We start from the raw sequence: 101,432 nt of genomic DNA on the forward strand, positions 1-101,432 counted from the left end.
CTTTCTGTCCTGGTCTGCTACATGTGAGGCTGCTGCTTTCCTATGTTACCAGGTTCAGCAAGTGGCAAGGCTGAGTGTAAACTCCAGAAACTCCCTCAGACGCACACGCACACACTATAGATGCAACCAGACGCAGACCGATTAGCAGAAACTGAAGAAAAGTGCTGTGGCAGGTACCCAGGAAAACACGAACAGCACTTGCAAAACATGAATGGCAAACTGGCCTGATCCTTTTCTTACTCCCTGGCCCATCAAACTTAGAGCGTGCTAGTGGATCGTGCGCATGTATTTTCATGGATCGCTGGTAGCTGGTCCTCAGGCTTGTCGACTGTCTGGTATCTGGCTCTCAGACCTACTTAGGGGCTAGTCCAGCTTGCAGTTTGCTAGCAGATCGCAAGTGCGCATGCACGCAGAGGAAACAGCCAGGATTAGTTTAATACGAGGCCAGGACAGACGGTGGTCATCTGGTGCAGGGCTCAGCCAGCCAGGCGTGCTGACCAGCAGCCAGTCTCTGTGTGACTGGGCCCTTGTATTTATTCCTCCTCTCCATTTCCCATACTCGCTTCTCCCTGATCTAGCTTGATGCCTCCCTTTCCGCTCCTTCAATCCTTCCCCTAAGCATCCCATAGTAAGTTTTGCTCCTATAATCTCCCTTAAAACATAGCACAATAAACTTTACGCAGTCCCACAATTCCCCTCAAACATCCCATAATAAATTTGCTCTTTCCCATGAAGCCCACGATAATTTTGCTTTCTTATCAGTTGTGAAGTTTCTGGCTCAAGCTCTTCAAGGTTGCACTTGAGTGGTTCCTGTAATGGTTCAATCCGTCAGTGTCTCGGGAGTCCTGGTCTTTGTTAGAGCCCGTGTTGTCTTCTGCTTTTTAGGGCTTATATATCTGTGTGCTTAACTTATAACTCTGTTTGGGGGGGGGGGGGGGTTGATGTTGTCTTTTTGTGCTGAATAGCCATTAACCAAATATCCTTATAGCTGAAAATTACTTTTTCCCCATGCTTCCCAGTGAATTAGGGCAGGGAGGAGCCTCTGAATGCAATCATCTCACTCCAGGCTTGTGTGGTGAGGTCTCTGGATTGCCTGACGTACAGGACCCAAAGGAATTTTTCCAGGGTCTTTCAGAAAAATTAAATAAATGCTAGGTGCTATTAGGAAAGGAATTATTAGATAACAAAATGGAGAAAATTATTGCCTCCCTGGAGAAAATTACCTCCCTGTATACCTGCACTTCAATACTGCGTTTCTAGTGCCCTCCATCTGAATAAGGATTGTAAAACTGGGAAATGTTTGGGGAGAACAAATACATCCTAAGTTACAGAATGGTTTCTGTGAGAGGAACAGCTAGAGTCTAGGCTTTTTTAAGCTTGGAAAAGAGACCATTGGGAAAGAAGTGATATAACGGTGTGTAAAATTGTTAGTAGTATGGAGAAGATGAACAGGGAACAACTGCTTGCTCTTTTCCAATAAACAAGAAAACCCCTCGGACCCATCAAACGCACCAAAGGTGTAGGTAGCTGTGAAACTCCTTTCTGCAGGGTATGGTGGATGCTAGAAGCTTACGCAGGTTGAAAACCCAGCTGTATGCACAAGGGAAAAATGTTTTTTGTAAGGGCTGGTAAACACAGCTGGCTCAAGAAGGTCCACGAGCCGTGAACTGCTAGAGGCTGGGCAGGCGTTGTGAGGAGGGATCGCTGCTCGCTCGCCCTGGTCACAAACCCCTCTGTCCTCATTCTGTGCTGGAAACTGATTCCTGGGCTTAGATGGACCATTGGTCTGGCCCAGCTTAGCAGCTCTTGCGTCCCTGGGAGGTGGTCCCACTGCTGTGCCTGCCTCTTAGTGCTCCCAAGGTGAGTCCTAAGCTCTGCCTAGCGCCTCATTTCCCTCAGCTGGGTCCTCACCGCACAAGGCTTGCGTTGCTTGTGGCAACAGCAGCTTCCAGGTAGGCTGAGCCCTGCCTCTGCTCCTCTGGCCTTATTTCTTTTCCAGTTCTAGCAGATTTCCCCAAGAGTGATGAAATACAGGTTTTTAGCATACAGCTCAAAACTGGAGCCATGTGGCAATCTTCCAGCCATAGGGTGACTTGGACCTAGAAGGGCTTTTACCTCTGGCAAGCCGTGAGCCTGTTCTTTGGGGAGTGATGCTAACCTGTCCCGCTTTGCTGCTGCCGCCTATTGAGGTTCCTATGCTAGCGTTTAGTCTCAGTTTGATAACCACTTTATCTTGATAACCCCAGCGGCAAGGATAGAAAGTTCTTGGTTGGGATCCCAATGTAACCGTCTGGTCTCCAAATTATGTCAGTCCCCTCTGAAAGGTGGGAATAGATGCTGCTTTAACCATGTAAATAAAACCTACCTCTCTCACTGAGCAGCGTTCCTCTCGCTTTGCTTGCCTGCAAACCTTTCATTATAGCTAGGGAGAGACAGAAGAAACTTTGAGCTCTCTTTGGTGGTTCACTCCCCTTCTGCTCTTCATTTTCAGCCATTGCAGTTATCACTGCTCAGAGAGATAATGTTGAGCGTGACATTGAAATGCTGCCATCGAGCTTCAGAGGCAGTGCTGGGGATGCAGCAGCTGGGGACGAAGGTTGGTGGCTTCCCTCTGCATTCTGGTACGAGGCAGCTGGTCACGCTAGACTTGTGTTTGCAGCTGCCACCTTACTCTGGGAATCTTTTGTTACCTGAAAGCAGAGATTCTGGGAAAATGTGACTACTGGATCATCTTTCAGTACCTTACTTATAATGTATTTGAATATCTGAAAGCTGCTGATAACGTGGCTTATGAGAGCTGAGCAGAGCAAAGCAAAGGTTGAAAGCAGATCTGAAGAGTAAAAATGCTGTCATAAATTCAAAGCTGGCTGAGAGAAGTCAGTGCAATATGTCGTGATATTTGTTCCACTGTGCTGTGCACAAATGTTACTGGCATGGCATTTAACGACTTGGAGGAAAAAAAAATGGGTAAGCAGTTCTGTAATAGAGTTGCCACATGCTGTAAAGTTATTTAGGCTAAACAAGGCCTGCAGCATGCAAAACAAACCTGGTGCATGGAAGAGGTGAGGTTCTGTGTTAGTGACTGCCAGCATGGTGGGAGAATCATAGAATCATAGAATGCTTTGGGTTGGAAGGGACCTTGAGAGATCATCAAGCCCAACCCCCCTGCAGTATCATGCACATTGTAAGATCTCAAATTTGGTGGGGATTCTTCAAACCCCTCTCCCCCAGTGAGGGAGGAGGAAATGAGGAATGAGTTTATTGGAGAAGCCTTATAAGGGTACAGTTAAGACAGCCAGCTGGCAGCCCCTGGAGTGCTGCCAGCTCACCTCTGCAAACCAGGAGGGAGAGGTAGGGCGCTGCGCTGCTGCACCCTTGGCACGGCGGAGGAAGGAAACTGAAGACTTCTGGGGACAATAGAGCATAACAGAAAGAGAAGAGCCTCCAGTGGCAATGCAGGTTGGTCACTAATTCCAGTGATGTCATACAGTGTAATGTCTGTTCCATGCCGGGTAGGCAGCATGTGGTTGCTTTGTCTCGTGTCAGGCTGTATCTAGAGGAAGGGACTGAAATCCTGCACTGCACGTTTCAGGGACTTGGGTATAAAATTTAGATCCTTGAGCATGCACTCTGTTGCACGTAACCCCATAGATATGTACACTTTTGTAAGGGCTGAATCCACAAATGACCAAGCTCGTGTCGGTAGGTTTTGTTCCCCCAGCCTGTCCATCACTGCTAGGGAGGATGTGGACAGCCCCCGCAGAGGATGTCTGCAAGTCCTACCTGCCTGAGGTAGTCAACGGGGAATTGCTGAGAAGAGTAAGGTCAGTTAGGTCCCTGGCTCTTGGCTGTAGTACCTAGAACTGTCTTCACATCCAAGACCTCAAGCTGCGCCAGGGGAGGTTTAGGTTGGAAATTAGGAAAAATTTCTTTACAGAAAGGGTGGTCAAGGATTGGAACAGGCTGCCCAGAGAGGTGGTGGAGTCACCATCCCTGGAGGTGTTCAAAAAACTGGTAGATGTGGCACTTTGGGACATGGTTTAGTCTAGTCTACCCTTGATTGGTTTAGTGTGGACTTGGTAGTGTAGGTTAATGGTTGGACTGGATGATCTTAAAGGTCTTTTCCACCCTAAACGATTCTATGATTCTATGACCTGGCTACAAAACTCCCTCCTGGGCTGGTGTTTGGGGTTTTTTAAAGGAAAATCCATTTCCTCCTTTGCTGGGACATTTCTGTGTGTTGGTTAGCGTGGTGATCGCCCAGCTTCTGTTGGCAGCTGCTCCTCTGTGCCAATTTCTCCCCATTTGCACCCAAATCTAGGCAACTAACTGGGGTGCCAGCTTTGCTAGGCAGCAAGGTGCCCAAAAGCTGTGTGTTCATTGCGGCACCTGCCTCTGGTTGTGGATAGAAGCAATTTTAGGGGTCAGTTTTAGTGAAGCATCCTGGAAGTTGGAAGACTTGGAGAGTTTACACTGAAGTGTTCCAGCAGTGCGGTGCAAGGGAGAAGGTACCGCTGGGGTACTCAGAGGGAAGGAGAGCAGGGAGGTAGGGTATACACACACTAATGTGACCTATGCCTTAAAAAAAGAGCCTTGAGGAAAGCTGTGGAGCTAATTTGAACAGGTTCCGCCTATGAAGCACCTTTGCAAGGAGGATGCATTAACTAGTAAGAGGTTCTGTGATCTCGAACTGGCAATGGATGTTAAAGCTAGGCAAATTCAAATGAGAGGCAAGGCGTGTGATCTTAGTAGGTGGTTAGCCACCAGGGAATCTATCTTGATTTGCCTATGAAGGGTAATGGTAGAGGCTCAATCTCTTTTTGCCATGCTGTCAGCAACTAGAGACACAGTCCCACATGAGTACCTGACTTGAGCTACAGAAATTTGCACCGTGTGTTTTGCACAGGGTCAGAAAATGCAATGCTTCCTTCTCGGCCTTAAAATCTGTGGAAGATAAATATCAGCATGTTTATGAATGTCTATTTTTACGTTGGCTACAGGTACAATTTTAAGAGCTGCAGTGAGGCATAGTGAGCAGCTCTGCATGTCAGCAGGTGGGGTCCAGCAGTGCCACTGCCAACCCTGAGCTGATAAATTCGGGGTAGGAGCTGTTGGAGGGTCTGGAGAAGTGCCAAGGGTTTGCAGACTTGCAGAACCAAGAAGGGAAGATGAGGAGGAGGAGGAGCTGTTGTGCTGGGGCAAGGTTGAGGCCCAGGGAGGAGCGTAGTGGTCCCCTGGGTAGCAGGATTGTCTCCAGGCTGTGGGCTTCCTCAGGAGTAACTAGAAGAGGTTGGCCCTTTGTCCCAGCTATCTTCTGTGTCAGGAGGTATCCTTTATCTCAGCAAGTATCCCAAGCAAGGGAAGCTAGGAAAAAAAGGAGGCTCCACACTGCCCTGTCCTCTCCAGGAGACAGCAGGGGCGTTGGTGGGAAGAGACGCTGGAGGTCTGTAGCCCAGCCCCCTGATGTAAGCAGGACTGTCCTGGCACTAGGTCACATCGCTGTGGCTTTGTGTAGCTGAGCCCTGAGAACCACCAAGGATGGAGATCCCACCACCTGCTCCAGTACTGCGTTGGCCTCCTGGTGAAAAAGCTTTTCCTGATGGATGGCGATGCCTTCCTCCACTGGCATTTCATTAATCAGCTCCGCTTGCCAGGTTTCCCCAGCAGGACAGAGGCACGCCAAGCAGAACTTAGGAAAGCGCTTGCTCCACATCTTGTGGTGTTGCTCTTGCCTGCGTTCCCCGTTGGCTGCGTGCAGCAGCGGATCACCCTCCTGCCTGACCCTGCTCGCCTGGGTGCGACAGGAGAGGGTTGCAAACAGGCTGGCGGGTACAGGGGGTAAAATCAGGGGTGTGCGAGGGGGGAGGATGCTGGCAGAAAACAGGGGTTGCCGTGCGCACAGGCAGGCTGCGGCAGCTTGGGAGCTGGTGAAGGGACGTGGCAGCAGGCTCAGCTGAGATCTCAGAGTCAGCGATGGTTTCCAGGGCACGTGCTGGGAGGTCTCCAAGCAGGAACTGCAGCCGCTGCTTCAAAACAATCTTCTTGACTGGGATCCCTTTTGTCCGTCTGTCCTTCCCTTTTCCCTGGCTGTTTATTTGGTAGTACTGCTGCTGGGCGTGTGGCCACCTACCAGCTGCTCCTGCTGTTGCAGCGAGGGTTTTTGGAAGACAGGGATCTCCTGCACGTCTGAGGAAAGCCTTCCTCTCCCTTGACGAAAGCACTGCTTGCCATGGCTCAGCCTCTCTGGTCAGAGGCAGAGCAAGGGAACAGCTGCTTAGGGAGAGGGAAAATATTTAAAAGGAGGTGACAGAAGGAGAAGGAGAGCTCACTTCTTTTCCCACCCTAAGTCCACATGGGAGGGACTGAAATACAGTTATGACTTCTAGCAGTCATGGGTGTGCCAGGGAGGATGCAGCCAGGCTGCTGATGGGAGAGGAAGTGTTATAAATGTAAATAGGGGCTGCTGTGGGGAGCCCAGAGTCATGGGCAGGACAGGGGAAACAGGCAGGTCACGGGACAAAACTGATGCTGGACACAGCAAGGCAGCAGAGGGGAACAAATTTGATTCTGTCTGCTCCCAGACAAGAAAGGCAGAAGAGTAACAGAGGGATGGAGGAGCCCTGGAGGTCTGGAGGAGAAGCAGCAGGGAAAATGCAATAGGCAGACTCCCAGTCAAGACTAGCAAAGCTGGCCACCCTCAGCAGGTCCGGGAAGTTTCTGGAAGGGTGGACTGAGCCATACCCCAGATCGCAAGGGCAGTGCTGCAGCACATCACCCAACGGACCCCCCCTACCTTCTGCCACAGAGTTCGATGTAGTGCAGGGCCGGGCATCTAAAGGAGATTCGACCCCGTTGCACGCTCATCCCTTGCTGCCGGCTCAGCTGAGACCTCGGAGGCCGGTTTGCACAAGTGCACGCAGACAGCAGGGTAACACAGGTTGTCCACATCCATAAATGTTTCTGTATTGACCGATTTGTGCGCAGTCTCCTCCCACCGGGTAAGGGGGAAGAAGAGACCACGCCAGTGCTTTTGGCAGTATTGCCCTGGGGTTGGGGAGACTGTAGGAAAAGACCTAAATAAGGCTAAAATAGGGGATAGGAAGCAAGACCCGAGGCCGCTTTGTGGACGATGGAGGAGAAAGCCAGCCGCAAGCAGAGCACGATATTTGAGAGGCTGGCTGCCTCCGCACAACCTCCTCTGCCCTCTGGCTCGCCATTGTCTGGTGGCAGCTCCCCGTAGGCGGGCTGCTGATGGAGCAGGGGCAGGGCTGCCTTTGGAGGGGGCCTCAAGTGAGGGTAACGGGGGGGGGCTTTGGGGGTGCAGAGGCGAAGTTACGCTGTTTGTAAGGGGGGTAGCACTGGGGAAAGCACTAAAGGCTATGCAAAAAGTAATAGTAATTGGGGGGGGGGGGGGGGGGAAGAAGAAGAAAGCGCAGGCACGCTGGGTTGGTGACGGGAATTGGGTGCCCGGCGGGACCTCAGCTTGCGGTGCCGGAGCGGGGCCCCTCCCCGCTGCTGCCGGGGCTGCCAGCGCGGAGGCCGGGCCGCGCCCGCCGGGGGCTGCAGCGGGGCTCCCGCCGGCCCGGGCCGCGCTGCCCGCCCCTGCCCCGCCCCTCCGCCCTGGGGAGCCCCGAAAGCCGCCGGAGCCGAGCCGCCCCCCGCGCCGGGGCGGGGAGAGGGAGGGCCCCGCCGCGTCCCCTCCTCCGCTCGCTCCGCCCGGGGCCGGGCGGGGGAGCGGGAGCGGGAGCGGGAGCGGGACCGGGACCGGGACCGGGACCGGGCGGGGGGGAGCGGCTCTCCGGCCCCGCCGCCGCATCCCCGCCGCAGCGGAAGCCGCACCCCCGCCGCCGGGGCCGGGCAGGCGCAGCCCCCCGGCGCATCCCGCCCCCGCCGGGCCCCTGATTGGCGCCGGCGGCCTCGGCTCCCCCCCGCGCCCCGCTCCCCGTCCCGCCGCCGCCATGAACCCGCTCTTCGGCCCCAACCTCTTCCTCCTGCCGCAGGAGCAGCAGGGGCTGCCGGGCCCCGAGCTGCCGCCGCCGCCCGCCCCGCGGCCCGCCGAGCCCCTGGGGGGGGAGCTGGCCGCCCCGCCGCCCGCCGGCCCCTTCCCCGCGCCGCCCGCCGCCATGGCCCTCCGCAACGACCTGGGCTCCAACATCAGCGTCCTGAAGACGCTCAACCTGCGGTTCCGCTGCTTCCTGGCCAAGGTCCATGAGCTGGAGCGGCGCAACCGGCAGCTGGAGAAGCAGCTGCAGCAGGCGCTGGAGGAGAGGGCGGGGGGCGGCGGGGCGGGCCGGGGCCGCGGACCCCCGCGCCGCGACCAGGCGGTGCAGACCGGCTTCGTCGGCCCCATCCGCACCCTGGGGCTGGGGCTGGGGCTGGGGCTGGCGCCGGCCCGGGCGCTGGGTTCCCCCGGCTGCCGCCCCGGCGCCCCCGCCCAGCCGCTTCCTCCCTTCCCGGCCGCCTCCCGCTTCGTGCCCGGCACCATCTGGTCCTTCTCGCAAGCCCGGCGGCTGGGCCCGGGGCCGGAGACCACCCTGGTGCAGGGACCGGGGGTCTCCTGGGTCCACCCGGACGGGGTGGGCGTGCAGATCGACACCATCACCCCGGAGATCCGGGCCCTCTACAACGTGCTGGCCAAGGTGAAGAGGGAGCGCGACGAGTACAAGCGCAGGTGAGGAGGGGCGGCGGGGGCGAGGGGCCCGACCCGCAGCCCCCGGGGGACCGAAACCATCGCCGGGGGGGCTGCAGGGCTCTAGCCGGTGGGCGCCGGTGCGGGAGAAGCAGGTGGCGGGGGGAGAGGCAGCCCTGGCCTGACTTCCCGGGAGCGTGGGCTCCAGGCTGCGTGAAGTGGGTTGTAAGGCGAAAACACGGACCCCTGAAGGCATTCGTGGCTCCTCGCTTGCCTCCTGGTGTTTGAATTCTCTCGGGATGCTCGCTGAGCCTTTTTCCGTCTTGCCAACCCGGCATGAGGAACTAAAAGTGCCTTTCCAAGCGGGGAAGAAATAACGTGACTCCAGGAGCTGGCGATTTAAAGGGGAGGGGATCTGGAAACACTCGGGAAAGGAGGAGCAGCCGGAAAGTAGGTGAGGAAGGTGAACGTGCAACAGTGAGCAGGTTTGGATTGGAAAATGCCTCTGGGAGGAGGAAGGGCTCTCTGGATACGTAGGACGGTGCCGAGAATTCCCTCGGCAGGGCGGCTGGATCCCTCAGGCCCTTTCCCTCCCCAGCGCTCTCCCGGCCGGCGCCTCAGCAGCCGTGCAGGAGCACCCCACTCCTCCGGGGGCTTTCCTCCTGACCCAAAATAGCTGCAGCTTGGCACGTGCCTCAGAGAAGGGTGAAGCAGAATGCAGAGCTAATCTCTTGGCCGGTTCTTCTTTCCCGTGCGGGGCGGCCGCCGCTCTCGCATCGCACCAGCGGCGCTTTTGTTTCAAGCCAGTTTCTGAGGCTGCTCCCAGATCCGCACGTAGGATGAGATCAGGCAGCGGGCTGGCGTCGCTGGGTCAGGGCACGGGGCAGAGCGAGACCATTGCTGGTGACCGACACCACCAGAGCAGCTGATTTTTTTTCAGAAGAAAAGTCACTTTATGATGCTTTAGAAGCAATTAGAAAGTAACTGATTACGTACCCAAAGGAACGAAACAGTGTGCTCTACCCACGGGAGCCGTGCTACTGACCTGTGCTTCACAGCAATGGGCTCTGGTGCCCAGATCAAGGCTGGGGATCCAAGATGACACCTTATGTTTTTGGCTTTATAAGGCTTTGGCTGAGCAGACTTGCCTGTCAGATGCTCCGAAGGCATCGAGCAAGGCACATGGAAAGGAAGAGTTGGCATCTCTTCTTTCCCACCAATTGCTGTGCGTACCTGCGGCCTTTTATTATTAAGCCAGGGGTTGGGGTCCTTCTCCAGGGGCAGGCAGCTCTCCTTGCCTTGCGTTTTCAGATCAGATAGCGGGGAGCTGGAGCTACCTTTTTTGGCCTGGAGCACTCGAGCCTCACCTGCTCGAAGCGGTTCAGCTGGAGGGGACTGAATTGAGTTTGTTGGTGCTGCTGAAACTTTGGGAGAGAGGAGAGCTTTTTGGGGTTGTCCTGCTCTGGCAGGCGGGCTTTGGGGAAGGCTGCGGGGGAGTGACGGAGGGAGCGGGAACACTGGGGGCACCACGAGCTGCCGCGGGCCAATGTTGTTGGCGGGATCTATTTTTGGACTGTGTTACCAGGGGCTGGGGGAAAGCAGACCCCACCCCCAGACCCTTTCCAGCACTGGGAACTTTCTGATGGGTGCAGCCAGGTCCCGAACAAGGGAATGGGACAGGAGGATCCCATTTCCACACCCTTTCCCATGTGGAGGGCTGACGCCGACATCCTGCGGGAGCAGAGACCTCCCTGCCACGGCGGGCTCTGATCTGTCGTGGGGACAGCGCGGGCTGGTGTCATCCCTTTGCCACCTGCCTGGGGGCAGAGGGAAGAGACCTTGTTATCACAGGACTTCCTGGTTCTCTGCCCCACGTCTCAGGTGCTTGAGCTTGTGCTTTCTTCAAGGCAGCGTTGCCACCGTGCACCCCGCGGCACTCAGAGCGGTGCAGCAGGGGGAACTTCTCTCTGGATATGCAGGGCCTGAAATTCAAGTCTGGGGTCTAGGGGGATGCAGGGGCAATAGGGAGGGATGAGGAGAGATGCGGTAGCAGCAGGAGAGAGGCTTGCAGGAGGCACACTTGGGAAGGGCAGACTGAGGCTAGGTGGTCTGGAGAGGGGCAAAGGGTGCCTGTGAGTATCATACAGAGCCACCAAGCCCTGGGGATCTGAGCGTCTCATCAGGTTTGTGCTGTCCACTGCATCTGTATTTCCAAGTAGTTTTCATCTTGGATGCTGCAAGCACATGCTGGAGATACAGGGTGAATAGTGCTACAGCACAGCGTGTTAGGATGGCAGAATGGTTTGGGCTAGAAGGGACCTTTAAAGACCAGCCCCCCTGCCATGGGACATTTTTCAATAGATCGGGTTGCTCAGAGCCCCGTGCAACCTGGCCTTGAACACTTCCAGGGATGGGGCATCCACAATTTCTCTGGGCAACCTGTTCCACTGTCTCACCACCCTCATCGTGAAAAATGTCTTCCTTATGTCCAATATAAATCTACGCTCTTTCAGTTTGAAACCGTTGCCCCTTGTCCTGTCACTACAGGCCCTGGTAAAAAGTCTCTCTCCATCTTTCTTATAAGCCCCCTTTATCTATTGAAGGGCCACAAGAAGGTCTTTTGTGGTCATGATTGCTCTCCAAGGAGGTACGCCAGGTTGCGGGGCATCTTTAAGTTGAAGCTCAAACGTGGCAAGAGAGCGAAATGTGCAGCTTCAAGCCCCGAGCAGCCCGAAGGGTGCCCCGCAGCACCGGCGTGCACTAACCGTGCAACACAGGGTAAGGCACCCCCGGTGCCTTTTGCAGCGAACAGTATTTTTAAAGACGTGCAGGATCGTTTATTTTGCTAAGCGAACTTCTTGAGGGGACGCACCTGGCGTCAGGGGGGCTGTAGGGACAGCACTGCATCTTGTCACGCCTCCAGCTTTGGGAGGGCTGGCCTGTAGCCAGCAAGGGGATGGCCGGGACTGTCTGCTGCTGGGACCCTCCTGCCCTCGCTCTCTGCCTTCTCCCCTGTATTTCAGCCTTTGGGCAGGTTGCCGCCTTGCGGTGGTGCAGGAAGGACGCACGTCTCCCCTTAGCGTGCGCCGGTGGCCGTGGGGTTGTGTGGGGCCGCCTTGCATCCAGCTGGCAGCGACCTGGCAGCGGCCGCCGGCCACGCTGGGCTGCGGGTGCAGTGCTGCAGGCTGGTTATTATTAGGAGTGGTGCATTGCAGGAGGGAGCAGGGAAGAAGGAGCCAGGCAGGAGGCGAGCGGGAGAGAGGTTTGTAACGGATGGGCCTGCAGATTCGTTGCTTGCAGGGCGAATCGCTGTTGCCTCCTGCCTTTAAATCGGTGTTTATCTGATCTGCACTCATCTTCCGTAGCATTGGTGTGAAATGGATTTTTCCAAGGATTGGCAGCTATGCTTTACTTCCCTGGGCTATATAGAGACCCGGAGGGAGGCGGAGACTGAAAAAGAGAGGAAGCGCCACGCTGAGAAAGATGCTGAAAATTTTTTCTTATGGTGGAAAGCGGTTTTCTCCCCAGGGAGGGAGGCCTTGTTTGAACAGTTCCCATATAAGGGCAATTCTACCTTTTAACTTTTTCATTCCCTCTCTCTTCGTCTCCCTCTTCCCCCAAAGGGATGGGAACCCCCTTTGACTCTCCTTCTGTAGCTGCAGTATGGAGACAACACCAGCACGAGGACTGCACACTTTGTCCTTGTTTGAGTAAGGAGCAGCGTTGCCAGCCTTAAGAGCTTAGAAATTCATAAGCCAGGACTCTCCCACGTCATCAGATTGTCCTGATACCTCGAGTTAACAAGTGTGAGGGCTTTTAATGTGCTTTCTGGTCTCCTAGGCCTTAGGATTTATTTTTCAAACTTGGCGTGAGTACACGAGAAGAGAGATTTTTCATGTCCTCTCGCAGGTTCGCAGTGTCGGTGCTTGCAAGCATTAAATAGAAGCTGGAGATCACAGCACCAGGCAGGGCCCAGCTCTGGTTGCTTTCCCAGAGAAATTCCGCTTTCTCAGAGAAATCTGGCTCTCCCAGAAGAGCCAGGAGCTGGGTAAGAATGCAGCAGCCCTGCCCCGTGCCGCATCGCAGCGCGTGCCAACCTGTCTGCTCTATGGGATAGTCATTTAGCAAAGAGCAGTACGGCCTGGTGGCCTCCCAACAGACTGTGGCCTGGGCCAACACCGCAGCGTGGCCCAAGATGATGATCTCATGCAGCGAAATACAATATAATAATTGCCAGGCGATGTGTCTTTGTATAGCAAGGCCAGGCACCTTGCAGTTCAGCCTTTTGCAAAGCTGCAGAGCCTGATACAGTACCCACCAGCCAACCTGGCATAAACTGGGACAATCCATCCTGCTTCCTTGTGGGAGGAAACAATGTTCTTTAATCCAATCTGTTATGCGGCCCTACAGCCAAGGAGAGTTGTGCCCCTGCCTGGGTAGCGTGGCCTGCCGCAGGGCAGCCCTCTGCTTTGGCACAGGCAGAAGAGCAGCCCTTCATGATGGTGCACATCATGACCACTTACGCTGTAACGTGGTTTGGTATTAGGTTGGGCTTTGTGCTTCTGGACAGTCTGAACTGCAGCACTGCAGACACGCAAACGCGGTCACAAGTATGATGCAGAGGGGGGCAACTCTGCAATATCTGCAAGCCTGTTATTGAGCGTTGGAGCTGAACCTAATGTGACCCAAGGCCAAGGGGCTCGGGGGCGGGTGGAGAGGCCGGCGGGCTCTGTCAGGCCGTGGGCCGGCCCCAGCGTGGCAGGGCGTGCAGCGCAGCTGCTGCGCGGAGCCTGCGGTTGGTGTCCCCAGCTCCCCCCGTCGCGGGGCAGGGCAGCCTTTGGCCAGCCCACGGCAGGGACAACAGAGTGCGTGGTGGGGCAGGCTTCGTGGCCGGGGGGGTGCTGACAGGCGTTTGGCAGCTGTCGTCGTCTGGAAACAAGCGGCAATGCATTCCTGGGCACGTTCTCCTTCCCGCCCTGGTGCCGTCATCACCCCCTCTTGGATAGCTTTGGGGTGAGCAGCTGCTGCTCCCTCCTCTCCGGCAGCTGGCGAGGCAAGGCCGGTGGGATCTGACCAGCGCGTTTGTCTCCCTAGATGGGAAGAGGAGTACACGGTGCGTGTCCAGCTTCAGGACCGAGTGACTGAGCTGCAGGAGGTGAGCATCGCTGTCCCCCACTTCCCCTGCACCCCAGCTGATGCTGATTTGCACATCTCCCTCTGTCTGGGGCAGGAAGCCCAGGAGGCTGAAGCCTGCCAGGAGGAGTTGGCCATGAAGGTGGAGCAGCTCAAGGCAGAGCTTGTTGTCTTCAAGGGACTGATGAGTAATGTGAGTCCCTAACCCCTCTCCAACCCGGCAGCAGTGTCCTACCCGAGCGGTGGGGCTGCATAGAAAAGCAGTTCCTTGGCGGGGCACGTCCAGCACAGCGGTGGTCTGGCAGGGTCGGTCCAGGCTGCAGTGAGCAAACTGGGGATGCGGATGCAGTCCTGCAGCACAGGGGTGGGGAATGTGGGGGCTCCGATTGCCATTTGCCTTGCCTGATCTTCCTCCTTTTTTCCCCCTCCTGCGGCACTGTGGGTTCAGAACATCACGGAGCTGGACACCAAGATTCAAGAGAAGGCCATGAAGGTGGACATGGACATCTGCCGGCGCATCGACATCACTGCCAAGCTGTGCGATGTGGCGCAGCAGCGGAACTGCGAGGACATGATCAAGATGTTTCAGGTGAGAAGTGCCTGCTGCTGCTCCAGGCTCGGCCGCCGGCTCTGGGGAAGAGAGTTCCTGAAGGAGGTAGAAGAGACAACACCAGCCCTCTGCTAGGGGAGACACTTGGTCACCCTCACCCTCGCTCCTTGCAGTCCCTTGCTCTCTGTCCCTCTCGGGAGGACCAGACAAAAGGGCACAGAGAGGAGGTGGAAAGCTCCAGATGTTGCTTTGGGCATTGAGAGTCCCCTCAACCTCTCACTGATCTGTTGTCTTGGGCCCGGGGACCCCACAGTGGTAGGGGAGCAGCTGCAGGAGGGAGACGAGTTGCTTGAGTGTCTGTCTCTAACTCCATCTCTCTCCTTCCCCTTCCCCTCTCCGTCATCTTCTCTCTGTCTCTCTTCTCTGTCTCTGTCTCTTTTCTCTTTCTGGATGTCGCTGCCTTTCTGTCTCGCTTTCTTTGTCCCTACAGAAACAACTGGTTAGTTCCATTCAGTTGGGAAAGTGTACAAATTTTAAACTTTCTATAAGTAAGGTCGGACTGTAAATATTGACATATTTCACCTTTTTCAGACTGTCTCTTTTTTCCTGTTTCTGTCGCTGTGTTTCCCTGGACTGGGGTGGTGTCACCCTCTGGACTGGGGTGGTGGGCAATTTGAGTTTTTCTGCAGTAAAACCACATTGTTTTTTCTCATCAGATTCATAGATTCCATCTTTAGTTGCTTAGTTTTAATTTCATAAAATGCTAAAACCATGTTTTATCCATTGCACCATCTTAAACCTGATCATAATGAGCCCGTCTCTCTCTTTCTTTCTTGCTGTTCTTCCTTCCTTCCTTCCTTTCTTTCTTTCTTTCTTTCTCTCTTTCCCTGCCTTTCTGTCCCTCCACCATTCCTTTCCCCTCCATCTTCTCCCAACTATCTGCTCCCGACCTTGGACCCGGCCTCGTTTCTGTAGTCTCTGCACTTGTCTCCCGTTAAGGTCCCAGCCTCGGTGGGGCGGAAGCGGGAGCGCAAGCAGGTCAGCGACGAAGACACCTCGCTGTCAGAGAGCGACGCCTCCCGAAAACCTGAAGAGGAAGAGGAGGATGAGACCACAGCCATGAGTATCAATGAGGAAATGCAGAGGATGCTGAACCAGCTGTGAGTGCGGTTGCTCCGCACCTCTGCTGCCGGTGTTGAGCGAAGCTCCAGCACCAGGCTCCCCGCTGGTGCCTGGGATGGGGAGGGCAGGGGTGGGCTGTGGATCCTCTTCCAGGGGGAGGGTGAGATGGGAGGTGCTGCTGTGGGGTACATACATCCTGTGCTCTGCGGCATGGTGGGACTGACTCCCCTGGGAGACCTGAGCCCACCTGTGCTGTGGGTGGGAGCTGGTCCAGCTCCCCTCCTCTTGACCCCTTTCTGCCTTTTGGGAGTGCCTGCCTGAATTTGCCAGGACTCCTGACCATAAAGCCAGTCCCTTCCCCATCAACTGTTGGGTTTGGGCACGCTTGAGCTCACCCTGGCCAGACCTCCAAGAGCTGCAGCCCTGCCTGTGAACGGGGACAAGGCTTTCGGCACTGACGCGGCCCCCTGCCTGCTGGGGTTTTCCTGCTGGGTGCTGACGTGCTGTTCCCTTGCTCCCAGGAGGGAATATGACTTTGAGGATGACTGTGACAGCCTCACGTGGGAGGAGACAGAAGAAACGCTGCTCCTCTGGGAGGACTTCTCCGGATATGCCATTGCAGCTGCAGAGGTGCAGGGGGAGGTAACGGTGGTGTCAGGTCCCCTCAGGGGTCCAGCTCTGGGTTGGGACACTCGGTCCTGCCTGAGGCTGGCAAGATGCTCCCTCAAAGACCAGACTTCAGCCCCTCCATCCCTTGCAGGCCTGTACAGATGCTTCCCCACTACACTACGACTTCTCTATGTGAATACGTTACCGCATCCTTGTGAAGGTCTCCTTGTTAGACAGACCGGGGACCTGTAGCCTGAAAGATGTGCTGAGGGCATGGTCCACACATGTGGGGAGAGCCACAGACCTCCCAGGAGGGACCTCCTCTGCCTGGGCTGGTCTCTGGTGGTCCCTTGCTTGGGCTTTTCAGCCCACCTGCCCGCTGTGCAGCAACACTGCCCAAACAGAGGCGTCGATGTCTGGCCCAAAGCCCTCGCCATCCTGCATCTTTGGGTCCTCAGCAGTGCCCTGGGGATGTGTCACGCTTGGGGACGGTCTGTGCTCTCCAAAGCTTCTGTGCGTTGCTAGGCTTGTTCTGGGCTGACGTGCTCACTGCCCGGTGTGGCGAGTCCTGGGTCTCTCTACCCTGTGTTGGCAGGACTGACTCGTGCCTTATTTATACTACACTGCTTATGTTTCTTCCTCTTTTTTCCAGTGCTGCCAGTTCTTTCTCTGATTTCTCTCTCTCTTGCCTTTTGGTTCCTTACGTTGGACACCTCCCTGCCTCTAAACATGTCGTCCACTCTCCCCACCAGCAGGACGACAGCCTGGAGAAAGTGATCAAGGACACAGAGTCGCTGTTCAAGAGCCGTGAGAAGGAGTACCAGGAAACCATCGACCAAATAGAGGTGGGAGGAGGAGGAAGTGGGGAGGGCATGGCACAGAAGGGGGTGAAATGGGGGAGTGGGTCCCTGGGAGAGGGAGGCACCATGCTGGAGCAGGTAGCTGGTAATGGCGGGTGGCAGCCTCAGGACTGGCCGTGCCCCCTGCCCTGCACCGCACCGTGCCCCGGGCTCATCTCTGCACCATCTCCTTTGTGCAGCTGGAGCTGGCCACAGCCAAGAACGACATGAACCGGCACCTGCACGAGTACATGGAAATGTGCAGCATGAAGCGAGGCTTGGACGTGCAGATGGAGACTTGCCGGCGGCTCATCACCCAGTCTGGGGACAGGTGAGCTTCAGCGGGAAGGCCGGGATACCCATGTTCTGGGCAAGGACTGGAGCCAGGGTGGTGGTGAGTGGGAGCTGAAGCACGGGGTGGTACTCCTGCCCGGCCCTGGTGTGGCATGGAGAGAGGGCAGTTCCCAGAGGCTATTGGGCTCCTGGTGACCAGCCTCCACACAGGTCGTGGTACCACCTCTGCAGAAGGTGGGCTGCGCACAGGAGTCAGTTTTGACAGGTGAAGCCGGACACCCCCGATGGAGAGAGGAGCTGCTGTTGTGCAGGGACACTGTACAGGTCCCCACAGGCGTGTGGAGCCAGGGTGGCTCCAGGCTGGGGACCTCTGGGGGGGGCTTTCACTGACCCCGAGCCTCACATGCCTTGGCAGGGTCCTGCTCTGGGCAGGCTCCTCCGGCATAGACAGCCCTGCTTCATGCTCTGGACCTCTAAGCTGGTGTCCTCTGGGACACGCTACTCAGCACCCAAGGATTGCCGTGGACGCACGCGTGTCCCAGGGGAGCGAGAGGGGCACTTCAGCTTCTCTCCTCCTTGCTCTGGTGCCCCCTGCCCACACCAAACTGGGTCCTTTCCCTCCCCCTGGGCAGTGCTGTGACCGCTGCCCTTTACTCTTCTCTGCAGAAAGTCTCCTGCCTTCACCCCGGCCTCCAACAGCGAGTCGGCCCCGAACGAGGAGAGCGAGGAGTCCGACCGCGACCTCCTCAGCGACGCTTCCATCAGATAATGAGGGGAGGCCCCCGCTCCCTTGGACCCCCTTCCTGGCACGGGGGTGCCTGAGCCGCGCCTGGGAGAGACTGTCAGAGACGTGGAGCTGCTGGTAAACGTCTGTCGCCCAGGCTCACTCCCGTTTTGGGGTGCTTGGCAGATCCCACACCCCCCCACCACTGGATATCTTGCAAATGGGAATAGCTAGATAGACCTGAGGGTCCTCACCTGGCCGCTCAGCCTCCAGCCCCTTCTCTATTCCCTTCCCCTGCTTTAAACTGTGGTTCGGGCAGGGAGGCTCCAAACCTGCCATGGCGGCGTTCTCCAGGACCTGTCCCCCAGACCCACCTTCTCTGGCCTCCGTCCTGGTACACTTGACCTTGCCCCCTGCCTTCCCTGCGCCACACGGAGCCGAACGAGAGCCGTACCTCCCTGCAAACTGGACCTGACACTGGTGCCAACTGGACCGAGCCCGGGGCTCTCTCTGTCCTTGCTGCTGACCAGGTGCCTGGCTGGTCCCTGTGCTGCGCCAGGCACCCCAAGCCCCCCCGCCACCTCTGGGGTGGGGGCTGAGTCCCGCTCACTGTGCACTTTGCTTTGCCGCATGTCGGCGGTGCGCTCGCGTCTGTGTTATGGGGGCGAGGGGTCATTAAATGGGACAGTTTCCTTTTCTACAGCTTTGCTGGGTGTGGGCTCTCCCTGTGCTGCCGCGGGCACCGTGAGGCGGAGGGTGTCCTCCACCGGACCCCCAAACCCACATCAATAGGGGTCTCCCATGGGACACTCCCATCCCTTGGGCGTACCAGATGGGACTGACAGATGGGACAGTGGTGAGATCCGTATTCAGTGAGCCACTGGCCCTCGACGGGCTGTGTGTAGCACTGGTACTGCCTGGGCTGCCTTGTTCTTAACCTGGAGCATCATTGATGCTGAGGCTGAGGGATTGGAAACGAAGCCGAATGTGGCTCGTGACTTGTGGACCTTCCTTCCCCAGCGCCTGGTCTCTGCCACACCAGGACATCCCAGAGCATCTTCTTGCCTGCCCTCAGTCCCACGTCCAACCTCGGTGTAACCACAGTGGGGGTTCCCCTGTCCCACCATCCCTTGTAGCATTTGCCTGGCTGGCCATTGCGCGTGCTCCTGCGGTGACGGGAGGCTGGGGCCCGGCAGGGTGGCAGGAGGGGGCGAGCAGCCTGCTGAGAGGCAGCGTTTCGCAGGGCCGTCCGCTGAGCAGGGTGCCCAGGCTGCACAGCCAAGCCAGGTGAAGCTGCAGAGAAAAACGCTTCTCGCAAAAAGTCCTGAAGGGAAGAGAAAGGTAGATGGCAGTAGAGGTTTTGGATCATGTCTAAGATTAGGTAAGGTAGATAAAATGGGGGCTGAGGGATGCAACAGTTTATCTCTGTAGGTTTGGCTTGGGTAGCAAACGCTGCTGTGCACTTGAGCTGCGAGCACCGGCGCATCCACGCACCGCAGTGCAGAGGGTTGGCGTTTGGGCAGGGTGAGGTCCTGTGCCTGCAAGACGTGTTAAGGCATGTGTTGGCGTTTCAGCGTGGGCTAAGCTGGCTGGTTAGAGCCGGCGGGGAGGCGAGGCCCTGCAAATGGCAGGAGAAGTTAGCAGCCGAGGAAACTGCTGCTGGGACACTGCTGCTGGCGCCGGGAAATGGCTGTTCCTCAGCCGATGGTCTGCCGTGGCTGGGCTCCAACTCGCGAGTGCCACCTTCGCCTCTCACGGGGGAAGCCGGGGGAGCGTTTCACGGGAGCAGCAGGGTGCTGGATAGCAGCAGAGGTGTGCTCCCCTGGCCCTGGCTGCGAGTGGCTGTGCGGGCGGATGGGAGTTGTGTGCCTCAGCACCTGCCCCAAGACACGGCCCTCACCATGGGACTTGCCTCCACGCTGCCTTGCCCGGCTATTTCCATTTTTTTCCCTCTTGCCTTTTTATTTTTCTTCCTAAAAGACCTAAGCCAGAGGAAATACTTTAATCTGGGCTTTCTCTTTCGAGTGATGATGCCTCACATGCAGTAAATCAGGGATCACTTTCTATCCTGCCTGGAGGCTTTTCTGGTTCATGCAAATCCCCTTTCCCGTAGGTGTCTTTGCAGCCATTTCTGCTCTTTCTCTGTTGCGAAGATCTCTGTGAGTGGCTGGCTAAGTCTGGCTTCCCCCGTGTGCAATCGATGTCATATGTACCTTGGCCTCTCGGTACTGCTTAAGAAACCCACAGGACCGTAGAGCATGTACCCTGAGGGATTGCAAGCATGAAGCACAGACGGACTGACATCTCTGCCTCAAGTAGTCATTGCCCAGAGGAGCAGCTGGTGCTGCCAGATGCCCAGCCGCCGGGACTCATGGGGACCCCAGTCCCACACTGCTTCTCATAACTTCATTTGCAGTGAAACTGAGATCTCTTCCACCCACGTCTGCGAGACGCTGCTGGTGATAGAATTCACCAGAGAGCAATAAGCTCTGTTCCCCCACCAGTGTGACAGCCCCTGACATCTCACTGGCAGGACACGCAACACTGATGCTTTGCCTCAGCAGTTCCTCAGCATGGGGAGCACAGCCCAAGACCTCCAGTGTTAGCCGGACCATCTCCCCTGCATCTACCTGTCCATCAGTGGTGACCCCACATTTTGATGCTGGATATGAGGAGATGTGGACCTTCCATCTATTAACTCTTCTCTGTGGGCTCCTCTCCATTCCTTGGGGAGTATCTAGCCTGCTTCTCTCCACCATGAGCCCTGCTGGGAACTGTGGCATCTAGGAACTGCTCAGCGCTGTGTTGCTTCTCACATCCCTAACCTCGTCCCTTTTCCAGGACACTTCTTGGCAGCACCTGCTCAGGGAGCAGCAACAGAAAAAATTGTCTAGCAAAGACCCAGGTCGTGGCTACTTGTTCTTTCTGAACAAGTGCTGGTCTGTATTCATCTCACAGGGAATAATAGTATCTTATTTACCCTTAAACCCCCGCCCATTCAAAAATCTTTGTTTGGCCTAAACTTTCTGAAAGACTTGGTTGCAGGGGCAGCTTGGCCATGGATGGCGTGGGCCTTTTCCTATTCTTTGGGTCAGTTACCCTTTCCAGCTGACCCTGCTCACCCATGAGCATCTTGCAGCTGAGTTAGGATGGTCCTTAGTGTACCAGAGCAGACCTTGGCATGCAGGGGACAAAGTCTTGTCTCACTTGGTGTCCGTGCATTAATGTGAATGTTTATTGCCCAAGTACAGTCCAAGCACAGATGTATCTCACTGAATGGGGTTCCATGTCAAGACGCATCCAGGCTGTATTTTCCACCCAGCACCCTTCTGCTGAAGGCCCTTTGTCACTTGTTCCACACAATTTGGCTTTGTGTGAGTTAACTTTACCCTGTTTCAGGATTCCTTAGGTGGACCTAAATGTGATGCTGACAGCCTTTGCTGGAGCAACTTTTGATTCCCTGGTAACCTGTTTATTTTGCTTCTTAGCCAAGAGGTAAGACAGACCAAAGCTGCATAGAAGATTATTCTTGTTTCTAGATTTAAGCTGGGAGATTGGCTTTCCTAAGCTTCATACCTCTGCTGCAAAAGCTTTGTTTGTTCTCAAGAAGACCATACTCTATATGTTTATAGTTGTTGCTCTCTCAGGTACCTGTGGCACAGAGTGTCCCAGAACTTGCACATGATGATCAAGTATGTCAAATACTCTGGTTATGGGTAAGAACCCTCCTTTCGAGAGGAGAGGTCAGAATTAATGCAGAACACAGTGAAGCGCTGTCTCCTTGGAGACACACCTAGATGATGCATGGACAGGCTCCTGAAAACATCTGGCAAGCCGCTACGCATGGTAATTAATGCCGGGAGCAATAGTAAGATTGCATGGAGAACTGGATGGGCTACAGACAGCTTTAGGGAAGCCCAGTCACCATTGAAAATCTTCCATTGGATGTATGAGACTGTGAGAGGTGTTTTAGATGTGAATTATCTAAATGCTTGGGCCGCTTTCTCTTGGGATGGGAACAAGGAGAGGATGCTGTAGGTCTTCTGGCAGAGGAGGGTATAGATTTCATAGCTTGGAGAGCAGCTGAAAGAGCTGGGAAGGTACTAAGGTAACACTATGGAAAAGGAGCTCAAGCAGCCACCAAAAGGCATCATGATCAAGCTGAACCAATATCACAACAGATGGGAAGAGGCAGCATTTTCAGCTTCAACAGCAGACTGCATCCGGGCAAGGTGCAAGAGGAAACAGGAATTCTCAGAGTAGGAAGAAATGTGGTTAATTGCTGTTTTTAATGTTCATGGCCACATCGTAGAACTGCTAGCTCACCAGCCTAACCCATTGGATAAAGGTGGAATAGGCAAGAGCAATTGTGAATTGGGGTTGCAAGCTAAAAAACACACTCTAGAGCTAGCAGCCAAATAACATGCTCTGACACACAATTTCGTCAAGGTATTGAAGGGTCTCTCATATACTCTTGGGTCCCCAAACAAAACATGGTAATTTATTTCACAAGTACCTCTCTGCTTTGTGTGAAAAGGAAAATTATGTTGTCATGGGAGACTTTGGCTGGGGCTACCAAAGAATATGCTGTGCTGGGGAGAGTTTCTCATCAACTTACAAATAATGGCATGCCCAAGTAAGGCAATGATTTTTAGCTGTCCCTATGACAGATGAAGACTGGGTTAGGACTGATGGTTGCCTAAAGACTAGGGATCAACTGAGCAACAAATAAGCATCACCCAGGACAAAAATGCTGTAACAGAGAACTGCATGGTGTTCTGTAGCCTTTTCGTACAGTGAAATTGTTTAGGGGAAGTATTAAAAAAGTATGATTAAGTGGGAGATCTGTAGAAGGAAGAGAGTTTTGCCAGTTTTCAAAAAAACTCTGATTTAGTATGCATGAGACAATAGCTTTCAGTAAACTACTTCCTTGAATAAGTGGCCATGTGACAATAGTACTTAGAAATAAGAATAACTAATGAAAATAATAATAAAGCCTGACCTTAATTAATAAAAATAAACCTTGTAACAACTACAGCAACTGTGGGTGGGGGAAAAGGAATAGAGGGACAACAAAATAATTTAGCTGTATAAAAAAGGTCTTTGGCTACTCCTATCACCTCAAGAAAAAGATAACAATAGCTGGATGTCTAAGGACACTAACAAGTTGTTCTTGTTATATTTAAAGAAAAAATCAATCCTAGCAGTGATATAAACCTTTTTTGTGGCTGAAATTGGGGAAAAAAAAAAAAAAAAAGAGGCAGAAAAAAAGAGAAGTACTCACCAGATAGGTCTGTTCTGTATTTGGAAAGAGTAGAATGTGGTCAGAGGGAAATGATGAAGCACTTTCCAGGCCATTAGCAATTAAGGAGGATCCTTGACAGGATCTTCTCAGAATAAACACTTCTACATTTCCAGGCACAGATGACCTAGAGCACGCTAATGTGGAGAGGTGCAGGGGGTGCTGTAGTGGTGACCAACCCACCGCACAACGCCTGAGGCTGCTTGGGGAGATGGCGTAAGTGACGCTGGGAAAAAAACACAGTGCTGTTGCTGCGTGTTTTGCAAAGCACTCTAACCTCAGTGGTGATAAAAAAGCGTTGGCTGCTCAAATCCATGGTTTGCTGATGTCAATTTTTTAATGCATTGGGGAAGACATTTTAAAAAAGCCTGGGTGGATGGGTGAACAAATGACGTCAGTGATTAGTCTGACAGGCCACGTATGAAAACCAATGAGAAACCAGCGGAGAGGGGAGGAGGGGAGACATCACGAAGGAATGGAAAAAATCTGCACAGGTTTATGAAGGGACAAGGAATTGACAGACAAAACTGATACCATTTTTGATATGTAGAAATTATAAGATTCTCAAAAGGAGTAAATATCTCAGTCAAAAATGCCAGGAGGCATAAAAAATACATTTTTAAACAGAGTTAAAACATAGGTTCTGTTGCCATACATATATAGCCAGTATTGAAGCTATGCATCTAAGAGCATGACATACTAGTGACTAACCATCCCTGGGACAACAGGAGGGCTGGAAAGACTTAGGGAGCAGGGCTCCCAAGCAACCTCGTGTGAGGTCTCAGCCAGACGCTGAAGCTGATCGTATCTTTAAACAGCTTTTATCCCTATGATTCCAGGCTGGAGAAAAATGGTTTGAGAGTGAAAAGTTTAGTTATTTTGTGCCTTAAAATAAAATTAAAAAAAAAAAAAAAAAAAAAAGGTATGTGAGCATTTTTGCCCAATGCCTAAAGTCACTTCACGATGATGGTCAGGCTGAGAAAGGCATACTAGGAGTCTGAGGAGATGGGGAAGCTGGAGGCCATGTGCATTCAGTGAGATTTCAGTGTCTGCTTGGGGTCTAGTACCTAAACTAAAAGGTTGGAGATTACAGCCATTACAAACCACCTTTTTTTTTTTTTTTTCCTTCCCCCCCCCCCCCCCCCCCTTCTTCTTCTTCTCAGGACTGAGAGCAAGACCAACAAAGGTTGCTCACTTGTTTGGTGGAGCATTGGGTACAGGAGGGCTCTGAGACCTGCAATGTCAGAGCTGTTCCCCCCACCACCACTACATGTATTACTTCTCATTTAGCAACCTTGAATTTCACCCACTATTTTAATAACCCAGTCACTGGGTCACAAGATCCTTCTGCACCTTTCCACAGGCTGATTCAGTGTTGAGTGTTGTGCATCATTTTGCATAATCAACAAACTTTGGCACCCCATGCTCCAAATTGTTCTGAAGGTGTTGAATGGAAACAACCCTGGGACAGATGTCCTCAGACACTGGCCACTCGCACCCGCTCTCTTCAGTCACCACCAGTCTTGCCACTAGTTTTTGGCCTGGAGAGGGTGGTCTTCCCTGTCCTGGGACAGTTCAGGTTCTTTGAAAGGTTTTGCAAGTCTGGTTTGTGGGGTTTCTTTGTTGTTGGTTTGTTTGGTTTTTTTTTTTTTTTTTTCCCTCTTAAATCCAGTTGCTTTTCATCACCTGGGGGGGGACTGGTGTGAGTGGTGAATTACTTACAACATGGTTGCCTGTTCTTCTGTTTCATGCTGGAGACCATCTGGGTCTGGCACCTGGTGCTGAGGGTTTGCTGCCGTTCATGTCCCAGACATGTTCTCAAGTCCTGACACTTTGGTTTGCAATGGTGGCTTTGCCTTATCGCTGCTGAGGAAAATCTCTTGTCTGGGAATACCCCAAAGCTCTTCTGATGTCAAAACATCAGTTTTACTTTTCTGCCATGGCCTTGGCTTCCCTAATCACTCCCACGCCATCTTACGGCTTTTTTGGCAGCTTTCTTGTCTCCAAGATGCATTTGGAAAAGGTTTTCATACTACCTTTTCTATTTGTCACATAGCTTCCTAAAAATCTGCTTTTTTTAGGTGTTTAATTTGCTAGTATTTATGAGTTTTTCTTCTATTTTCATTTGACTACAGCTTCAGCTTTTTGACAGCTACCTTTTCAAATCTTATGCAGTAAGTATAACTCAGTACTACTGTTCCTTCTAGGAACATTTAATTGAGAATAACTCCCTCAAGATGATGACACTTCTATAGTAAAAATAATACATGAAGGTAAGTTAGCTGTCCTGTAGTAAGAAATTACATTCAGTTCAGAAGATTAAGTAACAAATTGTTTGTTTTTGCAGTGTGTATACAGTACGATTGCCCAAAAGTAGGCAGCTTGTTTTTGATGAAATGCCCGCTTTCTGTGAGTACTGCTGGTGCCCACAGGGGTATTTGCATACCCTGAGTTTAAGTCATGAACCTGCTTTTTGTGAATGGCATCTGTTACAAAGGAGTTTGGAACATTATCATTTGTTTGTCTTATATGACTGTCCAATATATGCCTTGCATCATAGTCTTTCCTATTAGAGACCTGTATCTCCTCTTCCTTGCACAGATCTTGTCAATTGCTTTGCTCAAAGACTCATTTACTTCAGAAGTGGACAGAGTATATTTTAAATGCCCAAGGCTTTTTTTACTGTGCTTATGCAGTCACCATTTTGTTACATCTTGGTGTGATTTTTTTCAAGCAAGCTTAATTGATTTCCATATCTGCTCAAGATGTTTTTCACTACATGGCATCTTCCTTAATGCTGAAGTTTCATGCTGACATCTTGAGAAGGAGGTGGTCTGAGAACAGCTAGCCATTTCTTGGGGTAGTAACGCATGCGTGGTACTGTGTGCAAATGCCAATGAAGTATAAAATAATTTCTCTAAACATTCAAAGTTGCCATAAAAGGGAATTTTCCTGTAACACCACTGCTAATTACCGTACTGCAGCATCACTTGAATTCCTCTGTCTTAAAAAAAGAAAACAAAAGGTGCAGCTTACCACCCCCAGAAATGGTTGGCTGCATACCAGAGAAGTTACCCCTTGGGTCAGCCGGAGAGCTTTGTGTCAGCACAGCCCTGCAAAAGAGTGAACCTATATTTTAGGGGCATCCCTCTCCCATGATGGCCCAAGCACAGCAAGCCCTGGTGCCTGGCCAGTCCAGGAAGGCAGAGTCAAGCCTTTGGCCAGGATCTGGGTCTTTCTATACCTTCACCTTGTAAGGTGTTCATAAACCAGGAGGGATTCTGGCTTATCACAGCTGCTCTTAGAGCCAGTTTGTCCCAGCAGAGCAGCATGATTGCTTTTAGCTCCTTTGCTGAACAAGAGCCTCTTTATGTCTGAGTGCCTGCCTTCCCTGACCAAGCATTTCTGTCAGTTTTCCCTAGAAATGCTTTAAAAGTAAACCTAGAGTTCCCCTACTTAGGGGAAAACTCTTCTCTAGAGAGAGAAGCAGCTGTCACAGCAAATCTCCCATCTTTATCCCAATGCCATCCACAGTCATATATGTCAATTTTTCAAATTAATGAAAAAAAAAAATTGGGACAGGGTTGCAGCTCTTGGACAGGCTGCCACTGGGCTGGCTTTTCCATCTGTCTGGAGGGGCCTTGCTGTGGTGCCATCTGCAGGCACAGTGTCTGGATGCAAAATGAAGATTTAGAAGAGCTGTGCTTTTTCAGGAGCTTATGAGAGAGAGGAAACCAAGCCCTCCAGGCAGTCCAAAGGCTGCACGACTTGTTTGCCACACTTGCTCTCCCTGTTTCCATACAGGAGCAACTGTGGTTTAAATTCTGCGATTCCTGGCTTGCCTCACCTAGGTACAGTATCGTTTTTCCAAGAATTTCAAGCAAGAATTTCAAGTAAACCAGTTGAAACAGTATTTTAAAACACAGTGAAACTTTATCTCAGACATTCCCAGCAATTGTGGTCAGAGCACATACCCTTCCTCCACCCCACCCCCCAGGTTATATGAATTTGCTCATTCCCACAGCAATTTGATCTCAGGTTGGATAGGGCTCTTTCTTCTTAAATAACAGGAGTTCTTTGCTCTAGGTGAATTTTCAGGCAGCCTTATCTAGCTCAGGAAACATAAGGCTTTTTAGAGGAAAAAGGTGACTCCTTGAAATGTTCCTACACTAAACCCAGTTCAAAATATCTGTGTTTTACATGGGAAAGCACACATCCCCCCCAACAAGGTGTTTCAGGAGCCCCTCCTCACTTCAGATGATCAAGCAAGGCGCTCACTGGCACACACAGAAATAAGCAGGCAGCAGCACACAGGACGGGCATTCAAAGCACCCAAGTGCAGCAACCAAGGACAGGATGGGACCGACCCAAGACTTATTTGTAAGCCTGACAGGCCTGCAGGCTACTACAGGAGGGCTGCCTCCAGTTAGCCCCAGCATCAGGCAGCTCCCATTTAACTCCTAAAGCTCCCACAGGGCCATTTGTGGGGTAAGCCAGGTATTGCTGCTGTCCCAGGGCTAACAAGCTGCTCAGAGTCCCAGCTCCTATCAGGCAAGGATAGGATGGGAGGCAGGTTATTCAACCTTTTTCTCTTTGCAAAGCAACTTTGAGTCATCGCCCTCTAGTCCAGTAAACATTTAATTTTTACACAGCCGAACCGCTGGAGATAAGCGGCTCTAGGACACTGTCCAACATACCTTGATCCTGGGAGCTTAAGTCCTTGCTCCAGATCAGGGTCTAAAGCAGTTGGGGTCCAGACAACAGCTCCAACCCTGCCTGCCAGGAAGAGAGCAACGCAACACATCACCTCCAAGATGGTAAATTGAACTGCTAAAAATGGAGGGCCACACGATTTTGTGCATCACATACCTACCCCAGCATTCATAGGTCACAGAAAGCTCACCCCCTGCCTGGCAGCATTCATGCTTCCAGGAGAAGGTAACACAGTCCTTGGCAGAAGGCTGACACTCACCTTGCAGAGATTTGCTGCTCAGGAGCTTAACTGCAACTGCCCCTCCTTCTGCATAGAATTAAGCCAGAATTAAGACTAGCTACCACCATGGTAACACTGGTCTCCCACACGTCCCTAGACAGCCATTTCCTCTAGGGCAAGCTGATTCATTTTAAAGAAGGTAAAAGCAAATGAAAAATCCTCCTTGTAACATTTCTACTAAGGCAGGGGGAAGGAGAAGAAAGAATTCTTGTTTCTTGTGCCACTTTGCCAAACCAAATGGAAAAAAAAGTCATCTGCTCAGCACTTTATTCTGCATACACCCATCAGACAGGCAAATCCGGAGAGCTAGAAGGTGGATGGAGCAGCAAAGCTGCCTTCCAGTCTACCATGCAGCAGTCCTGCAAGCACAGCCCTGCACCACACCTCATTTTGGCTCACAGGCAAGGAGTCTTACCTCCGGCACAGGTAGCTAGCTCAGCAGTCTGCATACCACAGCTCCGCTCACCGCAGCCTGGCACTCAGCGGAGATGGGCACTTGCTGTTCTTTGCAAGTCAGGTATCCCAGGACTGCACCATGCCCATGCATGACCCAGGCTCTCTGAACACCTCTTCTGGCATTTTCCATGTCTCTGCCGCCTGGGTTCACAGCCTCAACATGGTGGCCACGTAGCACTGCTTAGAAGAGCTGTCCCAGCAGTTGCAGCCAGGCTGGCAGGGCCCATCTTAAAGCAGGCACCTACATCTGCTCATTAATCCCCCCTCCCCCTTTCTCCCACTTCCCACTGTCAGACAGACAAGGCATTTCAGATGGTGATCACTTTTATTGATGTAAGGTGGTACACAAACAGATCAGTTTCTATCAGCCTCTCCACCTCCCCCAGGCTCGGGGAGAAGTTGGAGGAGTGGGGGAGACAAGGGAACAGAACTGGCCTCTCACTGCAGGATGCAGAGCTAAGCGGTGGTGAAGAAGGGCAGGGGCTCCAACAAAGGAGAGTCCTGCTTCCCTAGGCAGCAGGGGGGCTGTGTGCTCGGCTCACTCCTTGGATGCCATGTGGACCATCAAGTCCACAACACGGTTGCTGTATCCATACTCGTTATCGTACCTGGGGACAGAAACAGAAGTGCTGTCAGGACTGACCCGTTTCTTGCACCCCACCTCCACTGTTCCTGCTCCCCTGCCCCATCCCACACAACTGAACCAGGCAGCTTCCCAGCCACTTCCAGTAAAGAAAGTAGGAAGCATCCCATACACCCTCCAAATAAGGGAAGGAGAAGGCTTTAGTCATTTCAGATAAGCAGCACTCTCATTCCACCGAGACTTTTAACATGCTGGAGCCACCCCACTCAGCAGGGGTCTGGGTATCACCCTGCATCACCAACCTGGTAGTGATGAATAGGGCCAAGGTCTGTAACTTGTCCGTCAACCCCTACCCCAGTCTCCCCGACTAGCCCCCAGACTGTGCCTACCAGGAAACCAGCTTCACGAAATGGTCGTTCAGTGCAATGCCAGCACCCGCATCAAAGGTGGAGGAATGGCTGTCACCGTTGAAGTCACAGGAGACAACCTGCAACAGAGAGAGAATTGTAACACATACATACAGTTATGCACAGCATGAACCAGAAGCACCCAAATTAGGATCCCAACAAGGCTGCTCCCATCAGAAAAACGAGGCAAGCGCCAATAACGACAGGCCAAGAGACCAGGAGTTACTTACCTGGTCCTCTGTGTATGCCAGGATGCCCTTCATGGGCCCATCAGCAGCAGCCTTCACTACCCTCTTAATGTCATCATACTTGGCCTGAGAAGAGAGACACATTTAAGATGGTCAGGTGCCAACTCACACAAAATGTCCGCCGGGGGGCGGAACACACAGGAGCACCATGGCAGCAGTCATGGTGCTATTTTCACCAAAATTAAATCATCTTAGGGAAGTGATGAATGCAGAGAGGGCAATTCCAGGTAAAAGAAGTTGTTTAGAGGAAACAGGGGCAGGTGTGGAGGTTGTTAGGGCCTTCTCCACAACACTTACTGGTTTTTCCAGACGGCAGGTCAGGTCCACAACAGAGACATTGGGGGTTGGCACACGGAAAGCCATTCCAGTAAGTTTCCTGCAAGAGATACGAGTCAGCAGGAAACAGCACCTGGCACCCCTCTGCTAGCCCTCCATTCTGCTACGGATGGGTCAGAGCTGGCCAGGCACCAGCTGCTACCTCCCAACACCCCAGGGCCAACACTCACCCATTGAGCTCAGGGATGACTTTTCCCACAGCCTTAGCAGCGCCAGTAGATGCTGGGATAATGTTCTGGGCAGCACCTCTGCCATCCCTCCACAGCTTCCCAGAGGGCCCATCCACTGTCTTCTGCGTGGCTGTGATGGCATGGACAGTGGTCTGGGGGAAAAGAGCACAGCTGATAGTCTCCAGAAGCAGCACCCCCAGGCACCTCCTCCCCATCCCAGGGGACACAGGGAGTACAGATGCTTTTCCTTTCACATGAGGGGACCTGGGGATAGAGCACCCTCCTGGGCAGCAAGCTCCAGACCTACCATAAGACCCTCCACGATGCCAAAATTGTCATGGATGACCTTTGCCAAGGGCGCCAGGCAGTTAGTAGTGCAAGAGGCATTGCTGGAGAAGAGAGAGAAGTAGGCTCATCAGCCAGAGGCAACACAACTACAGAGGTGAGACGAGACCCCATGCAGCTGGTGAGAGCTCCAGGCCAGAGAGCATCCTCCTCTCTCCTTACCTGACAATTTTCAGAGACTTGTCATACTTGTCATGGTTGACACCCATCACAAACATGGGAGCATCAGCTGAGGGGGCAGAGATGATAACACGCTTAGCACCACCCTTCAGGTGAGCCTGGAAAAAAGAGAAGCAGATTAGATAACCCAGAATCACCCCAATAGCTCACTTCTTCAGACCACCTCTTCTCCCTCCCAGCCCCATCTCTTTCCCATCTTGAGCAACTCTGTACACGACGATGTGCCCCACAGGCAGGAGCAGTGGTATCCCTTCTCCCATGTGCCACTGTGGCATACTCACTCCAGCCTTATCCATGGTGGTGAAGACACCGGTGGACTCCACAACATATTCAGCACCAGCATCTCCCCACTTGATGTTGCTGGGGTCACGCCTGAGGAGGGACAAAACAGTAAGAGCTGCTCTGCAAGACATCTGCTTTCATCCTCCAGAGGGGCGAGAGGGAGAGAAATACTTACTCCTGGAAGATGGTGATAGCGTTCCCATTAATCACGAGTTTCCCATTCTCAGCCTTCACAGTGCCCCGGAAGTGACCATGAGTAGAGTCGTATTTGAACATGTAAACCTAGCATGGAGGCGGGGGGGGAAGGTCAGGCACCCCATCTGCCATCTCCCCAACTCTTGCTCTGCTTATGTAGTGTCTCAGCTCCCAACCTCCCCAGTGACCTTGTCCAAATGCTGCATTGTACTTGGTTCTGCCGAACCTCCCAGCCCTGTGCCTCTACCCCAGGAAGCTACTAGAACAGAGCCAGAGGAGCCCTACTCCAAAAGGCCCGGAGGGGGCACTGCAAGGCAACTCACCATGTAGTTCAGATCAATGAAGGGATCATTGATGGCCACCACTTGGACCTTGCCAGAGAGGACGGCAGCCCGGGTGACCAGGCGGCCGATGCGGCCAAATCTGAGAAGAGAGAGGCGTGGGTGAGGAGGAGCAACAGGGAACCTGCCGGGCTGGGCATGGCCCGTTGCCTTCCCTCGGGATCATCCGCCGCTCCCTGCCCGGCGGGGCAGGAGGGAACCCAGCAGCCACGTTCAAAGGCCGAGGCGCCTCGGTTAAAGATTAAGAGCGACCCCCGCACCGGAAAGGTCAAGCGCTAAATTTACTGGGGGCCCTGGGGATCCGGTTACTCCTCAGCCCGGCGGGAGAAGGTCACGTCCCCGGGACGGCCGCCGACACACGATCCACCGGGCGCCCTTTCGGCGGGGGGCTGCAGCCCGCCGGCAGGGTGCGGGGACCCCCGGGGGGGGGGGGTGCCGGGGCAGGCGGGCAGCGGCGGCGCTTCCGCGGTGAGTCACCCCGAATCTGCAGGGGGAAGTGACTCAGCAGCCTGCCCTGCCCCGGCCCCTCAGCCCGGTACGGGCGGCAACGGTGCAGCGGCACCGGCGGGGCGCACACCTCCCCCCTTCCCCCCCCTCCCCCAATCCATCCCGCGCCCTTGAGGCGACCTTGCCCCCCTTCCCTCACCGCCCCCGCCCCGCTTCCCGGTACCGCAGCCCAGCCCCAGCACTCACCCGTTGATTCCGACTTTCACCATCTTCGCCTCTTCGGGATGTTCCTGAGGGAAGAAACGGACGGTGAGGCGCTGGGGCGGGAATGGAGGCGGGGGAGGCGGGGGAAACCGGCTACCGCGCCTCGCCCACCGCCCCGGGCTCCCTTAACATCTCGCCCGCCGCCGGGGCGGGGGGGGGGATGCACGCGCTCCGAACCCGCCCCCCGCGACGCCTCACCGCCCCCCTCTCACCCCCCCCCCCCCCCCCCCCCCCCCCCCGCCGCCGCCTCCATCTTGCGGCGCAGCGCTCCGCGCCGCCTTTGTGCCCGCCGGCCCCGCCGCCGCCACGCGGCCCTGCTCCGCTCGGGGGCTGCCGCCCGCCGCTGCCGCCCCCCGCCCCGCCTCCCCCGCGGCGCCGGGCCCCCGGTGGGGGTGCGATGGTTCCCCCCCCCCCGCCTCTCTCGTCCCCCGCGCATCTCCTCCTCCGCCGGCCGTTACCTGCTGCCTGTGAGCCGCCCCTGCGCGCAGTGAGAAGGTGGCGCAGCGCCGCTCCACCGCCCTTTATAGCCGCGGAGGGGAAGGGCTGGGGCCCGCCCCGCCGGGCCGGCGCCGAATGGGAGCGCGGGGGCCGGGCCGGGCTACGTGCGGCCGGGCTGCGGGTGCGGCTGCCTCGGCAAGCCCCGCTCGCCCCCCCCCCCGGTAACGCCGGCCCCGCGCGCGGGGCGGTGTGGGGTCCGCAACGCTCCCCACGGGTGGGGGGTGCGCGCCGCCCCCTCCCTCCCTCCCTCCCAGCCCTGGGATGGGCGGTGGTGAGAGATGTCCCGGAGGAAGCCGGGTCCTTGCCCTGCGGCGGGGAGGTGTCCCCAGGGCGGGGAAGGGCGGCTGGGCCCCCGCCTGCGGAGGTGGGAAGGGCCCCCGGTGATGGCCGGAGAGGGGCTGCCTTCGCGGGGCTCGCTGCCGCCAGCAGCCCGGGGAATGGCGTGCGCTGCTTTCACCTGGTAACAAAGGAGGGGCGGCCCCGGCCCCGGCTCCCAGCCCGCCCTGCTCCCCCAGCACGGCGGCGAGGGCAAAGGGGCTGCAGAGATGCTGGGGGCACCCCGAGAGAGCAGCAGGTCCCCAAGCATCTCCCACTCCCCCCCCCCCCCCTCCGGCGCCGGGAGGCGGTGGGTGCTGGCGGGGAGCTCTCTCACGCCCGCGCCAGGGACCTCCCGCCTGCCTTTGGGTGGGTTGTGCCGGGCGTGCTGTGGATGGGGCCGCCGGCCCGGCTGCCCCCCCGGCAGGCCACGTGCCGCAGCGTGAGCACCATCTTAATGAGGCACTGCGGCACTGCTGCTACCCGTGGGACGTGACGGCGGAAATCCTGCCCGCCTGCCGGCCTGCATCCGCCGCCTCGGCCCGCCTTCGCTGGTCGCCTGCGAGGAGGGAGTGCTCCCTGCACGGCTGCCGCCACTGCCCGGTCTGCCGCCCACCATGCCGGGCTCTCTCCCTGAGCCGTGCCAGGCTGCGCCCCCCCGGCTGGGTGCAGGGCTTTGCACAGCCCAGGTGCCGCGGGACAAACCCGCCTTAGGTGCGAAGCCCCGAGCGTGCTGGAAAGCCTCCATCCCTTGGGGAGAGGGTCCCCGAGGAAGGTGCGGGAATGATGGGGATGCAGATCCGGGCTGGCGGGGGGTGTTAGGAGCAGGCCTGCCCCTCTGGCTGCTCGGCTGAGGCGGGCTCCAGATGGACTCTAAGGATGAGGAGGGAGGAGCGGGCTGGGGGAGCCACGCAGGTAGCGGGGCGGGGGGCGGAGAGGGGTCACGCAGCTCGAAGGTAACCCAACTCTCCTTGTCCCGCTGCTATTCCCGGTGCTGCCGAGGGGCTGGCGGCTAAGTTTAGCCCCGGCCGAGGTTGCGACCTTTTCTTAAAGGCCAGGGGATGACGGCTCCCGTGGTACCGCGGCGGGGCCGGCGGGCTGCGAGCCGGTGCCGGGGTTCGTGGCAGCCGGGCCGCAGCCCGCCGAGAGGCCGGGGGGGAGGGAGGGGGGCTCTCGGGGGCAGCTTCTGCCCAAACAGGAGGCCCCTGTGTTTGCTCGGCAAACACCGCAGGGCCGGGGGGCAGAGGGCGGCTGGGATGAGCCAACGCGGGCCCTCTGCCCCCGGCGCCGGCCGGCGGTCGATATCCCGCCCGCTCCGCCCCCCCAATTCCGCCGCCGCGGTCCCGGCAGCGCCGCGCTGCAGCCGCGCGTGCCGCCCGGCCCACCCGGAATGGCGGCGCGCACCCAACATGGCCCCGCGCGTGGGGGCCGGGGGGCGGCGGGCTCTGCCGCCATCTCCCGCCGCCAGACCCTCGTCCCCGCACGGCCCTCGTGTCCGTCCCCCCCCCCGCCGAGCTCGGACGCGGCGATTAGTACAGCTCTGTTTAATTAGCAAGCGAGTCCTGGGGCACGGAGAGGAGGGAGGGGGCTGCCGGCGGAGCAGGGGGGCTGCGGCCGAGGGGCGGCCGCGGAGCCGGGTAGCTCCTCCTCGTAGCGCCGTGCCGCTTCCCCGCCGCCGCCGCTCGCCTTCGGGGCAGGGGCTTCACGCTTTCGGCTGCCGACGCGCGGTGCTGGTTCCCAAGCCGGTGCTGCGGGCGCCTGCGTCTCCTCCGGCTGTGGGGAAGCGGGGCCGGTGAGCCCCGCTCGCACCCCGGCCGGGCCCCCAGCACAGCCCCGCTAGCACCGGGTGGTCCTGCCTCCCAGCCTTCGCACCCCGGCTGCAGGCAGGTGGTGGCCCCGCAGCCTGCCCCACTGCCCCCATCCCCTCGCTCCTCGTCCTCCCTGCCATCCGTGCTCTCAAGTCCCCCCTTACTTCTCCGGGGCCCGCTTGTTCGAGCCCTCACGGCTGGCCCTCTCTCACCTTGGAGCCCCTCCAAGGCTAACACCCCAAACCACTGAAGGTCCCGATCCGGTCCAGTTTCAGCCCAAAGCAGCCCCTGGGCATGGCCTTCCAGGCCCAATCTCCAGGCAGTGCCCACTTGCGACTGGCGAGGGTCTTGCGCCAGAGAGAGGGACGGGCAGCTCTAGCCCCGGAGGGGACGAAGGGGAGGGTGGAGGAGAGCAACTGAGGGCCAAAGCTGGACCCTTCCTTCGTGTCCTCTTCGGCCAGCGTGGACTCGGGCTCCAGGGGCAGCAACTGGGAAAGGAGCATCTGGGATAAACAGAGAGAGGCGAGGGGGGTGAGAGCAGAATTGCCTGCGCTTCTGGCGATAAGCCTTGTACCCCCTTGCACCCCACTGCCCGCACTTTCCCTAGGGCTCGGGCAGGATGTAAAATGGTGCCTGCACACAGGCACCGTGCCTGTGACATTGCATCCAGACACAGGGAAGGGCTAGAGCAACAGCTCCTGCAGTCTGAAATTATTTTGCTGTCCAAAAGAGCAAGCAGGCAGCTGCTGTGGGCCTCTGCCTGAGTGCAGATTGCCCTGCTCTCGTCAAAATGCCCCCACACTCCCCGCCGCCCCCCGTACTTGGAAGGTAACTGAAGCTTCAGTCCTTGCTTCTTTTGCTGATGCTGAGCACCTCCATGTGCTCAGGCTGCTGTGTGGCATTTCTTTTTTTCCAGAGGGCTGGTGGGGAGGACGGACCTGCCTCAAACACCTGCTGCTAAAGATGAGGGGGGGCCAGAGGCAGAGCAGGTGTGAGGAAGGGGGGCTCCCCATCTGCTGCAAATCCTCTAGGTTATCTGCGCAGGCAGGTACGTGCTGATCGTACACCCCTGGCACTGCTGGCAGCCTCCGGCTGTAGGGAGACAAGAGTTGGGAGGTGCATTGGGAGCAGGGGAGGCAAGGCATGGCTGCCCAGAGAAGCAGCCTGCAGTAGCCGTTCCACATCTGTCCCTCACGTGGGTGCTGAGCTACGGCTGAAGATGCCTTTGTGCAGCTCTTTTCGGTAGTGAGTTAATTGAAGCGGACATGGGCATCTTCAGCAAGGAGTGAAAGCGGTGAGTCATAGCAGGATCAGTCTTGTGATTTTAGTTCACGTCCTAACTACCTCTCTGTAGCTTTCCCAGGGTGACGTGAAGGCAAGGCGTTGGGGCTCAGGTTAGGGTTTGCGTAAGAGGGAGCTGGGTAGATTTGAAAGCCAAAATATTATTGCTGTAATTGCTGAGGGCGAAAGATTTACCCAAGTGAAGAAGCCCTTAGCTGGCATCCTGACGGGGGCTCTTGGCCTTAAAGAGGGGCTACTGAGGAGTGGTACTGAGCTTAGGAGTGAAAATCCTGACCTAACAGGATGAGCCTTCCCTCTGAAACATCAGAAACAGGGCACTGACCATGATGAAGGACACGACTGTAATTTCTGGTAGCTGCTGACACAGGGCAGAGTTCGTCAGGATTAGTCTTGTTACCGTTAAAAGCCTCTGCAGGCAACGTGGGGAGTCCCACAGGGAGCCTGCCCTAGACCAGAGCGCACTAAAAAGCTTTTGTCTGCTCCCTTGCAGTGCTGGTGCTCCTTAGGAGCTGGGTTATAAAGATACAGTCATCCTAGAGCTGAGGCTGTTGGACTGAAAGGGAGGGAGCGGTAAGAATAGACAGCAGCCCCTGGTAGCTGGAATTTGGGCCCCCCACTTATTCCAGGTTCAAACACGACCTCCCCAGATTACCCCTGCTACTCCTGAAACCTCCCTCAGCTCTATCCCAGTCCCTCCTACCTGTAGCCTCTGTCCTGGTAAGGACACAGTCTGAACGCTGGCAGAGAGCAGAACTAAGAGGAGGGAAAGCGAGCAAGGCCACGACTGGAGCCCCAGCATCATCTTCTTATCCCAGGGCTTGTGGGAGGCGAGGCAGGACCCGCAGCATCTGTGTCAGATGCAGTCCCTAGCCCCTCTTTGCCTTTATAGCTTTGGTTCTGGCAGGCGCCTGGCCCCCAGCTCTCTGCTGAACTACCCCCCAGAGCTCTTTAACCTTTCAGCCCTTTTGTCCAGGGTGATATATTTCAGGGTGAGCTCAGCAAGACCCCTTCCTCTAAAGAAAAAGGACACAAAGGTGTTTACTGAGTGTCTGGGAAGACAAATGTGAGTTGAGCTGCTGCTGGCCAGGACCTGGAGGTATCTGTTAGGGTCAGAAACGGGGTGACACTTTGAAACATGTCCCAAAGGAGGATCTTGAAGGCTGCATTGTACAGCGATATTGAACATACTCATCGTAGGCAGAGCGCTGTTAATGCTATTTCTTTACTCAGCGTGAGCATGAACTAGCGGTAGTCGCACTGCTGGCTGCACAGAGCTGACACAAATTCAGCTCTGTGACAATACAGGCTCTCATTTTTAGTATTTATGTCTCGGTGAGATGGTTGGCCCGGGAATGAAGAGCTCTTGCTGCAGAAGGTGTGTGGATTCCAGCACTAGCTCTACAAGATTTGTAGCGGTGACGGGAGCTTGGGTCTAGTACGAGCGGGCATATAACTTGCAGGCTGGTTGTCCCGAGTCACTCGATATACACCATCTGGAGGGCTAGGCTGAGTTTCCAGAGGAACCACCACAGAAAAGAGCTCGTCGAGGCTCAGCTTGCACTTTCTCAAGCTCAGGCGCACAATGGAAGCGGGATGGCGAGGAGCAGATTCCTACCTCCTAAATCTTCTGGCCATTAGTTCCCCTCCCTTTGTTTACCTCTCCCATTTTACTGTAGTTTCTCACCAGTTGAACAAGGCAATGAGGTCACTGTTTGGAGACCAGGGTGCAGAAGTCAGCCTTGGTGTGAGGACAGAAACTAATCAGGAAAGTTTGTCAGGGGAGAGGAATGGGGGGACTGTACTCCCGTACAGGGTTAGTAGTGGGTGTGCTGGGTGAGTTCAATAACACCTTAAACTTCCCTTTCTTCAGTATTGTTGCACAAAGCAATTGGGTCAAAACTTGACAGGCAGTGTTCTGCTCCTTGCTTTTGCTTATTTTTTTTTTAAGGAAAGAAGAAAATTAGAAAAAGAAAAGTCCTTTGCAGAGATAACAAAAGTCACGGTTCAGATACTTGCCCTGTCTTTCTTTCCATCTTTCCTTCCTTCCCAGCATTTTGCACTTGCAGATGCAGTTTTGTGGGTCCCTTTCTTCCCTGCCCAAGAAGCCAGCAAGTTTTACAAACCATTTTGCATCCAGCTCATGAAAAGTGAGTGTGGGGCTTCAGTCTGGGGTACTGACACTGGAAGCAGGAGAGGCTTTGCACAGGTGAGGGCATCAAAGTATGTTGGCTCCACCTGATAACCTGCAATCTGTGGTTCTAGAGCACGGGTGATCTGGTGATCCTGTCTGGCAGTCCCCTGTCACCCCCTTGCCTGCGCCAGCTATCCGGGGCATGCCAGCAAACGGAGGGGCTCCCTGGACCCCTGGCTAATGGCCTCGACCGGCACATTTCACAGGGAACAGCATTGCTTTCGTACCAGCCTTTTAAACCAGAAAGCACAGGTGACTGCTGGAGAGACGGGACGTGCTGTTCGTGTGGGCATTCGGACAGGGTGCCTGTGCACAAACGGAGTGTGGGCTGTGTGCGCACAGCCAGCCCCTCTGTGTGCTGGATGCGGTAGGGTACAGAGCTTTGCGGTGTGAAAGTTTCAGAGAGGTGGGAAAGGGAGGAAGGAGGATGGGAAGTGAGCACGTGTTCATCCCACATGCAAGATGTCTCAGAGGATGTTGTTCTGTACTTCCTAGTCACATTCCACCATCCAGAAGCAGCTGAGTCAGTCTGCTAGAGTATTCATGCCCCCGGCAAGACAGCTGCAGGCACACGCATCTCAGGTTGAATGCACTGGTTCCAGGAGTCAGCTCTTTCCTGAGCAAAAGGTAAGTACAAAAGCAACAATGCTGTGTTTTTGGTATGAATTGTAGCGGTGGTTTCATCTGGCATGCCTTGAATGTGGTGGCCCCCATACTGCAAGAAGAATGCCGGAAATGCGTTTACAGCTTCTCTGAATTCCAGCCCACTTGCACCAAGACCAAGCCCTGTAGGGATGGACAGGCTCTGAGCTCTCAAGTGACGGGTCCCCTCCTTGGGTCCAGCAAAAGCTGGGGCTAGAAGGAGGGAAGGAGTCATCACTGTCCCATACCAAACAAGAAACTTCAGGAACTGTAGAAAATTTGCAAATCTTCTTGCAAATTCTTGCAAATTTTGCAAATCCAGCAAAGCCTGGATAAATTGCATATGCTTAATGACTCAGGTACCGTGAAGTTGCAGCTGTTCCTGTGTCCCAGATCCTTGCTGGAACTGCAGTAGAACTGAATAGTTGCTCTGACATGCCCTGGCAATGAGCGTGAAGTGAAAAGGTTTTGGCAGACGAGTCCCCGATTGCCCCAGTTTTCCCAGGCTCAAATAGATTATTGTCCTTCTTTCCTCTCTGGTGCTAACAAGTTTCCTCTGTAAAAACCCCTCCCCCTCTGATGCTGGGGCACTGATTCTAGAGCTTGCAAGACCACCAGGAAAGTGCTCTCCTGCTGCATTACAATCGGTCTTTTACAAACAGTTGCTTATAAAGGAAAAGAGCAGGGCAACTGAAGAGTGGGAGGACTAGGAACTGGGTGAAGTACCCTGGGGGGAACACCCCCTGGCCCATGGTGATGGAAAGGGCTGATGGTTGCTGCAGGCTCTAGAAGCCAGGATGGTACTCATGTCACTACCACACGTAGAAGTCTGGAGCCTACTGTGGTCAGGAGTCCCTCAGAGAACGGAAACTCCACTGATCTCAGCATTGAGTAATCCCACTGGCTCAGAAGCGAGGGAGTGGGATTACTCCTTCCGTAGCAATTCCTGGTCATCATGGCAGCCACCAAAATAGCTGCTTGCAAGGAACAGAAGGGCAGCAACTGGCTGCTTAAGGCAGCAGCCACTGTGTAGCTGTTCAAACCCCTCTTGGTTTTTGCTTCACCTTTCTGCAGGACTTCCTTTATCCATGATGCAGGATTGCCAATTCCTCCAACGCCAGGAGAGGCCAGTGAGGATGCTCCACCTGAACAGCCGGCAGAAAGGGACCAACAGGAACTCCTGCTCACCGACCTTCCACTCTCACTTGATCAGGCAGTGGTGTGCCCAGGGAAGGGCAAAAGATGGACTGCAAAGCAGTGAAGGAGCCAGGGTGTCAGTCCAGTCATTGACTGCCAAACCCCACTTCTGTCTCAGAAAGGCTGCTGGGTGGCTCTCCTGAAGGAAAAAGTTTAACCACTTGTGGTGGAAAAGCATGGCCTGAAGGTAAGCCAATACTTAGACGGTTTTATGGCCACCTTGTTTCCTCCATCCATCCATCCATCCATATCTCCCTCACTGCAGTATTGTCAACATACCATCTCATGTATACACAAGATTTACTGCACAGACTTGTAAAGCCTTGAGCCTGCCTAGAAATCCATATATGCTGTTCTTTTCCTTTCGTTCCCATTTGTGAGTGACATACCCCATGGGTGGCGGCGGGGGAATCGCGTACAGCATGCATGACTGTGTGTCGGATTTACTGTTAATGCTGCGGCTGCTGCCTCTGTCCCTTGTAGCCTTCACTGAATATTTTATCAGGGAGAATGGGCAAGAGGGACAATATTGCTGTAGCTTTCTGATCTTTGCATTTCATGCGATTGTCCTGTTCCTACCGGGGTGCTCTGGATTTGAAGGGGGGTTGTATTGGTATCTGGCTATTAGTGGTGGCAGGGGGGGCAGATCTTTCCAGTGAGTCATGGGACTTGAGGGTGGTATTTGGTCCACATGTCCCAGCCCACTAAGTACATCTGTCATACCATCATTCCCTTATCTACTTGTATCTACAAGCATCTAACATGTTTATGTCCATTCAGGTATTGTCATTAAAAAAAAAAAAAAAGTATTCCCAAGCCAATGTAAAGCCATGCAATTTCTAATGCATATTTTTTGTTTATAGGGATTAAAATAAGTTACAGTAGTCTTTTATCACTACTTATGCAGCTAGGCCAGAGGAAAACTGAGCAGCAGGCTCTACTTGCTGGCAAACCAAGGGTGACCACAACGACTGCAGGAACTTGGTAGATCCTCAGAGACAGAGAACGCGGAAGATCTGCAGGAACCTGCTGATAGGAGGACCCATCCGATTCCTGCCCAGCTAGCCTTTAGTCTGTTTTCTAGGCAACTGACAGGTAGGAGGAAATAATTCTGTACTAAGAGCTCTGGGACAAATGCCAGTTTGCCTGTGAGACAGGAGGTTAAAGGTTGGTTATGTGATTAACACCAATTCAAATTTAGGGCACTTCACATTCACATGGTCATCCAAGGAGTGCCAGGACTGACTTGAACACCGTTGTGGCATTCCTGTTAAGGAAAGAGCTTAAGTGCCAGTCCTATTGGAAGCATAACCAGATTTGCAGCAAATACATTCCAAAAAGCGGAGTGAGACAACCAATGTTACCTGTATACTTGCTAACTTGAGCAAATTAGAGTTAGGCAAAGCTAATTCTAAAGGGTTTTTGTCTATTTTGTTTGTTTCCTTTTTTAAAAAAACTTTTGAAGTTGTATTTTTTTCCTACTCAGTTTGCGTAGTCTTTGTTGAAGCACTCTAGCTATAGTCTAAGTCAGCCTTCCCCCCTGCCAATCCCTCAAACTCTTCTTTGAAGTGATCTGTTTGAGAAAAAGCCTGCTGGGCTTTGCAGGGCGAGAGCTTCAGAAAGGATCAAAGATTTTGCTGGCCTAAACCCAGCAAAATCATATTGGTCCTGTGTTAAGAGAAGCTGAATGGTGTACTTATAACCACGTACAAAATGGGAAGGGGATGAGCATTTTGTACTCGGTGGTCAGTTTGACTCTTCTTAGACTTTCCTCCAAAGTTGGGTGTTTTGTTTTTTTTTTTAATCAGAGCAGCTTACTTTCATCTGTAAAGCCAGGGCAGAAACAGTCACAGTGGCAGCTATGTTCATCACTGCCTTTCTTTGTGGAGATAGCAAAAGACAGGCTTGGAATTGCTTTAGCCTGGTGTGTAACTTCCATTTTGTCCTCATTTAATGCACTGTCATATTATGGGGTAGTTCAGACAAGAGAAGACGACTGCTGCATAAAATGAGTTTTATTTTTAGTTAAAGACAGTGGCAGATGGTTCCCTCAGCGCAGCCGGCGGGCTGAAGATCTGGTGATGGGAGTTGTTTTGGTGGGGGTTTCTTCCTCTGTTAATTCTGCCGATAGCTCTAAGAGAGTAAAATGTGTCAATAACTAGCACGCCACTGCCTTAAACAGAGAAATCTACAGGCAACCTAAGCAGTGCTCTGAAGCCCTACACACCTTCTGACCATTACCAAAGGAACATCCCTGATGGGCCAAATCTATAGTCTTTCTCAACTTCTCCACTTTCACCTTTTGAGCAAACATGTACAATGCCTTACCATCCTCAGAGCTGTTCTCCTCATCGCTGGAGAAGGTGATAATAGCTTTTTTGGGTGGACGGTGCTTTTGGGCATGCTTATGTTTTCGGAGGGTGCGAGGCTGGGGTGTGACAAAATCTTCATCCCTGTTGGCTGTGCTCAGGGGCTGGCGGCATAAGCCTGTCAAGAAAAAAAAAACAAATAAAAAAAAAATCAGAAAGGTAGCAGCCATTCTGTCTGTAAGGGTGAGGAAAAGTCCCTAGGTGTCTCTGCTGGACTGCAGGATCAGGGGGAAGGCTGCAGTCTCACAAAAGGAACATACTTCCTGGTGGTTTCCGCTTGGCTGGCTGTGGCATTGGAGTTCCACTACCTTCCTGGCATGTCCCTGCTGGATCCATCCCTCGGTTGTGGGAGGCAGACAGCTTCTGCTCCAGCTCTTCAGCCAGAGCCTGATGGAGATGTAACACAGTGGGGGGGGAAAAGGAGGGAAAAAAAAAAAAGAGAGAAGGAGGGGACAGAAGTATTACATCCATAGCAGAATTGCCATCAGGTTACCTGATAAACTGTCGGGGGCAACGAGTAGCCTGCTTAATATGGAGAATTGCAGGGCTTTCCAATCATTGTGTATAAAAAGCAATCGTTCTCCCAGTGTGGACACTTGCCCCCCATCCTTACTTTAGTCTCAGGTTTGCCGCCTGCTCTGCGGAATCGAGCCAGCACAGTTTGGAAACAACTGTAGACAGCTGGGTCTTGGAGCTTGTCTGCAAAGCAGTCAAAGTTGTCCTGCAGCTTGTGAAGGCCCCGTTCCGAGAGGGAAAGCAGAGTAAGGCAGTGGGACAGATCCCGATATTGACGCTCCGTTCTGGGAAAGACAAAGATTGCCCTTAGCTCTTATGAAAAGACCACAAGGATGAGCACATCCTACCTAGAACTACAGCACATGGGGATAAAGTGTTTCCTGCAGGTGCTTCTGCCCTGCAGAACATGAGATTCAGGTTGTTCTGCTGCAGGTCAGTTACAGAGTGCCGTGCCATACCATACCAACCACTTCACAACCATCTCTGTATTCCATCAAAGACACTGACTTAGTGTCTGTCAGAAAAACATGAAGGCTTCACTGTCAAACAGTCACTTTTTAAACAAGTGTCAGAAGTTATTGCCAGCTATGAGGAAAAAATACTCTCAGTGAGGTGAGGAGTCTTCTTGAAGGGCCCTATTTCAACTGAATAATAAAAAACCCCTAGCTGCTCATTTTTGCATGTTTGAGATAAAATAAAGCTTATTCTTGAGACTGTGTTCTCTCTCTCTCTTTCCTGCCCAGTTACATAAAGAAGGCCATTTTCATTAAGCTATAAAGTGAACAAATAACAACCGCTGCTTCAAAGGAGGACTAGATTCCAGTTCCAGAAAATGTTACTGGGGAAAAAAAAAAAGAGGCCAAAAAAAAAAAAAAAAAGCAAACTAACATCCTTAATGTAGCTCACTGTGATGGAATGGGAGGAAAAAAGCCAGGCCAAAGCCCCTATTATTAAAATATATACAAAGCAGAGGTCCACAAGTCTGTCTTGCATATACCCTCTCAGTATGTCCAAACACAGACAGATGGAGAACAAAGCTGCAGCATCCAGGTGCTTCCCCATCTAAAGTCTGAATGATACTTGCCATGTTGCTATGTTTAGAGCTCCAGAAAAGCTGAGGAGGGTGATGGTGGCTGCAAAATCTTTTCTGATGAGCTCCTGTTTTAGCCTGGAGTGAGAGTCTTGCTCTAGCATTACCACTAGTGTGCATTAAACTGATCATCTTTGCGATACAGAAATATTAGGGCATTTTAGTAAAGGCTACACATGGCCTTTAAAAATGTGGTGCGAAGAGCTCACCAAAATTTCTGGGAGGCAATTATGGAGAGAGAGGCCACTCTCCACTCCAGCTCAGGAAACAAAATCCAAATATTTCTGGGGAATATGCAACTCCCTGAGGCAGCTAGGCAGGTCACATGCCCAGGCACTGTGTACAAATGGCCAAGATAAGCAGACACAGCTTAAACCTCAAGGGCAAAGCCGCAACTATGGAGAAGGAAAACCACAGGATAGAGGAAGGCAGGGTGCACGAAATCCAGTGGAAGGTAAAATGAAGATACCATTGAAAGTACATGACAGAGGCAGATAAATTTCTACTATCTTATCGGGGGTGGAGGGGAAGTGTACGTCTGTGTCAGTGAAGTTACAGCTTAGAAAAAGGAGCAACAATCAAAAAAAACCCCAAAACCCAGGAAGCAAAACAATATCCCAGATTTATGGGATGGGTCTTGCACTATATACACTGTAATCAGCACCACGAGCAAGGCATACACATCTTACAGACAGAGCACAGCAAAGGCATAAATGTATAGTGGCAAAAGCCCTCAAATAAGAAAGTGGAGTCCCAGGACAAGCCTGTATCAGCTACATAATTGAAATCAGCCCAGGCAGGACTGCTGGGGAGATCCCAACTTCTCAGTTGAACACACTGATTTCTTAGCTGAGATGCAAAAGAATAGGCTGTGGAGGACCACAAACATGCATAAAACCCACATGTGGGGTGTCTCCTTGCTCAGCTGTAATGCAGATCTAAATTGTCACAAAACCCTAAGAAAGGGGGGGAAGGGAGAGGGGCCAATCACAGTGTAGTAAGACCAGAAGCCTTAATTTATACATATTTATTCATGCATTTTTAGGAGGAAGATTTGGGGGTGGGAAAGAAAAACGGACCTAATCCAGGTTATGTCAGCATAACAGCAAACAGAACTTTGCCACGTGAAGAATATGATGGGAACCTGGTACAACCACCGTATGCAAGCTAGTTCCTTGTACAATTCCTAAGAAGCAGACTTGCTTGTCAGGAAAATTAGGACTACAACCCACCTGGCAGTCCGGAATCGCTGACAAAGTTTCTCCACCAAGCTCTCTGTCTGTTTGTCTTTTGTAATATATGAGAAGAGATGTCTGCAAAGGAAAAAAAACCAGCAAAGTTGAGAGCCCAGAGAGAAAACCCCATTTCTGCCTATACCAGGGGATGCTTGCAGCTATCCTACCCAGTGATCAGCTGGGTGGTCCTCCAAAAAGAAGACAAGAGAGCTCTGCATGCCTCAGACTTGGTTTAGGAGAAGCTATAAGCATACATATTTTTCAAATAGTAATCACAGTCCCTGTTGGGGGACAGCTGCTATGACATAACATATAATTAAAACTCCATGTTTGTGTAATAGCACCTGCCTAAGATGAAACTAAGAAACCCAGCTAAAGCAAAGACCCTTGCAGGTCTGGAGTGAGAAGTGCTAATGCCTGTGTGGGGTCTGAGGTAGGAGGAATGCCGAAAACTCTGCAGTGTTGACTTTTGATCTTAAAACTTCCATCCAGTTTTAAGAGCATGCAACACCTCCAGACAATCTCCTCACTTCACAAGTTGTGCTGGCAGACTAGTGGGTCTGACAAGCAGACCTTGAGGGGAGTAGGGTGGCATGCAGGTTTTTGTTTTTTTTTCCTCTCAAAACTGTTCCTGTGACTTTTTCATTATTAGTTTGCTGAAGGTGTGCTGCTGCATTTTGGATCAATGTGCACTAAAGTGGGAACAAAGCCTAACAGAACTTAAACGCTAACCTGATCCCACATTTTTCTTAGCTTCTTGAGGAATAGAGAGACATTGACTTTAACACAGTTAAGTACTTCTGCATTTTGCATGATGTCCTTATAGAAATCACTGAATAACTTCTATTTATTAAGAAGGTCCTGCTGGCCTCCCTTTTTCTTGTACCAACATTTCTGCTAACTTAAGCTCAGTCAGGCTGCCACTGGCCTTGATATAACTGCTCTAAGCACATCCTTGTTCTGTCTTTGTTATGTCTACAACCACCACACCAAATTTCTTTTCTAAGATATGGAACAGAAACCGTATCCTCAATAGTCCTCCCTTTGCATTTGTTCCAGCATCAATTCACCTTTCTTTAACTTAAGTGACCAGAACCGTGGTGGCATTCCAGGCAAGGTCTCACCAGCACTACCAACGCTTCCCTATACGTAAACAGAAATAACTTGACTGCTAAAATAGTAAGTGGAATGCATCTCTACCTTTAGCCATAGCTTTACAGAAGAGGTTAAACAATTTCTAAACATTCAACATTACACTTTGTTCTGCTAGTTTTCATCTCAGTTATTACGGTAACCCTCTCATTCTCCATGAGTTAGTCCTTTAACAGTAATGCTCCCCCCACTACCCCTATCTTTTTTACACCTCCCTGTTCTCCAGTTTGGCAAGTATCTCTGGAGCATAAGCCACTGCTGCCTTCCTAGCCTGTGCTTTTTGTCCACCATGGTTTCTGAGTTAAACCAGATCCTCTCCACAATGTAAGCATTTCATATAGTGCTACATGGGGAAATAGTTCAGTTTCACCTATTGTTCCTTTTATTCCTGTTTAAAGGATATGATGTGGTGTGCTAACCAAAGATCAAGTTGTCTTTAAAATTAATTAGCTTTAGACTAATTTAATACCTGTCTACTTTGTTAAATCAATACTGTCTTTTCTCTTATTTGCCAGGCACCTCCAGTTCTTTCCCTGTATGTTGTTGGAAGTCAGAAAAGTCCATCTATAGCTGTCTTAACCACACTAATCACACTTGAATGCAAGTGCTACACTTATTATTCTCTAGGTCTGTGGTAACACCTCCAGTTTGACATTTATTAAAATTGTACTGAAAATTCCAAAATTATGTCCCATTCTTTTTATACATGCTGCCTTCTTGTTTCTCTGTGATGGTTTGCTTCCACTTCAGACACTAAATTCCCCTTCTACATGTGCTGTCAGTAGCCACATGCTGTATTTCCCATTATTTCACATTACTCTCCTTACTGAAAGCTGAAGCAAAACATCCATATACTTTTGCAGCCATAAATTATTTTCAGTCTCAATTTCAGCCTCACCAAAACACCTTTTCTGTGCCTTGCAATTCCTACCTGTCCAAAATTCCATCCCTCTTCCTAAATGTACTAGAGTCTCATGGAGAGAAAGACTAGTTGAAAAATCACTGGAGATATTATTGTTGTTCTCTTCAGCCACAGCAATACTTTTGTTTTGTCTAACACTCCCCTCTGTAATCCACAGGGATTCAGGCGACTCACGAAAAACCCTCATGTGGTTAAGTTTCAGATACGAGAGGAAAATTTCTGTAATTTACCACTAAAGACATTCTTTGTGCTGCTTATGAGCAACCAATACCCTCAGACTGAAATATTCCAATATGTCTCTATGCTATGGAGTAAGGCTTTCTTGAAATAAAAACCAAACCAAAACAAAAAACCCCCAAACCCAACTCTGTTACCTTAACCACAGCTTTACTAAAATTGCCAACAAAAATCCAGTAGGCCACCAAAATGACAAAGGCAGCAGAGTCTTTAAAATCTGTTGTGTTCTCCTAATGCTGCATATCCATGATCCCATGCATAAGCCCAACAGTTTTCCTTTCCTAGAGGGAAAGTAATTTTGAATGAGCTAGTGCAAACTCTTTGTGGAGTCCCTCCTCACACCCAGCTGCGTGGCTTTAGAATCAATTCCCCTCAGCATGACTCAATTTCAGATGCAGACCGAAAAAGTCAGATCAAGGAAAACAACTGAAAAAATATTTTGTATATGTCACTGTAGTTTGTCTTCCTTGGATCTGGCACCTCCTTTGCATAAACGTAGTCCTGGTTAAGAGAGATTTCTTTAACCCCACAATACCTCATAATAGTGTGGAAGGCATCCTCCTCTACACCGCAGTTAGGATCTGAGAGACGACTGATTATGTCTGGAAGCAGGTTATAGATGGCATTACCCTGTGCAGGATATAAGGTTCTACATGAGGTACAGAATTATGAAGGACAGCTCGAGTCAAGCCAAATAAGCTGCCCACTTAAAATTGCCTCCCTTCTCCCCACCCCAAATCTACCAACTGAAAACATCAGCTTTCTGATATGAGCTGTACACAGCCAGCCAAACCTATCCAGGACTACTTGGCTGAAGCTAAGGGGGGAAAAAAAACCAACCAAGAAGCTAACAACAACTGCAACCCTTGGTTTGCAACAGCTCTGCTCTTTGGCAGACTTGGGTGCAGTTTCTTCGCTTTCCAACCTTGTCACAACCCAACACAAAAGCTTCCTGACAAAGGAAACTCACTCAGCAGTTCAGCTCAAGGAAATGCCTCCCATCTTGCCTGAAAAGGCCCAATCCAGGTTCCTTTTCCCACTGCTTTTTCATGGTTTTGTAATAGACACTGCAGAGATAGGAAGCCAATGCAGTCAGGTGGCCGGCTCTGCTTTTAGCAGGGCAAGCCAAGATAGTAAAGCCCCAGTATCATTGCAGCTTCTCAGGCAGTAAATCTCAAACTCTGAAGGGCCCACAGCAGCCTTCATGTTGAATGAACAGTGTACAGGGGATAACGTTGCTACTGTTCTTACCTGCGTAGGCTGTTAACTGCTTAGATTTAAGTATCTCAGTGTCACGCAGCCAAGAACAACTTTGAAAAGTTTCAGAGATGATGCACTGCCTGAGCTGTAAGGTCAGGGAACTCTGTTTTAAGGGCTAAAGGTAAACTGCAGAAAACTGTTCCCAACCCTGTGCTACGTGTACACAAGAAAGCAAAGGGACAAGGCACTGGTTTGGAGCCTGCCTTCCGATGTGAATGGATGAGGTCAAATTCAGCAACATCAGGGTTGAAACAAAACTCATGTTGCAAAATTTCCTTTACCTACCCTCATTTAGGCAACGAAGAGGGACAGACAGCTGCTCTACACCACTGACACACCTCCTCCAGGACTCAACTCCTGTGTCATTGACCCAGCCTCCACCAGCCCTTACCCACTCTTGTGGACTAAGGTCCCTGAGCATCCACTTGCCTTGTTGGAAAGTTCACTGAAAAAGTTCTGAGCCACTCCCTTGATTGCTTCCTCTGGGTCTATAAGTAGAGTTGCCATTTCGCTCACTTGGCCCTTCACCTTTACCATGTCTTTGAGGATGAGGTGAGTCATCACCAGTCCAGCCGTCTGCCTCACACTTGGGCAGGGGTCCCGCAACCTGAAAGAAGCATATAGTTATCTCAGAAAGCAGCTGAGTATCTCTAAGTTACTGATACCCATGACAGCCTACTCCACAGCCCAGATCTGTTGTCTCCCTGCACCAACACCTTCAAATTTGTTTTCCTGTGTCATTCTCACCTTCCAGAGACCCAGTGCCACCCTTCCACAGAGCTCTCATCACCTGTCCTCTCCCAGCAATGAGCATAGCCATTACCTGGCATAGAGATGTGATGTCCAAGGCTCCACCAGGTTGGGGAAACGGATGGCCAGATCTCCTGCTGCAATAATGAGGTTGGATCTCACAGCAGGCAGAGTGGACTTCTCCATCATAGTAAACAGCAGGCGCAAGTGGGAGTCACAGAACTCGGAGCTGACGAGATAGGGTACAGAAAAGGCGGCATAGGTACCCAAAATTCCATCTCTCAGAGCAGCGAGACAAAAAAACCCCACCAACCCAAAATCTACGGACGCCCTTTTGTGTTTGTTCTCTCCACAGGAAAGGAGTTGCAATGTTTGCTTGTGCTTTAGTACTAGGAAGGCTGGGAAGAGAACACCGGCATGGCTAGGCATTACCTGATCATGCAGACTTTGCCAAGAGTCAGGGCTGCAGCAGCTGAGAGTGCCGAATCGCTGTAGAGCCCAGGGTTGTTGCAGATCTTGAGCACCAGTGGAACAAAGGCAGAGAACAGGTGCTTCCCTAGAGAGTGAGGATAAAGACCACAAGTATAGGAGGACTGTTTGCACATCCCTTTAAGAACAATTACTCAATTTATCCCAGAACTTCTGCAGACAGCCTACATAGAAACTGGCACCAGACAAAAATGACAGTGTTTCCTTCTGAAGAAAACCTCCTTTCTCCTTCTGGATCTGTTACCCACCGTACCTATTCTTTCACAGGCAGATGGAGCCAGTGCTCCTTGGTGGCAGCCACACTTACCATCTAGAAGTTCTGTCTCACAAATACTGCGGATGAGCTCAGCCTCAGTGTCATCAGCTGAGGCTCCCACAAGGCCCAGCTCCTCCTCCATAGTGGTCTCGTTTCCTGTGCTCTGTGCAGAAAGGAAAACTGTAAAAAAGATGACAGGCAACAATAACCCCTTCCTTCACGAAGTACTCTTCTCTTGGGCGAGAGGTGCATGCATGTTACCAGCAGCATGACTAGAGTTGAGAACAATAGACTGATGCAGAGTTTTATAAGCCACTTTTCCCTGAGAACTGAATGAAGCTGTGAAGGGTAGCCCAGGATTTGCCAGTCCACATGCCACAGAACACCAATGAAAAGAAAGCCTAAGCTACTGAAGCTACTAAGCTGAGGCAGATGTAGGACACATCTGCCATCAATGCCCGAGTCTGGCACAACTTAAGGGACCTGCAAATCCTAAAAGCAAGAAGTTCAAAGTGGCCTTTCAATTGCTTGTCTTGCGAGCAAGATTACAGGAAACCTTATAGCAAGGCAAAAGAAACACAAGGGAAGAAAAGAGATATGGGTGTTGCACGGGGACCAAATCTGCATCCAACTGCTGCTTCTTGGAAAATCTCATAGTAACCTCCTCCTGCATGGGAAATGGTAGTGACACTGATAAGCAAGGCGGATAACAAAATGAACTACAAACTTCTCCGGACATAGCAGTGTAAGCATCTAATAGAGACTGGATACCTAGGGACACACAACTTTTTTTCCTCAATTCTTACCCAAGAAAGTCAGCTTCACTACACTCCGAAAAACGTTCTGAGGTAGACCTAACCAAACAGGATATTTCTATCATACAGATCCCATTAAGAAAGCTACTATTAAACTTTCACCATTACTACCTGAGGGAGGACAGGACACTCAAGCCCTATGGACCAAGGTTCCAGAAGCCCTTTTCCAAAACTCAGGGCAGAAATGGGTGTTCTTCACCACTAGCAGCAATTGCTAAAGATTGCACTGGTGAGAAAGGAGGTGATGAGTGGAAAGGAAATGTTTGCCTGAAGCAGGAAGATAAGCATGGCTGGGACATCTCCCTTCACTCCCTCCTCTCTGCCTGTTCAAAACCCAAGAACAGTGTGAGAGTTTCATTGAACAGGGTCATTCAAGGACCTCAGCTCTCCATGTCAATCCTGACCACGTGTCCATTCCTATTCCCAAAGCGCACATTACCCTGGACCGCATGCATCCTCAGGAGTGCATTCTCCAGAAGTTTGCTGTGGCAGTAGTTGGGACACTAGAAGAGCTGCCCACAGGAAAAAACCCTCGGTTCTCACCTTGGATCTCTGCTTCTTCACGCTGCTGTCAGAATGCTTCTTGGATTTCTCCTCCTCTTTGAGGATGCGGCGTCTGCGTAGCTCTGCACTCACTGACACTTCCAAATATGCTACCTGCTGCAGTGCCACCTGTCCCACAAGGGACACCAGGTGCATCAGTAGGAATGCGGGGAGACTGCTAGTACCATCAGAGACTCTGCTGGGAGAAACCCCTGGATCTAGTGGAGAAAAATTACTACAGTTCAGTGTTGATCTAGACCTCTTCCTCCATCAGTTACTGCCAAGTCTCACTGTATAACCCATCTCCATGCTCCACAGACTTCTTCACAGCACTTGCACCCTTCCACACCAACATCACCACTAGCCCCTCAGCTCTGTTCTCCTCCTGCAGTTACTCTAGGCCACTGAGAGTGGCACTAGAAGTCATGGGTACAGATTTCCTTCACCAGCTTTTTTCCTCACCAGCTTTCTGCCCATCAGCCTCCTGCAGCTTCTCCAGAGCTTGCTGACTGCACACCTGCAGGATGTGAGCACATATCTGCTCTGCCCCTTCTGCTAGCTGGTAGATGAGCATTACTGCTGCCTCCATGAAGGGGATCCAGTGACCACTTGGCTGGGCAAAACCTGATGAGAAGAGGGAGCCATGTACCACACATATCAGCAACAACATAGCCTGTCTCACACCCCAACTCCATCTCCTCCAAACCTACTGCTGACTTGAGCTCACCTTTACTCACAGTCTCACTCAGGCACCCAAAGAGCATGTGGTTCTGTGGCAGTCGAAAAGGTGCATTGTTCTTCCCCAGCGCTGGCTGCAGAGGGAACAGATGAGTTACTCTTACTGCATAAGAGATTACCCCCTATGCCTTTCCCGGTACTTAACCTTGCTATGTGCATAATGCTAATCAAACCCATGCTAGGTCCATGGCAGGGACATCCAGTACTGCTCTGCAACTAAACACACAGCATGGACATTACTGTCACTTTTTGAAGGCATGGTGGCAACACTGGGTGGATTTAAAAGCTTGGCCAAATGATGATCCCAGGCCAACCCAGACAGTTCCACTATTTCACCTTAAATCAAAATCACTCTTGAAATCTCAAAGTGACTCTTTTTAAATCTGATATTATTTACTCATTCTCCACAATGAATGAAGAGGGAAACCTTTAGAGCATCTTCAGAGTTATCAACAGTAAGTCAACAAGACACCCTTGCCTAGGGGTACTCCAGAACCATCAGGTTTTGTTTAAAAGCAAAATATCATCAGTAGAAATAACAGAGGATAGCTCTGGATCCAACACCACCTCACACTTAGGCTGTTGCATATGCTCTGTATCAGTCCCACCACAGTTTAGGTTGGGAATAAGATAACCCAGAGAACTACTAACCCAAGTATGACAATGCCCGAGATATCCCAGCACATCTGTGGCTGCCTGATCAAGATATACTTGACCAAAACAAGCTAGGGCTTGAGGATTTACCAGCTTTCAGTAGCTGGAAACAAAATTTCTCAATTCACTACAATCCTACTCTCTGTACTGAATTTCTGGTTGTGGCAGGGAGGGGAAGGAAGAGCTATGACAGTCATTCAAATATGTGCAGTTCAGTCCCTTTTCACATACAAACTTAATTGCAGAGTTAAGTCAACCTAAAATTGAATTTCAGCCGTCTTCAGAACATTTAAGAATGTTGTAATACACATTAATTCATGACGGTCCTGCAGTAACGTCCCCAGTGGAAGGGGCAAATGCAGAATGATGGTGCTGTGTGAAGGAAGGCTGCTTTTATGCTGGAACTCCTGACCCAAAATGCTCTAAATGCTTGAGTCAAAAAACAAAGAGGTTTTTTTGTCAAGTGCATTAAAAAAAGTATAAATTGTTCCCCAGACAAAGAAGCCATTGACCATCATGTTGTTTTAAGTACAACATGGACAGGTTTGAAAATCTTTCATGTTTTATATTCAGCTGTACAGCTGACAACTCCCACATATCAATTAATAGGGAGGGCAAAAGAATCACAACACCAGAAAACATCAGTAGAGGAAAGGGCTTCATGGTTGAGGAAACACAAATCAGCTTAGAACTGGGAGTCTGAGGAAGAGAATTGAAAGAAAAACAGATTTTCTTGTGCACTGAACTATTTACTAATTGAATTCAGTCTGTTGCCTAATGAAAATTCTTTTATTACATGTTCACTGATGTGTGCTAAGCTTTCCAGACAGTGCTGCTGAATGGTCTCAACCTACTTAATTTCAAAATCAGTAAAAACTTAATCACTTCTCTCTCATCTCAATACGAACTGTTTTCCCTCCTTCTTTGTTTCTGGATAACTCTGTTTCTGGATGACCTCAAGAACAAACTAAGGGTCTTACCTTAGGGTTACTGGCAAGTTTGGAGATTGCATTGCATACTTCTTGAGCCAGGCGATAGTCTTCACATACCTTCTCAGACAGCCCTACTGTCACCAGGACATCCAGGTTGCTACCTATGATCTCTGGCTTCCCTCTATGGAATGGAAGGGATGGGGGCATTACATGAATTGCTGCTGAAAGTTTATAGAAATATGCATAACCAATAAAAATACTCCTTGTGCCTTGCGGAAGGCAGTGGTCTGAGTAAGGGGGGGCGGGGAAATCCATTCAATGACTCAAGATACAGCTATAGGAGCAGCAAGCAATATTCCACAGAAGCCAGTATAATCCATACTCCTCTAAGAGAGGAAGTTCTCCAAAGTGAACAACACTGGGCATACCGTCTCTTTGTAAAAAAAGAAGATTCTTGATTCTTCTTTCTTATCAGAAAGGAGCAAAACTTAAAAGGGTAAGACAGAGAAAAATGTTGCAAAACAGAAAAGAGTCCAGCAGCTCAGGACTGGTGATGTGTGACTGTGGGAAACAAAACAAAACAACAACAACCACCCCCAAGCCACGCCCACACACACCTCCCTTTCTACCTCTGAAAGGCAGAATTATGCAGGCGTGGTCTGAGGAATATACAATTAACGGGGTGAAGAAGGCAAGAACAGAATCTAATGTATTTAAAAAGAGAATCTAAAAAGTTCATAATGGACATCTATAAGACAAAAGCAAAACCACCTCCCTTAGCAGGTTTGTGAAGAAAGCAATGCTGTCCTTATTTCACACACACATACCCATGGACTCGACACAGGATGTCATGGGTTACCCCAGAAACCTACAGTTTTCTGTAAATCCCATGATTTTATGGAAGGATATTAATTTTGAGATGATGTCTACAATTCTGCTGCAAGCACATAGGATGGAGTGGTAGAAATACCTTGGAAGGAATATCTAATACTCAAATTGCAGAACTGGCTGTAAGCTCCAGAAATGGCTCCAACTCCAGAGCCAAGAACTTTAAGATCATCATTATGCAGGCCTATTTTTGACTGATGAAGGACTGAAGTAGGAAGGGCAAGAAGAAATCAACGGGTAAGCTAAATGCCAAAGGGTTACTGGGCTGGGAAACTGAGGAAATGAAACCCTTATAGTGCAGTAACACTCTTTTTTTGCCCCCAGAAAGGGAAGATTAATTTCCCTCCACGGTAAAGGCTCCAGACATCTCTACTCAGCAGCTTCTTGCTGTTCATATCCAAACACAGACAAAGCTGCAGAATTGTGACATGGTAAACCGTGAGAAGGGATGGACATTCAAAACACAAAGAAAGTAATGTCGTCATACTCATTCAGAGACCATACTGGTGGGACCCAGCACAACTACGTTTAATTCCAGGCTTCATTACCCCATTCGTTACTAATTTTGAAGCTGCAGAACAAAGGGTCAGCTGATGCAGCACCCACAGTTCTTTGATAAAAATCAACTCCCTGTACATCCTCCCACTCACAGAATTAGACCGGGCCCTGGGCTCACCGTGCCATCATCCCCAGCAGCATCACAGCAGCACGTCGTTCTAGTGACGAGCACTGAGATTTTTCTGTGAATCGCTCCCAAAGCAGCTGGATCATGGCAGGCTTTATTTCATCTTTCTGCACAAACTCTGAGATCTGGAAAAGTAAACAAGTAGGGAGAGGCAGAGGAGAGTAGACTTCAAACCAACAAAGACATTAACTGCAATGACTAGCATTTTAATATAATGGACATCTAAGATCACAAATACAATCCAAACCTAGGCAAAGCAAGTACTCACTATTTCTTCTAAGCACTGTATTGTTCCTAGTGATGCATCCACCATGATGAGAGAGAGAGAATTCACCAGGCCCTGGGCCCTGCCCCTTTGAAGGGAAGAAAAATAAAATAAAATAATTTAAAAAATTAAAAGGTAAAGAAAAAGGAGCTGTCACAATTACTCTCCTGTTCAGAGAGCTGAGGACATCTACTAGATAATAGAGCTGTCCCTGGGGACAGGAAAACTTCCCCCTCCACAAGCTGGAGTTCTCAAGTCACCCAGCTCAAGTACCAATGAACATGACATGGGCTCAAAAGTCCACTGCCTTGTGCACTGCTGCTCCTCACAGTGCTCAAAGGCCCAGCAATAGGCACTCACCAGCCACTTCCCAGTTTGCTCTCAACCACAAGTCAAAAGTACTATTCCCTAGAGCATAAGAAACTGAAAATCTCTCTATGAACAAATAAGGCCAGAGCTCAAACTGCAGGAGGGTCATCTCCAGGCAATACCATCCAGAAGAAATAAGCAGCAGTGAGTGCTTTTTATTGCCCTGATGGTACAAATGAGGGTGAGGTATGGTGCATCTCACCAGGGATCACATTTATCTTAGTGAATGTGTATCCAACAGGATTTCCATGCAGGCAAGTGCTAAGAAAAAAGAGCAAGTGCCACAGTAGAGAGGAGACACAGCTCCTCTCTAATGTCAAAGAAACAAGCATGCAAGTGATAAGCCAGCTCCCACCCCCAAATCCTCAATAAGGATCAGCAACAAGGACCCTATTAACATCCTCTCATCTGCCACATGTAGAGATTGTTACAAGAAGATCTAAGATCAGTCTGAATGAAATAGAAATGTGTGTGAAAGCACCCAAAGGACAACAACTAGCCTTTATAGCGTGAGGGATAAACAAATGGTGTATATTGAAAAAATCAAGGACACAACTGACAGTAAGGAAATGAGTAAACACTGAGGAATGTGTTGTTTACATCAGAAGCAGAATGCCTACACTCAGATAAGGCCATAGCATGCATGACTTGTCAGCAAAAAAACTGAGCTCTGGTAACAGAAAGATAGCTCTAACTTTAGACCACAGCGTATACCATTCCTCTTATCCCAAGAGGATGAGCAACTACAGCCATAAGAAACCTAAAATGAGGGAATAGACATTGGGCAACAACTTTGCCCACAGGGGGTGAAGTACACAAGACACTTAGACACAGGATGACTCCATAACAAATTGGCTCTCAAAGGGGTCGAAATAGCTGTCCAAAAAATCAGTTCATTGTTGCCAATCAAGAAGCCAGCTGATATGACAACACTCGTAACTGACACCCCTTGTTCCCTATCACATAGAGACCCTACTCAGATCATTTGGGCACACGTATCTCGGTGCAGTGCTTTGTACGACAGTGAAATTTATGAGAACGTTAAGTGTGAGTGCCTGATAACAGTTTCATTTAAAATAATTCTGTTTCTCCTTCTATAAGGTCTCACATGGAGTTTTGCTGCATGAATTTCCTCCACCTGAACACTATGACAAACCAAAAGCAGAAGCTCAGCCATAGGTCCCAACAGGAAGACTGAGATACTCAGATATATAAAAACACATCTTGGAACTGCACAAGTTTTGGTAACAACTCAAAGAGAAAGCATCTTTACTAGTGGACGCAAACCTTACATTTCAGCTCAGCATGAAGCATGGCAACTTTGATTTCTCTTCCTGTCCATACTGCATTCCCAACAGCTCCCCAAAAGAAGAAACAGGGGAAGGGGGGCGGCGGGTAGGGGAAAGAAAAAGCCTTCTGATTAGGAAGAGCCATACCTCTCGGAATCCCCACTGGTGCTCAGATACAGCCGCCTGTAGGCGTTCAGCACAGCCTCCTTAATACCAGGCTCTTTTGACCATATGAGGGGGAGCATCCTGCGGACTCCAAGCACTGCCTGGGGCACACCAAACTGCGAGACTGTCACAAAAAACTCAATGGCTTCCTGCACCACTGCAGAGAGAATAACAGTTACATTAATGCAGTTCTTTCCTAATCCCCATGAGAGAGGCCATTAAAACAAATTCATAGGCATACTGCTCTCACAACAAGCCCTACAAGCATCTAAAATCACTGCTACTGTCTGCAGAGGGCTCAAGTCGGAATGGGGTCACTAGTACAAAGATGTAGATGTCCTGGAGGAAATGGACACAGGTTAACAATATTATAGCTAAATGTAATGTGACACGTTTAGGAGAAAAGCACAGAGACCATGTCTAAGAATGAACAAAAATCTCTTCTGGGAAACAGGAGCTTTGGGGAAAAAAAAAAAAAAAGATCTCATGGTCACAGCAGATAAAAGCAGCTGAACATAAGTACCAGTGCGATGCTGTAACCAGAAGAACTAAGCTATTTGATGTATAAATAGGCTAAGGAATAATGTATTTGAGTCCAGCTTGACTACTCGTGAAATATACTGCCCAGTCTTCTGCTCCTAAGATAAGAAAAAAACCCCGTTAAGTTGGAGAACATCCACAAGAGGGCCACAGTAATGATTGGAGGGACTGTACAATGAACAGTTCACAGAGTCTGACCTCTAGTTAAGTGGGAGTTTACACCAGTATAAACCTCAACTTATAAATCTGAATAAAGATCCACTATCATATGTGCGTATGTACCTAGACAAGCTGGTGTGCTTCCTCTGCCCCAAGTCACACCAGAAGTTACACATTTGCAACAGAAAAAATAAAATTAAATCTTTAAATCTTAAATCTTTAATTAAAAAACCTAAATCTGAGCACAGACATCCCTTACCACTGCCCCCTCACCCAGCAGCATACCTCTCCAAATGGAGACAATGTCTCAAAATGTCTCAGCTGTCCATACACCCAATTTGCCTTCCTTCCACTACAGCACAGGACAACATCCCCTCCCACAGGAGGCGGGGAGCCTCCATAAATTAAGTCATTTTGGTCACCTGGCTTTTAAAAACATTTTCAACCTTGATATTTAAAAAATGGATTCCTAAAAAGCCCATTCATGCCCTAATGCAACCTCTTCATAACAATCATTTAGATGGTGCTTGCTTTTCTGATATCTTGGAAGCACCTGTGACATCTGCTCAGCGAAGAGCATCTCCTGCAACCTTATCCCCTTCCCCTGAAGATCCACCACTCCCATGTTTCCTCTTCAGCAAGGAGAAAGATCTGGAAACTCTGAACGGAGGAGAAAGGGGACCATGGCTTTTCACACACCTGAGACACAGTTTTCATACATCATGTTGCTGATCAGGCTCAGTGCTTCTGTGATTTTCACTGAGAAGTTGTAAGCATCTTGCAGGTATTGCACCAACATCTCCTGTTTGACAAGCTCTGTTTGAGACTGCTCTTCTGGTACAACTTCTTTAGTCATAAGACAACTGTTGCCATGTGAGGGATCCTCACTGTTCTCACCTGGGCATGAACCTGCACAGCACAAACACTTGTGAGCAGTATTGAAGGTACAAGAGAAAAAGGCACAGTTCGGGGTACTTTAACCCTTCTCTCTCCACCCCATAGTGACACCTTCCAATAGCCAGGGGTCAAAAATCCAAATTCTGCCATCAGACTTAGCTACAAAGACAAAATCTCAGCATGCTGTAGAGCAAGTGCCAGTACTAGTGTGATGCACCAGAGAAATGCTAACTTAATATGGGGTGGAGAAAGGCATGGTTCAGTTGGGGTAAACTCCATTAAAATGCTGAAGGGGTTAATCTGAACCTGACAGCTCCCCAAAGATGGATGAGGCCCTAAAAGGAATCAGGGCAGAGTAGGGAGAAGACAAACACTACTACTCCCTAGCAAAGTTTGTGCAAGTGTGGAGAGTTGACAAAGTTAGGAAGATTAAATTATTTAAACAGTAGCCTTTTGATAGAAATGAGCTCAAGGGGATTGGCTAGGAAACAAACACCAAAGATAAAGCATGTGAAGTCTTAAAAATACACCCAGAGACTTGAGCCCCAAATAAACAAGACTTTGCTTGAATCGGATACTTGGTCGAGGCTGCTAAGGGTAAGCATTATGTGCCACCACCTGTTCAGGAAGCAGAACTCCTGACAAATTCAGACAGGACAGAAGGGTGTGAGTGGATAACATAGGCTTCACTCCGCTCAGCAGTTATTACGTGAGTTAAAGAATCAGAAATGCACTTGTAGCGGGAACATGAAACTGTTCTGACCAGAAACAAAGTAACAGGACTATGTGATCCAGCAAAAATGCCAGGCCACAAGACAAGCAAATGATCCAGAGACGGTGCAGCTCTATGAGCTATCAAGCACACGCAGACTGAAGCCTGTAGATCAGAAGGAGGGACAGGGCATTCCAGAGGGTTTTGGTCTAGCCCTGGCATCAGCTTGGACTTAGGGAAGAGACAAAGTGATCTGAAGTAGTTACCTGTGTAAAGTCTCTTCAGAACACCCAGGATTGTTGCCTCCTCATTTTCCTCTCTGGGGCCACTGAAGGGCTCCTTCCCCCGGAAGCGACACAGGGCCTTCTGCGTAAGGCGGGCTGCACTCCTGGACAGTGACATTGCCCAAGAGAAGAACATCAGCAACCCGTTAGGGCAAAACACAAGGGAAACAATCCAACTTTCCCCTGAACACCTGGGAAAGCAGCTCCTGCTAGCATCTTGTGCTGGGTGCCCATATCAATCTCTTCTACAGAGTAATGTTACTGGAAATCACCCCTGTACCCTGGAGCTCAAACCTGTCTTGAGCAGAGAATGCGAGACCAACATATCCCTTGGGATAAATACTCTCTCAAACTACAGAGCCCTCTTACTTGTAATTCAGCTTCCTCAGCAGCCTAGTGATTTGCTCTGATGTACTCTCCACTGTTTCCTCAACTTCCAGCACCTCCTCTTCCCCTTCCTGCAGTGGTTGAAAGAGCTGCTGTGTGGCAGCCCTAACTTCTGGCAGCATCGCTTCCCACTCTTCCTCTGGGGTGATTGTTGGAGCTATTAAAAAAAAAAAAAAAAAAAAAAAAAAGAGGGAATGAAGAATACAGAGACTCAAATGAGACCCTAAACGGGGAGAGAAACTCATCTGGAACTTAGGAATTCTACTTTTTTTTTTTCCCCCACAGGCAGGCACTATTCCCATTGCTGATCCCACCCAGCCTGCAGTAAGAATAGACAAGAACTCTTTGGCATAAAAAAAAACACCACTGAGGGTAAAAAAGTGACAGGTAAGAGAGAACCATAATTTGGTTCATATATCATTTGGATATATATGGTTTTGTAGGCAGCACCAGGTCCCAGGCTAATCAAGTTTAAATTAATATCTGACCAAAATTATGGCTCAAGCAGTCCCTGAGTGGTTGAAAATGGAAACCTGGGAGGGTGTTCATAGGTATTTTCAGTTCTTACCCTGAAAATAGGATATTTAGCTAAATGGACTGTTGATCTAGATATGGACATTCATATCATCTTTTTATAACACCACTGTATGAAAAACTGTTGAGAGTTTAATCCCAGTTATCTGGCCTCACCATCTCACACGAGTTAAGATCTGAGATAAAAGCCACCACAACCTGGGAGCAAATTTAAGATGAGGAAAAAAATAAGCCCTGGTACGCCCTGGCAAGGGGAAAGAGGAAAAAGGGAAATTACCTGCTGTAGATCTGCCACGGTCCCTCATTTCTTGCAGCTTCTGCACCTCTTTCTTCAGTGGCTCGGCCAAGTCAGCGCAGCTTAACTGAAGATGCCAGGAAGAGAAGAATACATACATTACTTATTCTCCTTTTTCGGAAATGCTAGAATTCTCCTTTCTCTTCCACTCCCTACTTTACATTGTCAATCCCCTCAGATAACCCTGGTTTTGGAAACTGGAATAGTAGCCTCTGGCTATCATCCTGGAATGAGAACTACTGTAAATTGCCAGTATGAGGTTCAGAAGCTCAGGAAAAGGTGCAGCTAAACACAAAGAGCTGCAGCTCTGTACAGAATGTTCTAAAAGACTAATTCTGATCCTAAGGGAAGAAACTTCACAGTAGATTCAAATTAAACTGCTGCAGGTTTTTCCACAATCAGACACATCCCTCCTGGCCCTGAGCATACCTACCAATTACACCAAGCAAGGGAAGAGACAGAGAAAGCAAGATCTGAACCTGGGAAAACCAGAAAGCTTCCACCTGCAGAGTGAAAGACTATGTTGTCCCTCCCACAAGACTGCCCAAAGGCTGCAGCCCTCACTATAGCACACTGCAGATATTCAGCCTACAAACAGACATCTAGCATATCCATCATACTAGTTGGAATTACCTTGCAGGAGAAGGGATTGTTGGACAAAAATGCAGCCAGGAGCTGGATCGCATTTTTAACTACTACCACAGATTTGTCTTTGAGACGCCCAACAGCCAGCGATACCACACACTGAAACTGAGTCAAAGGCAGGGCCTAGTACACAATGAGAGCATAGACAAAGTTATCAAGAAGGCCTAGAGACTCATGAGAAGTTATTTTACTGCAGACATATCAATGTACTAAAAGGCACAGATTATAATTTATAGAAAAGTCTACATCTGAAGGGACCTCTGGACATCATCTGGTCCAACCTCTGTTGAAAGCAAGGACTTAGATTAGGTTATCCAGGGTCCTGTTGAGTCGAGTCTTAGTATATCTAGCAAGGGTGATGTTTTCCCATACCAATGTCCAAAAAGAGCTTGCATACTGTGCTCTTCCTTCTAGCTGTCCTGGTAAGAAAGAGTGGCATTTAGTTTCTGATCCCCAGTTCCCTTGCCCCCAGGATCTTTGGTGTCTTGGGAAAAAGGAATTGAAGACACCACAGTACACAGGGACAATACCTTTCTCTGTTAACCTTCAGTCTCTGCAAACAAAGAGCAGGGTGACAGCAAATCCCTTAGAAAACACAAGGGAAGGGATGACTGAGGCAATGCCATTTCCCCAGCACAGACTTACCTTGCACTGAACTATTCGAGTGAAAAGCTGCAGCACCCGGCTGCGCACAAAGCCATTGATGTCACAGACATGGGCCTGCAGCATATTCAGGAACTGGTCCCGAGTACTGCGGGCAGCTTCCTCCAGCTGGTCACCATTCAGCACCTGCACCAGCACTTCTGCCATAGCTGCCAGAATGGCATTTCGCATCATATAACTCTGCAAAAAGAAGAGCTGTTGAACCAGGAACAGACAAAAAGACATGACTTGATAGGCCAAGGGGAAGGATGGCCATCCAAGTCCCAGGCTCCAGCCTTAAGTAAGTTTCTCCATTATGGACTTTGTATTAACCTTGGGTGAACATGGCTGTGCCTGCAAGACACGAGTAATCCAACCCTGCTATCCAGCTAGGACCACAGAAGCCAAGAACTGGTATGAGAAACACTTCTGGCTTCTAAGGGCAGTTTAAGAAAAGGTAACACAATGACAAACTCATTAAGTACTGAAGAACAAGGGACAACAGCTGGGACCTCACACCAGTAAGCAGTCTCCTGTTCTCTGGTATCTGGGAGTGACAACCAGACAGTAGATGTCATGGTTTCTGTTTCCTTTGCATCTTTTAGGTAAGGGCAGAACCTATTCCAAAGGGCAGGTTTTGGCTACTTGATCTCTGCAAAAGAGGTTCTGTTTTCAGACAGAAAAAATGGATAGCAGCACCTCCACCGCTTAACTTCTCCAGACAGGTAATATTGTGGAAATATACCTCCCCATCCAAGTGACGCAGGAGAACGCTCACGTTGGATAGCACCAGAGCTGGAATCTGTTCAGCCAGTTCAGTTATAAAGGTAGCATAACCCTTGATTCCAGAAGCATCACGGGCTGGATCCTGTGGACATTTTTGTCCGATTTCCCTGCACAGAAAGATGAAACAAGGAATAGAGTGCCTCAAGTTGCTAGGGATAGAAGGACAAGCCTTGGGGTATTTTTCTCACCTTAGCAACTCACCCACCAGCGTTTTCAGACCATACTCTGTAGCCCAGAGGCTCACAGCCTGTGCAAACACTGGGGCTACATGTTCAAAGTGCTGGAGCATCTGTGTGATCTTCAGAGTGGCACCTTTTGCACGTAAAGAGGAAGAAAGAGATCAGGAAAAGTAACTGGGAATGGCTACAGGAAGAAGGCAGAAGAGCAGGAACTCACTGAACATGTGATCATAGTGAATCAGAGCTGCAGCAAGGAGATGTGTCACAGCCTCCCGTGTGGCCCGGTACTTCTGAAGACCGATACTTGGATTCTCCAGGATACGGTAGCAGCTTCCTGTCATTAAGCTAAAGCCGCAGAAGAGAGACAGTGAACCTCACTATCACAACTTGCACCAATGTCATTCTAGCATGCTGCACCACGCAAACATTTCTTTCAAACCAGGGAGATTCTCCAGTATCCTTAAAAAACTGAGCAAACATCACCTGAAATTGAGAGGCCTACATGAGAAAAGAAAGAGGTTCCTAAACACATCACTTTTGCCTCAAGACAGCTTCCTCAGTCTCCCAGTGATTTGCACCCTGCTAAGGGCTGTAATACCACCTCACTGGCAGATTTAACATTTAACCCTCCCTTCCAGAAAACCACTGTCACCCATTCCACCTCTACATCCACTCCATCCCATACCTGACAAACTCTTCTTCCACCACCAAACCACCCCAAAGTTGACGGAGATCCAGCTGCAGCAGCTGCGTGAGCAGCTGTAAGAGTGGCTCCCTCTCCTCTTCCCACAAGGATCCAGAGGTCTTGGTACGGTTCTTCTTGTTCTAGAAAGGAGATTACACGATGCAATACATCAGCAGCTGGACAACAAAAAAAACACCATCGCCACCCTGCTTCCCTCAAAAAAGAAAATGACTATTAAATTCTACAGCACTTAAGAGACATACAGTGAGATGTATAAGAAGCTTATATGCCCACATCAAATGACCGTTGCCATCATCTTTGACCACAAAATGGAACTCTTGAGAAATTACTGGCACGCTAAGTACCAGCCAGGCACTGAAGAGCAAAACAGAGAGGCCTGAGCATCCAAGTCCCTGCTGATGTTTAGACACTAATGTCCCTTCGGCTGTTTTCCACACACAGTTTCACAGAAATCCTAGTACTCCACATTACACACTGCTCTTGCCAGCATTGTGTTTAAATAAATCCAGCTATAATGTCCAATAGATACCACAGAGTTCAGCAAGCTTACACATTTTCTACTTTCATCATGCTGTTTTCTTCCCAGTCCCCTCACCTACCTTCCCACCAGGATCCACCTCCAAACAACTACTCTTGCAGGTTTCCATTTCAAAGGCGTCCACCAGGCCAGTCAGCAAATAGCAGTTCATCTTGAGAGCGTTGAGGTGAGCAGTGCGGTCTGCATGGCTCAGCCCAGAATCACCCAAGATGGCAGGAAGTTCATTGGAATGATGGGACACCACTGAAGAGAGGCAGAAAGTCATGATCACTCCTTGCCAGGCCCTTCAGCCATCCTCTCTTTTAGAGACTTACAGCAGTCATCAGATTACCAAAGATGTGTGCTCACATCTCACCAGCTGTGACATGGGCTACCCCCTACAACCCAAACCTTGGACGCACTATCCTATCCTATCCCCACAGCCCCCCGTCAGCTCACAGAAACACTCACTCAGAGCTGATGCATCCCAAAAATGTATTTTCCAGGGATGCGGGGAAGGGGATTTTCTGTCGGCCTGCCCTTACAGTGAACACGCACAGCTCTGCATTGTCCACCAAGATTACAGACCCGTATTACTGGAATGGGCTGAGGGTGCAACCCAGCTAGTCAAGTCACATTAGCCTTTATGTCATCATTGAGCTGCCAAAGTAGAGCAACCTATTACTCCTGCTTCAGCTGGAAACAGCTGATACCCACCGTGCATCATCAGCTCCAGGGCATCCTCCTTGACAGCAGTCCCCAGAGCTCGGAAGTGGCTGCAGGGCAAACACAGTGCATGAGAGCAGCAGGTAAACACCACCAGGGAGAGGCGTGAGCGCCTGGGTGCACCAGCCCCTCCACAACCCTCCTCCACCCGCTCCGCTCCCGGTATCCCCAGTATCCCCGGCCCTGCGCTCATCGCTCTGTACTCACTGGAGCAAGCTGTAGAAGGGGTCGAAGTGCTGCAGCACTGCCAGCGCGCCCCGCGCCCGGAAGGCGGTCCGGAAGGCTGCAGGGAAACACGGAGAGGGGCAGGGCGGTGGGAGCGGACCAGGCCGGGAGGAGTGGGGGGGAGGGGCAGGCCTTACCTGTGAGGGCGGGCGGCAGCTCGCGGGCGGGCAGCACCTCCTGCACGACGTAGCACCCAGGGCCACTCTCCCGCAGCAGGTCGGTGGGGTCGAGGGGCAGGTGGAACTCCCAGGTCGCCGCCATGGCCCCAGCACAGCCCCACAGGCCACCGCCACCGCAGGCCCGGGCACTCAAAACAGCGCGCGCGGGCCGCGCTCGCCCCGCCCCCTTCCCCGGCCTATTAGCGCCCAGCAGCGCAGCCGCGCGCCAGCGCCTCGCCCAATCGCCGGCTCCCCTTCCCGCCTCGACCGTTAGCGCGCGACGTCACCCCCTCATCCTTCCGCTTCCCGACGGCCACAGCGACCGGAAGGGGCGGGGCCAGAGACACGGGGCGGGGGACCCGGTGGCACCGGGTCCGCCCGCGGGGTCACCCCCATGGCGGCGCTGGTGCGGGTGGCGGGGCGAGCCCTGCTGGGCCGGGCCGCGCCCCTGCTCCCGGCCGAGCGGAGCATTAGCGGCGGCGGCGGGGCGCGCTGGGGGCCCGTGCGGCCCGGCCTCCCCGTGCCCCTGTCTTCGCCCCTGGCAGGCCTCACCCGGGCCTTCCGCATCAAGGAGCCCCCGAAGCCCAAGCAGGTGGATCGATGGACGGAAAAACGGGCCTTGTTCGGGGTCTACGATAACGTGGGGATCCTGGGTAAGACACCCCCGCCTCCCCTCCCCGCTGCGGCCCCAGGGCAGGAGGGGAGGGAGGGCGGACCCACCTGCGGGCCAGCGGCTCCTCCAGCAGCGAGACGGCGGGGGGGGTGTAAGTGACTGGGGCCGTTCGGCCTGGGAGCCGCATCCTCCAGGGCCTGGCTTCATCGTCTCTGCTCTGCCCTCCTGTTCTCAGGTGGCTTCCAGATGCACCCCAAGAACCTCATCGTAGGGCCCAAGTGGCTGCAAGGCTGGCGGGGGAACGAGCTGCAGAGGTGCATCCGCAAGAAGCAGATGGTGGGAGATCGGATGTTTGTAGAGGACTACCACAAACTCAACAAGAGGATCCGGTACTTGTACAGGCGCTTCAATCGTACCGGGAAGCACCGCTAGGAGCAACTGTGGGTCCAGCACATGGAGTGTGGTTTTGTGGCATCATGGTTAGAATAAAGCAAGCTTTCACACAGTTGGGTTCCCAGTGCTTTCTGCAACCTTTGCTGTGCCTTTCTGGCCCAGACCCAAGGTCCTGCTGCTGCTCCAAGCCTGAGCTCCTCTGTGCCAGTTCTGCTCTCTCAATCATTTCTGACATACTTCTCACAGGCATCTGTTCCAGCCTGCATCCTGAACTTGGCCCGGGAGTCCTCTACTTTTTGGCCAGGCTTCTAGAATCCTTTTGGTCTCTCTGAGCTCCAGGATCTCACGTCCCACTTGACAATTTCAGTACACTCCATCTTAGGTTTTTCCTCATAGCCAAATTTTCAAGTTAGCAATGAGTGCCTGCCAATACCTCTTCTTGCTCGTTGCTTGTCCCCTTGCCATCCCTTTATCTGTGATTAATATTAAGCGTGAACGAGCCAAGTGTTAGTTGAAATGCATCAAAACCTGTCTGTAGAACAGGATTTATCTCTGTTTCACATTGATGATGATTTAACCCTGTACTAATGACACTTACAGACCAAGTAGCCTTCTGTTTATAATTCAGTGAGGCTTTGCAAAATAATTCAGGCACTTAACTGTTTTAAAAAACTCTAGCTTCTAGTTTTCCATAACTGTTATTGGTTCCTTTAGAGGAGAAGTTAACGGTGAGTCTAAGCTGGCATCCCTCTAGTCCTGCATCACAAAGACTATTGTATACTTCAGAAAAATCTGTACAATGAGCTGGCATCTGCTTATCTCTTCTCCCTTAGTTTTAATTTGGCTGACTTTTCCTGTCACAGAGCAACGCTACTGTGTCTTTAAAAGCATTTGGTCGGAAGCGGCAGGGAATGAAAATAACTTTCTTCAGGTCTAAGCCTTAGAAAAGTGAAGCCAAAGTCTCTGTTCAAGCAGCTAAAGTCCATGTTCTCAGGAGCAGGGTGGCAGACCTGTGGGACTCTTGCCAAAAGGTGTTGTGGATTCAGGAAATGTGCACAGATTCAAGCGAGACTGAGCAAGCACCTGGAAGAAAGCAGCTGAGGGTTATTATGTACTTAAACCACAGATGTAGCAAATCCTTGGCTGAAAGTATGTCAGAAACTGGAAAAGCATCAGAGAAAAGTATCTTGTACCCTTTGTCAGCTCTTAGTCACTAAGCACCAACTTGGCAAGGGTTCTGTGGACCAACAGTTCCACAAGCTCTATCTTCTGTTATTGCAGTGATTACTGGGACAGTCCTGAAACTGTGGTGGGAAGGTCACCAAGCTACAGAAGCTTCTTCCAAGACTTGTCCCTTCACAGCTTGCCTGAAGGCACAGCTTAAAAGCATTCAGTTCCACTGAGGCTAGTGCTAGGTTGCTCCTTAACCCTCAACAGTCCTATATGCAAATCATCTGGCCCTAGCTGCAACCCTCTATTAAGTCTTCACCTTCCTCATAGCCACAGTCTTTTGGCTCCCAGGCTGTAATTTAGAACGTCTCTGTCTTGTGTGTCTAGTAATCTATCAGATCCAACACTAAAAACTTTTACTAATGGCCTGCATCACCTTACGAAAGGGAACTGAAACTCAGTGTAGGTGTGAACCAGTCACTTGCTACCCTACTCACCACACCAAATGCTGGACGGAGGGACTTCTTGCTCCACTGCGATCCTCCCTCCCTTTTTGTCCCGAATCGAAGAGTCCTCCCTTCTGATCCAGCAGGCTTCTCAAAATCTTTAGAGGGGGGAAAAAACCAAACATGTACCTGTTCTTGGGGCTGCTGCTGGAGCCCAATTTCCCCCAGCAGGCAGCGGAGGCTCCAACGCAGCTGCTTCAGGGACTCGTTCACGTTCCCTTTTACGCTGTGCTGTACGGTGGAAGCGGGCCAGCAACTCCATATCTTAATTGCAGGGACAGCGGCTCAACCAGAGCCAACAAACGCGCTACGGCGGCGGGGGCTGTGGAGGCGCTCCGCAGCCCCCCCCGTAACGGCACCGGCACGGGCCGGGCTCGAAGGGGAAAACCGGACGGAGCAGGTGACGGCGTTCAGGCCCTGCGTGACCTAAAACGGAGCGCGGCGGCGGGGCCGGCGGGTCCAGCGCCAGGCCGCGGGAGGGTCCCGGCGGCCGCCCGGGCCGTGTCGGGGCCGGGGGAGGGTTCGGAGGGTCCGCAGGGCCGCGCCCGCCGTTCACCAGCCCCTCCGCAGGGGGCAGGGCGCCGCGCGCCTCGCGCATGCCGAGCGCGGGGGGCGGGCTCTGCTCCCATTGGGCGGCCCCAAGGGCGAGCCACGGCGGGGCGGGGCTTCTCCCCTCGGAAGTCCGGAGCGAGGGAGGGGGTGGGGCTCGGCTAAATCCCCATCTTCACAGGGCGCCTCGCTCCGGCAGGGCCGGGGAGCGCTGATTGGCTGCGGAGAAACCCAAGGGCGGTGATGATTTGCTGCTCCCGGCGAGTCCTGCTTGCGACCACTTCTGATTGGCTGTTGGCTCTAGGGGCGGGGTCTCGTCGCGTATAAATTCGGGGACCCGGCAGCGGCCGTACTGGCCCGTAGCTGTGCGGTGGGGGAGTGGAGCTGCCTGCTGCGGCGTGCCCGGGGGTCCTGGTCCGGCTCAGCGATGTGAGTGTCCGCCCGACAGTGGGTGGGCTGCGGCGGGCGCGGCGTGGGGATGGATGGAGCGGGAGGGAACGGGCCAGCACGGAGCCCGCGTCCTGGCCGGTGGCGGTGGGGCCGAGTGGCGCATTGCAGCAGCCGCAGGCAGTGCTGCCCGCACCACCACCACCCCACCCCCCCCCGCCCCAGGCGGTCCTGCTTCGGCGCCCACCGAGGGCCTGCCCGGTGGGGGGGTGGGTGTGCGTGCGTGGGCCATGCCCCACCGGTGATGCGCAGGGCCCCGGGCTGCTGCGCCCCCTCCCAGCCGGCACCAACCTGGCCGGCGGCCACCGCTGTGCCCAGCCGCCCGGGGGCTGCCGTGTGCCCGTCCCCCCCCCGGGGCGCCGCAGCGCTGCCTCCCCGTCAGCGTGGCCCCGGCCCCCTCCCTCCTCCCGGCGCTTGCGGCACGCTGCGGGCCGCCTGCCGGTCACCTCCGGGCTGCTCTCGCCCCGCTCCCCGGCCCCCGGGAGGCCGCAGCGCCGGGCAGGGTCGCAGCCGCCAGCCCCCCGCCCCGGGGCTGGCCCTCCCCGCTGCCCTCCTGGGCCTCTCTCGCTCCGGGCTGTCCCCCGAGCTCGCCCGGTCCGGGAGGGCGCGGGCCCTCGGGGCTGTTGCTGACGCCGGCCCTGCTGGGGGCACTGGGGTTCAGGTGGATTTTGGGGGGGTGTCCTCTGTCTTGAGCAGCTGACTGGGTTTTCTCCTTGCCCTTATGTGTGTGTTTCCTTAGGTCTGACCCAGCTCAGCAACCTGTTCCCGGGGCCCCAGAAGGGGGAGCCCCTGGTGGGGGCCCCCCCGGGCCACCCCCCAATACGAGCAGTAACCGTCGGCTGCAGCAGACGCAGGCCCGAGTGGAGGAGGTCAGTAGCTCTGCCAGCCGTGCTGGCTTCCCCTCGGCTGTTGCTGAGGGGGGTGGATGCTCTTGTCGTGCCAATACCAGAAATACATTAATGATACTCAGAGTATGATGGCAGACCTGTAAAGAGCTTGGAGGAGAAATGAAATCCCTTTATGTTTAAAAGCTGCTTAATTCCCGATAAGACCTCTGTGGAGCAGGACTGTTAGATTTTTGGTACCTTGTGTCGTGCATCTGTTATGGAAATAAAGCTATACAGCATCCAGAACAGCTCTTAATCCCCCCTTCAAGGGAGCAGTCTGTGTGCAAGGCTCAGTGCGTGATGTGCAGGGAACCTTGCCTGACTTTCCAGTGTCAGTGTACCGTGGCTGCTGACATGCAGTAACGCCTTTATGCCTCACTGGGGCAGCAACATGTAGATCCAAATTAATCTTTGCAGTTATCAGGGAGTGAGCATATGATTACTCTGAGGTGGGTGGCTTAGGCTTGCTGGATTTGAGAGCTTTTAAAAACAGGTGAGAATGTGGGGCTGAGGACCTGGTTTAAGTTTACTTGAACTGATACTTTAACAGGGGGTCTAGGGTTTTTTCAAAGTAGGCAATGACTTGAAAGCCATTTCATATCCTGACCTTTTTTCTTTGTTTAGGGCTTTCACTTGATAGTATCTTAGTGTTAGTTAATTGGCCAAGTTACTGCTCTTACTTTTTTGACTTGCTTCACCAATACAACTGCTGCTACTATTCTTTCTTCTGCAGGTGGTTGATATAATGCGTGTAAATGTAGACAAGGTGTTGGAACGAGACCAGAAACTGTCAGAGCTAGATGACCGGGCAGATGCACTTCAGGCTGGTGCCTCACAATTTGAAAGTAGTGCAGCAAAACTCAAAAGGAAGTACTGGTGGAAGAACTGCAAGGTGAGTTTCCTAGTGCCATGATCTCCTTCATTAGAAGGAAATTGGGCTAGTTGTCTCCTGCAGGGCTTTGAGAGGATAGTTGGGGCTTAATAACTCTTTCAAATGCCTAGGATTCTTTTGCTGTGGAAAAACTTTGAGGCTTTGGCTGTCCTACCTTCAGGGTCTGGCTTATGTTCCCTGGGAGTCAGGGAAGATGTGAACTTGTCAATCTGTTCTGAGTATTATTCTTTGACAATCTCTCTCTCCAGATGATGATCATGATGGGAGTGATTTGTGCCATTGTGGTGGTGGTGATTGTAAGTAAGTACCAAAAAGCCCAAGACCAAAGGTGAAGAAGCACCAACTGTAGAGTACTTTAAACTCTTCCTTGTTGGTTTGTGATCTGGAGGGTCTTGGTTGCATAAGTGTTAACTTCAGTCCTTGGGGAAGGGAGGTGGTGGTGCTGAAACTCCCACACTTACTGTGGAAATGGTATGCTTTACATAGTAATGGAAGGAATTGGGGGGGGCCATCATTGTGGAAATGGGAAATTCTGTCTGCCAGGTCAGGTGAACCTGTAAGTATGAGGGGCATTTACCCTGGAGTGGGTGGGTTGGCAAGTCCCTTCCTTGGTGGGGGATTTGGAGGTCTCTGGGGGACCTTGGGTGTAACTTGCCCTTTTGTTCTTTCCTTTTTTTTTTCCTGTTGCTTTGTCTCCAGTCTACTTTTTTACTTGAATGTAGCTCCTTCAGTCTGCAACCTACTGTCCCCTGTCACCTTGCCTGTCTCTTCTTGCCCCTGAATCTTTCCTTCCTTTCCTTTCCACCTAGCTTCTTCATTGATTTCTTTATTGGTTTTAATTTGTCTCCTGTATAGGACTCTGAAGCACTCTACTGAACATGGTTAGACTCTTCAACAGCTGCTGCAGCTTTAGGGAGGGTCATCTGAGTTTAGAGGAAAGGGAAGTAGAGGAGGAGTGGGTAGCTATTACTCTTGCTCTTCTGCAGGGAATTTTTGTGGTTTATTTTTGGGTGTGAGCTTGTCATATAGTGCCTGTGTGGACTCTAGCAAAATAAGAATGCCTTAACGCAGTGCCTTTGGGTATGAAAGACTTTAGCATGTGAGATTCTTTAGCGTTCTGCCTAAAAGAATGGCAGCATGACTTAAGCTTTTCATTGAGCTTCTGAAATAAAGGCTAGTTTGTGTTGGTCAGTGACTGTGAGCCATCTGACTGAGCTAGATGTGGCCATCTAGATTTCTCTAGCCATGGAGAGATAAGTACTTAAACTATTCTGCCTGTCCTTATTTTCAGATGGCATGCTGTCTGAACATGGCCATTTCAGTTATTATAAAGGAGAGCCTACATGATTACCTCAGTCAAGTGCAACAGACTAAACACAGTTAAGTGAAAGGAGTTTTGTTACTATCTAAAAGGCATGTGGAGGAGTAAAATCTCCTGCCAGAAGGAACAAAAGAACAACAGTAAGGAGTCTGGTGGGGGGTGTTAAATATTCCTTTCATCTATGCAGACACAAGCCAGGACCCTGTGGCTTTCTACTGTCTTGTAGCTTTCTGGAAGACTTTGGGGTAGTGGCAGAGTGGGAGTGGGCATTTTGCTTTTGTGTTACTGGGTTGGATGTCAAAGGAAGTCCACTACATAGCAGATGGAGGCAGAGGAGACTGGAGGTATTCCAGATGAGACTGAACGAGCTGCACAGCTTCCTGATTACGAATACCTGTTCTGTTTCTGCTACCACAAAGTCCTAACTTTCAGCAGGAGCTAGAAAATAGTTGGAATGGTTAGCTAGGGATTCAAAGGGAAATGCTGCTCTGGGCATGGGTATTGCAAAGTGACATCAGATGTCCCAGTTTGGCAGCTTAGATCTTTGGAGATCTTGCCTATCAAACTGAAATCCTCATACTTGCTATGGGTTCTCTTGAATTTAGATCCAAGATCGTCTCTACTGTAAGTAAATTTGCAGCATGGAGTGCTGTGGCTTTCTGTAAACAACCTCCTTGTTCTTCTCCTTCAAAAATAACAAGAGCCCTGAATTGCTTGAATGTGTTGTCAAACCTGGGGTTAAATGAGCTGCTCTGTTCCTCAGTTTCTGCAGTCTTCCGAGGAATGTGCATCTTTTCTTATAAGCTGAGCTGTAGCCTGTAATCTAGACTGGAAAAAGGGCACTCCTTTAATTTAGGAAGCTCTACCTTGGTTCTAGAATACACTGGGATCTGTCTAGGCTTAAGATGACGCCAGGAGGCAGGGGAGAACATCACTGGAGTTCCCAGATGGGAGTGAAGTACAAAAGATGAGAGGAGCAGATGGTTTTTTGTTTCATTGGGTGTGCTGGGGAAGCCCCTTTCCTCCTCACAGGGCATCTGGGAAGGGGCTAGGTTTTGCATGCTCACTTCCATGCCCCAGCATTTCATTTGCGCTGAGTTCATCTCCCTGCAATTCCATCCCTCTCCACCTTGGGTGAGGGCAGAGATGAAGATCTGGAGTGAAGCAGCCCTCGTCCCCTGAGCACTCCCCTAATTCCCTGTGGAACTGAGATGTGATGGACGGTCAGAAGTGCATCTACTGAAGAGGAGCCAGGGCCTGCTTGTACTACTTACTGCTATCATTTTAGGGGGTGGGCATATGAGCTTGAGGCCCCCAGACCAGCAATTCTCTTGAACTCTTCTAAACAAGCCTTTGGTGCCCCATTCCTCCTGTTCCTCTGGGGGCTGAGGTCCCCCTAGGCTGTCTCTTCCATTTCTTTCTCTTAGGTGTTGTATGTTGCCTCCTCTTCTGCTCCTTTTCCCCTCCTTTGTGTCTCTATGCATGGGCAAAAAAAAATCACCAAGGCCCTCTGAGTAAAAGCAAGGGACTCTGCTGTCCACAGCATTACAGCCACTCACGCACGTGCAGTTTATTTCCTTCCTCTATAAACACAACTGTAATCTCCTGTGGCATGTTATAGTAATCAGCTCATGTACTTTAAATGGTCTCTAAGAAACACAATTTACCACCTTACTGAGTCTGTCTGGTCTGTCAGTGGGTGGGGAGGGGTTGGGATGCCAAACTCTTTTTGGAACTTTTTTTTTGTCACTTCCATACTATACACACACCCGAAGTTCTGGCCCTCAAAGCGGTGGGTGGTCTTCCATTGCAATGATGGTAGTTCCAGTTGTACTGGAACTGTGTGCTGGACTGACTCTGTGGTAAGTCTGCAACAAGATGTATGGACCGGCAGCTCTGGGGGAAGAGGCTGCCCAATCCAGCTCTACTTTTATCCACCAAATGTCCAGCCACTGTGTAATGCATGGGGAGGTAGTCCCCTGAATGGGAAGTTGTGTTGCTGATGGCTCTAGTTCCTTGGGCTGTGCTGCATTTGGGTTTCAATAACCTATCCTCAGGTCCTTAAACCCAGAAAACCATTCTCCATTGGTGTTGGGACATGTGTTCATGATCCCAATGACCTCCAAGAGTAGGATGCTGTTCACAGCATATCTTGGAGCATGGCTGGAATAAAGGTAAGTGCCCCTTTGTTTTGCTTCACTGTACACTTGAAATTCATTAAAAAAAAAAATTACGGAGTTTTGTCCACGAGATGCTTGTGCCCTCATATCTGCCCCTGCTGTTATAGACTTTGAATTGTAAAACAGTACTCCCTGTGGCTTGTAGTTCCCTTATGACTGATCTTTGTTCAGTCTTAAACATCACCAAAATCATACCAGAACAAATGTATGGTCAGTGGTGAATCTAGAGCAGTGCAGCTAGGCTAATTCTTTCAAAGATGAAAGCCTTCCTGGGAAAGGAGGGTGTCTGGACTGGCTGGTGGATTAAGGCAGCATGCACAGTCTAAACTTCAGCACAGATCAGGCCTGCACAACCTGAATGAACTAGTTATGTGCTACAATTCCTGCCAAGTTATGTGTTGTCTTCCTGTTGGTTCTCTGCCTTGTTCATGTAGGGGGGTAAGAAAAACTCTTTCTTAGAACAGATCTGTTTGCAGACTGTTGACTACACAGTGTCTAAGTCCCTAGCCAAACCTAGGGACTTGAGTGCTCACTCTACAAAGCTGGCCAGCTGCTCTGCAGCACAGAGCTGGGGCTGAACATGCTGCTGAAAGTTGCCCCTGGGTTGTGCCTAACTCATGAGTCACATTGTGCAAGTTTGCAAAAAGAGTTGCATGTCTAACCATAAATCCTCTGGTAGGTGTTTAAAGTACCATGCTCTGCTGGGAACTCACCTTCTGAGGTGCCATCCTTCAAAGCAGCAGCACTTCTGCTGCTCCTGCACAGTCTGTTATCCTGGACAAAACATAGTTTTAACTGCACTAAAAGCAAGGCCCAGGCTTTGGCGGCGTAGTTCTTCATATGTCTAACTAGAAATTCAAGCTCTGCCTTTACATGTGCAGCTCCTGTATCAACTGCTTCATCCCAACACCTTCAAATTTGGTGAGGGAAAAGCATCAACTATACTGCTCTTAAATTGGTATGTGTTAAATGTTCATGTTTCTAGATGCCTAGATGTCTAGAAACACCACCATGCACACTAAACCATGACCCAGAGTACCACATCTACCCATTTTTTGAACACTTCCAGGGACGGTGACTCCACCACCTCTCTGGGCAGCCTGTTCCAATGCTTGACCACCCTTTCCGTGAAGAAATTTTTCCTAATTTCCAACCTAAACTTCCCCTGGCGCAGCTTGAGCCCATTTCCTCTCGTCCTATCGCTAACTACATGGGAGAAGAGACCAACACCCACCTCAGTACAACCTCCTTTCAGGTAGTTGTAGAGAGCAATAAGGTCTCTCCTCAGCCTCCTCTTCTCTAGGCTAAACAATCCCAGTTCCCTCAGCTGCTCCTCATAAGGCCTGTGCTCTAGACCCTTCACCAGCCTTGTTGCCCTTCTCTGAACACGCTCCAGCACCTCAATGTCTTTCTTGTATTGAGGGGCCCAAAACTGGACACAGTATTCCAGGTGTGGCCTCATCAGCGCCGAGTACAGGGGAACAATCACCTCCCTGCTCCTGCTGGCCACACTATTCCTGATACAAGCCAGGATGCTGTTGGCCTTCTTGGCCACCTGGGCACACTGCTGGCTCATGTTCAGCTGGCTGTCTACCAACACCCCCAGGTCCTTTTCGGCCAGGCAGCTTTCCAGCCACTCTTCCCCAAGCCTGTAGCGTTGCATGGGGTTGTTGTGACCAAAGGGCAGGACCCGGCACTTGGCCTTGTTGAACCTCATACAGTTGGCCTCGGCCCATCAATCCAGCCTGTCCAGATCCTTCTGCAGGGCCATCCTACCCTCCAGCAGATCGACACTCCTACCCAGTTTGGTGTCATCTGCAAACTTACTGAGGGTGCACTCAATCCCCTCATCCAGATTGTTGATAAAGATATTAAACAAGGCTGGTCCCAAAACTGAGCCCTGGGGAACTGGTCACCAACTGGATTTAACTCCATTCACCACAACTCTCTGGGATTGGCCACCCAGCCAGTTTTTTACTCAGCGAAGTATATGCCTGTGAAGTGACAGAGGTCCCTGCTCTGTCGTATCCACTGGGGTTGGAAGCCTTAACTTAGTGAAGAGAGGCAATAATGCGGGAGTAAAGAGGTTTTATCTTTGTTCTGACCTCTAAGCAAATAATTACTCTCCAAGAGATGTAACAGATAAGGATACAGGTTTTGCAAAATAGGCAACTCGGCTGTGTCTGTTGAATACTTGAGTTCAGCCCAGTGTTTCTTCCAGGTTACCTACAATGTTTCCTCTTGGAAGAAGTAACTGGTTCCCTTCACAAAACCTCCCCTGTTTACAGGCCAAAATAAAGTTGACCTCAGCCTCCATACTTCTGATAATCTTTGACCTATTTTTTTGCCAGAGATAAGAGTTATTCAGAACAGCCTTATTTGCTCCCCAGGTTTCCAATATGAACAGCCTCATAACATCCTTTCTTTCAGTGCATAGACCCACTAAATGATTCTTGCAGAGGCAAAATGACTCACTTTTCATGTTCTTGCTGTCCAGGCTTCTTTTCCAAAAGCTCTTGTACTATTGGTGGTTTTTTTTATTATTATTATATAAATTTGCCATGATCTCCAGATACTAAGCTTTTTTAGTTCATTGCCTTTAAGCATATACTTGGAAGCTGAAGGCACTTTCCTCCCTTGTGCTCACAAGACCCCTTTTAAATACTGTACATTGGTAAGTATAAAGAACTGCAAGACTGAACACAGCCATCCCTCTGGTGTATTCCTGATCTCGGTGGTTCCCCTGTGTCCTTTCACAAACAGCACTGCTGCCTTTTCCATTTTTTGATGTAGCACATCTCCACCCCTTAGATTTTATTGAACCTGTTCCAAGAGCCTGGTAACCCTTTCCTCAAATTCCTTCTAGGTTTGACCTCAATCTGTGCAGACAAACCTTGCACCTATCTGTCCAGCTTCTTTAAGTACTCCAGCAAGCAGAGTTTAGTTGTTCTAAATGTATTGCTTATTTTCTGAAGTGGTGGTTTTCTCATTTTCTAGCTTCTCTAGACACATACACTTATGTTGTACTTCCATGCATGTCCTCTATTATCTTAATTCTTATGGAAAAAAATAGTTTCTGTATCTGTCAAATTGTGACTGTCACACTTCTAAAGAACAAGTTTCCAACAGATAGCGGGGTATGCCTGCCTGTGGCTCTCTGTCCTTCTGTTCCCTGCTTTCTCAACCATCCTGTGCTTAGTTTTTGTCCTTCCTGGAGGGGCCGGCCCATTCTTCCCTTTCTTCCAGTACTTCTTTCCATTTCCCCAATCCCACTACACTCTAACCTTTCTCAGGGATTCTCAGATCCTCCAAATTAATCTGATCTCACAGTTGGAACCCTCAGAAACATCAGTGTCCCTACATTTCCCAGACTGTCTGTATCCCTTTTCTCTGCTAGCACATGGCTTCCAAATGCTCTTTGCCCTCAAACAATTTGCAAATGTCTGCCACCACTATGGTCCCACAGACACTGGGGCCCTTTATACCCTGTCTCTGTGGGTTGTTCCACAAAAGAGCTCACCTTTCTTTCCTTGTATTTCAGCAGCACCAAACACTTTCACAAATCCTCTGCTATTGTTTTTAAGCTCCTAAACACTCATCCCTCTTCTTCCTCTGTAATTTCCCCATCATATAAACCTTCCTCTTTCTCATCCTCATTCTTCTTAAGTATGTGGAACTACCCACTTCTGTGCTGCTTACTCCTGCAAAACAAACCACTCTAATACTCCAACTTACCCACAAAATGACCTTTCTTCTTCTGCACTTCCCTTCCCTCTTCAAGCACTTGTATTCCTACTTCTCTGCCTCCCCCTGCATGACAGATGCTGCCCATCCAAAAAGACACAACTTGCTTTTCTTCAGTGTCCTATGACCTACAGTAGCTCTTTGCATGTTTCCCATGTCCTCCAAATAAGCGCGCTATGCTTCTACCATACCTATGATAACCATGCATTTACATCCACTCAACTGTCTCCTCTTATGCAAATTCACCCCAGATCTCAGACCTTTAATTTGCCTTTTGCTGACCAATGAATCCCTCTAAATGCACACTTTCTCCCCTTTTCTGTACTATTTCACACTCTCAGTGAAACACTCCATTTTGTGCACTCTTGCTCCAGCACTGCTGGACTTGCTTCTTAGAATCATAGAATCATATAATCATTTAGGTTGGAAAAGACCTTTAAGATCATCCAGTCCAACCATTAACCTACGCTACCAAGTCCACACTAAACCAATCAAGGGTAGACTAGACTAAACCATGTCCTGAAGTGCCACATCTACCCATTTTTTGAACACTTCCAGGGACGGTGACTCCACCACCTCTCTGGGCAGCCTGTTCCAATGCTTGACCACCCTTTCCGTGAAGAAATTTTTCCTAATTTCCAACCTAAACTTCCCCTGGCGCAGCTTGAGCCCATTTCCTCTCGTCCTATCGCTAACTACATGGGAGAAGAGACCAACACCCACCTCAGTACAACCTCCTTTCAGGTAGTTGTAGAGAGCAATAAGGTCTCTCCTCAGCCTCCTCTTCTCTAGGCTAAACAATCCCAGTTCCCTCAGCCGCTCCTCATAAGGCCTGTGCTCTAGACCCTTCACCAGCCTTGTTGCCCTTCTCTGAACATGCTCCAGCACCTCAATGTATGTCTTGTATTGAGGGGCCCAAAACTGGACACAGTATTCCAGGTGTGGCCTCATCAGCGCCGAGTACAGGGGAACAATCACCTCCCTGCTCCTGCTGGCCACACTATTCCTGATACAAGCCAGGATGCTGTTGGCCTTCTTGGCCACCTGGGCACACTGCTGGCTCATGTTCAGCTGGCTGTCTACCAACACCCCCAGGTCCTTTTCGGCCAGGCAGCTTTCCAGCCACTCTTCCCCAAGCCTGTAGCGTTGCATGGGGTTGTTGTGACCAAAGGGCAGGACCCGGCACTTGGCCTTGTTGAACCTCATACAGTTGGCCTCGGCCCATCAATCCAGCCTGTCCAGATCCTTCTGCAGGGCCATCCTACCCTCCAGCAGATCGACACTCCTACCCAGTTTGGTGTCATCTGCAAACTTACTGAGGGTGCACTCAATCCCCTCATCCAGATTGTTGATAAAGATATTAAACAAGGCTGGTCCCAAAACTGAGCCCTGGGGAACTGGTCACCAACTGGATTTAACTCCATTCACCACAACTCTCTGGGCTCAGCCACCCAACCAGTTTTTTACCCAGCGAAGACTACGCCCGTCCAAGCCATGAGCTGCCAGCTTTCCAAGGAGAATATTATGGGAGATGGTGTCAAAAGCTTTGCTAAAGTCCAGGTAAATGACATCCACAGCCTTTCCATCATCTACCAGGCAGGTCACCAGATCATAAAAGGAGATCAGTTTGGTCAAGCAGGACCTGCCTTTCATGAACCCATGCTGGCTGGGCCTGATCCCCTGGTTGACTTGCACTTGCCTGTTGAGTTCACTCAATATGAACCTCTCCATAATCTTTCCCGGCACTGAGGTCAGGCTGACAGGCCTGTAGTTTCCCGGGTCCTCCTTCCAGCCCTTCTCGTAGATGGGCGTCACATTGGCAAGCCTCCAGTCATCAGGGACCTCCCCTGTTAACCAGGACTGCTGACAGATTATGGAAAGTGGCTTGGCAAGCTCCTCTGCCAGCTCCCTCAGTACTCTCGGGTGGATCCCATCTGGCCCCATAGACTTGTGAGCATCCAGGTGGCATAGCAGGTCATTAACTGCTTCCTCCTGGACTATGAGGGCTCCATTCTGGTCTCCATCCCTATCCTCTAGCTCAGGGGCCTGAGTACCCTGGGGATGACTGGTCTGGCTGTCAAACACAGAGGCAAAGAAGGCATTAAGTACCTCAGCCTTTTCCTTGTCCTCAGTGACAATGTTCCCCCCCCACATCCAGCAAGGGATGGAGATCCTCCTTGGTTCTCCTTTTATTGCTGATGTACTTATAAAAGCATTTTTTATTATCTTTTACAGCATTGGCCAGATTAACTTCTTGCTGGGCTTTTGCTTTTCTAATTTCCTCCCTACAAGACCTAACAAGATCCCTGTACTCCTCCTGAGTTGCCTGCCCCTTCTTCCAAAGGCGGTAGACTCTCCTTTTTTCCCTGAGTCCCTGCAAAAGCTCCCTGTTCAGCCAGGCCAGTCGTTTTCCCCGCCGGTTGGTCTTACGGCACATGGGGACAGCCTGCTCCTGCGCCCTTAAGACTTTCTTCTTGTTTTCAGCCAGACCGAGCTCACTATACACCTGTTGAGCTGGTAATTTGTGGTGTTGTCAGCCTACAAGAAGTGTAGGGATGTTCCTGGGAGGATCACCTGATTTCTCCCAAGATGGCAGTTTTTGCACCGATCCTTGGGACAGGGAGGGCTAACCTATTTACCAACTTATATAACAGCTTCATGTTTGTACAGGCTTTTAACTCTGGATTTACAGCTACCCAGAATGGGGCTATTACTTTGAGTTCATCCGTCAAAGCCCATTTTTTTTGCATTTTAACACTTTTACAGAAGAGAGAGGTAATATGGTGCAAGCTTCCCCTAGGGAATACATCACCTTCTTCTACAGCTATATTTCTTTATGACGTTGAAGAGAATTTAATGTTTCAAGTAGTTATGCCTCTGATTAATCTTCCTTTAATTACCCACTTAACTATGCATGATGCAGGAGGTTACATCCATTTTATGGATATCACAAGGTACTGCGTGATGTGAAGAATTGTGTCTTACTCTTCGCATATTCCAGAAAGATTGTGCTCAACGTATGAATCATCGTACATTTATGGTATACAGAGACTGTTTTAGATGTTGCACCTGCTCTTTCTCCTTTCTTGACTTGGAGGTGATTTTGTGAAGCAAACAGCTTTATGTGTCCAGTGTCAGGTTTTTACCTCATTTAAAATCTCCCATAAACACAGAAAGTGGATTTTTTTTTTCATGTTTGTAGAAGTCCTGATTTTTTCCAGTGGGGGCCTCGCAGGGGGAACACATGTTCCCACACCTCTAAGTGCCCGTGGTTGCAGGGCTCTCCCTTCTGCCGGGCTGCCCCACTTGCTGATGGACACCCCCTGAATTGCTGGCTTCTATTCCCAGCAGAGAGACATTATCTCCTCTTTCAAACAAGGGATATCAGCTGAGCACTGGGATAAAGTTTGAAAACCCACGAATATTTGTGTAATAAAAGAATATAGTGTTCATGTCTGTGAGGAGAAAGAAAATCACTCTCTGCTGGGAACTGAAAAGTGCATTTAAGTAATCAAGGCAAGAGCAGTATAAGCAGCATGTGTTTAACATCTCAAAAGGAAGAATTAGGCAACAGTTTATATACTGCAGTAAAATCCTCCAGCTTCCCAAGGGCAATGCGTCTACCTTAATTTTTAAAATATCTGAAGGTTTTCTTTTGTTATGATTAACTAGTTTTTAAATTCAAAGGAGGCTGTTTGCAATGTGATTGGGTACACAGTACCACAGGTCTTTGCCTGAACTATACGCTTAAATTCTGGTATCTGTGTTTGTGTCCAGTCAAGTGGATAATCCTGTTTGTTAAGGACATCACCCTTGCTCTCTTGATACCACATAAAGTGCTGTGCAAACACCATTGAGGCAGAAGGCTGAGTATTTGTAAAAAGTAGTATGGCAAGCTTACTGCAAGAAATAAGATGGGTGCTCTTATGTGAAGATCCCCAAATTAGTTCCTGGGAAGAGGACCATCTTTGTCCTGGCCTTGATTGCCTACGCGCTCCATTCCAATAGGCTAAAGCTTTCCCTGAAAGGATCTTAGATTAAAGCCTGCAGCACTTCCATGCTTCACAATCCTCAGCAGAGCCTCTGTGGGTGAACCAGAGAAGGGATGAGTGGAGCAGAGAAGGCACTGCATGACCTGTGCTATTCTGATCCTCTTTCGCAGGATCTCATGGCAGCAGAGATACTGTTTGGGATGTTTGTGAGGGTGTGCATAGCCACTTTGTTTCCATGTAGAGATCAATTTATCCTGAACGCTCTGGCAAACAGTCAAATGGCTGAACATACGTGTGTATAGTGTATCACAAGGAAGGAGACTGCTATACAGCTAAGATCTACCAGTGCCACACAGGCAGCTTAAAAACAGAGACCTTATTTTGCCAGGGGTGTTTTGTCCCAACCTGAGAGTGACAGCAAGCATCAACCACCTCTCCAGACTATTATGCATAATATAGAAGAGACTATGTCAGTGGCTGTCATCTCTCAGGGCTATACAAATAGCCTCTCCTATTTGGGGGGGGGGGGAGGAGAAGGTTGGTAGCTTGGTCTTGGGATCAGAGCTGGACATTAAGAACTATGAAAGAGCAACCAGTTTCCAACCTTAGGGAAAGCTTAACAAAGCTCAGCCTGTTGAGAGACTTATACCCCAGCTGAGACTCCATTCCTGTCCCTTGTCATGCCACAGAGGAGGCCAGTCACGCCTGCCAAACGTTTAATTAATGACAGACCAGAACTGTGGCAGCATCCTTGTTGCAGGGAAAAGAAAGCGTGCATGCACGTATAGGTGTGCACATGCAAGGAGTGTAAGGAAACCAAGTGGACACCTCCCCCATACATACACTAGATCAACTCTCATCCCTGGTGATCCCCAGAGCAATAGTATTTTATGAGATCAAAGAATTCACCTACAGTAGTGAAAGCAATGAACCCAGGCCAACCACAGTGCAGTCTTCTGCTATGGTTCAGCTAGAGCACCCCAGAAAGAAGGAAATGCAGGTCCCACAGAGAAAGTGGGCAGCCTCTGCTCCAACTGCCACTCATCCAAAGTGTGGAATAAGCCACTGCCTCACTCGTGTCCCACCTCACCATCCCTGCTTGGTCCACGTGGTTCCAGGCTGTTGTAGGATGGCAGCATGGTCACTACAGCTTCAACAGTGAAGCGGTGTGGCGTGCTGAGACCTGGCGCCTCATCTTGGAAAGCAGCATTATCGTGACTGTTTGGAGGGGATCCCGGTGGAGAGAGCTGCTGCCGGGAACGGAACCAGCGTAAGACCAAGATAAAGGTGATGGCGATGAAATCCAGAATCAGCTCTGCAAGCTCCATCACAGACAGGACAGAGGATCCAAACCAGAGACTCCACTGGTTCCCAAGCTGGGACAGCAGAGTCACTACCTGCAAGAGATGGAGAAAGGGCAGTGAGGACAGCCCTCGTTCAAGCCTTTTGCCTCCCTGCCTGCTCCCACTAGCAGTGCCCCAGTGGTGCTGGGGGGTTCCTCCCACCCTGCCACAGGAAAAGAGACTTGATAGCCAGCAATGCTGCTGGAACAAACACCTGCCAATATGGAAGGACATCATGGGGGAATGGGTGGCTAGGGAGGACGTGGCAGTAAAGTGTGTACCGTGAAGGCTGGAGACTCCCCACTAGTCTTGTAGTTCCACTCCTCAAAAAAGATATTCACTTTGGCAACTCCATTCCTGTAAATGAAAGATGGGGCTCAGTAACCCCAAATCTGCAATCCCTGCTTTTCTTCACCAAGCTTAATTGTCTTCTCTGTCCCCGTCTGCCCCTTGTCATCCTCACACATATACCACCCAGAGGCTTTTCCCCATCTCCGCAGTTCCCTCATTCTGCAGAAAATACAATCTTTGGTATTTACAATGCACTTCTGAGCCTGCACTGTGAAACCAAATGTTTGTGGCATCCTACATTGGCTGAGTACAAGCTCCTGTGTGGCTCTGCTTCCCACTCTTCCACTAGCCCTTACTGTAACTCCAGACCACACAGCAGCCACGTGGGGCTTACTATTTTCATATTAGTGGCTGACCCTTTTCAGTCTCTTCACTTGGATTCCCAGTCCTTGTTAAAGTCTCAGTTTATCTCTACTCAAATCCACTGGCCTTGGGTCCCGTGCCTAATCCCATGCCTAATGTCTTCCCATCAGTAATTTAATCTTAACTCTGACCCCCTGACACACACACTCCACTGGGACAGTTTCTGGTTTAGGGGCTCTCACCTCTTGGATGTGATATTGTATTTGTTCTGTTGTGAAAGCATGTAAAAAACCCAGTCCTGAAATGAAAGTGCAATAAATTGTATTACATGATCACAGTCACCTCCTGTAGGTTTAGTACCAGTTGAGGAAGGACTAAACAGGAGGTCAGAGCAGTGCTGGGGAGTCAGGAAACCCTCTCCTTACCTCTGAGACAGCAGAAGGCCAGCGGGAGTATCCAGCTGACAGCTGGTATTCTGTCATTCTGGAAGACAAGAGGCCATGTTAGCTGTTGAAGCTGTAGCAGTCACAAGGCCAGGTCTCTCAATCCCTGGGCACACCTGGAAAGTACCCCCCCTTCCTGAAGTTCTGCCCACTTCCCACTGAGCTCTTGCACAGTCCTCGGGAGCTCACCCCCGAGCAGACATTGATGGTCCTCAGTCATTTTGGCTTCCTGATGAGAGAAATACCATTTTGTGTTGCAGCTCAGCTATTGACTCAAGGTTTTGCCCTGGTCAGCAAACGCTTTCCAACACCTCTAGGAATAAAGAGTTCCCAGTCTACCTGACCAATGATCAAACTTACTTGCAAGGTTTCCGACATTTGTGGAAACAGCCCAACACGTCAGCTTTGAATTCAGCCAGGAGTTTGTAATAGCAGTAGCCTGAGCAGCAGAGAAAGTAAATCCAGGTAAGCTCACAGTATCTGTATACAAAAGGTGATGTGTAACAGCAAGGGGAATCCAGAGATCGTTTCCTTCAACAAGCTCAGAGAGACTAACCATCCAAGACAAGAGTGTCTTTTGGATGTCCCACACCAGAAAGCTCACTGAAGACAATGAGGAGACGTACTGGGACATGAGGTGGACCAAACAGGTTCAGGTGGGCATGAGCTTTACTATTCCTCCTGTCCACTTACCCCAGGCTACGTGCTTTGTGTAGTCACAGTACTCTGCTCCAGCGGGTAAGGGATAGAAGTAATATGCACAGCCACAGCGCTCTACCATGTTGAGCTGAAAGCAGGAGCGAATGCAGACCTGGGAGGCATATGAGGTGGGAAGGGCTGAATAAGGGAACCAAACCCACTGCAGCCTGTATCACATCATACTCTTCACAGAGCCCATGGACAAGCGTGGCTGTTAGGGGACCGAAGCATTTCAGGGAAGTAGGGAAACAAGCTGGCACGGGACCAGTGATAATGAGTTACCTGTTCGGTGTAGCGGGAGGAGTACAGATTTTGCACTGGCACATCACTGCCATCCTCTGTGCAATCACTGTAACTGCCCCCAAGACGCACAGTCATCTCCTAGAATATCAAACAGTCATTACACAGAACAACTGACACTTTGCTGTTCTCTTTCTATACTTCCATGCCACACGCTGCTTGTCCATCAGTATCTGCTCTTTATGCTTTCCTCAGGATACCAGCTCCCCCTGCTTTCCTTCATTTCATTGCTCACTGATAAATTGCAGCCAAATACTTCTCATCTAGTCCAGTAAGCTGCTCTTCCTCCCCTCCCTTCACTCCATGTGATTAATCCCCTCCCTTAAACACATGCTGGGTCCATGACAACCCATCTGTATCTATCCACCAAGTTAAACCTCCCCCATAACCTCACATCCACAGCTCTTGCCCCTGCTGCTTCCTCACCTTTCTCATGCTGATGGAGGTCTCGATACCCGGACGCACATTGAAACCCCCATCATCCATAAAGGCTGGCTCATTCTGATCGTGGACCATGACCCTGGCTCCTGTCACCGTGGACAAGAGAGGGATGAAATCATTCTGTTCGGTGCGCACCACCAGGGAAAGACCTGAGGGAATGTCCGAGAGCAAGAGAGGTCATGGCTGGTCATCATGCAGGACAGGAGAGCGAGCAGAATAGTTAGAAGTGAGTCCATAAGAGATAAAGGAAGAGAAACATCAACCAGGGTTGCATCAGAGCTGGGCAGCAATGGAGGGTGGCTGGAGGGAGGCCAGAGACAAAGCTGGAGGCTCCAGGAAAGGCCAGAGAAAACTGCATTTCTTCACTGTGGCTTAGAAAAAGCAGAACAGGGATTGAGAGAGATTTCATAGAGAGACTCAGAGCTGGATGGAAGAAAAGCCTGAAGATTGGGCCTAAAGAGGTTTCAGGGGGTTTGGGAACACAAACAGGTCAGTTGCTGGAAACACGAAAGTGGGGAAGGAGGAGATGAAGACCAGGCTCTCAGGAGCACAGCACTACAGCTCAACAGGGGACTTCAGGAAGGGCCGGCACAGGTCCAGAGGGAGCAAGGAACATAAGGATCAGACACTGCTGGGAGAGAGAGGAGAGTTCAGTGGGGCAGCAAGGGACAGCCATGTCCATGAGACAGCCATCTCCACATGGGTGAAAACAGAGCTTGGGCGAGACAGAGCAGGGCTGCAATCTGCCACCACCAGTGTTAAGCCCCGCAGGATGCCTGTAACTCCTGGGGAAAACAGAGCTGAGCTACTCACCAAAGACTGCCTCTCACCCACCGTTATTGATCCCAGGCAGCGAGGATGTCCACAGGCTGCTGCTGTTGTCATTAAAGGTATAGCAGTTCCCATACAAGGGATGGTGGAAGTGGGTGTAATTCCTGAGATGGGAACAGAAACATTCAAATGGGGTGAGAAGGGCTGCGAGATCAAGGGGAAGGGCTTTCTGAAAGGAACAACTCTGTTTTCCATCTGCAGGGAGAGGGGCTTACAGCAGATGGGCAGTATTTGTTATGTAAACTTGCCCAAACAGGAAAAGCAATTAAAATGTGCTGTAAAAAATGTCCTGGAGCTGGACAGGTTTTTACACCAGGTTTTTCATACTGCTAACTCCTGAGAGCCCAAATGGGTTTTAGCAGCACTAGCAATTACTGTCTTATCTTCCTAATATTGACAAAACTTAGCTCTTCCTACTCCTTTTCCTCCCTTGCTGATGGGTTTCATTCCACTGCGTCTTTGGGGCTTTTTGACCAATATTGTCAGGAGAGAAGTGGGATATTTTCTTACTGTGTTTTTGTAACAACTGTCTCTTCTCCTCCTCCTGTATGTGGGCTGATATGTCCCACTTTACCACTGTAGAGAGTGGAATAAAGAGACTTCTACACTGTATATCTGTACCCACTCTGGGGTTTGTACTAGTATAAGAATTTAATTTGTGTGAAATCCAGGAAAAGGAGAAATTCTGAGGTCCATAGTTTCAGGTCACAGAAACTGTGACTCTGGTGAGCACAACCCACAGGAAAGACTCAAGAAACATCATTTGAGACAACGGGAACTGAACAAGGAATGATCCCACTTTGGGAAAGAGGTTCTCTAATGTGGGTTTCTTGATTCCCCTCGGACCCAGGCACAAAATAGGGGTGTTTTCAGGAAGACTCGGTGGGATGTTTCCACCACTTACGCCTTGTCACACGTTGCTTCATTGAAGCGGCAAGCATAGATGAAATTCTCAAAGTCAGACTCGTCCAGGGCTTTCGCATCAGGCATCTGCGCCAGGATATTGATATAGTGAAAGCTGTACCATTCCCGCACGGCATCCACCCCTGAGGAGTACGCCTGATGGAAACAGTCCTTGTTGTTTTCACTGCACTGAGAAGCAGAAAAACAGTCGTGTCAGGGAAGTCTTGTCCAGGAGGCGAGGCTGTGGCTGTGGATTAGCTGTGCTCCTTCAGCATGGGAAGAAGATGAAGCCAAGGGAGTGGAAGAGCTTTGCAGGGCTCCTGCGCTTGACCAAAAGGCAATCAGCAGGATGGGGAAAAGCAAAACCAAGGCAGCTCCTCAGTGGAAGGGAAACACCAGGTGAGTGAGCACGGCTGAGTAAAACCCCAGGAGGCAACAAGTCGCAGTGAGGCATGCAGAGTGATCTACAGCACATAAATTCTACGTGGTATAAAACCAGGAGCTTTAAATTCTTGCATGGGGAGCCCTTCCTTCAGGGTGTGTCCAGAAAAACGTTTGTGATCCTCTGGGAACTCCAGTTAACTGGCAAGCGATTAGCTTCAGTCTTTCAGTGCTTTTTTAAATGCAAACGCAGATACCCTAGGGTGAATAAGCTGTTATGTAGGAGCAAATGCGACCATGACCACATTTCACGTGGCCCACAGCCATCCAATACTTTCCCCTTTACTATTATTGGGCAACACTGTGGTTGATGTTAATAAATGGCTCTCCAAAGGCAACTGCAAGGCTGATGTAGCCTTCAGGAAGGACAAGGTTCCCAGCCCTACCTAGGAAAAGATGGGCACCGACATGGACAAGTCTCCTGAGGCCCACATGGACAGGGACAGGACTTGGGGAGCAGGATTGCACTGGGCAAAGGATTCAGCTCTACCTTTATCTGTCATTAGCAAAAGCCAGTGCAGCTTAGTCAGACTTCTACGTAGGGAAGGGCAAGGCCAAGGGTCTAACAAGACAGAAGTAGCTAGGCAGAGACTGGAGTGGGTAGGGGACAGGATATCTAGGGATCTCACCAGAACAAAGCCAATTTTCCAGTCGTTCTTGTCCACTGAGGGACTGTTCTCTGGCAAGTTGACTAAGTTATCCCGCTTCTGCCGTCGCAGCGGATGGCGCTGGACATGATGGAGCAGGCTCCTTGAGCTACGCTTTCGTGTGGACAGCGTGGTCCAGTCACTTCGTGCCAGAGACATGTTGTAGTCATAAAGGTCTAGCAGTGTCTGATGGGTGATTTGGTCCAGCTCATCCAGCTTCTTCCGGATGGCGCTGTATCTATACAGGGGGTGGGGAGAGAGAGGAGCCTGCATGTTTAGGGCTGGATGCACATAAACAGCTCTGAATAAGACATGCAGCAAAGTTTGCTGGGGTGATTCAGGAGATTCCTGCTGGCAGCTGCAAATCCAACCCCTTGCTGGAGGCTACCATCCTTGCAGGAGAAAAGTAAATGCATCTGCTTTTGCCCTGTGGCAGTTTACAGTGCAGCCTGCTAGCATACACCACCAAGTAGAGCTGCCTAAACTAACATGCCTTACTGTGAATGCCCTGCAGCAGCAAAGGCCTGTGAAAAGTGTCCTTTCCGCCAGCACTGTTACTGAAGGGGACGGTCAAGGACCACAAGGAGAGCAAGAGCACATGCTTTTATCCTATGCCTGTAAAAGTCAAGGCAGTTGACAGCTCTGGGAGTCTATTTCTTACCTGTATGGATTGAGGGTGCACAGCGTCACGGCTGGGAAAGTCAGCCTGTCGGAGTTAAGGTTGAGGTTGAGGTTGACAGGGTAGCTGAAGTACTCCCTGTAGAGGATTCCAAACTGCCAGTACATTAAGCCGAAGGTGAGAAAGAAGAGAACAGACCAGAAGGCTGTCTTCATCTTATTCTTTTTGGAGCACACCAGGCGGATAGCCCCATGGATGGTTGTGTTGCTGCAGAAGAACTGGAATAGCTCCTGGTAGGAACCGTAGAATTCGATGAGACCCTCCCGCTCCTCTTCTTTCTGCTGCTGCTCCTCTTCTTGCTTACATTGCCTCGTTTTCTCCCCTTCTGGCATCTTCCCTGTCTTCACAGACCCACCCTACAGCACAAACTCAGAATTAGGGGGTAGCCCTGCAAGAGCGTGGCTCCAGGAAGCCGTGCCCGGCGCAAAAACTGGCTCTGCATCCCCGCCTTCCCAAAACCTCGGCGCTTTCGCCCCCTCCTCCCTGACCCCCATCCCAGGCTGCAGATCCCCCGCCGTCCATGCACACGCTGCCCCCCACCCCAGCCCTCCCCTCCCACAGGTAAAAGGGGGCAGATCCTCCCCCACCGAACAGCCCCCGCTGCCCTCCCACGGCTGCGCCCCCGGCCCGGCCCGACCCCCCCCCCGCCCCCCGCCGGGGCCGCGGCACTGACGCCAGGCGCCGTGCCCATGGCGGGCGGCGGCTGCTCGGGCCGGGGCCGGGGCCGGAGCCGGGACCGGGGCTGGGACCGGGACCGGGAGCGGGATTGGGGCCGGTGCGCTCTCCCCGAGCGCTGCCGGCTCTCCCGCAGCCTCCCCGGCTGGGCTGGGACCGGTTCCTTTCCAGTTCGAGCCAGCAACGCGCCCGGCTCCTGCCCTGCCAGCCTCTCCCCGCCCGCCCCTCCCTCCTTCTCCTTCTCCTTCTTTCTCCTTCTCCTTCTCCTGCCCCTGCCCCTTCCCCTTCCCCCCGGGCGTCGCTCCCGGGGAAGAAAAGCCTCTTTAAACTCTCAAGTGTCCGCGGCCGGGCAGAGGCGGCCAGGGGAGCGGGGACGAGCCGGGGCGGTGACCTTGGCGGCGCCGGCGGGGGTCAAGGCGCGGCCGGCGGGCAGCAGGGCCCCCGCGGTGCGCCCCGAAGGGAGCCCTGCCCCGGCCAGGTACGGCCGCGGAACAGCCTGTCCCTCCTCCTCCTCCTCCTCCTCCTCCTCTTCCTCCTCCTCCCACCCCCTCCGGCGGGGACGCGGCGTCCCAGCGAGCAGAGGTGATGCCGAAGGGGAGTTGGCAGCGCCTGTCCCAAGGGCAGCGGGCAGCTGCGGGCAGCGCCAGCCGGCCGGGACCCCCCCCCCCCACCCCGCCCCCCGCACCTCCCGGGGGGGGCAGGACCCTGCCCTGCCCACGGATGGGGTGCGCACGCCCGCGCGGTGAGGGCTCGTACGTGGCTTTAGTCGCCAAATTTTGCTTTTCAAGGGCAAAGCCGAGGTCGATGGAGAGTTTTGGGGTGAGTTTTGCAGGAGGGCTGGGGCTGGGGCAGAGAAGGCTGGCGGCGACTCGGTGATTCACATGAGGTAGCATCGCCTTTGTTGGTTCATTAACTAAAGAAATCTTTAGCATCTAGAACTACCTGTCCCAACCATGAGTGGGAACATGTTTCACTGATCTGTGCCTGGGAAATGAAGGCCTCCCGTCATTACCCAAAGCCCTGCAGCGTTTCCTCAGGCCACAGAAATGAACACCCATGCCCGAACGTCGCCAGGAGTCCCTAACACCCCTGTGCCGTTATAAGTGTGGAACCTCCTTCCCAATCCTTTCTCCAAATGATTTCGCGCAAATGAGCTCTGTCTGAGGTTTTCACTTCTTTCTTTCCTCTGTGAGTACCTCCTTCAGATCAGTCCTTGTTCAGAGTCATCTGTCACTGAATTTCAATCCTTATTGGAGTTAGCAGTGGTTTTGGTTAGTGATCCAAAATACACAGACACTTTTACCTCTTCATATTGCAAAATACCATGCTTGAAAATGGCAAGAAGTACACTTTTGAGGCCGGCAGTTAAGAAACAGCGTGCCAGGAACAGCCTTGTGACAGCTGCTCGTTACAAACCTACAGCCACAACTTCGAGCTTTCCTCTAGCTCTGTCCTGCGACAAAAAGCAAAAGCATTGTTTCTTCTGCAGTTCTAAACTTAATTGTATCTCAAGTAATTTGTGTTGAACTTCTGTCAAAGATGAGTTGCAAAAAGTGGGAGGGATGGGGGGAATGAACTAATCCTGTATCAAACGCCTATGACAAAGCAGCTTCCTCGGAGCACTAGAAATGCCCTTCTAGGTCCGACCGATGGTCCGTGCAGCTCCGTACCCCATCTGGGGCAGTGCCACAGGAGACGCCATTTAGCGGAAGGATGTGAGCTCTTTTTACTTGTGCTGTTTGTGTGTTTTACACACTCAGATAGACCTGGAGAATCCCTGAAGGTGCACATCAGCCTTTTGAATCAACCTTGTAGCCTATGTCTTAAACTCTGTGAACATATACAAGAGGTACTAACGATTACGCAACATCGGCGGTTACAATTACCAGTGTCACCTATGGAACTATAATTGGGTCACTTCATAGAGACCATGTTTATAACTTGTTTGACTTACATTACTGTAATTTCCTCAAATTACTCAGTTTCATTAACGGACCATCCTATAAAACCACCTCTCTCTTACTGGAATTGTGCCTCTTACTGGAATGACAAAAATGATTTTGCTCCTGAAAATGCCCGTTTTATACGCATGTAAGTTAACGGCACCCACAAAGCAACTAGAGCCAAATTTGGTAGAGCTGATAGTTAGGCATTCTCTGATTTCCACAGTATTTAAAAGCATTATAAACTGTCTTCAACTGATGTTTGCAAAACAGTCCTTTTTGCTGGATGTGAGACACAGGTGACTTACATTTTTTGATTTCTTTTGATTTGAGGAATATTTAAAAACTCAAACATTGGGACTGATTTGCTGTATCCGAATGACAGTCTATAGCAATTTTCTCAGCATTTTGTCATGGCTGGCAATTTCCTTCACCATGTTGTTTGGGAGAACTTTTGGCTTTTGCCAGTTTGGACAAGAATAGCAGATAATTAATGTGTGGGTGCATGTATTGTATGTTTTATTATTACATGTGTATAAATGATGTACATCATATATCTATGCATCTCTATATGCACATCTAGGTACTTATTTTATTTTTTAGAAGACTTTTTCCATATGTTGGGTTGTTTTTTTTTTTTCCCTAAAGAATTAAAAATCCACTTGCTGGCTCTTTCACTGTTTCCAGCTGCTGTGTCAGCCATGATCTAAGCAATTCCCCTTTCCCTCTTTCTCACGCAGGTGAGCTGCTCAGGCTGGGGTACGTTATCTGCTGTTGTGGCACACCTCAGAGCACGTCTCAGCCCTGAGGTGACTTCCAGTCATTTCAGTCATGTGAATATTGTGCTTTGGCCATGGCTTTGTAAAAGTCCTTACCTTCCTCTGGTCCCATAGCTGTCCTGCAAATTGATTGCCAACTCACAAAGGAACGAAAAATCTGTTTTTAACATCTCTACAACCAAAATTACCACTTGATTCCCCAAATACTTTTGCAACAATGCAAACAACAAATCTCCTGTTGCCATCTCAGCTGCAGAGACAGTCAGTCAGTCTCAATCTCCATTCGCAGAACATCAGAATTTGCTAAGTCTTTGGGCTTTTTAAAAAATTATTTACACCTTCCCAGCATTTATTTGTTCTATTTTTTTCCAATGTGTAGATGAAGTAGATGACTCGAGTGACCATCTTCTGGCCAAGATTGCCAGTCATAAATGGTACCATTTTCCTCACGCATACTTCAGCGTGACAGCAAATAGTGATGTGGAATTATTAGTGTAGTTTGTGAGAGTGACTCGGGTTGACATTTTAGGTGATTAGATACACCTCTGTCTCGAACTTCTCTCACTGCAAGAGTCTTCTGAGCATTTTGCCCATACACAGGTTTCTGGGTATTTATTCGATGTATTGACCTATGAAGGTGAGTCACACCTGATGGAGCTGTTTTTAACACTGATGGTTATTTCCTCCACCCCCATACAGGCTCAGCAATTATAGGATAAGTGGTCTTCTGAAATCCCGAGTCTTGCGTTAGGATGAAAGATCTTCCATCAGGCACTACAAATCCTTTTTGGACATTTTGATTCATACTATTTACCTCACCTCTAACAACGTTTTGAATCCAAGCAGCTTTATACTGAAAAGGTCCTTTTCCTTCAGATGTTTGTCACTAGGTCCTTCTCTTTTGAAATGGGAAGCACCCTGTTGTTCTGGGCGGTGCTTCTGTGTATTATATCTTCACAAGCTGAATGCATGATTACTTTTTATTGCTACTGAGCAACCTTTCAGTAAACATGAATCATTTTTTATGGCATCAAATTTGAAATGTTTCCTTACCAGCTATGTCTGTTATCTGCCCGGGTAGGAATGTGCTAATGATTCGTAATACACAAAACATTTTAAAATAGAACAAACTCTTTTCAACACAGTGCTACTGTGGTGGGAAAAAAACCCAGTCTCTCTCCAATATTTGATCAGTCTTGAGTATGACAAATTATACACGTTTTTTAACTTCTTGAAAAACCCTAGATCAGTGTGGTTCTTTTGTATATGCATATATGCAATTGTGTTTTCCTTCTGCTGCAAGTTAGAAGCCAGCAATTATTTCTGGATTATTTCTGGATTAGCTACAGCTGATTATATTTTTCTGCATTAAAACTAGCAACCCAACATGTCAAGGAGTAGCAGCACGGATGGTGCTATAAGTTTAACTGAAGTCTTTGGCCAAAGAAACACCAGCCTTGTAGCTGATAAAGATGGGTAGACGCGAGGCTACGCTTTGTACTGCTGTCGCTTTTCAGTGGGAAATTATTTACCCAGGATTACTGGATAAATACCCAGTGGGATTATTTACCCAAAGAGGATTGGTATTAAAAAGCCATCAGGGATTTACAAACCAATCTAATGGGCTGTTGAATGCCTTTTCCCTTGCTACTGATGTAACCTGCCAGGCAGCAGTGGCATCTGTACCAAATAGCCAGTGATACTATAGCAGCAAGAGCATGTCCATGTACACACTCCCATACCTTTGTGTCCTGAGGAGGCTGCTTTTCAATGTATTTATTCATATTTACCTTCTAGGAGCAGAGTGGCTGCATAGAGCCATTCTGGTGATGCAAAAGGAAGCCCTGGGGGAAAACCAAAGCAGTGTGTGTTATCCCCATCTTTCAGCATGAAAGGTGGGAGACCGTAGGGTAAAGCTCATGAAAATAATATTGTAGGACCAAACAAATCCTGCTGAAAACTGTGTGTGGAGAACCCAGTCTCTTTTCCTAGGAGAATGAAGTTAGCATGAGTGAAGTCCAGAAGACCTGTATGGATTCTCTCTTGCTGCTGTTTGCACACTGCAATGCAGTACGAAGCCCCGAGGAGAGCCTGTATAGTGGCTGCTCATGCTCTGCCTCAGCTGGCAAATCTGAATTAGCTCCTGAAAAATGTAGCGCTCTCCCATCTGTTGTATGTATTGCAGGACAAGGGATATTATCTCCTGAATCAGTTTGGGTGCTGAAGCAGCCCAGTGACCCAGACCTGGTGGTATGTTAGCCATACTACTTTGCATCCGAGCCAGCTGCCACCTTTGCTCCTAGTGACCTGTCCTGCATGAGAAAATCACTGAGCGCTGAAAATGGGCCTTCAAGCTCTACTTCTGCTGCACATTCCCTAAAACCAGGGTCCCATCTAGGATCACTCAGCCAGATCAACAGCTCCTTAGATACTGATCTCAATCCAGTCCTATTGCAATAGGATCGACTGTGGAAATGGCCAGATGAAAATTCTTGCTGACTGGCGTAGCTAAGCTAAGACTAAGAGCTATGCTAAGCTAAGACTTAACTTGCCTGTTGGGAAGCTGGGTGTGCAGTCCAGGCTGGAAACAGCAGAGGGCAAAGCTATAGGACTGGATGTCAAAACCAGTGATTTCTCTGGCTGCTTCATCCTGAGGGGCAATTAATGAGCAGGGAGATCAAGATGGAGACTCCTTGAGTTCTGCTCCCCACCCCCCCAGCATTGTCCCCAGCTGAAATCTTTAATTTCCTCATTCCAGCCCTAACAATATAACTATTATCACAACCACCTGACTCCCCAGGCCTGTGTCCCCACCCCTTTCATGATCTCTCCTGCATGTTCTTGGAAATTCGAGGCAGATGCAGCCACCTCAGACCAGTTTTTCTTCCGACACCTGCTGCTCCCCAGCCAACAGAGATCACAGGGCTGGGCCTGGTCACCCTCTGAGCCCGATGCAGCACCCGGCACAGCACAGCAGGTGTTTGCTTGATAGACACAGACTCTCACTGCTGCCCACCTGGAGCTTTGCTAGAGCTGGTGTTAGGACAACCTAGTTGATGTTTACCTCCAGTTTTGACGCTGCCCCACGTAATCCTTCAGGTCCCCACCTCAGTCACTCCCACCTCAGTGGTTTCATGTTGCTTCTGCTTCTTGGCTCTGCTCTGGTGATGGTGATCCTCTCCTCCTCTGGAATATAAGCTAGAAGTTAGGCCCTCAGAAAGGGAATCCACAGGGAATTAAGCCCTTAAGAAGAGAAGTTAATCCATAAATCCCATTTCTTTTATGGTTAAGGCCAGATTTCGTAGCCAAATGGCTTGAGGGAACACTTCCCACCACACCCTTCTCAAAAGGCAGAGCAGAAGGCATCACCCCCCTTTCCCATCTCCTTTTTAATTCTTCAGACATGTTCAATTCAATCCTCTGCTTGAGAGGTTTTATGTCTTCCCAGGCACTATGAACCCTCAGAAGATCTCAGGCTAGCAGTGACATGAAGCTCTGGAATGGTTCCATGAGGCAAAGAACCTACATTTTTTTCAAGATGTAGCTTGATAATTTTTTTTTTCTTTTCATCCTTTCTTTTAAGCGGAAGAGGTTGGCCAACAAAACATGAATCTTAGTCAAGGCACGTGACCACTTCTAGTGATACTGAGAAGAGTGAGATTTCTTCATTATAGTCACTGTCCCATTCTGTCACCTCTTTTAACTCTATATCAAGAATGAAACTGTTTCAGATACATCTCACATATCAAGAAGTTTATACTCCTGGGCAAATTTTGGGGTTGGGAAGGGATTTTCTTCAAGTAAGACACACAAGGTTAGCAGAGTGGTGGATTTTGCTGGGTTTTTTTTTGAGAGAAAGAATCTTCCCCTGTAGCTTGACAAATGGTCCACTTCACAGAGTCTAAGGACTTTTGCTTTCCAAATCCCCTGCCAGTAAAGGATCTCAAAGTATTTGCAGCATACCTCCTGGTATGAGGCTGCACATATTTATCTGCTGAGGCAATTGATCTTTCATGCTAAGGACTTAATAAGATGTTGATGGTATTTCATGGGAGGGCAGGTGTGTGAATATGATTTGGATATATACAAAAGTATAACAGAAGAGAAAAACAGCAATTCCTAAGGAAATCAATACTATGCAAACCCATGACTTCTGAAGTGTTTGAAAAAGAGGAAAAGAAAATGGTAAAAAATACTGTTGAAAACAGGGAGAGGAGAAGGAGCTGAATGGAAAGAATAGCAGTGAATGAACTCATAAAAAGAGGAAGACCATGCCCTCCTTCCCCACAAACTGTGCCTAGTTGTGGTGGGAAGGCCTGCATTGCCTAGTGACACTGAAATACATGCTGGCAAGTTACATATCTCCCAGAGGATGACTCATGCCAGACAGTTTGCAGCACAGGAGGCTGAACTTAGTCCACAAACTCTTAAAACAATGACATATTGCCTTTCCTGCCTTTGCAGTCATTTTCCCTTCCTTTGCTGCACCTTATCATTGTTGGCCCAACCTATCTGGACCTCTCCTCAGCTGTCCATCACCATCATCCAGTGCTGCCCTGCTTCACTGACGGTAATTGCTTTGACCCACCACATGTCAATGTTACTGTACCATACAGTCCTGTGCCACTACTCTTCGCTGTCATCCCTAACCCCTTCTGCCACCTCTTGTAATGCTACATCAACTGTACCTGTTGGGGCAATGTTGCTGTTCCCTCTTACTTCTCACTCCCCCTCTCAATGTGATATCCCAAGGCTCAGGGTCATAATGCTGTTTTCCCACCTGATGTCTTCACTGCTGCTAACATCCTGCCCTCTATCTCTTGTTGTTTTCCAGCCACTTCTCTTCTTCCCATTCTGCTTTGGGAGCCTTTGTCGTTTTGAGCTGTTGCCCAGCATTGATGGTCTATACAAACACCTACCACAACTGTTTTCTTTTGTTTGTCCAAAAGTGCCACCCCTTTTATATTTTCATTTTCATCACCTGAATTCACTCTCTGTCACCCTTTGCCATCCTTACTAACTGGGCATGCTCAAGAAAAATGGGATGAACACCTTTCACGTGGGATAGAGAAACCATTGTTCAGTGGGGTAAGGGAAGTCACAAAAAGCATCTATCAAAGCAATTGAAGTTGTCTACAAATGGGAAAAGTAGAGAATGATATAAACTTTGGCACATTGCATGTAGAAAGACAGTAAGTCATGTCAAACAAAACTTCAAGGAACAACTAGCAAAAGGAATCAAAACTAACATTAGCTCTTTCTTGAAACGTATCGGGAACCTGGCAGATGTTCTGAAGGGCAAATTAGTGATCAGGCTATGAGAGGAGCACACAGGGGAGATAAGGCCATTGCGGAAATCTCTGCATCTGTGTTAAGTGTTGAGCAACAAGATCATCCTGGCAGAACCCATTCTTCAGCAGGGTGGGGTTCGCCAATGAACAGGCCTGAAATTTAAGCGGCTGTGGAAAAGGCTGTTCAACACACTGACAAAGCAAACAGTAACAACTTGCTGGGAGCAATGGCATTTGTCCAAGAGTCTTAAAAGAACTCAAGAATAAAATAGCTAAACTGCTCCAAGCAGTGTGTAATCCATGCTTACCGCCACCGTGGTACCTAAGGAGGGGAAAGTGGTGAATGTGATGCCAATTTTTAAAGACTTCACATGTGCTCAAGGAGAGAATGGACAGCTTCATGCAAAAGAAATCTACAGAGGGTGAATAAACCACAGAAACCACATGCAGTCAGGAAGTCCCTGACCTGAAAATGTTTGAAGAGTATTAATGAGAAGTATGAAACGTTTGCCCTGTTCATCTTGAGCTCTCCCTGAGAAGGAGAGAGGAGGAGGCTAGAGGAAATCAGGGAGAAATCAAATGTGTATGGTGAGGAATGAGTGAAGAGGGGGAGAGGATAAGGTGAAAACATAAACCAGAAACTTAAGAGGGGTCACAGAGCACAGCATCTGCAACAGTACCCACTGCTTCCTGAAGGCCTCTGAGGGTACCAGGTGGTGGATGATGCCCTGTGATCCTCTGCATAGAGCTGTAACAGCACAAGGGAATAGAAATAGGCTGTGCAATCACCAGGAGCACCCCTGCAATCAAACATCCTCCTCCTGGAGCTGCAGGTGGCCAGTTTGGCCAGGGGCAGGTTCTGGGACTTGTTTGGGCTTCAGATGAAGATAGCATGAATAAAAAGATGAGAGGTAAGTACAATTAGACTCTAAGAGGGTCTGGAGGAACTAGAAGAAGGCCTAAGCCTGGCACACCACTCTATGATGCTTGTGTCCCCAGCAGGCTGTGAAATCCATATTATCATCTGCCAGCCTAAGGGAGGTGTGTGGTGTTGTCCATCTCCTCCTCAAGATTTGGATGCATACTTGGATGAATGCTGCCTGGTAGCACTGGAGCTAGCTGGGACCTGCAGAGTTGTTGGCTCTTGCTGTAGGCTGTAATGGGTATTGTGGTCCAGGCACTTCAACCCGGCTGCTGGTGAAGGGGACAGCAGCGTGACAGAGGAGTGTGTTTGTGTCAGCACCAGAAATTAAGTTGCTGGTGGTGGCCCTCTCCTTTCTCTTCTCCTGATTGTTGTAGGGGCAGAATATGAAAGAAGGAGCTCCCAATGCTGCAACCATTGCATCTACCTGGGGACATGGGTGGGGATGGGTCCTCATTCCTCTGTTGTCTCTCCTCACCAGGAACTGCTGGCAACTACTGCTGGTCCTGGAGGCTGAAATCAGCCCTCTCCACTCCAGATGTGCTTTTTGAGTTTCTCAGCTAATTTTTCATCCTGAGGGGGCATCTGCCTTTTTTCAGCATCTGCTCATCATTCATTGAAGTAGATGCATGGGAAGCCACCATTCTGTGTGCTGGGAGAAGCTGAATTTTCATCTGACCTGGGAGGAGAAGCATGTTTTTGGAGTGGGTAGGAGCTGGACTGATTTAGCATGACACATATGCTGTGGAGGGAAACATGTGTTCCATGCTTTTGTCTGGGTCACAGGTTAGAGGGTGGTTGTAACAGAGCTGGAGGCTTTGTGAAAAGAAAAGCCCAATCCTTTTCCCTTTTCCTTTTTCTCCTTTCCTTTCCTTTTTTTTTTTTTTTTTTTTTTTTTTTTTGAGGAGGGGAGAGTGCAGAATATTACAGGAGATTCATTACACATTGTAGCTTGTCATTGCTCCTATCAGTGAAGTCCAGATGAAGGATAGGCCAGAGAAAGTGATCAATGCAGAAGATTGTTGTTACTAAGAAAAGCAAACGCACAATGCTAGTGAAAGCGTGTCTTTGATCAGTGTTTCATACTTTTCACAGAGAGAAGCCTAGGGGCAGTGTTCCTGCAGGCAGTGCTAGGGAGGAGAAGCAGCCTTTGTATAGCTGTGAGATGACCTTCTCTATGAAAAGAGGTATCCAGCTATTGAGAAGAACTACCTGCTGTCCATGGGCTGTCAAGAAGCTGCAGCCATGTGGGAGTCATCTAACTGTGTACATGTGTGAACCCCTTGCTGCTCACTGTGCCGATCCAACAGAGGATTGTGATGCCAAACTCTTGC

At 50.4% G+C, this 101,432-nt stretch overlaps 7 protein-coding genes and 1 non-coding gene across 14 annotated transcripts; 3 read left to right on the top strand and 5 right to left on the bottom strand.

Annotated features, from left to right (window-relative positions):
• The first annotated feature begins 7,958 nt into the window (after window positions 1-7,958).
• On the top strand, window positions 7,959-17,945 carry IFFO1 (intermediate filament family orphan 1). 5 transcript variants are annotated; one of them, XM_075719726.1, is made up of 10 exons: window positions 7,959-8,671; window positions 13,724-13,784; window positions 13,860-13,955; window positions 14,211-14,351; window positions 14,803-14,811; window positions 15,288-15,472; window positions 15,956-16,082; window positions 16,799-16,888; window positions 17,083-17,213; window positions 17,843-17,945. In XM_075719726.1, the coding sequence occupies exons 1-10, from the start codon at window positions 7,959-7,961 to the stop codon at window positions 17,943-17,945; spliced, it is 1,656 nt and encodes a 551-aa protein (XP_075575841.1). The 5 variants fall into 5 exon arrangements, with proteins under 5 accessions (XP_075575841.1, XP_075575859.1, XP_075575867.1 ...); XM_075719744.1 differs by having other exon boundaries at window positions 15,312-15,472; XM_075719752.1 differs by having other exon boundaries at window positions 15,312-15,472; window positions 15,956-16,076; window positions 16,796-16,888.
• An 11,025-nt stretch (window positions 17,946-28,970) lies between these two features.
• Window positions 28,971-32,919, bottom strand: GAPDH (glyceraldehyde-3-phosphate dehydrogenase). The gene is made up of 12 exons (XM_075704593.1): window positions 32,908-32,919; window positions 32,432-32,475; window positions 31,721-31,820; window positions 31,378-31,484; window positions 31,202-31,292; window positions 30,903-31,018; window positions 30,703-30,784; window positions 30,396-30,547; window positions 30,187-30,265; window positions 29,872-29,955; window positions 29,624-29,721; window positions 28,971-29,259 (listed from the first exon to the last, which is right to left on the bottom strand). The coding sequence occupies exons 2-12, from the start codon at window positions 32,452-32,454 to the stop codon at window positions 29,190-29,192; spliced, it is 1,002 nt and encodes a 333-aa protein (XP_075560708.1). The 5' UTR covers window positions 32,455-32,475; window positions 32,908-32,919; the 3' UTR covers window positions 28,971-29,189.
• A 2,381-nt stretch (window positions 32,920-35,300) lies between these two features.
• On the bottom strand, window positions 35,301-37,171 carry LOC142595829 (C-type natriuretic peptide 2-like). The gene is made up of 2 exons (XM_075724707.1): window positions 37,073-37,171; window positions 35,301-35,573 (listed from the first exon to the last, which is right to left on the bottom strand). Exons 1-2 carry the CDS (start codon window positions 37,169-37,171, stop codon window positions 35,301-35,303), a joined length of 372 nt encoding a protein of 123 aa, XP_075580822.1.
• A 5,241-nt stretch (window positions 37,172-42,412) lies between these two features.
• Window positions 42,413-66,516, bottom strand: NCAPD2 (non-SMC condensin I complex subunit D2). The gene is made up of 31 exons (XM_075708390.1): window positions 66,393-66,516; window positions 66,238-66,313; window positions 66,022-66,080; window positions 65,387-65,568; window positions 64,767-64,906; window positions 64,299-64,426; window positions 64,091-64,214; window positions 63,862-64,009; window positions 63,120-63,317; window positions 62,463-62,597; window positions 61,812-61,896; window positions 60,983-61,157; window positions 60,596-60,717; window positions 59,420-59,629; window positions 58,004-58,178; window positions 56,202-56,286; window positions 55,925-56,058; window positions 54,409-54,541; window positions 52,764-52,848; window positions 52,499-52,660; window positions 52,050-52,254; window positions 50,730-50,839; window positions 50,366-50,489; window positions 50,007-50,162; window positions 49,613-49,790; window positions 48,459-48,553; window positions 45,610-45,690; window positions 43,385-43,571; window positions 43,032-43,158; window positions 42,731-42,889; window positions 42,413-42,535 (listed from the first exon to the last, which is right to left on the bottom strand). Exons 1-31 carry the CDS (start codon window positions 66,514-66,516, stop codon window positions 42,453-42,455), a joined length of 4,185 nt encoding a protein of 1,394 aa, XP_075564505.1. The 3' UTR covers window positions 42,413-42,452.
• On the bottom strand, window positions 65,643-65,965 carry LOC142597229 (small nucleolar RNA U85). Its single transcript, XR_012832046.1, has one exon. It is a non-coding gene; the product is annotated as a small nucleolar RNA U85 (small nucleolar RNA).
• Window positions 66,517-66,807: 291 nt separating the features above from the next.
• On the top strand, window positions 66,808-67,531 carry MRPL51 (mitochondrial ribosomal protein L51). The gene is made up of 2 exons (XM_009486487.2): window positions 66,808-67,066; window positions 67,262-67,531. The coding sequence occupies exons 1-2, from the start codon at window positions 66,808-66,810 to the stop codon at window positions 67,456-67,458; spliced, it is 456 nt and encodes a 151-aa protein (XP_009484762.2). The 3' UTR covers window positions 67,459-67,531.
• Window positions 67,532-70,030: 2,499 nt separating this feature from the next.
• On the top strand, window positions 70,031-77,993 carry VAMP1 (vesicle associated membrane protein 1). Of its 3 annotated transcripts, none has more exons than XM_075721815.1 (5): window positions 70,031-70,073; window positions 70,831-70,960; window positions 71,712-71,870; window positions 72,119-72,170; window positions 77,961-77,993. In XM_075721815.1, coding segments are annotated over exons 1-5 (357 nt in total). In that variant the 5' UTR covers window positions 70,031-70,071; the 3' UTR covers window positions 77,975-77,993. The 3 variants fall into 3 exon arrangements, with proteins under 3 accessions (XP_075577930.1, XP_075577938.1, XP_075577921.1); XM_075721823.1 differs by lacking the exon at window positions 77,961-77,993 and adding an exon at window positions 75,249-75,300; XM_075721806.1 differs by lacking the exon at window positions 77,961-77,993 and adding an exon at window positions 73,162-74,850.
• Window positions 77,994-84,177: 6,184 nt separating this feature from the next.
• On the bottom strand, window positions 84,178-90,835 carry SCNN1A (sodium channel epithelial 1 subunit alpha). Its single transcript, XM_009484181.2, has 12 exons — window positions 90,471-90,835; window positions 89,792-90,047; window positions 88,723-88,910; window positions 87,822-87,922; window positions 86,973-87,136; window positions 86,529-86,627; window positions 86,241-86,358; window positions 85,908-85,986; window positions 85,530-85,587; window positions 85,347-85,402; window positions 84,732-84,807; window positions 84,178-84,504 (listed from the first exon to the last, which is right to left on the bottom strand). Exons 1-12 carry the CDS (start codon window positions 90,818-90,820, stop codon window positions 84,178-84,180), a joined length of 1,872 nt encoding a protein of 623 aa, XP_009482456.1. The 5' UTR covers window positions 90,821-90,835.
• Between the last annotated feature and the right edge of the window lie 10,597 nt (window positions 90,836-101,432).

This window comes from Pelecanus crispus, chromosome 1, assembly GCF_030463565.1.
Source record: "Pelecanus crispus isolate bPelCri1 chromosome 1, bPelCri1.pri, whole genome shotgun sequence".
NCBI classification, from domain to species: domain Eukaryota; kingdom Metazoa; phylum Chordata; class Aves; order Pelecaniformes; family Pelecanidae; genus Pelecanus; species Pelecanus crispus.

Bases quoted from the DNA above. Each gene is read 5' to 3' on its own strand.
- IFFO1 (XM_075719726.1), top strand. From the start codon at position 7,959: ATGAACCCGCTCTTCGGCCCCAACCTCTTCCTCCTGCCGCAGGAGCAG. The intron at 16,083-16,798 runs GTGGTGTCAGGT...CCCCACCAGCAG, and splicing joins AGGTGCAGGGGGAGGTAACG to GACGACAGCCTGGAGAAAGT. The intron at 16,889-17,082 runs GTGGGAGGAGGA...TCCTTTGTGCAG, and splicing joins AAACCATCGACCAAATAGAG to CTGGAGCTGGCCACAGCCAA.
- GAPDH (XM_075704593.1), bottom strand. From the start codon at position 32,454: ATGGTGAAAGTCGGAATCAACGG. The intron at 31,485-31,720 runs GTGAGTTGCCTT...CCTCCATGCTAG, and splicing joins TCATTGATCTGAACTACATG to GTTTACATGTTCAAATACGA. The intron at 29,260-29,623 runs GTAGGCACAGTC...TTCTGTCCCCAG, and splicing joins TTCGTGAAGCTGGTTTCCTG to GTACGATAACGAGTATGGAT.
- LOC142595829 (XM_075724707.1), bottom strand. From the start codon at position 37,171: ATGCTGGGGCTCCAGTCGTGGCCTTGCTCGCTTTCCCTCCTCTTAGTT. The intron at 35,574-37,072 runs GTAGGAGGGACT...TGTTTATCCCAG, and splicing joins TACCAGGACAGAGGCTACAG to ATGCTCCTTTCCCAGTTGCT.
- NCAPD2 (XM_075708390.1), bottom strand. From the start codon at position 66,516: ATGGCGGCGACCTGGGAGTTCCACCTGCCCCTCGACCCCACCGACCTG. The intron at 52,849-54,408 runs GTAAGACCCTTA...TTCCCTCTGCAG, and splicing joins AACTTGCCAGTAACCCTAAG to CCAGCGCTGGGGAAGAACAA. The intron at 50,840-52,049 runs GCAGAGATCCAA...TTCTGCACAGAG, and splicing joins TCTGACAGCAGCGTGAAGAA to CACAGGAAACGAGACCACTA.
- MRPL51 (XM_009486487.2), top strand. From the start codon at position 66,808: ATGGCGGCGCTGGTGCGGGTGGCGGGGCGAGCCCTGCTGGGCCGGGCC. The intron at 67,067-67,261 runs GTAAGACACCCC...TCCTGTTCTCAG, and splicing joins CGATAACGTGGGGATCCTGG to GTGGCTTCCAGATGCACCCC.
- VAMP1 (XM_075721806.1), top strand. The intron at 71,871-72,118 runs GTGAGTTTCCTA...CTCTCTCTCCAG, and splicing joins ACTGGTGGAAGAACTGCAAG to ATGATGATCATGATGGGAGT. The intron at 72,171-73,161 runs GTAAGTACCAAA...CCTTATTTTCAG, and splicing joins TGTGGTGGTGGTGATTGTAA to ATGGCATGCTGTCTGAACAT.
- SCNN1A (XM_009484181.2), bottom strand. From the start codon at position 90,820: ATGCCAGAAGGGGAGAAAACGAGGCAATGTAAGCAAGAAGAGGAGCAG. The intron at 86,628-86,972 runs GTGAGGAAGCAG...TTGATATTCTAG, and splicing joins CCTCCATCAGCATGAGAAAG to GAGATGACTGTGCGTCTTGG. The intron at 84,808-85,346 runs GTGAGAGCCCCT...TTTCATTTACAG, and splicing joins TACAATATCACATCCAAGAG to GAATGGAGTTGCCAAAGTGA.